General features: G+C 35.2%; 15 protein-coding genes across 15 annotated transcripts; 1 reads left to right on the forward strand and 14 right to left on the reverse strand.

Moving 5' to 3' along the window:
- The first annotated feature begins 5126 nt into the window (after positions 1–5126).
- On the forward strand, positions 5127–8277 carry LOC128206247 (short-chain collagen C4-like). Its single transcript, XM_052908592.1, has 2 exons — positions 5127–5700; positions 6657–8277. The coding sequence occupies exons 1-2, from the start codon at positions 5502–5504 to the stop codon at positions 7253–7255; spliced, it is 798 nt and encodes a 265-aa protein (XP_052764552.1). The 5' UTR covers positions 5127–5501; the 3' UTR covers positions 7256–8277.
- A 12160-nt stretch (positions 8278–20437) lies between these two features.
- Positions 20438–21598, reverse strand: LOC128204495 (uncharacterized). The gene is made up of 2 exons (XM_052905908.1): positions 21400–21598; positions 20438–21042 (listed from the first exon to the last, which is right to left on the reverse strand). The coding sequence occupies exons 1-2, from the start codon at positions 21596–21598 to the stop codon at positions 20438–20440; spliced, it is 804 nt and encodes a 267-aa protein (XP_052761868.1).
- A 6168-nt stretch (positions 21599–27766) lies between these two features.
- Positions 27767–29638, reverse strand: LOC128204496 (short-chain collagen C4-like). The gene is made up of 2 exons (XM_052905909.1): positions 29470–29638; positions 27767–28371 (listed from the first exon to the last, which is right to left on the reverse strand). Exons 1-2 carry the CDS (start codon positions 29636–29638, stop codon positions 27767–27769), a joined length of 774 nt encoding a protein of 257 aa, XP_052761869.1.
- A 4426-nt stretch (positions 29639–34064) lies between these two features.
- Positions 34065–35965, reverse strand: LOC128206448 (short-chain collagen C4-like). The gene is made up of 2 exons (XM_052908873.1): positions 35627–35965; positions 34065–35159 (listed from the first exon to the last, which is right to left on the reverse strand). Exons 1-2 carry the CDS (start codon positions 35823–35825, stop codon positions 34555–34557), a joined length of 804 nt encoding a protein of 267 aa, XP_052764833.1. The 5' UTR covers positions 35826–35965; the 3' UTR covers positions 34065–34554.
- Positions 35966–41056: 5091 nt separating this feature from the next.
- On the reverse strand, positions 41057–44348 carry LOC128204497 (uncharacterized). Its single transcript, XM_052905910.1, has 3 exons — positions 44265–44348; positions 43404–43614; positions 41057–42504 (listed from the first exon to the last, which is right to left on the reverse strand). Exons 1-3 carry the CDS (start codon positions 44346–44348, stop codon positions 41900–41902), a joined length of 900 nt encoding a protein of 299 aa, XP_052761870.1. The 3' UTR covers positions 41057–41899.
- Positions 44349–44368: 20 nt separating this feature from the next.
- Positions 44369–45291, reverse strand: LOC128204499 (uncharacterized). The gene is made up of 2 exons (XM_052905913.1): positions 45028–45291; positions 44369–44938 (listed from the first exon to the last, which is right to left on the reverse strand). Exons 1-2 carry the CDS (start codon positions 45289–45291, stop codon positions 44369–44371), a joined length of 834 nt encoding a protein of 277 aa, XP_052761873.1.
- Positions 45292–45351: 60 nt separating this feature from the next.
- Positions 45352–45831, reverse strand: LOC128204500 (uncharacterized). Its single transcript, XM_052905914.1, has one exon. It carries the CDS (start codon positions 45829–45831, stop codon positions 45352–45354), a length of 480 nt encoding a protein of 159 aa, XP_052761874.1.
- Positions 45832–50992: 5161 nt separating this feature from the next.
- Positions 50993–58682, reverse strand: LOC128206184 (uncharacterized). The gene is made up of 9 exons (XM_052908490.1): positions 57923–58682; positions 57515–57689; positions 57034–57093; positions 56479–56535; positions 56042–56107; positions 55783–55851; positions 55248–55281; positions 54583–54696; positions 50993–51176 (listed from the first exon to the last, which is right to left on the reverse strand). Exons 2-9 carry the CDS (start codon positions 57573–57575, stop codon positions 51080–51082), a joined length of 558 nt encoding a protein of 185 aa, XP_052764450.1. The 5' UTR covers positions 57576–57689; positions 57923–58682; the 3' UTR covers positions 50993–51079.
- A 2858-nt stretch (positions 58683–61540) lies between these two features.
- On the reverse strand, positions 61541–65133 carry LOC128206864 (uncharacterized). The gene is made up of 2 exons (XM_052909566.1): positions 64820–65133; positions 61541–63863 (listed from the first exon to the last, which is right to left on the reverse strand). The coding sequence occupies exons 1-2, from the start codon at positions 65016–65018 to the stop codon at positions 63259–63261; spliced, it is 804 nt and encodes a 267-aa protein (XP_052765526.1). The 5' UTR covers positions 65019–65133; the 3' UTR covers positions 61541–63258.
- A 2035-nt stretch (positions 65134–67168) lies between these two features.
- LOC128205460 (uncharacterized) lies at positions 67169–68104 on the reverse strand. Its single transcript, XM_052907111.1, has 2 exons — positions 67976–68104; positions 67169–67773 (listed from the first exon to the last, which is right to left on the reverse strand). Exons 1-2 carry the CDS (start codon positions 68043–68045, stop codon positions 67169–67171), a joined length of 675 nt encoding a protein of 224 aa, XP_052763071.1. The 5' UTR covers positions 68046–68104.
- Positions 68105–75191: 7087 nt separating this feature from the next.
- On the reverse strand, positions 75192–77494 carry LOC128204501 (uncharacterized). The gene is made up of 3 exons (XM_052905915.1): positions 77392–77494; positions 75985–76140; positions 75192–75787 (listed from the first exon to the last, which is right to left on the reverse strand). The coding sequence occupies exons 1-3, from the start codon at positions 77492–77494 to the stop codon at positions 75192–75194; spliced, it is 855 nt and encodes a 284-aa protein (XP_052761875.1).
- Positions 77495–84314: 6820 nt separating this feature from the next.
- LOC128204502 (uncharacterized) lies at positions 84315–85320 on the reverse strand. Its single transcript, XM_052905916.1, has 2 exons — positions 85122–85320; positions 84315–84919 (listed from the first exon to the last, which is right to left on the reverse strand). Exons 1-2 carry the CDS (start codon positions 85318–85320, stop codon positions 84315–84317), a joined length of 804 nt encoding a protein of 267 aa, XP_052761876.1.
- A 4812-nt stretch (positions 85321–90132) lies between these two features.
- On the reverse strand, positions 90133–91783 carry LOC128204503 (short-chain collagen C4-like). The gene is made up of 2 exons (XM_052905917.1): positions 91708–91783; positions 90133–90737 (listed from the first exon to the last, which is right to left on the reverse strand). The coding sequence occupies exons 1-2, from the start codon at positions 91781–91783 to the stop codon at positions 90133–90135; spliced, it is 681 nt and encodes a 226-aa protein (XP_052761877.1).
- An 11387-nt stretch (positions 91784–103170) lies between these two features.
- LOC128204504 (uncharacterized) lies at positions 103171–104094 on the reverse strand. Its single transcript, XM_052905918.1, has 3 exons — positions 103926–104094; positions 103601–103774; positions 103171–103517 (listed from the first exon to the last, which is right to left on the reverse strand). The coding sequence occupies exons 1-3, from the start codon at positions 104092–104094 to the stop codon at positions 103171–103173; spliced, it is 690 nt and encodes a 229-aa protein (XP_052761878.1).
- Positions 104095–111449: 7355 nt separating this feature from the next.
- LOC128204506 (uncharacterized) lies at positions 111450–113752 on the reverse strand. Its single transcript, XM_052905919.1, has 3 exons — positions 113650–113752; positions 112243–112398; positions 111450–112045 (listed from the first exon to the last, which is right to left on the reverse strand). The coding sequence occupies exons 1-3, from the start codon at positions 113750–113752 to the stop codon at positions 111450–111452; spliced, it is 855 nt and encodes a 284-aa protein (XP_052761879.1).
- Between the last annotated feature and the right edge of the window lie 8144 nt (positions 113753–121896).

A 121896-nucleotide genomic window follows, 5' to 3' on the forward strand; every position in this document is an offset into this window, starting at 1 on the left:
ATATCTCCGTAACAACATGTTAACATTATACAGTTGTTGCATGGACATTTGTGTAACAGTCAAAACTGTTGTCCCGAGATGGAGGAGTTGCAGACCTCTGAACTGTTGTCCCGAGGTGGAGGAGTTGCAGACTTCTGAACTGTTGTCCCGAGGCCGAAAGGTTTCACAATGAGGAAAAGCTCATAAAAGTTATCAGAACAAAAATTAAGATGGATGCGTTTGAGGAATCATTGAAGAAGACGACTGGCTTTGTGGAAGAAAATATTCAGACGATAGCAAGTTAACTTATTTTCAATCTTTGAATAATAAGCGTTGTTTGAAAAAATCAGACTCATGATGTAAAGAGTATTAATTATCGACAAGAACCGTGGTATTTTGCAAACGTATGGAAGTATACGTAACAATTTTATTGCCACTCTTACCATTAAGTACTTATATGTCTCTATTTAAGCCCTAACAAACAAAGTGAAACAGCTGCAGAGAGAAATAGAAACATCCAACTCAGTTGAAGTCATGGTCGTTTGCATGGACGGAAATCCTGAAAAGGCGGAAGGAAGTGATGCTGGTAGCCAAAATTGCCCTTTGTTTTACTTTGTTCAAGCTGTTTATGGTTCTTTAAAATGTCCTCCGTATAGCAAGAAGAAGGCGCTGACATGTGTGGTTTGTTCCAATTGCAAATAGGTAGTAGAAGATTTTATTATAAATTGGAACCAACAGACATGTATATAACCTGCAACATGCATTCATGAGTCTTGTTTACACAGAGTTCACCTGTTTTATATTTTAACATATTTTTGTTTACAAACTTATATATATCTAAAAAGAGTGCTTCTGATTGTTGGTAGCATTTCTTGATTCTCTTTCAATACGGGTTCAATGGGAACTAAAGGTGAGTTATCCAGTTATTTGTCCCCGGTCAGCTGTATTTGCCTTCGCCCTTTCGGGCTCAGGCATATACAGCTAACCTCGGACAAATAACTAGGCCAATATGAAATCACCTAATTAATAACATTATAATATTGCTTTAATCAATTAGATTTGAATTGAATTTTGAGGAAATGTTTGGTTGGCATATACGTTTACCACTAGCTATGGGATTTCTTTGCAATTAAAGACAACTATACCTCTGATATAGACTGAAATATCGTTCAACAAATTTCGAAGTCTGAACTACACACTCGAATAAGAATCTGACTCTTTGGGGCAATAATGAACTTTTTGCACAAACTACCAAAACAGTGTTAAATCGCTTACATGTAAATGCAAACAGAATACTGTGGTGTATTCGTGTATAAACAAATCTTCTTGTGGTTGAAAAACGTTAATACAAATTACTGCTTTGTTTGATTAATTCGTTTGTAAATCCTTATTAAAGTGTCTCGCTCATGTTTTTGGACCAAAAATTAGTCTTCCCGGGACTGCATCTAAAAACACTTATTTAATCATTATTTTATTCTATGATATCGAAATTGCAAAAAAAATCAGTTATACCATAAAAAGTATTTTGTTTTAGTGGGGTTCGAACCCACGCCGGTAAAGTCTAGAAAAATGTATTGAACAGACAGCTAAGCTAATCTTCAAGACCACCTGGACTTTACCACTTTTGTTGGATTTGATGCCCTATTAATGATACAATGATAACATCACGTGATAATGTCAATAAACCAACGTAACTCCATAGTCGTAATTAATGTTCAATCGCGATTAAAAATTGTGGTCTTCATAGACCGTATTTGAGCAAATATCAACATTTGCTGAAGGGTTCCAGCTTTTGGTTTTCTTGGTTTTAACACACCTTATGATTGGCCACATTTTATTTCATAATTAAAAAAGTGCATGATGCAAACCATGAGCAAGTTACTTTAATAATCCAATTACTTACAACAAAAAACAAATATTTCAAATTGGATTGAAATAGTAAATATACAAGTAGCGGTTGAAAGGACCCTATCTTAATCGTTAATAGGGCCATTCAGTCGTCATTTGAAGTATAAATCATTTTTGTTTTGTTCTTTGAGGTACATTTGATAAAGAAAAAGTTTAAAATCCAACGTTCAGGATCAAACGTTCTGCCGTGTATGTGTTTAACAAACCTGAAGTCACGTTATGTTTACCAATGTCATAATGCCGCATTATATAATGAATCTGGAAAAAAGTAAAACCAATTTTCAAATAAAATCAGTGAGTTTATTTACTAATTGATTGATAAGATCAATAATTCAATCACTTTCTGTGATAGTTCTTTGCATTTGAATTATATGATAGAGTTTTAATAGCTTAAAAAGTAAATTCTATATAAGTATATGTGTCCTTTAATGAATATTGTTTTACACTAAAATGAGTTCGTTGTAAATGTGTCCTGGCAACTTGGTCCACATGACACACAATAAATAGCTTCCCGTGTAATTAAAAGTTTGTGTTTTTTAAGTACAAACATGGCATAATATTAAAGAATTGTCGCCAAATAGAAAAACAATTGAAATTCCATCGGTTTGCAATCAACAATATACATTGACAACTTTAATGTTTAACAATATTAGTACTTAGCTTAGTTATTCAACTCAAACTGTATGCAATCAGAATGTAGACGTTTAGTGTTCAAAATGTATAAACTGAACCATTCAGCAGTTTGAATATAATCTAGCCCTCCTTTTAATATCTAAGATAAGTAAAAAGGCCCCAAAAAATGACCACTAGGAATTCAATAAAACATTAAGCGTGAATAGGAAGAGTGGGTGGGATGGGGGTGACCTTTCTAACTGAATGACAGGGGTCTTGCTGATCAGGTTCAGGACTCTGGCAGCATAAGTGCCAAGTTTTATTCGAATTCGAAGTCGCCGACATCAACTCCAAGGCTACAACATTTCCTCAATGTTTTCCCTTCCAAATGCAGACTAGCTTGAACATTGACATGGATAATTTTGCATAATTGATATATCATTATTAGCCCCATTTTCTGGAGATTTACATGAAACACCAACACTTATATTCCCCCATTTTCTGGAAATGTACATGACAAAAGAACTATTTAGAATACGCTATTTACAATGAAAGCAAACCGAATTAAAGACGATATTCTTTACAACAAGTTGAAGCCTACAGTAGAGAACTATATCAATTATTAATCAAGTCAATAGTTTCAAGATAATTATACATAGTTTTGTTTTAAATGTAGTTTTGCCAAGGACAGATATCCTTATCATATAGATAAATGTCCACCCTTCAGGCACCTAGGTACGTGTGCTACAATTTCTTTTGAAAACAAACTGGTCTGAATTCGAACAAGCTTACTTTCAATGCATTCAGTAAACACAATTAAAATTGAATGTAATTACATGTATGCACTGTACATTGTAAAGAAGCATGTATTTTCGTCTTAATTTCGTAAATCGTTTGCTATAACGTCAAATGTTTCACCTTTGGCGTCCATTTTGTCGGTGTACAAAATCATAATAGTCGTAAAATCCACCAGCGGGTTAAATATAACTGTAATATCAAACCATACAACATTACAACGTGGTGCAAGTATTTACTAGGTTCAAGTATTCCAAGTAGAGTTATACAAAGCACAAAATTTTCAAAACAGTTGGAAAACGGAAAACAGAATGGCTACCTTTAAAAATAATTTCCAGCATATTTTTCATATAAGGCGAGTTTCGACAGCCAATGAATATGGCCCATTTCTCAAATCCTATGTTAGGCGAGTTTTGTAGCCAATCAAAACGGAGGAAACTCATATTAGGCGAGCTGTGTGAAGTTAGCTAAACATACGACATTGGACATTCAAAATCGAATGTTGTGCTGGCACGACATTGGACATTGGACATTCAAAATCGAATGTTGTGCTGGCACGACATTGGACATTGGACATTCAAAATCGAATGTTGTGCTGGCACGACATTGGACATTGGACATTCAAAAGTGAAAGTCGTGCTAGCACGACATTGGACATTGGACATTCAAAATCGAATGTTGTGCTGGCACGACATTGGACATTGGACATTCAAAAGTGAAGGTCGTGCTAGCACGACATTGGACATTCAAAATCGAATGTTGTGCTGGCACAACATTCGATTTTGAATGTTTAGCTGACTTCACAGAGCTTATTAGGTGAGTTTTGTTGATATTGGCCGAGTTTGGTCGATATTGAGCGAGTTCTGGCATATATTGTCTTCAATTGTCTGTTATTGTTACAACAATTATCTCTGTATCTCGTCAAATACGTAATAGTTGATTAATGAAATATTTATCATGTTTCTCCAAAGAAATTTAACTCAGTTTGAAGTTAAGCACGGTTTATTTTTCATATAATTCATTTGTATTAAGTCAAATGTTAGCAAACTTCTAATTCAGCACAAAATATTGATATCACTGAGATATAAATGTTTTTCATTCTGATTGCAAATATTTAACTGAATACAAAGTATTACAACTAACAATAATTTGCTCTAATCAGATTTAAACAAAAAGCTGGATGTTGGGTAAATGTCTTTATTTCATATCACTTTAAACCTCCTCAAAACGATGAGACTTGAGCTGTAAGGTAAGTGCGTTTAAAATGACTCTTTAATTTAAAATCATCAAATACCCATGTATAACAAACGTACATTTGCGTGATAAACCTTTAAAGCTGCACTCTCACAGATTGAACGTTTTGACACCTTTTTTATTTTTTGTCTTGGAACGAGCAAAAATCCATGTAAACCAAAACAATAAGACTGCTGACAAAAAAATAGATCACAGAATTTTATATTTCAGTTCAAAAATTGATCTTTTATGCCTTTTTCTTAAACCATTAGTAACTGTTTAGGCCATAAAACATTAATTTTCGAACGGAAATATAAAAATCTACGATCTGATTTTTTTGTCGGCAATCTTATATTATTGGCTTGCAAATATTTACGCAAAAATTTGCTCTTTCCAAGACAAAAAAAAAGTTGTAAAAAATGGTAAATCTGTGAGAGTGCAGCTTTAACTACTGACTAAATAATACATTTATGGAAAATATTAATGACTGATAACAAGATTGTAACCGTGTAATAAATAGTTGAAAACGCAAATATATTATATGATTGGTGAATGCTAAAAGATTTACTGTGATCAACTTCAATCTCAAAAGGTAAATTGTGCACTGCGGTGAGTCAAACTTCCTTATTTATGACATATATACAGACATAATAATATCACATTACAATGCAATCTTGTATCATTTCAAAATAACTGAAACAAATCCCTCAATCCTTCAAGTTTAATTCATTGATTTCAAAACACAAGCTAATAAGATAATGATTGTACAAACCAGCCATACAAAGACATCAGCCATTCATACAAAATACGTGTTTAACAAAAACGCGGTTTACCATGTATAGATTTTTAGCAAATGCTGATTCACACAGTGTTAAATCTATACATTCGTTAATGATTGATAGACTTGTTTAGCGATATAGTGTCTGTCGTTCTTGAGGATAAAACTACGACAATAACATATAAGTAAGCGAAAAATGACAACACTAGGAAACAAACAGATAGTCATTTTATTGGCAGCAGTCTGCTTAACACAGGAGCCTGAGTGTTCGAGGTTTCACTATGAGGAAAAGTTGTTGGAGAAAGTGATCAGATCGGAAATCAAGATGGAAGCGTTTGGCGATTCATTGAAAGTGGAAACAAACTTAATGGATGTACAGATGCAGAAAATTACAGGTAAATGAATGAGTTAGGCTAAAATCACCATTTCGGTAAGCTTTGATAAAAAGGAGTTTTAATGATTGTTCGTGACTCGTAAGTGACGTTAATATTGGCAGAGCTCGTTGAACGGGCTTTTGATTTTTATTATAACTACTTGTTTCGCAGAACTATTGTAATCGTTAATTAGCAAAGAGGACTGGCTGTAAACCCATAACATCGTAGTCATTATTTTGTTTTTCTATTAATATGGAAACTAGACAGATGGTTGCAGGAAAAGGAGTGTTTGAACTCCAAACCCCTTAGTTAAAACGTTATATATTTTACAACGAATGTGTAGAAAGCTATAATAGCTTAAACTAAGTCGCTCTCGTTTGCACGATGCTGCGCGAAAGTGTGGTCTTGTGATGTGGGGGGAACCAGAGTACCCGGAGAAAACCCACTTGTCCGGCTTGGTGACCACTAACCAAACTCACATGCGACAGGCCGGGAATCGAAAACGGGTCGCCTTGGTTAGAAGCGAGTGCGCTAACCACTGCGCTAACCATACAACAAAACTCCGATCCCCTTGTGGACCGCACTGCTGAATGGTTTTTAAGGGAGTGATAGATGCTCAAAATCTACATGTATGTGAACTCAGAAACTGAAACATCGGCAGATTGCGTTATTTGTTTCTTTCTTTGTACTTATTAAACAGGATTCAGATAGCATTATATTGAGTATAAGTAAGCCAGGAAAAACGGCTGAACACCCTTATTTATTGTTTTAACTACATTATTTAAATGGACGTGATTATATAAAAACATTGTATAAACATTGACGAATTTGTTCTTCGTATAAATATTGACAACATAGCGGGAACAGATTTGGCTGTTTTCCCCAAGTGTTTTTACAAAGATAATATTTACCAACGTTAGAAGGGTATTAAACACAACACAAGTTTTACTCTAAATGATTCGTTGTGTCAATTTCAGAATTAACAAAAAAAGTGGAAAACCAACAGCAAGAAATTGAATCATTGAAGTACGTAAAGAGCAGTGGTTTATACACGAGATGGGGACGGCGGTCATGCCCTGGAAATACTGAGCTGGTGTACGAAGGGTTTGCTGGCGGCGGACATTACAAGCACACAGGGGCAAGCAGTAACTACATTTGTCTGCCAAAGGACCCTATCTTTGAAAGAGATGGACGGAGAGCGACTAACGTTAACAAGGTTTACGGTGCTGAGTATGAAACAAATTCTGCAACGTTTCACTCGAGTTTACATGACGAAGACGTTCCCTGTGCCGTCTGCCGTGTTGTAGGAAGAAGCGTTGTCATGATTCCAGCGAGGAATGCTTGTTATAGTGGATGGCAAACGGAGTACTCTGGCTACTTGATGTCGGAGTATCACAACCACGCTGGGAACAAGGAACTCGTTTGCATGGACGGTAATCCTGAAAAGGCGGAAGGAAGTGATGCTGGTGATCAAAATGGTGCCCTGTTTTACTTTGCTCTAGCTTTTTGTGGTTCTTTAAAATGTCCCCCATATAGCGAGAACAAGGCGTTAACATGTGTGGTGTGTTCGAAATAGATGGAAGACGGTTTTATTGACGTGGCATGGAAATGCGACGTCAGTTTGGAATAGGTTTCAATGTTGTATCATGGAGGATCACGTGATCAAAATGGACCAGCCAACATTGTTATTGTAAAATAAAATTATAAAATATGTTTGATAAAAAGCAACCTTTATAAATGAACAATTGTATAGCCTTATAAAAGAAAAAAGAAACACAAAGATTAAAGCTGCACTCTCACAGATTGAACATTTTGACAACTCTTTTATATTTTTTGTCTTGGAACGAGCCAATTTTTGCGAACATCCACGGAAACCAGTTATATAAGAATGCTGACAAAAAGTTAGATCGCAGATGTTTATATTAAAGTTCTAAAAATGATGTTTTATGCATTTTTCTTAAACCGTTTGTAAAGGTTTAAGCCATAAAACATTATTTTTCGAACAGACATATGAAAATCACGATCTGATTTTTGTCAGCAATCTTATATTATTGGTTTGCAGATATTTACGCAAAAATTTGCTCTTTCCAAGACAAAAAATAAAAAAAGTTGTAAAATTGGTATATCTGTGAGAGTGCATCTTTGAAATGAACGTATGACTTAAACCGTTACTTCAAACTTTTGGACACATTTAATGGGTATTTAATAACTTGTCCTGTTTATAGCTTGGTTTACGAATCTTAGGACCCGATTCATCAAAGCTCCGGAGTCTTTATATGTGTAAGGCTTACACAACTATTGAGCATGACTATCAATCTATTTTTGAAAGACCTACCCAATCCCGAACATTCACCTGGACCAGGTTAAGGAGTGTACATTGGATTGTAATGAAATAGTCTTGATTACTGTACATAGTAAACTTTCAAACCAGTTCTTTACCTGTGCCTTTAGAAACAGGACACCGTGCAGCTCGTGATCCGTTTGTCCTATTGTTCCATTTCATGTAACGTGACCGAATTCAATGTCATGGGGAAATGTGTATACAAAATGAAGCAAATCCGATATCTGAAACAGATAGATTAAATTCATGACATTGCATTTCCGTGCTTCAGTCTTTTTAGATTATGAATTCGTTTCAAACAATTTTAAAGCAAGCAGTATGATAACAATTGTTTCTCTTTGCCCCAGATTGTCTCTGATTTTCAGCTCGTAGAAATCTGAATAACTAAACTGAAAAGAAGTTTCGGAGGACGTTTTGCTTATTTAAAATATTCTGATATTTCATAAATGGGTAAACTTGAAAATTCAGTTACAATTCATTACACATAACAGTATGAAATATATAAAGTAGGAACTGTGCGTAGCCTAACTATGCAATACGCATGACCGTATACTTGTCTATTATCTTCCTTTACTTCAATTAATATAATTTAGCTTTCTATTTAAATATTTTATGAAATAACAGTGTAAGTATGATCATTTTGTTTAAAAATATTTTAAACGAAATACTTCGTAGTTTTAATATGAAAATTATTTGTGCATAAAGCAATATGGTATACTTAGCATTAGCGTTGGGAATCGGACAGAAAAATTACTATCGATAAAACCGATCAATGATCGATTATTAATCGATTAAATAATTGTTTAATAATTTTTGGTCATCACATTTAAGGCATGCAGATACAGTACATGCACCAGTTTTAAGCACCAATGTTCCCTTACAATATTGTTTGTACATTTCTTTGTATAAATTACATTATTTATTCAGAAGGCAACTACCTTTTAGTGTTTACAATTTAGTATTACTGTGAAACTGCGTTCCCTCAAACGGTCGTTCGAGAACCGGCGTTCCCTCGAGGTCGGAGCTAAGTCCCGAACCTTTTTCCTTCTATTTTCATATAAAATATACCCACGCTGCATCGAAACCTAATTATGCGAGCAGTCGAGCAATATCCTCGGTCCAAAGTACACAAATCGTGCACAAAACCTTATGGCTCCCTCGTGGACATAATTTCACACTTTTTTCCCGAACGCGTGTTCCAAAATTAACAAACAATTGCTAGGTGTTAAAATTTTCGCAAGTTGTAAAAATTGCAATGACAGTTGAAAGGCAATTTGATAATGTGTGAAAAACCGTTTTTCACTGTTAACGCATGACCGATATTAGTTGATATGAGCATTTGAGATGATAATTATGAGAAGTTAACGCTTTAGATGTGGTCAGAAACCGACAAGATGCGCCAATCAACAATCCTTGATTTGGCGAAACTTAAATCTGACTAATGCCACAATATGTACTGTCATTCAAATGTTGCTTGTTACGAAAATTGCTTTTTTGTTAAAATAAACATTTCTATTTATTCATTTATTGTTTTTTCTTTTGCGTTTTACATTTAGTTTACATCAACCTTTGAACATATTAGCGATTTTTACAATGCAACACATAATCGGTGTCTTAGTAAACAGTCTGTTTGACGACTTCAAACTTAAAATGCACTGAAAGATATTTTATATCAAACTGGAAAATTGAAAATCGGGTCGTTCGAAACATCGGTTCCTTCGAGGTTTTGGCTCGGTCCCTGGCGACCTCGAGCGATCGCAGTTTTACTGTAATTACAAAACATGATACCACAGGCTATATATTTTGTTTTACATTTAGTATGGCATACATGTGTAAAATAAACCAAAAAATAAGATATCACAATTGTAAAATAAACCAAATGAAAGATATCAATTTCTTTTTAATGATCAGTCAGTTACAAGTAATGCACCAGTCAATTGTAACCACGGCCCCCGCAGGTCCGGCGGTATACCGGGGATAGCCGGGGAAATGGGCCGTGGTTTTACCTTCCAGGTGGCCCCGCAGTGCCGGGTGAATGCGGTGGTTTTTATCTTCGCGACAAATATAGCGGGGAATGGGCCTTATCTAGGGTCCCTGTGGTGCGGGGGCATTTGGCAGGGGTTTATCCAGAAGTTCGTACCCGCAGGGTGGGCATATTGCCCGGGCTTGGTTGGACCGAAAGTCAAAGTCCCCGCTATTCCCCGGACCTGGGAGAGGGAGGGGGCGTGGTTACAATTGACTGGTGCTTAAAACAAGCAATTGAATATGCTTTATGTTTTAGATGAACATTTTCTTAAAGAAATCTGAGAAAACGAAATTCTTACATGGCAAGAAGTAAACGGTTTAAAGCAACCCTTTAAAAGAAACACTCTTACTCCCAAATAAGATTTACCACAAGTAATACATTTTTTATGAATAGTGATGAATATATATCGAACACAATGGTTCTTATGAAGGATACCGTTTCGAAAGAAAAGTGCAGAAAACACGATATTTCTACCTTAAGAGATGATAGTTGATCGCCATAAATCTTTTAGCATTCACCAATCATTTAATATTTTAGCGTATTCAGCTATTATATAAACGGTTACAATCTTGTTATCAGTCATTAATATTTTGCATAAATGCATTATTTAGTAAGTAGTTAAAAGTTTATCAGTCAAATTTGGTGTTTGTTATAAATGTGTATGTATTGTTTTTAAATACGAGTGTCACTTTAAACCACAAATATGAGAAGTTGAGAACAAATCCTTTAGCAGTCAAATCACAAAGAAAATTTGTAATAAGGTACTTTAGTGACATACTGACTTGATAGGAATATGACTAGATAACTTAACATACTAACACCTTAACATTAACTAACAAACAAATTTCACTATCGATTGTCACCGACGTAGGCCTTTCCGATCAATTGTCGATTATAATCGATCATCGGCACAACACTACTTAGCATTATGAATTCACGTGGTATTCAAATTTCGCAGTGGCTTTTTGCGTGCTAAATTAAGGCCATTATTTCGATTTTATGGCATGTTTGTCATAATGATAAATGCATTTTTTGATCAAACGTTTAAAAAAGGTTAAGAGAAGTCATTTGGATATACATACATTTCGATAAGTTTACATTACTAAAACATACTGGAGCTACGACTTTGAAAATATAGAATGAATGTGGTTAATTAAATTAAAAAAAATGTTTATTTTTTATTTTTTCCTATGCTGAAACAAAAAAACACATCTTGAAGTTCTAATATAAGTTTGGAAATATAACACTTTTTCTAATGAGTTAGAAATATTTAAAATTTACTTAAGCTGCTTCTGTAATATGGGCCTGTTGTTCTATCACTCCTCTATATACAGTACAGTCTGTTTATTCAGACAATTTATTTGCGAATTGTCTGGTATACAGTCATTTGAACTTTATTATCAATATCATTATTGCTCATTTTTGATAATAAATACCATTAAACTTGTTATAACTACTATTTTCTCATATATTCTCCTAGGCTGGTATTCATAAAACATCTAAAGTAATTTCCTAACTTAAGTCATTTTCTTAGGTAAAAGCTGCACCCTCACAGATTTACCTTTTTTACCACTTTTTTATTTTTTGTCTTAGAAAGAGCACATTTTTGCGTAAATATCTTTAACCAATGATATAAGACTGCTGACAAAAAATCAGATCGCAGAATTTCATATTTCCGTTCGAAATGTTTTAAACCTTATAACAGTTACTAACGGTTTAAGAAAAATGCATAAAACATCTATGTTTGAAAATAAATATGAAATTCTCGGATCTGATTTTTTGTCAGCAGTTTTATATCACTGGCTTTTACAAATTTTCGCAAAAAATGGCTCGTTCCGGGACAAAAAATAAAAAAAGTTGTCAAAACGTTCAATCTGTGAGAGTGCAGCTTTAAGTGTCTCACTGGTCATTTGATATAATAACTTTATATTATCTAAAATACTTCATGTTCATTAATTTTATAAAATACACACACATTTATGTTAAAAAAAACTTTTTTTCTTAATTTGACCATGCACATAGGAACTCGACTTAAGTTAAGAAATGACTTGTAGATGGTTTAAAAATACTAGCTCAGTTGTAATTATCAAACCCCTTGTAAACTGAAAGAGAACAGAATTTCTCTTTTTTATCCAAAGCCTGTGCCACACATAAGGCCTAAAAAAATATGTCTGTTTCGGGTAACCCGACTCTACCTATAAAAATGCACCGACCCTAACTATTATTTTTACGTTTCTGAGCAAATAATAATTCCTTAGCGAATAGAGAGTTACGAACGGCAGATAAATGCAGATTTTAATCAGAATTATTGTTTATATGATAAAACAAAGTCAGGCAATGACAGTAATGTAGGAACGACTGCCATATGCAAGAAAACACTCTGAACTTACGACCGATTTTGAAAAAAAAATCCCTACCTACCCTACCTAGAAATTTTGGGAAGGTTACCCTAAACAAACATTTTTTTTTTGGCCTAACTCATAACTAAAACGTTTAGTTTATTACTGTTAGTATTACAGCACCTGAGATTGTAATGTCTCATTTGATCGTTATCTGATCGTCTGTCCGTCAATCCGTCCGTGCCCTCGGTTTCCGATCGATATCTAAAGAACGCTTAGGCCAAGGGTTCTTGTACTTTGTAGGCAGGTTGATCATGACCAGCAGATAAAGGCTTTTGATTTTAGAGTCAGTTGGTCAAATATCGATGTCGTGGTAGCCTGGTTTCCGATCAATTTGTGAAGAACACCTAGGCTAAGTGATCTTCAACTTTCTTGGTAGGTAGGTAGGTTATGAACATAATATCAACTCTTCTGACTTTGAAGTCAGGGGGTCGAAGGTCAAGATCGTGGTGACCTTCAGTTGAAAATCGGTTTACATTCAATATCTGAAGAACGCTTTATCTCAGGGACCTCATATTATATCATATTGGTATTATGATTGGTCAAGACCAGCAGATGAACCATATTTATTTTGCGGTCAGTAGATCAAAGGAAAAGTTGGTGGTGACAGGTTAAGCTGAAAATCGGTTTCCGATCAATGTCTGAAAAACGCTATGACCCAAAGACCCCAAACTATGTAGGCGGTTGGTAATGACCAGCAGATGAAAACTATTGCTTTTGAGGTCAATTGGTCAAATGTCAAGGTTGTTGTGACCGTAAGCTGAAAATACGCAGTTTCCTATCAATAATTAAATTACGCTTAGGCATATAGACCTCGAACTCGGTAGATGTCCCTCAAACATGAAAAGCGCCCTAACAACTTTGACGTCAGCTGGTCAAGATCATGATGTCCTTCAGCTGAAAATTCGATTTCGTTCAATAACTGAAGAATGCTATCATAGAATGCTTGTATTTAGGTACCTCAAACTTAGTATGATGGTGAGCTGCATATGATTCCTTTTAGTCATGTTTCATAAACATTCGCAGCGTCTTTGATGTTTGGCATCAAAATAAGTCTTGTCAATTATTGGAATCTACCTACAGGTATATGCGCAGCATCCAGCATTTATGAGTCTTGTGGACACAAAATTCATTTTTTAACATGTTAACATTTTTGTTTTTACAAACCAGTAGAGATGAAAATGATTGCATTTCATGATTCACTTTCACAACCAATTTTTCAATAAAAGTAATTATATTCAATTTTGGTCTTGGTTATTTAATGCATTTAAAGAGTACTCTATGGAAAGCCGGAGTTCACCTTTCCGGAGACCATAATTTTGCCTATATATTTCAATAGAAAAAATATTTTCCCCGGAATTAATTCTCCGGAGATCATAATTACAATTATCTCCGGGATTCGCATACAAAAATTCCGGAGATCATAATTAGAATTATCCCCGGTAAAAAAAGTATGGTATTGAATTGATTTATCTTATGATCTCCGGGTTTCTGACTCTTTTTCCGGGGATAATTATAATTATGATCTCCGGGATTCTTGTGAGCTACGGAGATTGTATAAGAAGGATTTGCTGGTGGTTGGCACTACCGCACTCTGGGGGAAGCGGTTATCATACTTGTCAGCCGCATGACTTAATCTTTGACGACAAAGGACGGAAAGCGGGTTCCGTTAGCAAGGTTTACGGAGCTGAGTATGAAACTGGGTCTGCAACGTTTCATCAGTGTTTAACAAGGACGTTTTAAGTGCTGTTTGCCGTGCAGTCGGACGTCACGTTCTCATGATCCACGCGAGGAATGCATGTTTGTCTAAAACAGTTTTGGGTGAACCCTCACCATCACAACCGAATGTTGTAAATATTGATAGGCGATTAACGTCAACTGACCAATGAAATGAACTGGAGTTTGTTTAAAGCATTATATACATGCTTGTTATAGTGTACGAGGTGTAGGTATTCACCCCAGCATGCAATTAGAGTAGATCCAACTATACGTGCTTTATATGTATGACTCACTTTTGTTTACAAAAATGGTAAGAATATTTCAAAGGCATAAATACGTGAGTTCAAATAATTCCATTACACATAACATACTTTAACAACATAGACTCCTGTAATATTAATGAGGGTGGTAACATGTCAAGTGCATCAAGCCTAATCTAGGTAGTTTGAATATTTTCCCCATTGAACGTACCCGTTGGTTTCACCTGTTACCGCCATGTATCTCCCGATTCTCTACCGCTCGAACGCGTTAAAGCTGCACTCTCACAAATTTACCGTTTTGACAACTTTTTTTTTTTGTCTTGGAATGAGCATTTTTTTGCGTAAATATCAGCAATCCACTGATATAAGACTGCTGACAAAAGATCAAATTGCAGATTTTCATATTTCTGTTCGAAAATTAATGTTTTATGGCTTAAACCGTTACTAACGGTTTAAGAAAAATGCATAAAACATCAATTTTTAAACCTAAATATAAAAATCTGCGATCTAACTTTTTGTCAGCAGTCTTATATAACTCGTTTCCATGGATTTTCGCAAAAATTGGCTCGTTCCAAGACCAAAAATTAAAAAGTTGTCAAACCATTCAATCTGTGAGAGTGCAGCTTTAAGCCTTACATTTATTTCCATGCATGTCTCATCTGTCTATGTTGCTATGTGGCGTCGTTTCGGTGTGTGCCTCTAGGGTCTTTGTTAAATGTCCGGTTGCAAGGCTTGACCCTGTCTGTATCCATTGTATTATAACATCAGGCAGGTATATAACATAAAAACTAAGGCATCCATTAGAAGTAATCTTAATCGATGTTCCTGATTCGTCATGTTTAATATTTTCACTGAATGAGTTTGTTCGCTACAACGGTTCAAATTCTAATCTACATCTACAGGGATGGATGTGCAGCAAGGATTTGCGATCTATAGCAATGATTATACAGCGATAGTTAAACTTCAATATTGTTTGTACATTTCTTTGTATGAATTACATTATTTATTAAGAAGGCAACTACTTTTTAGTGTTTACAATTTAGTATTACATGTAATTACAAAACATGAGACCACAGGCTATATATTTTGTTTTACATTTAATATGGCATACATGTGTAAAATAAACCAAAAAATAAGATATCACTATTGTAAAATAAACCAAATGAAAGATATCAATTTCTTTTTAATGATCAGTCAGTTACAAGTAATGCACCAGTCAATTTTAACCACGGCCCCCGCAGCATCCTGATTTCCGATCTGATTTCTTTTTCTAATAGCTATTCCTCGAAATGAAACCTTGAACATTCAGGCTCCCGTGCAAAGCAAACGTCTGCAAATGACATTGCCAACATAATAATAAATGTTCTTCCAAATTTTACACTTGAAATCTTGAAATAGTTTGTATCGTGAATAGTCCAGCCTATTTAATTTGACATAAGAGTAACGAACTTAGCTGTGATAAAGGGAACTATGACAATTTTGAATTAAATGACAATATTTTTGAAAGATTGGTTTTTCAACCTCTAAGCATATGACTATCAGATTGAACAAAGGTGTTTAAAATTGAAACAACAAACTAAATTTTGTTACATGTTAAAGAGAGAAAACCAGAAACGCCAAAATCAGAATTTAAACAAACATTTTATTCCCAATTTCATCAACACAAGGCAGGTTTAAGTAATCACAATTAAAAGTATCAAGCATCGCAGATGGTCTATCAACTCTGTATTTAGTGCAAAAAAAACAGGAAGTAAATATCTGTTGCCTCATATCTTTATCTAACAGGTTTAAACAAGTCTAAACGCTTTTACACTGTATAAGGCTGAACTAACTGTTGACAAAAAAATAATGTCTAAAGTAAAAGCAAATTCACAAAAAAAGGTTAAATGGTTAAAATTCAAAGCCAACAATATGTACCGACCTTGCATAATGTTTTGGTATACTTTGGTTAGAGAAGATCTACTAGCTGACTGAAATCACAGTTTGTTCTTCACTCACTTTCCCGATTAATGTCTCTGAGCGTACTCAGTTGCAATACGTATCGATTAATTGTCGAAAAATAGAGGTTATGTTCCGACTTGGTTTTGTTCTCCACTTTATCATGATATGTGCATCATTGAGGTATTTGTACATCGTACATGATTTATGTGAGTATAACAGTTCACCATTTAAACAACATCGACTTTTGAGCTCAACTGCTGTACTTACTTAAGGAATGAATTGCGGGATTGATGTCATTATCGGGGTATGAACGCAGTTGGGGTAGTTAAAGTGTGTGGAGTCCACGCGTACTTTGACCAGCCAGATTTCGTTCATATCCCCGATAATTACATCAATCTTGCAATACATTACTTATATTTACACCAATAGTTCTTTAATTCATTCAATACTTGTTAAAAATGCTTCATTTCAGTTTAGAAAACTTTACAGTAATCTTTTCTCACTCATTCTGTAAATAGAACGACCCGACCGTAACCGGAAACAGTTCATCAAATAACGTCACAATAACGCGTGAAAAATTAACCACTTGAAATCTTTTTAAAATGTAAAATTGGAACAGTAATAGCAACATTACATTTAGCACTTTCTTAAATGTTTATTTATTTCTTTACCGGACCTGCTAACACAATGACAAGATAAACAATTTTCAAGTATATTGTTATGCAATGAATCGCGATCAAAACATATCCGAAGATGTTGCAATCATCGGATGATAACCGAAATTGCCGAAAGGCATTTCATTTAGGGAATGGAAGTTAAAGTATATATATATATATATATTCACCCGGGAGCACGTCCAGTGGTGTTTCCGTTACATCACTTCATAATGAATGACCTCTCTTGAAGGTTTACATATTATCATCATAAAGAACTTCAAGACGTAGAAGTTCAAATTAATTTATATTAAGCACTTGTGTAATTTAATGTTTTTTCAAAGAAATGCTGAAGAGGCTGTAGTCCGTGGAACAATTATTCTTTTGATCATAACCTTTGTAACGGAAGTGTAGCGAAACGTGTGCAATAGGTCATTGAACATTTAAAGCTGAGACAGAATATTTCGAAGCGGCATTGTTATTGATTTATTTTCCTCCAACTAGCCTCCTTTCTTCCTGTGCGATCTCATTCATAGATTTTACATTGTTTCCATGTCCAACTTTTTAACCTTGGACTTTTATTTGTATTGTACAGTCGGAAAGGACTTTATATATGTTCAAACGTATGGAACTTGATATTTCATTTCATATTTTATTCATATAATCAGTATAATCTAGCTGGTGTAAATGCACCGTTCATTTTCAATCAAAAACCTGCTAGTGTTAATTGTTCCATGAAAAAGGATAATATGTGAGTTCGTAATAATATTAGATAGTGTATATGTTCTGTCTGAGCCAGTCAGTGCTAATTTATCATAATAAAAGTTTCAGTATAAATGAATATAGTTTTTTGTATATAACGCAATTAGTTGTGAGTATTTTTGTTGTCTCTTGGATTTAATATAATGCTGATACTTCAAAAAGGATCAGAAATATACTATTACAGTCAAACGGTGTTTTCAAATTTTAAGTTTTTGGCACAAGAGAAATGAAAAAACCAACAACAACTGGTATTTGATTACGTTTGATAAAAGTACACTATTTCATACAACATGCAAAGAGCCTTGTGGTGTGGTGTACTATTTTATCCTAGTATTCCTCAATTGCATTGATAGTGATAAATTCTTTTATTTTTGATAACATATTATAATATAAGCAACGGTTTTTGAAATGATTAGATGGCTAAATTTGCCCAATCTCGCGAGCAGCTTTGTCCGAAACCTTTTAAACTTGCCCCAATAAACATTTTCATAAATAAGCGTCCTTCGTTTTCCCCGAAATGAACACCGACCATCTGCTTTACTTTATCAAGTTAAGTGATATCAGTTTTAATAAATAGAAATTGGAAGGGTTGTCAAGAAGAAGAAGAAGAAGAAGAAGAAGAAGAAGAAGATAACAAAAAATGTGTTGCTTATCCAAATGTTCATTTGCATAGATAATAATAAGTGGTTTGTCATAAAACGCCTCAAACTTTACTTTGACAAACAAGTTTTTCCAAGGTCTATCTCGGTTAATGTGCATAATTAAATTGCAATACAAAATAAAGAAATCATGTTCACAAATGACTTATAGATATCAAACTAAGATCGCAATATTGATTGAAAACTTTGTCTTTGACTTGTCAAAATTTCGCCTGGTCTTTCGTATAGAGAAACATTTATGTTCATATTGTGTAACCTGCAAGAAGTTATAACGTCATTGTTTAATTCAAGATTGAGCTCAGTCTGGATTTGGCTTTGTCAACAGTTCGCCTGTTACAAGGCGGTAATCCAAGCATTATTGATAAAGCTATTTACGTTGTCCAGTAAGCGCAGTGGTTTGAGCACTTGCTTTTCACCTATGCGAGACATGTTCGATTGGCAGCCGGGGCAGAGGTGGGTTTTGTCTGTTGTAATCAAACCGAAAAGTGGGTTTCCTCCGGGTATTCCGGTTTCGTAACAGCACAAGATCACAATATAACGTAACATCGTGCCAACGAGAGTGATTTATATTATGCTGTAATTACTTGTTTCACAATCGTTGTGAAAAAGTAAGTTTAAAACTAGCTATTTCGATGCGTGCGTTATATGTTCGTATAGAGAAACATTGACGTCCATATTGTATAACCCGCAAGCAGTTATAACGTCATTGGATATTTCAAGATTGCGCTATGATTTGATTTTATGTAATACAGGTAAAATTAATTAACTCAGTTCGTCGTCGTCATGATCAAAATATGTCTTTTTAACAGTTCCATTGCAATGATTTGGTCCTTTTGTTTATACTGTACCACTTTGCACACATAATGCGTCCGATAGAAATACAATAGATACGACCGTCTCATTCTTATCTCTTGAGAGTTGGACATTTTATTTCCATATATCTGTAGGAAGACACTCGATTGACATTCACAAGCAGAAGTTACAAGTACATTGGCACAACCTGTTTGCTAAAGTTCAGATATCCGATGTAAAAATGGTAATTATGATGTCCTGTGCCTAGTGACCCAATTTCATATTTTATCATTTAAAAAGGTATAGAACATACAAAATAACCAAAATTAGTATAGAACAAGTTATTGAAGTTTGGGTTCCTGTTATTTTAACTTATAATTGGAAGCGTTTGTAAGATTGCTTCCTTTAGAGTTTTTCATATCCCTTTATTACATATAAACACCTTAAAATGATACCAACATAGTACGTGGTCGCCATGCATTCAAAGTTCACTTAAGGAATGAATTGCGGGGTTGATGTCATTATCGGGGTATGACCAGCGCAATTGCGTTAATATTCCCGATAATTTCATTCAAGAATTGTTAAAAAACATTTAAGAAAACTTTTCAGTGGTTTTTTCGTACCCGTTCTGCTACTAGAACGACCCGACTGTAACCGGAAACATTTTTTAAATGACGTCACAATAACGTGGGAAAAGATCAACCACTTTAAATAACTTTTAAACGTAAAATTTAAACACTTATGGCAACAATACATTTAAAAGATAATAAATTAACACTTTCTAAAATGTTGATTTATATTTTACCGCACCTGCTGACACAATCCAGACAATAACAAGATCAATAGATTTTATGTTTATTGTTATGCGAAGAATTGCGATCCAAACAGATCAGAAAATGTTGCTTTTATCGATTAATAAAAGCAATTGTCGAAAGGCAGTTCATTTCAGGAATGAAAGTTGAGTTGTAAATATTGACTTTTATACCTTATGCTTACATATGCTTTTTATATCTTGTGTTATCGTTATAAGTCGGACACATACTCGTACATGTATATAGTAACAGTTTAATCAAGCTTTTAACAATTTCATTGATTGATATTAAAGGTCTATAATTCTGTATTTAAAAAATATCCTTATTGAGGTTAAACGTGTAATATTTAATTAATGGCGGTTTACTAGCTTAATAAAGAAAGCTTTACAATCTTCTATTTAGAACACACCACACAGGTTAAAGCCTGGTCCTCGCTGTATGGAGGACATTTTAACGAGCCACAAACAGCTTGTGCAAAGTAAAACAAAGCACCATTTTGGTCACTATCAGCACTTCCTTCAGTTTTTTCAGGGTTTCTGTCCATGCAAACGAGCTCCTTGTTCCCATGATGGCTGAAATGAGACGACATCAAATAACCAGCGTACTCTTTATGCCATCCGCTATAACAGGCATTCCTCGCTGGGATCATGACAACACTTCTTCCAACAACGCGGAAGACGGCACATGGAACATCCTCGTTATGCAAACCCGTGTGAAACGTGGCAGAATATGTTTCATACTCAGCACCATAAACCTTGCTAACGGACCTCGCTTTACGTCCACGGTCATCAAAGATTGGGTCCAGCGGTAGACAAATGTAATTACTGCTCGCCCCTTGGTGACTGTGATCTCCCCCGCCAGCAAACCCTCCATACACCATCTCCGTGGTTCCAGGGCACGACCGCCGACCCCATCTTGTATATAAACCGCTGCTCTTTACGTCAACGGACTTGAATGATCGGATTTCTTTCTGTAGCTTTTCCACTGCGTTTGTTACTTCTGAAATTATGACAAAGTATTATGAACATCATGTCAACATTAATATTCATATTATAAAGCTGTGTGCACTTTTAATCCTACGTAATAACAGTACCTTTGCAAACTTTGGAACAAATATATTTGTTTTTAAAGACAAAAATTAAATATGAATGACGGTGTACAGATCCCCTCACTTTCAACTGGCCTATCGGATGTTTTATACATTGTTGATGAATCATCCTTTCCAAACAGTAATAAGCACATTTAAAAGGCTGTGTAAAGAATATTACCATGTTTTTTTTTTTAATTATTCATATCATCCTTTACCTCTATGAATACCCATTCATATTTTAAATGGAGTGTTCAACAATAAATTACCTGAAATCGACTGAACCGTTTCTTCCACAGATACAGTTGTCTTTTTCAATGACTCTTCATAAGCTTCCATACTTATTTCCGATCTGATAACTTTCTCTAGCAGCTTTTCCTCATAATGAAACCTGGAACATTCAGGCTCCCGCGCAATGCAAACGGTTGCCATTAAAATGGTTATCCGAAGGTATCTAAGAGTTTCCATTTTTTCAAACTGATTTATGGTCGTAGCAGTTTCTCTAACAACCGCGCACGCTGGGAAACCAAATTACTCTTTCATGCAGTTACCCATAAACAATATAGCAACACATACATTAAATCAATTTGAATAACTTTGTTTCCTGGGTAACCTTTTCATTCGAAAATCGCTTTACAAATGACAAGCGGCATATTTTGTTTGTTCACCACTCATTTTAATACAGACTGCTGTCCATGTAAATTATATTTGAACAATCTTTAAAAACGGACGTCCTTTATCTTTTACGCTTTATTTGGTAAAATAAATTATCGAAATTGTTTTTAATATGATTTGATAGATTATAGCTGTCTTGTAACTGTTAAAGATAAAGCAGAATTTTCGCTGTTACTTTGGCTATATGTGAAATATGTTATCATAACTTTTTTATTATATGCTGAAATACGGAAAAAAAGAAGAAAAGAAATAAAACGTAAAAGGTAAATCTTATACCTCATACTTAAAGTGATTTTTTACACTCTTTGTTTTCAAAAAAAGGGACTTGAACATTTTATTTCCTGTAATATGTTTTACAAACAAGAAACTCTGTTTTAGTTGATTAGAGAAGGAATGTAGCATCATGTAGCATAAATATGCTCATGGTATTCTAACAGCTGACTCCATTGCATCCGAAGCTGGCCTTACACAAACAAATCCAACCCCTTTTCGGCTGCTACTGTTTGGTAGCCAGTTTGAGAAGTGCACTGTACAACTTTCATTATAAGGAGCATATTATGCTAGTGCTCTTCTAGTTGTCACTGGATATAGTAGTTTGTTACTAACTAGTTCTCAAAACCATTCTAGTGGGTTCAAAACAGTATGTCCTTTCCATGAATTTGTAGAAATACCCACAAACTGTAGTACTTAACACGTTGTACTTCATCATCAGTTTTGTCTCCAGCAAAGACATTAATTGGAAAGTATCGATCTGTTTTTCTTCATCATCATTACACTCATATGACACCACTAAAGATCGTATGTCCTTCAAATTTAAATGAATGAATTTCTTGCATGTACTGTGTTTAAAAATATACGTCCTTCCTCTCTTGCGTGGTGGTTGCTATTGCGGTCTCCATGTGTTGTGCACTTGTAAAATATGTTACACCACTTAACTATGCATAGCTTCATTTATGTCAGAGGACGTGGGTTGTGACAGAAATCAGACAGTACTTCAAATCTCATTCATACCCCGACCCCACTAACCTCCAACACGTTCAGACTCAGCATTAGCATCTTCTCAATTACTAAGTACTCATGATTTAAAATCATATAGAAGTTTATTATAGCTTAACGGTCTAAATAATATCATACTATATGCTATTTAATTGAGTCACATATTCGTCATATGTTTGCCTATTATTATGTTTTATTACACAATTTCTAGCAGGCTATTGTATTTCTTGTGATGCAAACTACTTTAACATCCTCTTTTATGTGTTTATATAATATTTGTGTTAATATTCACGTCTTTGGTTTTGATGCTAAACGACATGCCGTTCTTAAACATTTATGACGTTGACGTCACTTCCTTTCTGTGATTGTTTATTTATCAAATGAACATGTTTAGATATAACAAAAATAATAATAATAAACGTGTTTATGACTTATGTTATTTGTTTATTTCATTAAAGTATTGGCAAATTCCAGAAATTTCAACTTATGTTTATATTTTTAACATGTTTCCCTAAAAGTGAAATTTTACAGTCAGCAAATTTCCATATATTTGATATCTATGTATTAATTTATAGAATACAGTTATTCTGATATTTCAATGAAAAATTTAATTATGACATTAGGCAAAAATCCAGGCAACTCTAACTTTCATTGATTGTTTAAACACCTTCAACAAATTATCACGAGTTCTAATGGTTCGTTTTCCATATAAAAAGTGAAGACCACGCTAGGATGTAGACAAATTTTGAGGCGTGGGTTGGGTAAAAGTTATCAGTAAATATGGTTTTAAATTTTATGAAAGTTCGTAACACAAATACCAGCAGTTTAACACGATATTTGTTTGATAATTTAATATCGAATTTATGTTCGATTAGTTAATTTAGCGTGTAATTTGTTTTGTAAAAAAGCAAATGTTCGAACATTCTTCAGCTTCAAAGTTAAAAAAAACTTTTAACCATTTTTTCTTATAAACGGGCCGTTGTTTATTTCAAAATATATCTTTATTTAAACTTATTCAAACTTTTATCAATATCAAATTATTAGTTGTAGCAAACATTTTCTGATTCAATGGTGATGTGTTTAGTTTTGAAAAAGAGGAAGTAGCTATGATGGATTTAAAAGTAATGCTTAAGTTGATATTTTCACTCCTTAGTTTGCATTAAAATTTCAAACTGATATTTGCACTGTTGTTATTTCATGAAAGCATAAAAGAAATGGCCTGCATGCAAAATTGTGCACACTTATACCGTTTTGTCCCACTAACTGTTCATATTTAATCATTTTAATGTGTCAGGTTTATTATATGCACTTGAACTTAATAATTGGTTTATTTTATATTGCTTAACATTCTGATCGTATGATTTATCTACTTGGATGGATCTGCAACAAATGACGTGCGATCCCTAGCCTATGATTGGACAACGATGAACTAACCTTATAATTATCGAATTCGTAAGCAGAACTTGGGTATTGATATTATGAAGAAATAAACAGTATAATGTAATATGTGATATCGGGAGTAGCTACACATGTAATCAAAAATCAATGTTTACACCATCTGTATATATAGATACAATTTTATGCGCACATTCGTTCATTTGCAAAAATAAAACGATTGTCAACGCTGCAACAAACACAAATGCATGGCTTATTCGTGTCAGTAATAAACAAATGTTAATACATATGTTACTTTATATTGTAACACATTTGTACAGGGATTTCGCGATTATTTGCATGACTCAGCAATTATCAGTTTTGCGACCCGGGCCGATTTTCGATTATAAGTTTGCTGCCCGTAGAACTTTCGCACGTGAATTCAATTTTCGCTTTAAAATCAATTTTGGCGACTGCAAAATAATGTCTTGACTAAATAAATAAAATTTTATTGATCTGCTTGAACATATTTATTATTAAAATCATAAAGGCAAACGCGGACGCAGTTATGCGAGTGTTTGGTAACCAGTGTGGACCGTTAGGGCGGCATTTTTTATTCTGCGTTGACATTCAAAAAACAAAACAAAGAAACGGCAAAATTGAATTTACTTGAAAAAGAGCAAATGTTTATACATATTGACATCATTAATACGAGGTATTGGTTTATTTAAGTACAAACAGTCGTTCTACTTGATAAGTGCTCATGTTTATTGAATTAAATTCAGTTATTCAGGACATAACAGACAGACGTCAGTGATTCGTACAGAAGAAATCGGATAGACGTGTTGTGGAATTTTCAAAGTGATCAATTGAAATTGGAATGGGAACATAGAAGTAAAACCAAAATGCTGTTTGCCTTTTTGGCTCACTCTCAAAAACTTAATAATAAAACGTAAATTTAATTCGAGAGTGAGTTAACGAGCGAAATGAGAATGTACAACTGGAGTGCAGGTAAACTTTAAAAAGCAAACCTTAAATTTGCAAAATAAGTAAAACAAATATATGTATTAAAGAGGTTAATACACGGCGTAGCCGGGTCGTTGAGTGAAAGTTGGCCCTCGTGCTCATAATGTGCATCGACTACGTCTTGGGCCATTTTGAGTCACTCGGGCCAATTATCACTCAACTTGCAACGCCGTGTATTTACCTCTAATTAACATTAAAACATGTTATTAAACAATCCATACCATTCAACGATAGTCATTTTTTTTACCTTTAATCGTCTGCATTTTGTCTTCCACAGAGCCAGCTATCTTCACCAATGATTCCTCAAACGATTTTCGATCTGATCAGCTTTTCTTCTTAGTGAAACCTCGAACATTTAGGCAAAGCAAACAGGTGCAAGTGACATTGCCTACAAAATACCCAATGTTCTCCCCCATTCCTCTAAGGTATGTATATCATTACGTCGGTGCTAGGTTGAATACTAGCAAAAGCTAATTGTCATAATATTGAACATTGATAACGATATCAGTTTAATCCGTGTGCCTAAATTTAGACAATTGTTTTATTAAGATAAAACATTTGATAAACGATCTTGAATTATTTTTGTAAACGTTTATTTGGTATTAATCCAGGTTATTTAAGGTAAAAACCTGGGATAAAGGGAAAGTAGTCAATTTTAAATTAAAGAATAACAGTTTTAAAAGATTGGCAGAAATGCCAAAAAAACAGAGTGTATAGTGTAGATGTTCTGTTCGCATACGTTTTTGTCGTATAATCATAATAACCGTTCCAGTATAAATGGATATTGCATTTTGTAAGTAAAAACAAAAAAAGCTATTTTGACTGTTTTTTACACCTGGGCGCAGTCAGAAACCACACTGACAGCCATATTGGTAAGTAAAAATAACATTAAAAGGATTTTCACTACTCCTATTCAACTGAATATACGGATGAGGTTACTTAAGGATTGAATTGCGGGGTTGATGTCATTATCGGGGTATTAACGCAATTGGGCTGGTCAGCTTTATGACATCAACCCCGAAATTCATTACTTATATTTACACCAATAGTTCATTATTTCATTCAAAGGTTGTTAAAAAAACTACTGCTTTTCATTTAAGAAAGCCTTTCAGTAATCCTTTCTTACGCATTCTGTAAATAGACTCGACTATAACCGAAAACATTTTTTCAAATGACGTCACAATAACGCGGGAAGAGATCGACAACTTAAAATCAGTTTTAAACGTAAAATTTAAGCACTTATGGCAAGAATACATTTAAGCTATAATTAATTAACACTTTCTTAAAAGTTGATTTATATTATATGGGACCTGCTGACAATATACAAACAATATCAAGATCAGCAACTTTTATGTATATTGTTATGCGATGAATTGTGATCCGAACATATCCGAAGATGTTGCGTTCATCGATTGATAAACGCAATTGCCGAAAAGCAGTTCATTTAAGGAATGGAAGTTGAGGAGTAAATATACACGGTTTACTGCAATTTTGAACGGTTAACGGTCCAAAAACATGAGCGAGTCACATTAATCCCAGTCTTCTTCACCATTCGTTTCATAGCGGAGCTGAGTTTGTTGACACCGACAGGATTTTTTTTGAAATATCGTTTCTGATGTTTGTGTTTTTTTGACAGCGCGTAAGAATACATTTTTCTGTGATGCGGTTCTCTAATTTGCATAGATATTATAAAAGTTGTATATGAACAATATTGCAAGGGGTTATATCACTCCTGCGCCGTAAGTTATGTTATATGTTCATACATTCTAAATGATACCAAAATAATATGTGGTGACCAGGCATTCAAAGTTCACTTGCATTTATACCTTATGTATCTACAGATAATTTGTTTTACATGCTGAGTTATCTATATAAAGCTGTCATATACATGGATATAGTAACGGTATTAACAAGCTTTTAACCGAAACATTGATTGATTTTAAATGTCAATGAGTCTGTATTTTAAAAAAAAAAAACAATCCTCGCTGAAGTTTAAATGCGCAATATTCTATTAATGGCACTATGTTCTATTTAGAACAAACCACACAGGTTAAAGCCTTGTCCTCGCTATAAGGAGGGCATTTTAACGAGCCACAAAAGAGCAGAAAATTAAAATACACGAGCAAAACCTACCTACTGAACTTCAGATATCCTATGTAAAAATGATAATGAAAATGATGTATTGTGCCTGGTGACCCAATTATGTGTATTTTAACTTAAAATCGGAAGCGTTCGTAATATTATTTCTTTAATAGTTTTAAATATCCCTTTATGACAAATACCAACCATTCAAATCATACAAACATAAATGTGGTCGCCAGGCATACACAGTTCACGTACATTTATACTTTATGTATATACATATGTTTTTACATGAGTTATCTATATAAAGCAGCAACATACATGTACAAAGTAACGGTATAATCAAACATTTAACAATAACATTAATTGATGATGAAGGTCAATAAGTTTGTATTAAAACAATCGATCCTCGCTGAAGATTCAGACGTGCAATGTATTGTTAATGGCGCTTTATTAACGCAATAAAGGAAGTTTTGAAATGTTCTATCTAGAACAAACCACACAGGTTAACGCCTTGTTCTCGCTATATGGAGGACACTTTAACGAGCCACAAACAGCTTGAGCAAAGTAAAACAGGGCACCATTTTGATCACCACCATCACTTCCTTCCGCCTTTTCAGGATTTTCGTCCATGCAAACGAGTTCCTTGTTTCCTTCGTGGCCGTAATAAGACGACATCAAATATCCAAAATACTCAGTTTGCCATCCGCTGTAACAGGCGTTCCTCGCTGGGATCATGACAACGCTTTTTCCAACAACGCGGCAGACGGCACATGGAACGTCTTCGTTATATAAATTATTGTGAAACGTTGCAGAATCAGTTTGATACTCAGCACCGTAAACCTTGCTAAGGGCACCAGCTTTTCGTCCATCGCTGTTTAAAATTGGGTCCTGTGGCAGACAAATATAATTACTACTCGCTCCTTTCTGAGTGTAATGTCCGCCGCCAGCAAACCCTTCGTACACCAGCTCCGTGATTCCAGGGCACGACCGCCGTCCCCATCTCGTGTATACGCCGCTGCTCTTTACGTCAACGGACTTCAATATTTGGATTTCTTTCTGCAGCTCTTGCACTGTGTTTGTAAGTCCTGAAGTTAAAACAAATATCTACTTCATGTGTTTATACAGGCTTGAAGGTAGACTTAAGTCCGCCTACGGTTCGCATTCGTTTTCCTTTACGCATCCGAGACATTGTAAATATTGGCATTTTTTACTCATAGACTTTTCTTTAAGAATGCACATTATAGTTTAATAGATTGATTATTTGATGTTTGATATCATCAGTTAAAACGGCTTAGTATTGATTTACAACGTTTGTTTGGAATAATAAGCAGTTAAAAGTTAAACCTGACCATCAATAAATGAAGAAGTGGTGATGTGATTCCGACGGGAGCAGCCATTTTGTATATTCTAAACGAATATGACCCATACCACACAAAAACAAGACAGTACCTAGTATGTACTTTCTCTGTGAGTCACAATGCTGTACTTAATGAATGATCGAATGATTTAGTTAATGGAATTTTAAATAAAGGAACTTTAATTGGGCCAGTTGCAATCTTTACACAGACTGAGGTAACATGTCTTATGTTTGTATCTCGTTAAAACGTTTAATATGTTTAATCCAAATGCCTTACCGATCTCGTCAAAACAACTTACTATCTCGTGAGAACTGTACATAAAGGCTTTAATGATTGTACTTTGTGGTCAGTATTATGTGGTCGGATGAATTACGGAAAGCACCCCCTCCCGCGGTTAACTCTGCGAAATTCCGCGGACACTTGATACGCCTCTAAGCTTAAATTGCTATTGTTCGAAAAAAAATCAACCAATTTTGATCCCTGCAGAAAATTGCTGTTATTGTTCTTCAGATATACTTCCGAGAAAATATTTAATTACCACAAGAAATGCAGTCTCATTCGCAAATTCATATAAGAACTTGACCGATGCTCTTGTTGACAATGTTTGATTATATCGTGACTGAATAATGGTTTGTTTTTATATACAATCATTTATAAATGCATTACACCCGAAAAAGTTTTTGTTCCTTTAAAAGATTTTCGGAAAATCTTTATTGAAATTGTCTGGAGTCGAAAATGCGTTCAAAGTTCTCAGCGCAGGGTTTAAGAACTTCTTGTCTTCATTTCTGTGGGAAATTTCCAAAAACGTATATATAATTTATTTACCTATAAGTGTCTGCATATTTTCTTCCACAGAGCCAGTTGTCTTCTTTGATAATTCCTCAAACGCTTCCATCCTGATTTCCGATCTGATCACTTTTTCTAACAGCTTTTCTTCGTAATGGAACCTCGAACATCCAGGCTCCTGCGTAAAGCAAACAGCTGCAAGTGACATTGCCAACAAAATATAAAATATTCTCCCCATTTCTTCTATGGTATGATTATCTTTACTGCGATGTTAGGATAAATACAAGCAAAAACTATTGTCATAATATTCAACATTGCTAATGTAGTCAGTTAAATCCGTGTGCCTGAATTATTTTTATTTTGATTAAGCATTTGATAAATGATCTTGATGCATTGTGTTTATTTGGTGAATAGTCAAGCTTATTTAAGGTGACATTAGAGTAACAAATGTACCTGTGATAAATTTATTTCCGTTCAAAGTAAATGTAAACAGTTTTAAATTGAATAATAATAATTTCAATAGTTTGGTTTGTCAACCGCTAAGCATATGACTTTAAGATTGTGTTGAAACCTTAAACAATAAACTAATATATTGGGTTAAATGTCAAAGAGAGAAAACTAGAAACGCCCAACTAATACTGGCTGGTGTAAATTCACCAGTCCTTTTCAATCCAATAGCTGTTATTTAATCTTGTTCCACAAATGAACTCCAAATATTTCAGAGCGCAAAAATGACGTGTATATGTTATGTTTGCGAAATAGAAACCTTAAACATTCCATTAATATTTTAAATGTCAATGTATTTATTTCGTACAGCTGTTTAACAATCTGAAAGCAAGATTTGATTTAGGTCCCAAATTCTCGCAGCATCTGAAGCATAAAAGGTATAAGTATCAAATTTAACTTGGCCAAAGTTCATGCGTATAATTTTTATTTTAAAACCAATTCATTGTACATCAAACTCGTTTTTTGTTTTAAATATCTTTTTAAAACCTCAAAACTCTAAAAAGGAAAACAATAAGACAATGTGTAGCAAAACAAAAATGAAATCTTTGTGATCCATACTCAAATTGTTACAACATGTTTAAGAAATTTAAAAAGGTTTAAAAAGGTTTCCATGTTTACATATATAATTTAAGTAAGTTTTTCTCTTCACACTGGTGTAATGTTCTAACTATCTTCTTTATTTCCTCCATTACTGGATACTATTTGTTTTAAAAATCACTTTGAATTAATATTTTTTTCAAAGTGTAGTTTTGTTCATTTGTTACAATTTAGTATTTCTCTTACATATAACCTCATTCACACTTAACATACCTTTTAGATCAAACGAAGTAACAATAGCATTTTAGCTCAGTAAAAAACACAACAAAAAAGTTATAAAGCTATACTCTTATGTATTATAACCAAAAAATCGGATGATAATTCAGGTAAGTGCAGATTGCACCTGCAAAATGTAAATTACTATCATCATACATACAAACTCCCAGCATAACAAAATGATATATTGACTGTTTAACTACTTTAGATCCAACCTCACTAGAAATAGGGCCTTTTATAGAAAACAAATAACTGTTTGTTTAAAGTAAATCCGTCTTTGAATAAACAGAAATGCATCATGTTCTTTGACTTCAACGGAGTGATCTTGAGCCACCAGTACCGAAATGACAAACCGTGACAGCGCAGTATTACTCAAAGGTAAATATGTATTTCATGCAATTATTTCTAACACTTTATGGTAATTCCAAATTTAAAATGTTGTATATTAGATATTAATAATTAACTGATCTGGTAAGACTAAACAATTAAATTCATCACAGGTACTTGATAATTCGAATATGACCAGGGCGATCAGTAAGAAGCGATCTGCGGAACTGCCGACTATGCTTTTGCATCATGACAATGTACCCGCCCATCGTGCAGTTCCAACGCAAGAAATGATTGCCAAACAATCCTAAAATTTCCTAGAGCCCTTCCATACAGCTTGAATTAGCACCATGCGATTTATTCCTCTTCCTTAGGCTAAAGAGATTCCTGAGAGGACAGCAATTTGATGACATTTTTTGCTCGATAAAAATATGTTTAAACCAATTTGATGATATTGACAACTTGCCCTGTGCAGTCTTCCCTTCTACTTGACTCGTACATGAATAGTTACTTTGCATGAGTGAAAAAGTGTAAAAAATGCATCGTGTCCCGTGGGGAGTATTTTGAACAAGTCTGAGAGGTAACAAACTGTTTCGAAAATCTATGCTGTTGCTCACATGACGTCAATGACGTTGGGCCACGTACCCGAAAGTGTTATTTAAAAAAAAAATACAACAATTTCAAAATTTTCGTTTTCTCGAACTTTTGTTGTTAATTTTGAAATAATGAATACTTAAAGTAATGTAACAGCAGTTTTCATGAAAATGCGATTTACAATAAGGAAAAAAGAGCACTTTATATTTGAACATCCCTCTGATTAGCTTTTTTCAAATCTTATAGATCTGCTCATGATATTAAATAATAAAAATATTTAACGCAGTCATGGACATGACCGCCATTTTGTTCTTAAAGTTGCCGCTTTTATTTTGCCTGCCTTTTATGGTACAGCGGGAGGCAATCACGTGATGAAACTGTCAATTTCTTAGCCCCGGAGGAGGGATAGGAAACTGAAGATTGAAGGAAACTTGAGTGGACTTACGACAGCGGCTGATTCCTGAAAGGCGGGTTTCCGACAGACCTAGGAAGATTACCACCCGTAAACTTGAGTTAAACGGAGTTCACATCCCCAGTGTGTATACCACATGATAAATCAAGTCATAAATGTTTCGTCTGAAGGCAATATTTTGCATCGAATGAAGACTTTAAACAAAGATAACTTTACTATTTGTTCACCATTTTAAATGAAACATAGCGTAGTCTATGCCACTTACATAGGCCCGCATTCGGTATTTTATCAAAATGTGATTGAGAGTTTAGTTTCTTAAAACACTTCGACAAACCTATTCATTATTTTGGAAACAGGTTTGTCAAAGTGTTTGATGAAACTAATCACCTTATCAAACTGCGTTACTAATACGAAGGCGGGGCTCTTTTAAAGGCATAGACTGCCCTTTGTTTCATTTAAACCGTTATAGTAAAAGAAAAGTTATCTTAGTTTTAAGTCTTCATTTTAAGCAAAAGGTTGCCTTCCCATGTAGCATATATGACGTAATTTATTACGTGGTATACACACACACTGATCCCGAGAGTCGGGAAACTGACACCCAATGTCTTCTTTTTTTAAACAATAATACAATAAAAACTACAGGGACAAGCAAAATAATAAAAAGGTCAAATATAAACCCTGTTCAAATGCACAAATTAAAGGTTAAAATTAACTCTGAACGTTCGTTTAATGGCTAAAACCGGGTTTTCAAATAACAATTATGTTGGTGAACGTTTGAAAAAACAGCAGTGGTCAGAAGTGGTGCAAGTGCACAAGGGTACAATTTCATCATGATAACAGTTTAAGTATAAATAAACATTGCATTTTGAATATACCTCACTGGCATTGGCAGTGGTAAATTTCTATATTGGCAATGTTATATTATAATATGAGCAACAGTTTTCGAAATATTAAATTTGCTGAACTTTCGCAATCGGGCACGCAGTAGAAGAAGAAGAAGAAGAAGAAGAAGAAGAAGAAGAAGAAGAAGAAGATGAAGAAAAAGAGGAAAAAGAACAAGAAGAAGAAAAAGAAGACGAAAGAGAGAAGAAGAAGAAGAAGAAGAAGAAGAAGAAGAAGAAGAAGAAGAAGAAGAAGAAGAAGAAGAAGAAGAAGAAGAAAAAGAAGAAGAAGAAGAAGAAGAAGAAGAAGAAGAAAATGAAGAAAATGAAGAAGAAGAAGAAGAAGAAGAAGAAGAAGAAGAAGAACAACAACAACAACAACAACAACATGAAGAAGAAGAAGAAGAAGAAGAAGAAGAAGAAGAAGAAGAAGAAGAAGAAGAAGAAGAAGAAGAAGAAGAAGAAGAAGAAGAAGAAGAATGAGAAGAATGAGAAGAAGAAAAGGAAAAATAAATAGAAGAAGACAATAAAATGTGCTGTTTATCTAAATTTCCATATGAATAGGTAAAAGTAAGTAGTTTTTATAAAACGCTTTAATCTTTATTTTGACAAGCATGTTTCTAAGGTCCTTCTTGATTAATTTGCATACCTGTTTAATATTGCATTACAAAATGAAGAAATGATGTTTACAATTGACTTACAGAAATCAAGTTACCGAAATGTTGCTTGAAAAATTATGTGACGTAAATGACTACGTCATATATTTGCCTAGACATTGACGTGCATATTGTATAACCTGCAAGTTGTTATAACGTCATTGGGTATATCAAGATTGCGATCTGATTTAATTTTATGTAGTACAGGTAAAACAAATTTACTCAGCTCGTCGTCCCCGTGATAACAATACGTTTGTTTAACGGTTACATTACAATGATATAGTCATTTTGTATATACTCTACCACTTTGCACACATAGTGAGTCCTCAGCACAAGACAATCGTAACTCCGATAGAAATACAATAGATACGACTGTCTGGTGCTTATCTCTTGAGATTTGGACATTTTTATTTCGATAGATCTGTAGGAAGAATTCGAGTGACAAATGCATTATATTTATTTGTTCACGAGCAGAAAATTAAAATACACGAGCAAAACCTACCTACTGAACTTCAGATATCCTATGTAAAAATGATAATGAAAATGATGTATTGTGCCTGGTGACCCAATTATGTGTATTTTAACTTAAAATCGGAAGCGTTCGTAATATTATTTCTTTAATAGTTTTAAATATCCCTTTATGACAAATACCAACCATTCAAATCATACAAACATAAATGTGGTCGCCAGGCATACACAGTTCACGTACATTTATACTTTATGTATATACATATGTTTTTACATGAGTTATCTATATAAAGCAGCAACATACATGTACAAAGTAACGGTATAATCAAACATTTAACAATAACATTAATTGATGATGAAGGTCAATAAGTTTGTATTAAAACAATCGATCCTCGCTGAAGATTCAGACGTGCAATGTATTGTTAATGGCGCTTTATTAACGCAATAAAGGAAGTTTTGAAATGTTCTATCTAGAACAAACCACACAGGTTAACGCCTTGTTCTCGCTATATGGAGGACACTTTAACGAGCCACAAACAGCTTGAGCAAAGTAAAACAGTGCACCATTCTGGTCTCCACCATCACTCCCTTCTGCCTTTTCACTGTTTCCGTCCACGCAAACGATTTCCTTGTTACCTGCATGGCCGTGATAAGACGACATTAAATAGCCAGAGTATTCGGTATGCCATCCACTGTAACAGGCATTCCTCGCCGGAATCATGACAACGCTTCTTCCAACAACGTGGCAGACGGCACATGGAACTTCTTCGTCATGTAAACTCGTGTGAAACGTTGCAGACCCGATTTCATATTCAGCACCGTAAATCTTGCTAACGGAAGCCGCATTCCGTCCATCGTCGTCATAGATTGGATCCTGAGGCAGACAAATATAATTACTGCTTGCTCCTTTGTGGTTGTGATCTCCACCGGCAGCAAACCCTTCGTACACCATCTCCGTGGTTCCAGGGCATGACCGCCGACCCCACCTTGTGTATACACTGCTGCTCTTTAAGTCCCCGGTCTTCAGTGATTCAATTTCTTCATGTTGCTTTTGCACTGCATTTGTTAGTTCTGAAATTGAGTCAAAGAATTATTAAGAGAATAACTAAAGCTATATTTTATACCATACTATCGCTGCTAAACAGTACCTTTGTTAATTTGAGAAATACAGCCAAACGCCAAAGCCGATGTTTCTGTTCACGTACATCTACTGTTCTTGTGAGTATTTTTCTCTCCCTCAAAACCCGTTCAGCACTGCGTACCAAATTGTTAAACTTAAAACATTTTTTCCTGTAATCACCTATATAGTTGCCATCTTAATAGAATAATAAATACGATAAATAAGGGTTTACAGCCGCTCCATTTTGCCAACTGTCGGAAAACACAATTGTTCTAAGAAACAAGTAGTTGTAATAAAATGTTCAAGTATGTACGACGATCTTTGCCAATGTATCTCACGAGTAATGATCACTACTTTAAACTCATTGAATGGTTATGCGTACAGAAAATGGTCATTCAGCCCTCAAACAAGCATTTACCTGTAATCTTTTGAATTTGTACATCCATTGAACTAGTTGCCTCCTTCAACGAATCGCCAAACGCTTCCATTCTTATTTCCGATCTGATCGCTTTTTCTAACAACTTTTCCTCGTAATGAAACCGCGAACATTCAGGCTCCCGCGCAAAGCAAACGGCTGCCAATAAAATGACTATATAGTTGTTTCGTAATGTTTCCATTCTTTTTCGCTAATTGTTCAGTAGTATTTTTTCTTTTAAAACGATGGACATAAGAACACTAAGGCGTTCTTTCAATTATTTACGAAAGTATAAATTCAACACTGCGTGAATTCATATTCGCTGTACAATCTCTATATATCACGCGGGCAATTAATCGCGTTTAACGTGACATTTTGCATGAATGAATGATTTCTTTGTATGGTCGGTTTCCACACTCATTCAATCAGCTGCAATTGGACCCTGATGGGTTTCAAGTTATTCTTTGCTTTGTTAAGGAAATGTTTATTTGATAAACAGTGGCTGATATTCGATGCAGGCTGTTTATGTGAATTGTAGTTTCTAAAGTAATGTAAACCAAACCGAAGTTAAAATTTCCATTTGTCAAGTTTATTTATGGTTCATCATTCTTTTTTAATGGTTTAGTGTTCTTTTTTCATACGCTCTATAACATATGTGTGATGTTATGGATTAAATTATTGATTATAATAAGTTTGTTCCCAGGATCCATACAGACGAGCCATTTGTTCCCATAATCCATAAAGACGAGCCATTTGTTCACAGGATCGATACTGACGAGCCATTTGTTTACAGGATCCATACAGACGAGCCATTTGTTCCCAGGAGGCATACAGACGAGCCATTTCTTCCAAGGATCCATACAGACGAGCCATTTGGTCTCAGCATCCATACAAACGAGCCCCTTGTTTTCAGCATCTAAACAGACGACTTCTTGCCCCCTGGATCCATACAGCCGAACCATTTGTTCCCAGGATCCATACAGACGAGCTATTTGTTCCCAGGATCCATACAGACGAGCCATTTGTTCCCATGATCCATACAGACGATCCATTTGTTCCCATGATCCATACAGACGAGCCATTTGTTCGCAGGATCGATACAGACGAGCCATATGTTCCCAGGATCCATAAAGACGAGCCATTTGTTCCCAAGATCCATACAGACGAGCCATTTATTCCCATGATCCATACAGACGAGCCATTTGTTCCCATGATCCATACAGACGAGCCATTTATTCCCAGGAGGCATACAGACGAGCCATTTGTTCAAAGGATCCATACAGACGAGCCATTTATTCCCAAGATCCATACAGACGAGCCATTTATTCCCAGGAGGCATACAGACGAGGAATTTGTTCCAAGGATCCATACAGACGAGCAATTTGTTCCCAGGAGGCATACAGACGAGCCATTTGTTCCAAGGATCCATACAGACGAGCCATTTATTCCCAGGAGGCATACAGACGAGCCATTTGTTCCAAGGATCCATACAGACGAGCCATTTGTTCCCATAATCCATACAGACGAGCCATTTGTTCCCATAATCCATACAGACGAGCCATTTGTTCCAAGGATCCATACAGACGAGCCATTTATTCCCAGGAGGCATACAGACGAGCCATTTGTTCCAAGGATCCATACAGACGAGCCATTTGTTCCCATAATCCATACAGACGAGCCATTTGTTCCAAGGATCCATACAGACGAGCCATTTATTCCCAGGAGGCATACAGACGAGCCATTTATTCCCAGGAAGCATACAGACGAGCCATTTGTTCCAAGGATCCATACAGACGAGCCATTTGTTTCCATAATCCATACAGACGAGGAATTTGTTCCAAGGATCCATACAGACGAGCAATTTGTTCCCAGGAGGCATACAGACGAGCCATTTGTTCCAAGGATCCATACAGACGAGCCATTTGTTCCCAGGAGGCATACAGACGAGCCATTTGTTCCAAGGATCCATACAGATGAGCCATTTGGTCTCAGCATCCATGCAAATGAGCCCCTTGTTTTCACTATCTAAACAGACGAGCTCCTTTTTCTCAGCATTTATACGAATGTGCCCCTTTAGATTAATATTTTGTTTAAATCTGGGTAGTTCATGTTATTATGAGGTGTAACACTTAAAATTTAATCTTATACCTGCAAACAGGCATAACAGGAATATCACAGAGATAATATATTTTCTGCTGGGTTACAAATTTGCTTAATTCCGGGCTAATGCAAACGAAATGATTTATACCATTTGTCCGGTTGATTAAAATATGTCGTTTCCTTGATTTACAACTCTTGCCATTTTTATTGTTTTAATTGTACGCCCTTTTACGAGCACGAAGAAGAGAATAAAGAGTAGCGAGACATCCCTTTTTATAACTTAAATCAATTAGATTGAAACTAATCTTTAAGGAAAAGAATGTTTGTCATACACCTGAAAACCGAGAAATGGCATTTTTCCAGTGTGACGTTTATACTTTATATTCAAGTATAAGGAAACCAATTAGCAGTATGTAACCTTTTTTCTGTTATACCATATCACGAAATAGAAAGCATAGAATCATTGTGTCTGGTGTCATAGTCATAATGTACCTAGTTTCTTGTCTATACAAAATCCTATTGTCTTTGTATTATAGTGCTAAACAATGAAAACTTGAAGAAAATAAACTATGCCTTTAATTTTCTACTTATGCAGATTTAAAGAATTCTGAAGGTCATTATACGTCTGTTTAAGACTGATCTATCTTATGACACAATTTAGATTCTAACGTACAAACTAAATTGAGAATTTGTCCTTTTGGGCAATAAAGAACTTTTATTATGCAATCTGTAAGCAAAAAACGTTCGATTATAAAATATACAATACTTCATCATTGGAAGAGAACCTTTTATTGCATCAGCAAAGAGTAAAACATAATGAAACCCCGAACATTCAGGCTCTCGCAAAAAACAATCGGTGGCAAATGACTTGCCAATTAGATACCCAATGTTCTAACCATTTCTGCTAGGATCTGTATACCTTTCTGGCGATGCAAGATTGAGCACGCAAACTTATTTTCGCAATATTCCAAATAGCATAGTTGTACTAATGTTATCAGTTAGAAGATAAAGCATTAGATCAATTAGATTGTTCCATTGTTTTATCATTGGTGATCCTATGTACAAACCCTTTCTAGACTCAAAAAGATAATCTTCTCACTAACATTCGAAATTTCAAATTAATAATAGAAAGAATAAAATACCACTGGCTATAAGAGGGACTATAAAACAACGTGATGCTAACTTAATCATATTTAAAGCACTTTGATAGGTTCAAGCAACGAACTGTTGAATATATTAGGGCCGGAGCTGGAAGATGCGGGCAGTTTTTCGATTTTGGAATCATTAACTCTAATGATGAATTTTAGATATATCCGTTCAAATGAACCAGATGTCAAACACTCTTCTAGTTGATTATCGCGAACCAGTGAAAGGTTTTTTCACCGGGTTACTATGTGTTTATTTTACGGTATCAGTGAAACTGTATGACTTTTGAAACGGATTGTAGCGTTATAATTACTTCTTTGCACTGATAGCATAGATTTTCTTCTTAGAATTTAAATTTATTGTTCAGATTTATACCAAAGCAGTACAGGCGCTACAACACTTAAATTTGGATTTTTATCATGCAGTAGTCAGATACAAAATGTCATAGAACAGGCAAGCTACGGCAGGAATATTGATTGGTCCACGATCCATTCTAAGGTTAAGCGTTCATTACAGAATAACAACTCATAATTTTAATTAATTTTTCTGTCGAGAAACAAAGGAAATGAAGAATATTGAATAAAATCTTGTAACAAAACTCAAAAATGGCACTTCAATTGACACAATAATCACACACATACATATTGTTTCAAATGAAAATGTTAGTATCTTTGTTCTGAAAATTCTATTTAGAACACATCACACAGGTTAAGGCCTTGTTCTCGCTATAGGGTGGATACTTTAACGAGCCACAAACAGCTTGAACAAAGAAAAACAGCGCACCATTTTGGTTTCCACTATCACTTCCTTCCGCATTTTCAGGATTTCCGTTAATGCAAACGATTTCTTTGTTCCCTGGAAAACCGTAATACTTCAACATTAAATAGCCAGAATACTCGGTATGCCATCCGCTATAACAGACATTTATCGCTGGGATCATGACAACGCTTCTTCCAACAATGCGGCAGACGGCACAAGGAACGTCTTCGTCGTTTAAATTTGTGTGAAACGTTGCAGAACTTGTTTGATACTCAGCACCGTAAACCTTGCTAACGGAACCCGCATTCCGTCCATCGTCGTCATATATTGGATTCTGCGGCAGACAAATATAATTACTGCTCGCTACTTTCTCATTGAAAAATCCGCCGCCAGCAAACCCGTCGAACACCAGCTCCGTGCTTCCTGGGCACGACCGCCGACCCCATCTCGTGTATAAATCGCTGTATTTGATGTCAACGGATTTCAATTATTGGATTTCCTTTTGCAGCTCGTGCACTGTGTTTGTAAGCGCTGAAACTACATAGATATTACTTTCAATGCATATTCCTTTATTTGCAAAATACTAGCATTGCCAACGCTGGTAAAAACAAAAATACATTTAAGATGTGTGTCAGTAATTAATAATGTTAACACCAAGACACTATTGTCAAACAATTCTAGCCATTAAAATATCGACAATTTATAAACCTTTGTTCGTCGGCATCTTTTCTACCACATAGCCAGTTGTCTTCTTTAATATTCCTCAAACGATTTCATCCTGATTTCTGATCTGATCATCTTATCTAACAGCCTTTCCTCGTAATGAAACCTCGAACATTCAGGCTCCCGCGCAAAGCAAACAGCTGCTAGAGACATTGCCAACAAAATACCCAATGTTTCTTTCATTTTTCGTATGTGTTTCTTTATGTCGATGCTAGATTTAATACTAACAAGACCCAATTGTCATAATATTGAAGATTGATAACGTTATCAGTGTTATCCGTGAGCCTAAATTTAAATAATATTTTATTAAGATAAAACATTTGATAAATGATCTTGAACTAATTTGTAAAGTTTTGTTTGGTGAATGGGGTGGAGGTTGCTTAAGGTGACGTTAGAGTAACAACGTTAACTGTGATAAAGAGAAATATGACAATTTTATTTTTATTATATGATATTATATTTAAAGGTTGGTTTGTCAACCTCTAAACATATGAATATAAGGTTGAACAAACATTACATTCCCAATTTCATCAAAATAAGGCAAGTTTGAAAAAAATACCAATTATCAAGCATAACATCATCGCAGAAGGTAGTAGACAAATTGTTGCCTCATATTAATTTCTAAATCATGTTGTTTTAACAAGTCTAAAGACGCTTCTAACTATGTTATAGGCTGAACTATCAACAACAACTTAATGTCAAAAATGTAAAACAGAGTTATTTGGGCAAAAAGCTTTTTGTACAAGCTGACAAAAATTCATATGTCAACCATATGTGCCGACCATATATACTGTTTTGATTTAATTTCGTAAGATAATATCTATTAGAAGTTGAAAAACAATCACAGTTTGTTCTTAACAAATTTTCCCTTTCAATGTCATGTGAGCGTATCGTTAAACTTAGTTTTAGTATGTATCGATTACTCGTCGCAATAGTAAGGTTGCTTACGCTACTTGTACAGGTTCATGTTCCGGCTTGGTTTTGTTCTCCACTTCATCTGGGTATATGCATGACGTGAAAATGTTAAATCATGAAGTTGTGTGCCTGATGACCCCATTTCTTTTTTATATCAATTGAAAAGGCATCATTTACTGTTGATAAACAATATGTAAAAAACATAAATTATTATAGAACAAGTTAATGCAGTTCGTATTCCTGCTATTTAACTTTAAATTGGACGCGTGTTTTCCCTTAAATCGAAAGCGTTTGTAATATTGCTTCTTTAAGAGTTTTAAATATTCCTTTATTACACATAAATACCTTTCAAATGCTACCAACATAATTTGTGGTCGCCAGGAATACATCGTTCACGTACATTTATACTTTATGTATATACATATGTTTTTACATTCCGAGTTATCCATATAAAGCAGTCACATACATGTTAATAGTAACGGTACAAGCAAACCAAACTTTTAACAATAACACAAATTGCTGATAAAGGTTTATAAGTTTGTATTCAAATAATCGATCCTCGCTGAGGATTCAAACGTGCAATATTTTATTGATGGCGCTTTATTTGCGCAATAAAGGAAGTTTTGAAATGTTCTATTTAGAACAAACCACACAGGTTAACGCCTTGTTCGCGCTATATGGAGGACACTTTAACGAGCCACAGACAGCTTGAACAAAGTAAAACAGCGCACCATTTTGATCACCACCATCACTTCCTTCCGCCTTTTCAGGGTTTCCGTCCATGCAAATGAGTTCTTTGTTCCCAGCATGAGTTTGGTACTGCGACATCAAATAGCCAGAGTATTCCGTATGCCATTCGCTATAGCAGGCATTCCTCGCTGGGATCATGACAACGTTTCTTCCTATAACACGGCAGACGGCACATGGGACGTCTTCGTCATGTAAACTTGTGTGAAATGTTGCAGAAACAGTTTCATACTCAGCACCGTATACCTTGTTAACTTGACCTGCTTTTCGCCCATCGCTGTCGAATATGGGGTCCTGCGGCAGACAAATGTAATTACTGCTCGATCCTTCGTGCGTGTAATATCCACCGCCAGCAAACCCTTCGTACACCAGCTCTGTGGTTCCAGGGCACGACCGCCGACCCCATCTCGTATATAAACCACTTGTCATTCCGTGTACGGTCTTCAGTGATTTAATTTCTCCTTGATGCTTTTGAACTGTGTTTGTTAGTTCTAGAATGAAGACAAAGGAATATTAAAATTATAACCTATGCTGTTAATTTCCTTCTAAATTTCCTATCAATTAACTTTGTAAACAATGGGACCCAACCGCAAAATATATCTGCCTGCTATGTTGACAATGTATATACAAAGTGCGAAAAACAGATTTGTCAATGATTATTCAAATACTATTTCAAATAATGACCTCCATCTAAATAAGGCAATTTATACAATAAATAAAGGTGTAATTTCCTCCTGTCTAACTGAATTCTCAATAAAATGGAAATATTTAAGTACATAGAAGTAATTAGATACGAACGTATAATAATGTGAATAATACTTCCGACGTTTTTGTTTCTACATTCACGGTCATGTACTGCCCTTGAGAATACCTTAGTATCAGTACTTTAAACCCCGTTCACCACAGCGTACCAAAAAGAGGAGAGATGGTTATGAAAACAATAAATGTATTTACAGACGCGACTCGTTGCTCACTTACGGAATACACATGTGTTCTATTAATATAGTAGTGTTGACCAAATACGAAATTCAGAGTAGCGAGCACGTTTAGTGTTAGGTTTAAACTTATTTATTTTACAACGATTGTGAAACAAGTTATTACAACACTATATTTATCACTCTCGTTGGCACGATGATGCTAGAGATTGTGGTCTTGTGTTGTGGGGTGGGGGAACCGGAGAGCCAGGAGAAAACCCACTTGTCCGGCTTGGTGACCATTAGACAATGTAACATGTGCCCAGGCCGGGAATCGAACCCGGGTCGCCTTGGTGAGAAGCGAGTGCGCTAACCACTGCGCTAACCGGAAAACCAGTTTCTACGTCCATCATGAGTTAAATCCCTTTCATTATTGCGTACCGAAATGGTGATTCCAGCCTAAAACATTCATTTACCTGCAATCTTCTGCGATTGTACATCCATGGAGCTAGTTGCCTCCTTCAATGAATCGCCGAACGCTTCCATCTTGATTTCCGATCTGATCACTTTTTCTAACAACTTTTCCTCATAGTGAAACCTCGAACATTCAGGCTCCCGCGCAAAGCAAACGGCTGTCAATAAAATAAGATTTAATAAATCCGCTTGTGACTTAGTGTTACCATGTTTCTAGTTAATTATAATGATATTTTCGTAGAATTATTATCAACAACGACGTTCAATAAAAGCAAGAACACTCTAGTGACAATTTACGAATGTAGAAATTTAACACTGCGGATCATCTGCGGAACAATCTTTTCAAATCATGTGGGCAATAAACCGCAATTATTGTGCCATTTTGTTTGTTTTTAACTGGTATTTTGTATGAAAGACTGATATATTTGTATGGTCTGTTTGCATAATCATTCAAGGAACAGATATGCTGAATCCCATAAGCTTGCCTTTTTAAATTTATTACAATTTGAAGACTGGAGAAATTCATTTTCAGCTATTTTGGAAGTATACAAGATTGCACTCATGATAAGATAGTATTGTGACTGGATATATGCGATCGATACAGAAAGATAAATCACGGCGTTCAGCAATAAATTGTCAAGCTAAACTCACTTACCTTACATATCTAGTGTTATCGTTGGACCAACTTGAGGAGTGATATCGAAAAGGTTCTAAGTGACAAACAGATCGTATATATTTAAACAGGTCATCATTTCGGTCTCTACCGTTACTTCAGTTTGCCTTTTCAGCATTCATACAAACGAACCCTTTGTTTTTCAGCATCCATACAAACGAGCCCTTTGTTTTTCAGCATCCATACAAACGAGCTCCTTGTTCTCAGCATCCATACAAACGAGCTCCTTGTTCTCAGCATCCATACAAACGAGCTCTTTGTTCTCAGCAACCATACAGACGAGCACCTTTGTTCTCAGCAGCCATACAAACGACCACCTTTGTTCTCAGCATCCATACAAACGAGTCTTTTGTTTTCAGCATCCATACAAACGAGCCCTTTGTTCTCAGCATCTATACAAACGAGCCCTTTGTTTTCAGCATCCATACAAACGAGCCCTTTGTTCTCAGCATCCATACAAACGAGCGCCTTGTTCTTAGCATCCATACAAACGAGCGCCTTGTTCTCAGCATTCACACAAACAGGCCCTTTGTTCTCAGCATCCATACAAACGAGCCCTTTGTTCTCAGCATCCATACATATGAGCGCTTTGTTCTCAGCATCCATACAAACGAGCGCTTTGTTCTCAGCATCCATACAAACGAGCGCCTTGTTCTCAGCATCCATACAAACGAGATCCTTGTTTTCAGCATCCAAACAAACGAGCGCCTTGTTCTCAGCATCCATACAAACGAGCCCCTTGTTCTCAGCCACCATACAAACGAGCGCCTTGTTCTCAGCATCCATACAGACGAGCTCCTTGTTCTCATCATCCATACAAACGAGCGCCTTGTTCTCAGCATCCATACAAACGAGCTCATTGTTCTCAGCATCCATACAACATCCATACAAACGAGCTCCTTGTTCTCAGCATCCATACAAACTAACCCTTTGTTCTCAGCATCCATACAAACGAGCGCCTTGTTCTCAGCATCCATACAAACGAGCTCCTTGTTCTCAGCATCCATACAAACGAGCGCCTTGTTCTCAGCATCCATACAAACGAGCGCCTTGTTCTCAGCATACATACAAACGAGCTCCTTGTTCTCAGCATCCATACAAACGAGCTCCTTGTTCTCAGCATCCATACAAACGAGCTCCTTGTTCTCATCATCCATACAAACGAGCGCCTTGTTCTCAGCATCCATACAAACGAGCTCATTGTTCTCAGCATCCATACAAACGAGCTCTTTGTTCTAAGCATCCATACAAACTAACCATTTGTTCTCAGCATCCATTCAAACGAGCGCCTTGTTCTCAGCATCCATACAAACGAGCTCCTTGTTCTCAGCATCCATACAAACGAGCGCCTTGTTCTCAGCATCCATACAAACGAGCGCCTTGTTCTCAGCATCCATACATATGAGCGCCTTGTTCTCAGCATCCATACAAACGAGCGCCTTGTTTTCAGCATCCATACAAACGAGCACCTTGTTCTCAGCATACATACAAACGAGCAACTTGTTCTCAGCATCCATACAAACGAGCTCCTTGTTCTCCGCATCCATACAAACAAGCCCTTTGTTCTCAGCTTCCATACAAACTAACCCTTTGTTCTCAGCATCCATACAAACGAGCGCCTTGTTTTTAGCATCCATACAAATGAGCACCTTGTTCACAGCATCCATACAAACAAGCCCTTTGTTCTCAGCATCCATACAAACTAACCCTTTGTTCTCAGCATCCATACAAACGAGCCCTTTGTTCTCAGCAGCCATACAAAGAGAAAAAAACTACAAGAATATATCAGAGATAAATATATTTTCTGCTGGATTAGAAATTTACTTAATTCCGAGCTAATGCAAACGGTTTACATTAAAAGTTAGCGGTGCTTAAGAGAGGGAAATTCTTAAGAGGAACATGGCATACCTATCTCATTGCTTAAATCAGTTAGATTTAAAAAAATTGTAGGCAACGCTAGAAATTATATTTTTACTGGTGCCTAGCAACATTAAGTACAGGGACCTTAATAAGTAGTTTGTAACCTCATGGTACGTAATTGCTTTGTATTAAAATGTTCATTTTCTGCGTGAATTGTGTTGCATTTCACTATTTGTCCGGTTGATCAAAATAATTAGGTCATTTCTGGTATTTACAGCTCATGCCATTTTTTTAAATCGAACGCACTCCTACGAGCACACAAATGGTCAAAATTAGATTGTTCGTAAGAGAAGCATGACATACATTTGTATTGCTTTAATCAATTGGATTTGAACATAACATAAAAAGGATGTCTGCCATACATTTGTAACACTTGAAATGGTATTTTTCTAAGTCTGAAGTTTTTATTATCATAAGGCACTGATTCCCCAATTTCTCAAATAAGCAATCAAATCGTGATATTTTGTTAAATAACGAGTCATACTTACGTTTTATCATTATTTCCCCCCTTTGCCATATGCTTGGAAATGGTTTTAGCTCTTTTTCTAAACAGCTCCTAACAGAGTAGGAGTCACTGTTAATCGTGTAAAGACCGGATGAGGTTCCTTAAAAAAATGAAAGGATTTTACCAACTAAATTCATGTTTTAAAGAGAGTTTTATGGTACTATTGAACAGAAATATCGAAATCTAAAAATATGCCTGGATTTTTCAGAAGCAAGATTGGGCACCCATATCAGACATTTCTTCTTGGGATGCATTATTTCAAACTGTGACGTCGCATCCTGACATATGACGTGATTACTTATTTAATGCTCATGAAGTATCTTCCTGCATAAACAAAATAGAAAGATAAGAGAAACACGTATGACTTGCCGGAATTTTGCGAATAAGGCGTTTATTTTACCCAGTTGAATTGTTTGCAAATATGCGGATCGAAATATGTCCTGACTAATATAAGTAAAGCAATGTAACAATACACACATACAAAAATAAGTAATAGTTATATTGAATTGGAAACAATGTATAGCATGTGTACAGAGATTGATTTTAAAGGTCAAAGACTCTACTGTCCAAAAGGCGATCCAGAATAAGAATGGGCATGCATGTTTTCATTATGAAACAAATCGTGTCTTTAATCCGCACGAAGCAAACACCAACACTCATCTGTTGTTTTTCAATCAATGAAGGGGATTAACTCAATTATACTCGAAACCAGAGGTAGGGGTCTTGCTGATTAGATTAAGGTCTCTGGCAGCAAGTGTACCAAGTTTGATTCGAAAAAGAAGCCGCCGACATCACGACCAAGTTACATTACTTGGAATATTTTTTTTCCAATTGCTGATGAGCTCAAAAATTAATATGTATCAGTTTGCATTATTACTTTATATTTTTATTTTTCCCATTCTCTTTAAATTTATAGAAAGCATTAAGACGTATTCCCCATCCCCCATTCTATGGAAGTTCACTAATTAAAATACGCTTTTTACAATTTAAAAATACTTAAATAAAGAAAATGCACTATACACATTTAGTGAGTTGAAACTTATAGTAGAGAAACACTTCCGTTTTTAATTGCGTCCATAGTTTCATGATAAAAATATATATTAAGTATGCGTTTTTGTACTTGAAAATACCTTAAGACAAAACTACTAATTTTAGATTAAATGTGAACCCTTCAGGCACCTAGGTATGTGTGTCACAGATTTTTTTTCATACAAACAGGTTTGAACAAACTAAGTTTCAATGCATATAGAACACTAGATCAAAATTGAATACAACTTATTTAATGGACGAATTGGTGATGAAAGTGAATTATAAAATGCATTCAATAATCAGGAGCTTTTACTTAAAAGTCATTTGAGAAAAAAATATGTTAAATGCTAAAAGGTAAACTATGATTCACAACACTCATAAATGCAGGATGCTGCTCATATACGGGTAGGTTGGTTCCAAAAAAATAAAATAAAACTTCTTCCATCTATTTTGAACACACCACACATGTCAGCGCTTTCTGCTCGCTATATGGTGGCAATTTAAAGAACCACAAACAGTTTGTGGTTACTAGCATCACTTACTTCCGCCTTTTCAGAATATTCGTCCATGCAGACGAGTTCCTTGTTCCTTTTATTGCCGAAATAAGGCGACATCAGATAGCCAGAGTACTCAGTATGCCATCCGCTTTAACAGGCATTCCTCGCCGGGATCATGACAACGCTTTTTCCAACAACGCGGCAGACGGCACATGGTACGTCTTCGTCATGTAAACTCTTGTAAAAAGTTGCAGTATTTTCTTCATACTCAGCACCGTAAACCTTGCTTACTGCACCCGCATTCCGTCCATCGACGTCAAAGATTGGGTCCTGCGGAAGACATATGTAATTACTGCTCGCCCCTTTGTGACCGTACGATCCCCCGCCAGCAAACCCTTCGTATACCAGCTCTGTGGTTCCAGGGCAAGACCGCCGACCCCATCGCGTGTATATACTATTTCTCATGACCTCAACTGATTTGGTTGATTCTCTTTCACTCTGCAGCTCTTGCACTTTGTTTTTCAGGCCTTAAATAGTAAAAACGGATGTATTTATAATGGTATATGTAGTACTATTAGTGTACTTCCCTACATTTTCAATGATGCTTTTCGTGTCGCTGGAGCGAGTCTTGTCAATAATTAATTATGTTAACATTATGAGTCTGATTTCCCTAAACGCTTATAATTCATAGATTGAAAATTAGGTTACCTGAAATCATCTGCAGCCAATTGTATAAACGTGGATAAGTCCTAACCAGCGGTTATCTTTTTGTTATCTCCCTGGTTTGGTCAACTTATCCGAAAACCGATTGTATAAAATTAAGTTATCCTAACCAGCGCGTGATTCGGCTAACTTTTAGACAAAATTTAACCGGACTCGAAGAGTTTGGTTAGCTGATTTAACCAAAACAATGATGGCCGACCTTGACATAGTGAACGCTAGGCGACCTCGACAATTTTGCAGGATACTTAGACAAACGGACGAAGACAACGACGAGGAAGTACGTAAACGGTATAGATTCACTCCGCACAACATAGACAGATTGGAACGACTGATAGGCCACAGACTTGAGCGACCGACTCGTAGAAATCAACCCTTGACACCACGGCAACAGATTATGATTACTTTACGTTTTTACGCTACTGGGATTTTTTTTACAAGTAATAGGGGATACATTTGGGGTATATGTTGCCACGGTTTCAAGGGTTGTAACTGCAGTGACTGACTGTATTTTTGACATGAAGGACAGCGCGATTCAATTTCCGACGACAGACAGACATAGACACAGGACTAAGACTGGATTTCATGCCATAAGGGGATTCCCGTCTGTGATATCAGCGGTAGACGGAACGTAAGAATACAAACGCCCAGTGAGGACGAGGAGCAGTATGTCAATAGAAAACATTTTCACAGCATTAACGTGCAAGCCAGCTGCGACCATAGAGGTAACGAAAATTTTATTGTACTGTATAATGAATTTAGTTCTGAATAACAAGAGCAACTTTATTGTAGTAAGATTTATATGAAACATATATACATTTACCTTAACTCTTATAAATCCATGTATGAATATTATTCGGAAGATGATGTAGTGGCGATGCCTACAAAATATCCCAGGAATCGCCACTACAGTCTACAACAGTCAACATGCCTGGCTGATTTAATTTTTCAACTGATGTAAACCTCAAACGTGTAGAGGTTGTGACGTAATCTTTAATGAATTCCATGTAATATTTTCGACAGCTACATGTATCTATAGTATTTATCTATAAATGATAGGGGCACCATATGGGGTATTTGCATTGTACTATTGTTTAAGTACTTTGTACATTTTACAGTATGGTAATCTTGAAAGAAAGAAATTCTGTAAAGTATGATAATGTATTGTTCGTGTTTCACAGGTGTATTTACAAGCATAAATGCCATCTGGCCGGGCAGTACGCACGATGCCCATGTATTCAGGACCTCGGAATTGTTCCACTTCATGGAAACACATCATCATGGTAAATGTTATTGAATATAATTAAGGCATTTCATGAAGTACTCATTCCAACTTACTTATATAATGCATGAGCTTGTACTGAATATAATTATTATTTGATTGCTTAACTCTGATATAATATATGTTAGAGATGAACTGAAATTAAATCATGTTTGTTTCATGAAAATAAATTTAATTAATTGTACTTAAAAAAAAAGAAATTGTATTTACATGAATATATTTCATTTCCAGGCCTTGAAGATGGCATACTGCTAGGGGACAGGGCCTACCCTTGCAAGCCTTACATGCTTACCCCATACCTGCACCCAGGTAATGTTGCATGCACTTGTGCAAAACATTCCTATTAATGCTGATTTTTATCCTTCTTATTTCTTTTATTTCAATTTGGATTAATATTTGATTATGATACCCAAGAATTAAGACAGCTAAGTTACCATTGTTGATGCAAGCTGCTTATGTATGTTTGTTATAATGATGATGGTGTTGGTGGTGGTGATGATGATGATGATGTTGATGATGGAGTTTGTTCTTGTTGTTGTTGTTGTTTGGTAGTTGTCGCATTTTGAGGATTATCATGCTGCTTATGTCACGTTGATGATGATGAGGATTACAGTGGTGATGGCGATGGTGATTACGGTAGTGATAATAATTATGTTTACAGTTGTGATGGTGGTGGTGGTGGTGGTGATGATGACAATGATGATGCTGATAATGATGATGATGATGATGTATTTTCAGCAAATGAAGCACAGCAACATTTCAATGATGCGCATTGCTCCACAAGAAATGTTATAGAAAGAGCCTTTGGTGTATTGAAGAGGCGATTTCATATACTACATACAGATGTATACCAATGTTCTATGAACTCCAATGTTTTTTTTCAAATGCCTAGATGTACTAATAATAATTGTTAATTAAATGCACAACATATGTCAATCATGGTTGTTTTATACTTGTTGAATCATAAATACATTGTATGTTGTGTTTTTTCCTTAAATCAGATCCGGATGAAGCCTCTGTAAGTAAGCAAGATTGTGATATGTTGTGTTGTACTACACAACCTTGCAAAGCTGTGGGGAGAACCCGAGGAATTTCCGCCCGAGGATGACCAGCAGCCCCCTACTGTTCTGAACCATGACGAAGACATGTCTGGAAAGGCAGTTCGGGAGTACATTACAATGCAATACTTCAGGTTTGACTATTTTTATACTGGCTAGCTTCCTTTTACATTTGTAAAACACTAAGGCATTACATTTCCAAAAAAATACAAACAACTTATTTCTAACATGTATGACATTTGTTATTAGTTTAAAAAGACCTTTTGAACTTTGTTACAAATTTAAGATTTACAAGTTTTATACAGGCCTTGATAATTGAAATTATTAAATTAAACAACACATGCATCATCAAAAAGTCATACATTTTACAAACTACTTACAGGAAACTATATGCTTTATAAAATATGTAAACTATCTGCAACAGATATGAACTGCAACAACTACAACACAATTATAATATGGGTCTGACTGTAATTAAGATACACTGACATTTTTTCTGTGTTGCATGTAAATTTTTCATTAAATTTTAAGACCAGAAATGCAGACAATGCTAGAAGTATTTATAACTGTTAATGAACACTAGCATTGTTTTATTCTATTTACAGTTGACAAGGAACATTTGACAAGGATGGAGACCACATTCATTATCATTAATTTCCCACCAGGTGGTTTAAATTGATATAAATAAGTGTCTTTTATCAATGACCCTGTGTATGTGTATATTTTAACAACAGTGGTGACCACATTTGATGAAATTGAATGCTTGTGTCTAAATTGAGTTTCTCTAGTTCATAGCATTTCATAACACTTTTATTAAACGATACTGTGATGCTTATAAACATTATTGAATGATTGAAATTGTAGTTACAATGTATGTGATCTATTTTTGAATTTAGAGTTATATGATCATGATCATAAAACCAAAATTTTATTCCAAAAGGATCAAGTCTGACAAGATATCTAGCATTTACTGTTACTTTTTAAATACAATGTGATAGTTAAAAACATTGTTATTGTTTTTTTATTGTTAATGTGAGTCTGTGATAGTTAAAAACATTGTTACTATCTGTTTTCATTGTTACTGTGAGTCTGTGATAGTTAAAAACATTGTTACTGTCTGTTTTCATTGTTAATGTGAGTCTGTGATAGTTAAAAACATTGTTACTGTCTGTTTTCAATGTTACTGTGAGTCTGTGATAGTTAACAACATTGTTACTATATGTTTTCATTGTTAATGTGAGTCTGTGATAGTTAAAAACATTGTTACTGTCTGTTTTCATTGTTAATGTGAGTCTGTGATAGTTAAAAACATTGTTACTGTCTGTTTTCATTGTTAATGTGAGTCTGTGATAGTTAAAAACATTGTTACTGTCTGTTTTCATTGTTACTGTGAGTCTGTGATAGTTAAAAACATTGTTACTGTCTGTTTTCATTGTTAATGTGAGTCTGTGATAGTTAAAAACATTGTTACTGTCTGTTTTCATTGTTACTGTGAGTCTGTGATAGTTAAAAACATTTTTATGGTCCATTTTCATTGTAACTGTGAGTCTGTGGTAGTTAAAACATTTTATGGTCCATTTTCATTGTAACTGTGAGTCTGTGGTAGTTAAAACATTTTTATGGTCCATTTTCATTGTAACTGTGAGTCTGTGGTAGTTAAAACATTTTATGGTCCATTTTCATTGTTACTGTGAGTCTGTCATAGTTAAAAACATTGTTACTGTCTGTTTTCATTTTTACTGTGAGCCTGTGATAGTTAAAAACATTTGTTATGGTCCATTTTCATTGTTACTGTGAGTCTGTCATAGTTAAAAACATTGTTACTGTCTGTTTTCATTTTTACTGTGAGTCTGTGATAGTTAAAAACATTTGTTATGGTCCATTTTTTATTGTAACTGTGAGTCTGTGATAGTTAAAAACATTTTGATGGTCCATTTTCATTATTACTGTGAGTCTGTGGTAGTTAAAACATTTTATGGTCCATTTTCATTGTAACTGTGAGTATGTGGTAGTTAACAACATTGTTATGGTCCATTTTCATTGTTACTGTGAGTCTGTCATAGTTACAAACATTGTTACTGTCTGTTTACATTTTTACTGTGAGTCTGTGATAGTTAAAAACATTTGTTATGGTCCATTTTTTATTGTAACTGTGAGTCTGTGATAGTTAAAACATTTTATGGTCCATTTTCATTATTACTGTGAGTCTGTGATAGTTAAAAACATTGCTACTGTCTGTTTTCATTGTTACTGTGAGTCTGTGATAGTTAAAAACATTGTTATGGTCCATTTTCATTGTTAATGTGAGTCTGTGATAGTTAAAAACATTGTTACTGTCTGTTTTCATTGTTACTGTGAGTCTATGATAGTTAATACATTGTTACTGTCTGTTTTCATTGTTACCTATGTATTAACATGTTTCTATTTTGTGACTTGTACTGACAAAGAAAATCATGAATAATATCACAGAAACATCCACATTTTGTTCTTTCTCTACATTGCTGGTAGGAAAAACATTTTGCTGTATTACTGTGCATTGAGATGTAGATGAAGTTATATTGACAAATATGAAATTTTAAAAATATGCAAAAAACAGCAACAACCGGAGATGTTTGTCAAACATTATGCCCCCATGAGCAGCATGTTGTCGGGATTGTATTGATAATTAAATGAAATATGATTTAACCGAAATGACAGCTTATTTGTCACTGACATTGGATGCCGTTGAGACAGTTTTAAGACAATGACCAAGTATGAGTATAGTATGAGTATAGAGTGTGTTGTGACCATGGCCTTTGACTCTATGACCTCAAAATCCACATGAGTCATCAGCTGGTCACCAAATACCTGAATGTCAAGTTTGAGGGCCATGGCTGCAGGCATTGTCAAGTTATCACACAGACAAGCTTTTTTCATTCATGGTCACTGTGACCTTGAACTTTGATCTGATGAATCCTAAAATCAAGGGGGCATCCACTGGCCAGACCCAGCCTATATGTCAAGTTTGATGATCATAGGTCCAGGCATTGTTGAAATATCACTGGGAGAAGCTGTACTACTTTTTTGCATTAAAGGTCAACGTGACCTTTAACTCTGGCTCAACGATCCCAAACTCAAAAGGGGGTCACCGTCATCTACTAGTAAGGACCAACCTTCATGTAAAGTTTGATGATCATAGGTCAATGAATTGTTAAGTTTGCCTAAAAGGTCACTGTTGTTGACCTTTGACCTGATGACCCCTTAAATCAATATGGGTCATTTACTGTTCAGGCCCAACTTCCATATCATTATTTATGCAAAAAGCTACAGAAACAAGTTTGATGACCATAGGTCTAGGCACTGTCGAGTTAACACTCGGACAAGCTATGGTCTACCGACCGACGGACCGACATGTGTAAAGTAATATACCCCTTCTTCAAAGGGGGGCATAATAACTTGAGTAGCATTAAAAGTAAAAATGCCACTTCATATGAAAAATATGAAAAATATATCTTTACAGATATTTTTCGCTTAGTAAAGTCAGCAGAGTTGTTGCTGCATCAAAGAACTTCTTGGCAGCTGTGGCCTCAACATAATATGCTGTCTGCACTTCCTTTGAGGTTCTTGGTTTTCTGTTTAAAAGATTTGAAGAAATATCACACAGTTCATATTGGTGAATAATCCTGAAAAAAACCCTCATAGACAACATACAATTATATTGTTTTTAAGTTTTCAATTATTACTCATTAATACAACAGTTAAGAATGCACTCTTACTCCCAAATGAAATTTACCACCATTGATACAAATGTTTTGATATGTCAAAAAGGATGAATAAATGTCAAAATTAATGGTTCTTAAGAAGGGTGACAAGTTTTATTTTAAAGAAAGATGCATTAAATGTGGTATATACACCTTATGAGACTATAGAAGATCACAGTAAAACTTTTATCATTCACCAATCGTTTAATATTTTTTTCTGTTTCCGACTATTAAATGCACAGCTACAATATTATCAGTATTAAAATTGATATTTTCTATAAATGCATTATTTTATGATTAGTTAAAGGTTTATCACTCAAAATATATGACTGTTGAACATGTGTATAGATTGATATGGATTAATAGTGTAACTTTAAGTATTTGATGTATTTAAAATATAAGAAAATAATGGACAATCATACTTTGACTTTGACTTGAATTCAACATTTGGGTGAGCTGAAAATCAAAAATGATACACAAATATTACTAACTACAGCTTTTAACATTAATTTTGATTAGTGATTACTTTCATGTTTAGTAAAGTCATATGACACACTAACAAACAATACATGGTATGGTATTCTTTCCATGATACATGTTGTACTGTTCTGTGGTAATATAATAAGAACATTGAATAACAGACCATTGTGTATGTAAAGGGGTGGGTTATACCCGAAACAGCTAAAATTCATGCTATATGTGAATTCTGTACAACCGTTTAACAAAAACTAATTATAATTCTTGAAATACATGCACATAAAACGTCAATTGTATTCGCTGACTACTAGCTGGTAGGCTGAGCTTATTAGATCCTGCATAGCTGATCAGAGACTACTACACATGTATGTCAATGCCGAAAGGGAAGAAGGCATTCAACACATATACACAAGACGGAATAGAAGTGTTGATAAATATTTTCATATAACATTTCAATCCCATTCAAATTCTGCTTGTTACCTTTCCTTTTCCACGTGCTACTTGGTTCTTTTATACAGGAATTTGCAAACATATCACATAAAGGCATATCTGTAGATAGAAACAATTTTATAAGATATTCAGTTGTAAGAAAAGAACATACTGATTTTACAAATGTATGTTGCTTTTTCCTAGTATTAAATATTCAAAAGACTGTGTTTCACTGAACAAAGAGTAACAATTTTAAAGTAATGTAAAAAAAAATGTTTGTTGTTGTTGTTGTTTTTTTCAAATAAATTACCCTTAGTGTCTTCTCGGATGTCAACCTTTGTCTCACTACCCTCTATATCTTCCAAGTCTGCCTCACCTTAAAACATTAACAAAGGAATGGTAAAGGCCATGAATTTATACATTCAAAAATATCAAAAAATGTTAAAGCTTTAATTGGCCGATTGTAATTGATTTTATTTTAACAGTAATTATTTTGTGTGTGTGGGGGGGGGGGGGGGGTCGTAACTTATCATAACTTATCATAACTTATAACATTCTTTTCATTATCACTGACTTATACCATTTTAAATATACCACTAATTGCCATTCAAGGTAGTCTTTAAAAAATAATAATGTCATGAAGAAAAAAGTTCTAATACATTTGTAATTAATCAGTTATTATACTGTATTCATATAACAGATAGATGCATGTTGCCATTTTGAGTGAATGCCATCCATTATGCATACCCGAACTACATGCCACCTCAAACATGCTCCAAGTCCTGGATGGACTGCCAGTCAATGCTGAAATATATTTATAATAATGAATCGATAATTAATAATGATTCAATAATTCCCCACAGGAGCCCCGTTGTATACAGCCTATTCCATTTCATTACAGTTATAATTATGGATATATATATATTTTTTTAAGGATAAATATAAATACACGTTCTTATCATCATACTTTAAAGCCTCAAGCCTGGACAAATACGGACATTTATTAGAATGTTGGAAATTAGTGGTTCATACCAAGAAAACGTATGTTTGTTTACATAAGTGCATTCTCACAAATTAGACACCCCTACGACAGACTGGTCCAACTTCAAAACACACACGGGTTTCAATGTGTAAACTTGCGATCGAGTCGAGTCATTGTGACATTGAGAGCGGATCAATATAGGTGTACCAAAAAGAATTTATAACTGTTAATAAACGTATTGGATTAAATGGCATTGTTAAACTTATGTGATGAAGGAGTTCAGTTTCATATATTCACTTGTTTTTCTCGGAAATATTTACCATCGAAACCTAGCAGGCTGAACGGGTCTTTTTGAGGTTCGTCCTGCCTGTTCACGGCAACTGGAATTTGACATACATATTCAAAAATGGATTTTTTGTTGTTGTTTTTTTTTTCTTTTTTTTGGGGGGGGGGGAATGGATTGTACAAAATATTCGGTAAGTCAAATTGCAATTGAAAATTTGGTTTTCGCCAGAATGTTAGCTTCCTTTGAATAAACTTTATTCCAGTTGTTCATGTTTAATTATAAATAACTTCAATTATATCATAACTGTAATCAATATTTAGTCTTTAACTTTTTCAAGGTCGACTACCGAAACTTTTATTATTACTCGCAACTCATTCTGGGTATTATCATTAAGTCAGTCATCCATGTCACATTAACCTGGTTGTATTACAACGTTGTAAAAAAAAATATCACGACTATTTAAATTTCAAAAAATCTTATAATGCATATAAAAAGTGATGAATATAATCAAATACCTATTGCCAACTCCGATGCTGATGACTCGGGGATGCCGCTGAAGGCAGGCGTCCCCTTCATATCCTATATTATTGCCAAAGTGGTGTCATCCGGGACAGGCAGCGGTTTACCCCCACCCGTCTGCCTGGCGTTGGCATTTTCTTTGGCAACTACAGCCTTGGCACAGCTCACCATCTTTTTGAGTAAATTAATATTTTTTTTCCATATTGTTGTGTATGAAATAAGACTTAAAAGGCTAGTAAATAAAACATTGGATAAATAATCTTAAATAAAGCCATCAGAAATATCAAATAGGCAGTGGAGGAGCAAATTAAAAAGAAAAGAAAATTGCGTTTGTCATTCATTTATATATTAATTATGTTTTTGTATATGGGCTATATCATCAACAAAATAACAAGATTCAATACCTTTAACCTCATCGACCGTGCAAAATGCACGGCCGACAGCATTAACTGCTTGTGTAATCTTCATCCAAGCGTTGTCCTGCTGTACTTTAGTGTTTCCCCCGACTTTGTTTAAAATAATTTCCCTAAAAGATCGCCACAGCCGACGAAACCTTCCCTTATTGCGGCCTTTTCTACATCGGAAAAATTACTAGATCGTTTTTTTTCGATTAGCTGTGGCGTCAACTGTCAAGTCAGTTATGTTTTTGATGTTTCAGACGACACAATGTTTACAAATACGGCAAAACGCGCACTGACCGGAACCATGCTATCGATGCATTATGGGATCGTTTTGTTTAGGTTAACTATAACCTATTTGGATATCTCGATAATCGAAATGGTTAACTTAGCCGCTGCATATTTTGCGTTTATACAAACGGATAAACGGTTTGGATAAAATGGCCAACTTGGTTAAAGTTAACCGCTGGACAACTATAACCAGCGTTTAAATCTAACCAACTTTTATACAATTGGCTGCTAAATATTTTCTTCCACAAATCCAGTTGTCTTTTTCAATGATTCATCAATCGCGTCCATCTTAATTTCTGATCTGATCACTTTCTCTAACAGCTTTTCCTCGTAATGAAACCTCGAACATTCAGGCTCTCGCGCAAAGCATACGGCTTAAAATTGCATTGCCAACAAACTATAACATATTTTCCTCATTTCTGCTAGGATCCGTATATTTTTTATCGATGCTAGGCTGAGCACTGCTAACGGCTTATTGTTGTGATATTACACCTTACAAAGCCATACAAATGTTTGAAATATTTGATAAATGATATGGTTCCGTTACGTAAAGTGTTTTGGATAGCTTTGTTCGGTGAACACTCCAGCTTATCTTTTCTGTACACTTTGTTATTCTTCCATTTTGCTGCTTGTAAGTTGCCAAAATAAGAAATCTTGAATATAAAATATGTACTTAATACTTTTAAAAATATCTACAATGCAAAGTACAAAATTAAAGAGTTAACGCAAGAATTACGTATTGTGTGATTACCTTCTTTACACAAATTTAAAATTATGCTACCCCTTAGCAATGCAATAATGTCAGCGAAATTTCAACATCAGTTTGTCAGAAGAAAACTAAAGATGTAACCGTTGCATACTATTATAATGATGTATGGTGTGTAGTAACTCGTTTAAAATATGTTTGAAATGCCTTATGGAATAAAATTTATGTGTTGTTCAACTCTAAGAATAAGAACCGACTAATTCCTTGTGAACTTAGTAAATGGAAACACGAACACTTTTGTAAACTACAGCATATGCTTATTAAATGCCAAATGTTACATAAACAGCGTTAAAACATCGTCAAACAATGTCGCCATGTGAGACAGGCATCTGAAGGGAATGGTCAAAGTTACGAATGTTGTAAAATGGCTAAATCCCTACACTCCATATCACCGCCGTGCCAAAAGAAAGTGACTTTTTAATGGCTGCCATGAGTTGTTGAATGTCTCGATTTTTCGGTTAAAGTTTTTATTTCATAGAATCTAACCGCTTATCAAGGGAAATAACTCCAGTAGCAAAAATACTTTTGAGTTGTACATGTTGTAAACGTTTGTTTGAACTGGACAAAGAGCAAACAGCAAATACTTATTTAAATGCTCAATGATGTCTTAAAACGAATGCGGAACAGTTGGTCATGCTTTTCTAGGAGCTGTATAGAAAATATGAGTCAAAGTAAGTTCGTAGCTAGAGCCAAAAAGCGGATAATGTAATAATAATAATAAGTAAGAATGACTCGTTCTTCTATCAAATATAACGATCATAAGGGTTTATTTGAGATATCGGGGAAAGCAGTGGCATATTAATATTAATCTTCACACGTATATCGTTCCTTACTGTACACAATGTTATAAAGCAGTAGGATTGATTATCCTATGAATTACATTCATGTTTACAAACGAAAGTAGAAGGTGTGCATAAATTTTCTGCTGAATATCACTTAAGACGCATATATTTAATTGAACACCAGTTTTATCGAGTGCTTTTCTTTTGCTGGGAATGAATAAGACCAACTGTTCACCGGAATAAAAAAAAACGTTTATGCTCCTTTTCTGGGTGAAACTAGAGCCAAAATCCAAGAAATAGTTGGAGCCTAAGCAAATATGCTGCTAAATAAAGCAAAAATGATTACGTCATATTTAGAATGCTGTGTTTATATACTGTTCAAGATACAGGTGTATTCTTTAAAGTATCCAATCATATATCTGTGAGTATTTAATTGCAATTCGAATAATTGGCCGAGCAATCTAAGAAATGTCGATTGGGCCAAATAATTCTTTGACACAATAAATATAACAATATCGATACTGTTTCTTGGCCAGATTTTAACCCCAAACAAAATTTTAAGAAAAGTGTGTGATAAAGGAAATAGTAAATAGACGAAAAACTTGTCAACTAAATGCTTATTAAATCAATTGTGTAATTAACTGACAGCTAGTACATCGATCGGATTGATGACTGTTAGTGTTAATATTTGGTCATATATATTATTTTGTTGAGGTACACTATATACCTACATCTACTAGAATACAACATACATTCATTCTCAGCTAATTAAAACTTTCGTTGGAATTTAAAGCTCTGCCTACAGCCACTTATCCGATACACACTCCCTGCGTAAAATTTTGTGTTTACAATGTTACAGCCAATGAGGTTGTATTCTTATTCAGTTAGATGACCTGGAGTAATGTTTTAACGTTTTAAAAAGGCTCATTCGCTACGCACACTCCGCCCATTCTTACTTCATATCATTTAACTATTACTTAAACGCAAGCTTGGTCTGGTTTAAGTGGAAACGTTTGCGTGATTTTACCATAGTTCGTTGGTTCTTGGACCATCAAAGACCAAACTAGCAGCTTTACTCATTTGTCGGAGCCGGGGCTCTGATTTATTGGATGTTTAAACGAAGGCGTAATACGGCAAGCTAAACATAGATGGTAGATATTTAAATACTTCAAAAGATGAGATACTTTGTATATATTGTTTGGATCAAAATAACTGTATTTTACAAAATATTGAAGAACTTGTGAGGTTTGGCAACATATTCATAAGGCATTGCAATCCCCGATTTCTCAAATAGGCTCTCATAATCGTGATATTCGGTAAAATAACGAGTCTTGCTTCCGATTTATCAGTATTTCCGCTCTTTGTCTCTAACTTGGAAATGCCTTAGTCTCTTTTTCTATACAGGTCCTAATAGAGTAGGAGTCTCTGTTTGGAACTCTTGTGCAGAGCGGCTGAGGTTTCTTAAGTAATTTGACGGATTAAATCTATGATTACCATGTTTGTTAAGAGATTTCTTTAATAATGGCACTATGGAAAACAGATATCGAAGCTCACAATCATTATGCTCATGAAGAATCATCCTACCTAAAAGGAAGCGAAAATCTTAAAAAATAATAATCAATATAAAGGGGATATATCACGTTTTTTAAGGTTTTAGATAAATTTACTTTATTCAAATAAAGCATAAAATTCAGGTAATACAAACACGTATGACGTGCCGGAATATTACTAAAAAGGCGTTTATTTTTTCGAATTAAGTTGTTAACAAACATGCGGATCGAAATATGTCCTGACTAATATAAGTAAGGCATTGTTACAGTACACACGTACAAAAATAAGTGATAGTTATATAAAACTGGAAACAATATACAGCATGAGTATATTTAAAAGCCGTTTATAACTCGATTTTAACCCACACATAAATGTTTATTTAAGTGTTAAACAATAAAGCATTATGTCCCCTCTGCCACTGTGATATATAAATCACTTCATTACACTTCAACTAGAATGTCAAGTTTGTCAAGATTTATGGTGTTATCTCAACAAGGTATTGCAAAAACAACAGACACGAAAGGTTACGCACTTTGGTGTGAAATGACAGGAACACAAGGACGTTTATAAATATTTCAATGAATGTGTTTATTCTAAGCATGTAATATAGAGATACTTTATCTAGATAAAACACTTACTTAAAATTCCTGAAAATAAGAATGGAAATCGAACCACAATAAGTTCCACATAATTTAATACAAAAATAAATTGACAAAGCAAAATGTACAAACATTTTGTTTTCAACATAGAAGTATTAACATGTTATCATGCATGCACAACTTATTTAATGTTTCGTACATTTTATGTTACAAATGAGGGCTACAATATTCTTAATGTTCATAATGTTATGCATTTGTTCAGTAAATACAAACATAAATGACAAGTGGGGACTTGTTCAATCTCCAATATACATCTCGAAGCAGCATATTCCGGTAGACATTTGATTAATATACTTAAATGGCAATACAAATTGTCTTAAAAAACTTAGATGTTTGACATTAGCCTTGTGCCTTGGCTTCCGGGCTTGTCACGGTAATTACCGCGTATGATTACAAAGATCATACTGCGACATAAATCTTGATAAGACAACAATGTGTCATAAAAGACGCGGCTATAATTAAGAACAAACACAGTCTTAAAATCAAGAGCTTGTAACAGGATTCGTGCAGAGCAGGAAAAGACTTGCTGGCAAGTCCAATAAGCGATGATGTGGACATTCGATCTTAAATGTAAAGAAACCAGATTGACCAAGATTAAAACCTAGATGGTTCGGGACACAAAATTAGTTAGACTGCAGCGCACACTTACTACCAGTTTGTTGTGAGAATAATACGTTCGCGCGTTCTTTAAAAGTGTTTGCAATAATTTTAACAATCGCGTGTTTCCACTGAACAGACCGATAGAGACTCTGGAGAATTTTATGAAACAAAACACTTATATTTCCCAAAATGTCTTGAAATTGGCATGATTAAAATACACTATTTACAATGAAAGGATACTAAATTAAAAAATCACTATATTACAAGGTGAAACTTATAGTAGAAAAAAATAAACACCACTATTCAAGTTAATAGTTTCATCAACAATATATATTAAACGTGTATGTGTATTTTTCACTGTCAGTATTGAGTATTGACAAAGACAAGAATCCTTATCATGGAATAAATTGTGCAACATTCACTCACCTAGGTATGATTGGCACAAAATTATTCGAAAAAAAAAGACATCTGGTCTGAACAAATTAACTTTAAAGTCATTTAATAACCAAGACCAAAATGGAAATTAATTACTTTTATTGGAACATTGGTGGGTTTTTATTTGCATATCTACTTGTTCTTAAAACATGTTTTAATGTCAAAAGTTGAATTTTGTGTCCACAAGATTCTTAAATACAGGATCGTGCTTATATAAATGTAGGTTGTTTTCGATAAATAAATAAAATGTTCTTACATCTATTTCGAACACACCACACATATTAACGCCTTGTTCTCGCTATATGGGGGACATTTTAAAGAACCACAAATAGCCTGAACAAAGAAAAGCAAAGCACCATCTTGGTTACCAGCATTACTTCCTTCCGCCTTTTCAGGAATTCCGTCCATGCAAACGAGTTCCTTGTTCCCAAAATGACTATAATGCTCCGACATCAAATATCCAGAGTACTCGGTATGCCATCCGCTATAACAGGCATTCCTTGCTGGAATCATGACAACGTTTCTTCCAACAACGCGGCAGACGGCACACGGAACGTCTTCGTCGTGTAAACTCGTATGAAACGTTGCAGAACTTGTTTGATACTCAGCACCGTAAACCTTGCTAACGGAACCCGCATTCCGTCCATCGTCGTCATAGATTGGGTCGTGCGGCAGACAAATGTAATTACTGCTCGCTCCTTTTTCATTGTAATGACCGCCGCCAGCAAACCCTTCGTACACCAGCTCCGTGCTTCCAGGGCATGACCGCCGACCCCATCGCGTGAATAAACCGCTGCTCTTTACTTCCCCGGTCTTCAGTGATTCAATTTTCTCCTGTTGCTTTTGCATTGCATTTGTTAGTTCTGAAATTGAGACAAAGAATTATTTAGAGAAGAACTTGTGCTATGTTTAATTAACGCTGCTAATACTACCCTTGTGAACACTTGTGAAAACAGCCAAATGTTTTCCCGCTATGTTGTCAATGTTTGTACGAAAATCATAATTTATCAATGAAATACAAAGAAAATTTCTAATTATGACGTCTATCTAGATACTGTGATTAATATAATAAAAAAGTGTGTGCAGCCATTTCTCATCACCTACTAAATACTCAATGAATAGCGAATACTAGGTTAGTGCCGTGATTGGAGGAAGATTATCTGACTCGGCTGCGGAATTTATCGGGTGAGCCGATAAACTTTCTCTATCCGAGGCACTAGCCTAGTATTCTATTATCCCGTTACTTTGTTTTTTTAAACACTATAAATAACCTTAATATTATTTATTATCTTTAAAAGTAAAGGGGATTGTTGAGGTAGAATAAAATGTCCGTTTTCGCGGTCACATGACCAACTGACTGTAGATAAACATCACGTTATCTACTATCCTAATAAACTAAAATTTACTCGGCACCTTGTTATTGGACCGATTTGTATGCAGGATAAAATTCTATCCGAATCCTGTATGATGACCACGAAGTAATAAAGAACTTCGAATATCTGTGAGACGAACAGTGCCGATGTTGCAATTCACGTACATGTACTGTTATTGTGATTATCTATCAACCCCTCAAAATCCTTTCAGCAAGGGGTTAGTCTTTATACATTTCTTTTCCTGAAATCACCTATATAGTTGCCAGCCTAATATAATAGTAAATACGGTAGTATGGGTTTACAATCGCTCGTTCTTGCCAAATCACAATTGTTGTAAAAAACAAGTAGTTATATTAAAATGTTCAAGTATGTATAACGAGCTCTGCCAAATGTTCACTCCTTTAAAACCTTCAAAATGGTGATTACACTCTCAAACATTCATTTACCTGTAATCTGTTGCCTTTGTACATCCATGGAGCTAGTTGCCTCTTTCAATGAATCACCAAACGCTTCCATTCTGATTTCCGATCTGATCGCTTTTTCTAACAACTTTTCCTCGTAATGAAACCGCGAACATTCAGGCTCCCGCGCAAAGCAAACGGCTGCCAATGAAATGACTATATGTTTGTTTCCTAATGTTATCATTCTTTTTCGCTAATCGTTCCGTAAGTTGTCGTATAATTATCTTCGACAGATGTACAGTAGAACATTAAGCAGGTCTATAATGATTTACGAAAGTATAAATTTAACACTGTGTGAATCCGCATTCGCTGTACAATCTCTATATATCTCGTGGCAATAAATCGCGTTTATTATGTCATTTCGCACGAATGACTGATTTCTTTAAATGGTCGGTTTGCAAACTCATTCAAATACCTGCAATTGGACACTGGTGGGTTTAAAGCTGTTCTTTGCTAAGTTATGGAAATGTTTATATGGTCAACAGTGGCTGTTGTTCGATGCAGGCTGTTTTGTGTGAATTGTAGTATCTATATTAATGTAAACCAAAAAAAGTTAATCAATGGTTCATTGTTCTTATTTCCTACGCTCTATAACATTTGTGTGATTTTATGGATTTTTTTTGTCACTTTAATGATGTGGTCAGTTATCAAACCAGTCCCGTTTAAGGTCAAAGTTCTAGGTGTCATGCCTGGGGCCGAGTAATGACACCTATTCAGAGACATTATCATTCACTAACATGAAGACTACTGGAACGTTTGATGGAATCCCATTTGAGCGCGACCGAAAAACATCGATATCCTTTGCTTTACGGGGACCTTGGTGAGCGTCAAGTTGTTCCAGAAATACTTTGAACACTGAAACACTTTGACCAGTGACGTATTAAGTGTTGCAACCTTAGGCGAATTGGCAATATCTGAGCCTGTGTACTGTGATCGAATGTCTAAACTACTGTAATTTGACCAATTAAACGCGGTACGGAGATACCCGATCACCGGTTAAGTAATTAGAATAATTATCTTAAGTTCATTGGCATTAGCCGAGTCTGTACACCATGGCATGATATAATTTTAAGAAAGCCTGTGCCTGTAGAACTTCTGTTGATACTGCAGCATATGGCCTGATAGTGCTTTAAAATGTCTAATTACATATATGGGTATCTATTGACGGGGGCCTGAAAGAACAGGGAATAATGTGGTAGAATTCGATAACAAGGTTATTGATAAGGCTAAACTATACCATTACCCACCAACATCAGGGATCCTCTAAAATAATATTTCTGCCATGTAGCTCATGTTTTTATATTGTTTACGGTTTTAAACCTGGTTTTTACAACGGATGTGCCTCAACAAGCTTGCCTTTTGAAATCAATGAATTAAAACTAGAAAAAAAGTTTAGTTATTTTCAAATTAAACATGATTGCATTAATATTACGATATCATTTGGCTTGATATATACCATCGATAATCAAAATTATGTCATTAAACAATGAAGAGTCATGCCAAAACCCACGAACCTCACAGATCACGCCTCATCGTTGGAACAATTCGAGGAGTGAAATCGAAAAGATTCTAAGTGACAATAACAAAGTCATTTAACGCGCCACGAACATCTTTTACAGTATAAATTAGGACCTCTTTTTGATCTCTATTTTACTTCAGTTGGCCTTTTCAGGATAAGCGTACAGACTAACGAGCTCTAATTTCCCAGGATCCATAGAGAGGAACCATTTGTTCTCAGCATCCATACAAACGAGTTCCTTGTTCTCAGCATGCATACGAATGAGCCCCTTTAAGTTAATATTTTGTTTAAATCTTGGTAGTGCATATTATTATCAGTGTTACACTTAAAAATCCAATCCAGTTCCTGCAAACAGGTATAACAGGAATATCACAGAGATTATAATATTTTCTGCTGGGTAAGAAGTTTGCTTAATTCCGGGCTAATGCAAATAAAACGTATTACATGAAAGGTTAGCGGTGCTTATGCTCAAAGTGCGGGAATGTCCTTAGGCGAAACATGACATACATGTTTCATTGCTTAAATCAGTTGGATGTGAAATAAATTTTAAAGAAACGCTCGAAATGACCTTTCTTTCTAGTCTAAAAATGTCTATTTAGGTTGAAGTACAGGGATATTATTTAATATGTTGTATAATCCACAATTCATACTAAGAATGGGCGTGCACGACTTCAAAATAATATCTTATATCTTTATTCCAAAGTAGTTTGGTAAAACAAATGAAATATAAATGATGGCGCTTTCACTGGGGTAATAGTGTTAAACACAGGCATTTGTTTTAATTGAAGAGTGTAAGCTCCTTCGTTCGTATAGCTCTATTTAGAACACACCACACATGTTAACGCCTTGTTCTCGCTATATGGAGGACACTTTAACGAGCCACAAATAGCTTGAGCAAAGTAAAGCAGCGCACCATTCTGGTCTCCAGCATCACTTCCTTCCGCCTTTTCAGGGTTTCCGTCCATGCAAACGAGTTCCTTGTTTCCAGGATGACCGTCATGATCCGACATCAAATATCCAGAATACTCGGTATGCCATCCGCTATAACAAACATTCCTCGCGGGAATCATGACAACGCTTCTTCCTACAACGCGGCAGACGGCACATGGAACGTCTTCGTCGTGTAAACTGGTGTGAAATGTTGCAGTATTTGTTTCATACTCAGCACCGTAAACTGTGCTACCGGAACCCGCTTTTCGTCCATCGCTTTCAAAGATTGGGTCCTTTGGCAGACAAATGTAACCACTGCTCGCTCCTTTGTTTGTGTAATGTCCACCACCAGCAAATCCTTCGTACACCAGTTCCGCGCTTCCAGGGCATGACCGCCGACCCCATCGTATGTATATTCCACTGCTCATGACCTCAACTGATTTGGTTGATTCTATTTGACTCTGCAGCTTCTGTACTTTATTTGTTAGGCCTTAAATAGTGAGAAATGAATTATTAATGATGTATTGGTGATGTTATACGTAGATGCAATAAAGTTATGTGTACTTTTCTACATTATCAATGCTGACTTTCATATCGCTGGAGCGAGTCTCGTCAAAAAGTAATACGGTTAACATTATGCGTCTGATTTCGTCAAACAACGCCTATTATTCAAAGATTGAAAATAAGTTTACCTGTAATCGTCTGAATATATTCTTTCACATAACCAATTGTCTTCTTTAATGATTCATCAAACGCATCCATTTTAATTTCTGACCTGATTACTTTCTCTAGCAGTTTTTCCTCGTAATGAAACCTGGAACATTCAGGCTCCCGTGCAAAGCAAACAGCTATCGATGGCATCGCTAACCAAATAACATATATTTCCCTCATTTCTGCTAGGATCTGTGTATCGTGTTATCGATACTCGCCTGAGTACTATTAATGGCTTATTGATATTACATCTTACAAAGTCGTAATAATTTTATGTCTTTAAAGATAAAACATTTGATGAATAATCTTGTTTCTTTGTGTTAAGTGTGTGATAGTCTTGTTTGGTGAACGCTCCATTCACGTTGGTTTTCTCCGTTTTATCAGCAAACCTTTTAAGGGGATAAGATTGTTATCTCAAAATTCCAAATCGAATAAAAATGATAAAAGTGACACTCTTATTCAAAATCAATACATACACACGTAAAACAAAAATAAATATTGAGTGATGCACCCTCAGCTACTAACTAAATAATGCATTTATGGAGAATATTAATTACTATTAACAATATTATAACTGCATTTTAAATCTGAAAGCGCAAAAATATAAAATGATTGGTGAATGCTAAAAGATTTACTGCAATTTACTATGGTCCCATAAGGTAGCAATACATACATAGTCTGTGATAACTTTTTTTATACAAATCGGAAGTTATGCTACGTTTAGCAATGCCATTAAGTCTGCAAAATTTCCACATCAATTTGTCAAAATAAAACAAACAAAAAAACAAACAACCATTGCCTACTAGTTTAATATCGTGTATGATTTGTAGTATCTCGTTCAGTATATGCTTGAAATATTGTTCAACAGAATGAGAACCGACTGATATCTTGCGAACTTGTTGTAAATGGAAACAGAAACACTGTTGTGAATTTCAGCATTTGCTAATACAATGCCAAATATTACATGTACAAAAGCGCTAAAGGAATGTCGCCAGATTGGAGAGGTATCGGAAGGGTAGATGTAAAACTATCAATTGTTATAAAATGGTCAACTTCCCTACGCTATCATATCATATCGGCGCCGTGCAAAAAGATAGTAAACTTTTCCAATGGTTGCCATGAATTGTTGAACGTCGCTTTATTTTAAATTAAGTTTTTTCATAGAATCTTGCCCGAAATAAAGGGAAATGACTCTAGTAACCAGAATACTTTTCAAAATTATGTCAATTTCAATTGTCTCTTTGCGTTGGACTGCTGCGAAACAGTGGCCCCCGCTGTTTTAGGAGCTGTGTATAAAAAAAGAGCCAATGACACTTCCGAGCTAGAGCAAAAGAACGGATATCATCATAAAACGTAAGTATGACTGCGAAAGTGCGATTATGAAAACACCATAGTGCGATTATTAAAACACGACAGTTCGATGATGAAAGCGCAACAGTTCGATGACAAAAGCACGACAGAACGTTATGAAAACACGAGAGTACAGTTATGAATACACGTCAGTACAATATGACGATGATGTAAACGCGTTATCACGAAACTTAATTTACGATAGTTTTTCGCATTAACATCATCATACGATCGCGTTATCGTTATCGTACTATCGCGTTCTCATCATCGTACCATTGAGAATCGCGTTTCAGATCAACACATTCACAGGCGCTGGCCCTAACGGCATTTCTTAATGATTTGAGATATCGGGGAACGCAGTGGCATACAATAATGTTCAATCTTCACACGTATATCGCTTTTTTGTAAACATAACCTTTATGAACTAGTTAGAATGATTTTCCGACGAAATACATGTATGTTTACAATCAAATTAGCAGGTTTTTATTAACATTCTGCTGAGTATCCCTTATCATTATGACCCATACATTTAAGATAGAGCTTGTTTCATCGAGTGTCGGGAATGAATAAGAGCACCTGTTCATCGGACTAAAAAGGTTTATTTCTTTTTCTGGATTAAGCTGGAGCCAAATCCAAAAAGAGGCGGAGGCTGCGCCAATACGATGGTTAATAATGTAATAAAACTCGGCATATTAAGAATTTGCATTTTACTGACCGTTCCAAGGCGGTACATTGTACCTATAAATCCTTGATAAATGCCCCTAGTTTTTTATATAGTATATATTCACAGTGTTGTTTGTGGAGTTTTGTGCTGCTGTTCCATGTTCCTGGTTTGTGATTGTTTGTTTTTGTGTAAAATGTCATTGGCGTTGACCCTGTGGCATTAAACGGGGGTTTATGTTTAAACTTTTGACTAATATGCTAATTTCTGTAGCTTTTCATATACATAAACAGTTTAAGATATCGTTTTACTCTTTAAAGAATCCTTAAATTTGTGAGTATTTAATTGTAATCCATCTTATCCAGCTAGTTTATTGGCCAGATTGTAACCCCAAACAAAGTTTTAAGAAAAAAGTGTGATATAAGAACTAGTAAATAGACAACTGGTCAACTAAATGCTTAAATCCATCATCTCTGTAATCCTCTGACCGCCAGTACATCGATTGATGACTGTTAGTGTTACTATTTGGTACTATATATAACTTTTGTTGAGTTACACTATTTACTGACATTAAAATACAACCTATCGACAATATTCTCAGCCAATAAAATTACAGATAGACATTTATTAAGTAATACGCTTAATCATTAAGAATTTCAACTTACGCGGGTATTAAAAGGTCCATCTACTGCCAACTATTCGATTTACACTTCCTGAGTCAGATTTTGCGTTTACAATTTGTTAGCCAATGAGGTTGTATTCTAAGTCAGTTAATATTTTAATCGCAAAAAGGGCTCGTTCGGTACGCTAGCTCCACCCATTCCTTATCATTAAAATCTTACTTAATGTCACCTATTACTTAAACGCAAGCTTGGCCTAGTTTAAGTGGCAACTATTGTGTTTTCTTACCATAGTTCGTTGGTTCCTGGACCATCGATGAGCAAACGTAATACGGCAAACAAACATGAAACTTGATAGATATAAAGATACTCAACAAAGTAAGAGACTGTATATATTGTCCTAAATTCGGTATAATTCGTTAACAATATCTTTGGAATTTTCATCCATCTGGTAATCCTTTAAATGATTTCTACTCTTAAATGTTTACTGGAAATGATAATAAAATATTAAAGTTAATAATCAGTGTGAACCATCTGTTCAACATGATAAATATGCATATCTTATATTGCAATTCGAAGGTTGAATGCAAAAAGGTTTATTAGTGACATAAAATAAAGAAGAAGATATAATTTTTTCGGTTTCACTCCTCGAATTATAATACTATAGTGTTGTATGTTGTGGTTTTTGGGCCGCTAGCCTCTGTTTATTTGAATAAAATGAATTGAATTAAAATTAGCAATTTTATTGAGCCAATTTACACCAGTAAGTGTTGTTGCCAGAAATTGTATGTTGTTTTGGTGATGGTACCCGATAATATAGCCACAATGACAGACCTAAAATGGACTACTAACTGTTACATGTATTATGTGTCCATTTTTTATTTAAAAGAGTATGAGTCACCGTAAGGCACTCGTGTTCAGAGCGGTTGGGGTGTCTTAAGTTAATGGAAGGATTAAACCTACTATTTCGATGTTTATGGAGATATTTTCAAATTGTGGCACTATTTAAAACAAAAATTGTAGTCAAGAAAGTTTTAATTTGTCAGTCTATTCCAGTTGCAAGATTAGGCAACCATATCAGTCATTTGGTGTGGGAATGCGTTTGTAACTGAGGATTCGGCATTTTGGCATTGGTAAATGGACGAATGAACAATGTTGAAGATATGAACAGTGTATTGGCAACCTATAGCCGAACATTAATTACTTATATTATATTGACAATTTTTGAATCTTCCAAGAAGATAAGGAATCCTGCAGTAAGTCACGAAAGTCAAACCCAAAGAAAGTAAATTGACTTTATTAATGTGCAATTCGGGTGGAAAACAAAATCGGGCTCAGTTTTATTTATTGTATTTTTTTTTAATTTATGATTCTATTTCATATAATGTATAGCCTATGTCATGTTATATGTTTGTTTAATTATTATTCATTTGTAGTTGAGTAGATGATGTTTTTTTGTACAAGTCTTAATAAAATATCTGTTTTGTCCTGTTTATTTTATTCCGACTGCTTGTGACTCGTTAAAACAACCTTCGTATAGCGAGAACCAAGTAATGGCCTATTCGTTTAAAAAACAAGTCATTTGATATTCGTTTTAAAATGTAAGTAACAATACACAATACAAGATAAATTGCTTTGTTGTCTGGTCCTGTTCATTTGGCCTGCCTCTGTGTTTAAACATTCGCAAGAACCCGAAGACATAGCGACAGTTATTCAGACTATTAATTTGCTAAACGTACTAAGCGGCACTTGGCAAACGAGCACAGGTTTTCAGAGTTAACCGTCTCTGGTTTTTCCTGGCCGGTCGGTGGCACATTGTAGGACTTTTGTAGCCAATGCTTATTTTTGTGCTAAAATGTACTTGTTTTACATATCTTACATGTGTTTTCTTTGTCGGCTGCATGTCATCACTCAATTAACTGCTCGTCTGGTATTGTATATATAAGTTGCTGGTTTTAGTAAAAACGAAGTAAACCAAAGACTCAACATCTTAACCACTTTACCACCTGGACTTTCTTAATGGTATGAGATATTTCGCCCTGCATTAATAACATCACGTGGTAATATCAATCAAATTATTATGCTACAACAAAGCTTTTCCTTTATTCGAAAATTGTAGTCTTCAAAAACGAGCAAGTCTCACAATTTGCTGATAGGTTCCAGCTTTTGGTACCTTAGTTTAAACACTCCTAATGATTTGCTACACTTTATTCCGTCAAACACAAAACAGTACATTTTACAAAAACATGAGGTTTTACCAATCTGCGATTTTTAAACAAACAACATTCATTGATAATTTTTCATTCGAAAATACTTCCACCACATTTATTTTAGAAACAGGGCCTTAATTTCTTTATTTGAATTTCATTTGAAATTGTTCAGTATTATCTCTAGTCATTTTTCAAGTCTTTTCTGGCAACAACTCAGGTACTGTTTGCAAAGCGCTATGCTCCACCTACTTATCTGCCTCATAAGCATATAGTGAGTCAGTGATCCAGTTTGGAATTTCGTTGGTATTTCCCAAACATTTCTTTTTACTCAAGCATCGTGTGGACTTCGGGAATTTATCAGACATGACACTATATGAGACCCTATCATAGTTATATATATCACTTTTATTAAATTCTCTAATAATCCAATGCTAAGTGTCACTGAGGCTTTAACTGATGCCAACTATTCGCAACCGTTTTAATGAGGCATAATATTATAACTCTTAACATGTAATCAGCCGAAGCTGGCCTAAATAAAATAGTATTTTATAATGAATTATTTTTTATAGTGACAAAAAAATCAAAACGACACAAGGTTTGCTACTCACACTCTCTTTCAGGCTACTGAATAATTTTCCCTTATTTTTTTCGTTTGTATTCAATATCGCAATGTTGTTAGATAGCGCTTTATTTTGAAGCATTACTCACATCTGAAAAAGCAAATGATTCGCAAATATTTATTCCGTCCGAAAATGTACGAAACACCAATCAATATTCCGTTTGTGTACGACGTTAAAACCACGTGCTATGAACACCGTTTTATTTCAAATAATGTATTTGATGCAAAGCAGTTGCCTTTCATTATATAACTTCAATAGTTACAGCGACAACTCCCAGGCCTCTATCTGATCGAGCCTTCTCTAACGTTTTTTATCTCCGTAAACCACTATATATATTTTTTACTCCTATTAGCCCTCAATACAACATTCGAAGCGTTCTGAAAGCCAATTCTAAACGCGTCGACTGTATCACAAATCCCCTCATCTTTGGAAGAACTGAACATAATCACCAAGTATTCAGTGACAGATTTGCAACGCCAACACACAGCATAGACCAAAAGGAAACACATTCAGGTGAGATTTAAAAATTATTACTTAAAAGGTGAGTGTCAGTTTTAACCCAGTTATGTGAATTGTCAGACGTTTCCTTCAAGACTCTGCCTTCCAACGCCTTAACAGAAAATATACCAGAAAGCAAGAAGACGGGAACTAACAATTATCAAATAATAATTTAGTGACCTACATCCCAGCGATGTGATTTGTCTGATATTACCTTCTAGGCTATCACTAAACAACTAATGAGTTCGCTCAGTGACAATAGCAAGACTTACTAATTTGTTTGTTTATTTGAGTTTATCAAGGTATATGTCCTCGCCCATTGGCTGCATGATGACTTGACCCCGCCATCATTAATTAGATTATGTTAAAAGCCATAAATTACACGTATCCAGATATAAGATACTCGGGGAAATACTCAGTGCGATACTGATACCATATTTGAACGCTTTTCGGTTTTAACACGGCCGATGTTAGAATCAGCCACCTTTCGCAACCAAAGCAAAAGCTATACCACTGAGTTATCTGGGCGGTGACTAACTGAGTCTGGATGTGTGTAAGCTTATTCATACTCGCACATGGGCAAAGTCCAATCGGCGAGTTCTCCTCCGACAAGATTGCTAGTCATATAAGGTTTTTGGAGCATAGTGCATAGATATAATTTAATCCTGGTTAGAGCTATTCTGGTTGTTTAACGTGCACCAGTGTATAGTTCCATCACACGATCCCCCATTTAACGTCTCTCCAGAAGACAATAAGTAATTTCAGTGGTGCGGTTGGGGATTGAACCTTTGACCCCTATTGACCCCGTGATTGAATGTTAGGTGTGTTGCCAATATACCAAGGATCCGCCCTCTGACTTATTATGACCTGCGCTGGATATATATATAACAGTGCAGGGCATCATTGGTAATTGAATCATTGGATAGAAAATGTGTTGAATAACCATTGACGGTTAGGTACATTATATAATGTGATCTCAATCTTTAATGTTTAATACTCAGGTCGTCATTCTAATGCCATAGTTTGAAAGTATTTGCAAAGTTTGGTCTACATCTGTCCGTTTTCACTACAAAAGTTAACATTTCAGTGCAATCTAAAGAAACAAATATTTATTATACTGATTATATCATTGTATTAAAATGTCAAAAGGTTAAATTAAGTACGCATAGCCAATACATACAGTATGCTGAACAATTACATGCACATTGTTTCAAATAAACAATATAAGCTTTTTCCTTCTATTTAGAACACACCACACATGTTAACGTCTTGTTCGGGCTATAGGGAGGACATTTTAACGAGCCACAGACAGCTTGAACAAAGTAAAACAAAGCACCATTCTGGTCTCCAGCATCACTTCCATCCGCCATTTCAAGGTTTCCGTCCATGCAAACGAGTTCCTTGTTCGCTTCATGGCCTTGATGAGAAGACATCAAATGACCAGAGTACTCCGTATGCCATCCGCTATAACAGGCATTCCTCGCTGGGATCATGACAACGCTTCTTCCAACAACGCGGCAGACGGCACATGGAACGTCTTCGTCATGTAAACTCGTGTGAAACGTTGCACCATTTGTTTCATACTCAGCACCATAAACCGTGCTTGCCGAACCCCCTTTTCGTCTATCGCTATCAAAGATGGGGTCCTTTGGCAGGCAAATGTAGTTACTGCTCGCTCCTTTTTCATTGAAATGTCCGCCACCAGCGAACCCTTCGTACACTAGCTCCGTACTTTCAGGGCATGATCGCCGACCCCATCTCGTGTATAAACCACTGCTCTTTACGCCAACGGACTGTATTTCTTTCTGCAGCTCTTTCACTGTGTTTGATAGTGCTAAAAAGGAAACAAATGAACATATATATCATGTGTTTAAAACTACATCTATACTTCATTTTGTGTAAATTTCTTCATTTGCAAAATACTTAAATTGCCAACGCTGGAAAAAGAACAAAAATACATTTCTGATGCATCCGGATATATAATGTCAACATCAACAATTCTTACCATTAAAAGATCGACATGATATCTACCTTTAATCGTGTGCATGTTTACTTCCACATAGTCAGTTGTCTTCTTTAATAATTCCGTAAACGATTCCATTCTGATTTCTGATCTGATCACCTTTTCTAACAGCTTTTCCTCGTAGTGAAACCTCGAACACTCAGGCTCCCGCGCAAAGCAAACAGCTGCAAGTGACATAGCCAACAAAATACCCAATGTTCTCCCCATTTCTGTAAGGATTTTTATATTTTAATGTCGATGATCAGTGTTTTGTTATGAGTTAAACACAAATAAAGGCCAATTATCATAAAATTGAAAACCTTGATGTTATCAGTTTGATACATTATCATGTTTTATTGTACAAAGTCCTTTTTGATAATTTTGTTTGATGAACATACTAGTTTATTACATCTTCACATTCCCTTTTTTGTTTGATTTTTATCCTTGCAAACGTTTTTAATGGACGATATTTCTAGGATAAAGAGCTTAAGGGTTTTTATTAAGAAATGTGAAAAAGCAATTTATTTGAGAAACGGAAAGATGGTTACTTTTAATTTTATATTGATAATATGTTCGGTAGGACGCAAAAGTTCATGTTTTAAATGAACGTTATTGGAAATGCATGGAAATAAAATTTACAATAGTTTTCCATTTTGACACCATTTTGTCATGTCAGTGGTAATAATAAACACCAAATAATACAAACAGTGAACCTGTTATAGATGTAATTCCTACTCGTGCATTGACTGAGTCAAATTCTTGAAGTGCAACAGATTTCGTCACACCCAAGTTTTAAACATCACTAAAACCTCATTAAATAAGATTTGATTACGTTATGTAAAGAATTACAAGGCACTTTATTATGAACAGTGGAGTATGTGATTTAACAAAACAAAACACTCATTAAAATGTGTCAATATTTATACGAATAAAATTTCAAGTAATGACGTCCTTCTAGATACTGTGATAATATGACAAATAATGGGGTACAGCCATTCCATCTCCCTTACTGAATACTCAATGAAATGTTATCCGAATACTGTTTTATAAATATATAGCAATAAATAAACACTTCCTTTGTTTCCGTTACCGTTTATGAACAGTCATTGTGAGTATCTGTCACTCCCTCAAAACTCCTTTATCACTTCGTACTACATTGCGGTTGGGTGTTTAACTTCAAACCTTTTTTTCTGTAATCAGCTAAATAATTTCAACCTTAATAGAATAACGAATACGATAATTTAGGTTTTACAGCCTCTCCGTCTTGCCAACTGATGGATTGCATACTTGTTCTATGAAGCAAGAGGTTAAAATAAAATGCGGAAGTATTTAAAACCGTCTCTGCCAATGTCTCTCACTTATAATGATCACTCCTTTAAATACTTTTCAATTAGGTATACCAATAATGGTGATTGTATCCTCAAACATTCATTTACCTGTAATCGTCTGTATTAGTATAACCATGGAGCTAGTTGCCTCCTTAAATGAATCGACAAACGCTTCCATTCTGATTTCCGATCTGATCACTTTTTCTAACATCTTTTCCTCGTACTGAAACCGCGAACATTCAGGCTCCCGAGCAAAGCCAACTGCTGCTAATAAAATGACTATATGTTTGTTTCGTAATGTAACCATTCGTTTTCGCTAATTGTTCAGTAAATTGTCGTAGTATAATTTCAACAACGGCGGACATTAGAACATTGTCATAAATGTATCTATATTAGTTAAAGTGAAACTCTTATTCAAAATCAAAACAAACACATGTAAAACAAACATCAATTTTGAATGATTAATATTCACTACTTACTAAATAATGCATTGATGGAAAATATTAATTACTTATAACAATATTGTAACCGTGTATCTAATAGCAGAAAGCGCATTAATATTAAATGACTGGTGAATTCTAAAAGATTAACTGTGGTCTACTATAATCTCGTAAGGTAGAAATACCATGTTGTATGCTCATTTATTTAGAATTAAACTCGGTATCCGTCATAAGAACCATTGTTGTCGACATTTATTCATCCTTTTCGGAAAAGTAAAACAACATTATTAATTGTGGTAAATTCTATCTAGGAGTAAAAGTGCATCTTTTAAATTTCCATTTTTCAAGTTCATCTATGGTTCATGGTCCTCATTTCCTACGCTCTATAACATGTGTGTGATTTTATGGATTAGGTAATTTATTAAATGTTTTGGTATGTTCTGTTTGTTTATTCAATGCTGTGGTCAGTTATTAAACGAGTCTCGTTTTGAGGTTAAAGTTTCAGTTGTCATGGCTGGGACCGAGTAATGTAAGCTATTCGAGACATTGTTGATCGCTAGCATGAAGACTACTGGGATGTGCATCTTCTGATGAAAGCCAATTTGAGCGGTTTCCAGACATTTCATATCCATTGCTTTTTGGGGACCTTGGTAAGTGTCGAGTATTTTTGACACTGCTACACTGTGACCAGTGGCGTATTACGTGCTACCACCTTAGGCAGATTGGCATTATCTGAGCCTGTGTACAGTGATCGAATGTCTAAACTGTTCTAATTTTACCAAAAAAACGCAGTACGGAGATACTCGTTGACCGGTTACCTATTTGGAATAATTACCGTAAGTGCATTGGCATTAACCGAGCCTGTACACTATGTATACATAGTACATGGACTGATATTTTTTTAGAATGCCTGTGCCTATTGCAGCATAAAGGCATATATGTATTGTCCTGGCAGTGTTTCCAAATGTCTGATTACATACATTTGTATCTATTGACCGCGGGCTGAAAGAACAGGGGATAGTGTGGTAGAAAAAGGGTATTAAATAAAGCTACTCTTTACCATTACCCATCAACCGCAGGGATCTTCTGAAACAATATCTCTGCCATGATTCTCATTCTTTTTATATTGTGAACACCATATGGGGGCTTATAGGAGGCCGCATTGAACACTGAATATTCTCCATGAAAGCTTTGTAAGCTGAAACGGTGAGAAACCCGGGATTTTACAACGGATGTGCTTTAACAAGCTTGTCTTTGAAATAAATGAATTAAAACTAGAAAAAAGTTAAGCTATTTTCAAATTAAACATGATTGCATTAATAATATGATATCATTTGGCTTGATATATACTATCGATAATCAAAATTATGGCATTAAACAATGAAGAGCAATACCAAAACGCACGAACTTCACAGATCACGTCCCATCGTTGGAAAAATTCGAGGAGAGAAATCGAAAAGATTTTAAGTGACAATAACAAACGGCCCCTTTTTGTTCTCTACTTTATCTCAGTTTGCATTTTTCAGGATAAGTGTACATGCAAACGAGCTCTTTGTTCCCAGGATCCATACAGACGAGCCATTTGTTTCAGCAGAAATGCAAACGAGCTTCTTGTTTTCAGATCTAAACAGCAGAGCTTCTTGATTTCAGCATTCATACGGATGAGCCCCTTTGGATAATATAAGAACTAGTAACTAAATGCTAAATTACATCATCTCTGTAATCATCTGACCGCCAGTACATCGATTGATGACTGTTAGTGTTACTATTTGGTACTATATATAACTTTTGTTGAGTTACACTATTTACTGACATTAAAATACAACCTATCGACTATATTCTCAGCCAATGAAATTACAGATAACAGTTATTAAGTAATACGCTTAATCATTAAGAATTTCAACTTACGCGGGTATTAAAAGGTCCGTCTACTGCCAACTATTCGATTCACTCTTCCTGAGTCAAATTTTGCGTTTACAATTTGTTAGTCAATGAGGTTGTATTCTAAGTCAATTGATATTTTAATCGCAAAAAGGGCTCGTTCGCTACGCTAGCTCCGCCCATTCCTTATCATTAAAATCTTACTTAATGTCACCTATTACTTAAACGCAAGCTTGGCCTAGTTTAAGTGGAAACTACTGTGTTTTCTTGCCATAGTTCGTTGGTTCCTGGGCCATCAAGGAGCAAACGTAATACGGCAAACAAACATGAAACTTGATAGATATATAAATACTCCACAAGATGCAATACTTTGTATATATTGTCCTTAATTCGATATTATTCGTAGACAATATCTTTGGAATTTGCATCCATCTGGTAATCTTTTAAATGAGTTCTACTCTTTAATGTTTACTGGAAATGATAATACAATATTAAAGTTAACAATCAGTGTGTACCATCTGTTAAACATAGTAAATATGTATATCTTATATTGCAATTCGAAGGTTGAATGCGAAAAGGTTCATAAGTGTCATAAAATAAAGAAGAAGATATAACTTTTTCGGTTTCACACCTCGAATTATAATACTTTGTTGCTGTATGTTGTGTTTATTTGGGTCGCTAGCCTCTGTTTATTTGAATAAAATGAATTGAATTAAAATTAGCAATTTTATTGAGCCAATTTACACCAGTATGTGTGGTTGCCAGAAATTGTATGTTGTTTTGGTGATGGAACCCGATAATATAGCCACAATGACAGACCTAAAATGGATAACTAACTGTTACATGTATTATGTGTCCATTTGTTTATTTAAAAGAGTAGGAGTAACCGTTTGGCACTCGTGTTCAGAGCGGTTGGGGTGTCTTAAGTTAATGGAAGGATTAAACCTACCATTTCGATGTTTATGGAGATATTTTTAAATTGTGGCAGTATTTAAAACAAAAATTGTAGTCGAGAACGTTTAAATTTGTCAGTGTATTCCAGTAGCAAGATTAGGCAACCATATCAGTCATTTGGTGTGGGAATGCGTTTGTAACTGAGGATTCGGCATTTTGACATTGGTAAATGGACAAATGAACAATGTTGAAGATATGAACAGTGTATTGGCAACTTATAGCCGAACATTATTTACTTATATTGACATTTTTTTAATCTTCCAAGAAGATAAGGAATCCTGCAGTAAGTCACGAAAGTCAAACCCCAAGAAAGTAAATTGACTTTATTAATATGCAAATCGGGTGGAAAACAAAATCGGGCTCAGTTTTATTTATTGTATGTTTTTAATTTATGATTCTATTTCATATAATGTATAGCCTATGTCATGTTATATGTTTGTGTAATCATTAGTCATTTGTAATTGAGAAGATGATGTTCTTTGTACAAGTCTTAATAAAATATATGTTCTGTTCTGTTTATTTTGTTCCAGCTGCTTGTGACTCGTTAAAACAACCTTCGTATAGCGAGAACCAAGTAATGGCCTATTCGTTTAAACATTCGCATGAAGCCGAAGACATAGCGACAGTTATTCAGACTATTAATTTGCTAAACGTGCTAAACGGCACATGGCAAACGAGCACAGGTTTCAAGAGTTAACCGTCTCTGGTTTTTCCTGGCCGGTCGGTGGCACATTGTAGGACTTTTGTAGCCAATGCTTATTTTAGTGCTAAAATGTACTTGTTTTACATATCTTACATGTGTTTTCTTTGTCGGCTGCATGTCATCACTCAATAAACTGGCCGTCTGGTATTGCATATATAAGGTGCTGGTTTTAGTAAAAACGAAGTAAACCAAAGACTCAACATCTTAACCACTTAACCACCTGGACTTTCTTAATGGTATGAGATATTTCGCCATGCATTGATAACATCACGTGGTAATATCAATCAAATTATTATGCTACAACAAAGCTTTTTCCTTTATTCGAAAATTGTAGTCTTCAAAAACGATCAAGTATGACCATTTGCTGATAGGTTCCAGCTTTTGGTGTCTTAGTTTTAACACTCCTAATGATTTGCTTCACTTTTATTTCGCCAAATACAAAACAGTGCATTTTACAAAAGCATGGTGTATTACCAATCTGCAAGCAACATTCTTTGATAAGTTTTCATTCGAAAATACTTGCACCACATTTATTTTAGAAATAGGGTCTTAATTTCTTTATTTGATTTTATTGAAATTGTTCAGTATTTCTTTAGTCATTGCTCAAGTCTATTCCGGTAACAACTCAGGTACTGTTTGTAAAGCGCTATGCTCCGCCCACTTATCTACCTCATTAGCATATAGCGAGTCAGTGGTCCAGTTCGGAATTTCGTTGGTATTTCCTAAACCTTTCTTTTTAGTCAAGCATCGTGTGGACTTCGGGATTTTATCAGACATGACACTATATGAGACTCTATCATAGTTATATACTCACTATTATTATTTTTCTCTAATAATCCAATGCTAAGTGTCACTGAGGCTTTAAATGATGCCAACTATGCACAACGGTTTTAATGAGGCATAATATTATAACTCTTAACATGTAATCAGCCAAAGCAGGCCTAAATAAAATAGCATTTTATAATGAAATATTTTTCTTCCAGTTGTAATTAATTCAATGGGAATATAGTGTTCTTGCAATGTATCACAATTTGCCTTTTTTAAGCATTGTTAAACAAGTTTATTGGGCCTTCTCAAAATGTATATGTGAGTGCCATTATTTATATTTGTTTTTGTAAATATTGTGTTTTGTCTTCATGGGCCACATGGCTTATTGCAACTGATGTTAATTTATATTCATGTGCACAAGAAGCTTCTTAAATCGTGAGTGTGACAAAACAAATCAAAACGACACTATGTTTGCTACTTACACTCTCTTTAAGGCTACTGAATAATTTTCCCTTATTTTTTTCGTTTGTATTCAATATCGCAATGTGGTTAGATAGCGCTTTATTTTGAAGCATTACTCACATCTGAAAAAGCAAATGATTCGCAAATACTTATTCCGTCCGAAAATGTACGAAACAGCAATCAATATTCCGTTTGTGTATGACGTTAAAACCACGTGCTATGAACACCGTTTTATTTAAAATAATGTATTTAATGCAAAGCAGTTGCCTTTCATTATATATCGTCAAAAGTTGCAACGTCAACTCCCAGGCCTCTATACTGGTAGGGCCTTCTCTAACGTGCTTTATCTCCGGGAACCAATATGTATATATTTTACTACTATTAGCCCTCAATACAACCTTCGAAGCGTTCTGAAAGCCAATTCTAAACGCGTCGACTGTATCACAAAACCTCTCATCTTTGGAAGAACTGAACATTATCACCAAGTAATCAGTGACAGATTTGCAACGCCAACACACAGCATAGACCAAAAGGAAACACACTCAGGTGAGAATTAAGAATTATTACTTAAAAGGTGAGTGTCAGTTTTATCCCAGCTATGTGAATTGTCAGACGTTTCCTTCAAGACTCTGCCTTCCAACGCTTTAACAGAATATATACCATAAAGCAAGAAAATGGGAACTAACAATTATCACATAATCAGTTAGTGTCTTACGTCACAGCGATGTGATTTGTCTGATATTCCATCCTAGGCTATCACTAAACAACTAATGAGTCCGCTCAGTGACAATAGCAAGACTTACTAATTTGTTTGTTTATTTGAGTTAATCAAGGTATATGTCATCGCCCATTGGCTGCATGATGACTTGACCCCGCCATCATTACTTAACTTTAGTTAAAATGCCATAAATTACATGAGATGTAAGTGACTGTAATTCGCAGTCGTATCCAGATTTAAGTAAACTTAAGAAACTTAGATATAAGATACTCGGGGAAATACTCAGTGCAATACTGATACCATATTTGAACGTTTTTCGGTTTTAACACTGCCAATGTTAGAATCAGCCACCTTTCGCAACCGAAGCAAAAGCTATACCACTGAGTAATCTGGGCGGTGACTAACTGAGTCTGGTTGTGTGTAAGCTTATTTATACTCGCACATGAGAAAAGTCCAATCGGCGAGTGCTCCTCCGACAAGATTGTTAGTCATATAAGGTTTTTGGAGCATAGTGCATAGACAGAATTTAATCCTGGTTAGAGCTATTCTGGTTGTTTAACGTGCACCAGTGTATAGTTCGATCACACGATCCCCCATTTAACGTCTCTCCAGATGACAATAAGTAATTTCAGTGGTGTGGTGGGGGATTGAACCTATGACCCCTATTGATCCCTTGATTGACTGTTAGGTGTGTTTCCAATAAACCAAGGATACGCCCTCTGAATTATTATGACCTGCGCTGGATATATATATAACAGTGCAGGGCATCATTGGTAATTGAATCATTGGATAGAAAATGTGTAGAATAACCATTGACGGTTAGGTACATTATATAATGTGATCTCAATCTTTAATGTTTAATACTCAGGTCGTCATTCTAATGCCATAGTTTGAAAGTATTTGCAAAGTTTGGTCTACATCTGTCCGTTTTCACTACAAAAGTTAACATTTCAGTGCAATCTGAATAAACAAATATTTATTATACTGATTATATCATTGTATTAAAATGTAAAAAGGTTAAATTAAGTACGCATAGGCAATACATGCAGTATGCTGATCAATTACATGCACATTGTTTCAAATAAACAATATAAGCTTTTTCCTTCTATTTAGAACACACCACACATGTTAACGCCTTGTTCGGGCTATAGGGAGGACATTTTAACGAGCCACAGACAGCTTGAACAAAGTAAAACAAAGCACCATTCTGGTCGCCAGCATCACTTCCATCCGCCATTTCAAGGTTTCCGTCCATGCAAACGAGTTCCTTGTTCGCTTCATGGCCGTGATTAGAAGACATCAAATGACCAGAGTACTCCGTATGCCATCCGCTATAACAGGCATTCCTCGCTGGAATCATGACAAGGCTTCTTCCAACAACGCGGCAGACGGCACATGGAACGTCATCGTCATGTAAACTCTTGTGAAACGTTGCACCATTTGTTTCATACTCAGCACCATAAACCGTGCTTGCCGAACCCCCTTTTCGTCCATCGCCATCAAAGATTGGATCCTTTGGCAGACAAATGTAATTACTGCTCGCTCCTTTATCATTGTAATGTCCGCCACCAGCAAAGCCTTCGTACACCAGTATCGTGGTTCCAGGGCATGACCGCCGACCCCACCGTGTGTATATTCCACTGCTCATGACCTCAACTGATTTAAGTGATTCTATTTGACTCTGCAGCTCTTGCATTTTGTTTGTTAGACCTAAAATAGCGAGAAATGAGTTATTAATGATTTATTTGTGATGATATAAGTAATAATCATAAAGTTATGTGTACTTTCATACATTCACAATGCTGCATTTCGTATAGCTAGAGCGAGTCTTGTCAATATTTAATTCTGATAACATTATGAGTCTGATTTCGTAAAACAACGCTTATTATTCAAAAATTGAAAATTAGTTTACCTGAAATCGTCTGAATATTTTCTTGCACATAGTCCGTTGTCTTCTTCAATGATTCATCAAACGCGTCCATCTTAATTTCTGATCTGATCACTTTTTCTAACAGCTTTTCCTCGTAATGAAACCTCGAACACTCGGGCTCCCGCGCAAAGCAAACGCCTGCCAATGGCAATGCCAACGAAATAAGAAATAATTTCCTCATTTCTGCTTGGATCTGTATATCTTTATATCGATGCTAGGCCGAGCACTACTAACGGCGCATTGGCATAATAATTTATCTTAAAAGCCGTAATAATGTTTTGCCTTTAAAGATAAAATATTTGATAAATGTTCTTGTTTTTATTGCGTTAAGTGGTTTTAATAGTTTTGTTTGTGAACACTCCAGCTTGTTTTCTATATACACCATTTTCTCCATTTTATTTGCAACATTTTAATGAGATTAGAAAGATTTCATATCTAATAGAAATTATTACTATACCATTGGTTGTAAAATGCACGCTCTCAATTTGTATACGGTCATTTACGGGAAAACTTGATTTCATATGAAATGTAAATTGACAATTTGTTTGTAGGTTGCCAAAAGGGGTTTAAACAAGAGCTCTTGAATATGGTCAGTACTCTTAAAGTGCAAATATTTATAATGCAACCTAAATATTTGAAGACTAATCGTAATTAACGTAGGCTGAGATTTCTTTTTTACATAAATCTAAAATTATGCTACCTTAAGCAATGCCATTAGGTCAGCGAAATTTCAACATCAGTTTGTCAAAAAAATCGAAAGATACAACCGTTGCATTATAGAAAATTTCGTGTATGATTTATAGTAGCTTGTTTAGTATATGTTTGAAATGCCTGATGTTATTACATTTATGTGTGGTTCAACACTTCGACTAAGAACCGACTGATACCTTGTGAACTTGTTGAAAACGGAACACACACACGTTTGTGATTTACAGCACATGCTAATTCAATGCCAAATAGTACATTTACAAAAGCGCCAAAAGGAATGTCGCCAGATTGAACAGTTATTGGAAGGGAAGATGTAAAAGTATCGATTGATATAAAATGGTTAACTTCCCTACGCTACATTTCAGAGTTCTGCAAATGTATAGTGAATGGCTGCCATTAGTTGTTGAACGTAGCGATATTTCAGTTTAAGTTTTAGTATCATAGAATCTAACCGCGTATAGAGTGCATTCACTCCAATAACCAAAATACGTTTCAGAATTAGGTCATTTGAGGTTGTCTGTTTACTTTAAATTGTACATGTGGTATGTATGGGACAGAGGGCAAATATCAGATAATTATTGCGATCAATGATGGCTATAGCACAAAAGCGAAAATGTGGCTCCTGCTCTTAAAGGAGCTGTATAAAAAAAGTCAATGGCATTTCGTACCTAGAGCCAAAGTGCTGATAATACGTACTTCTAATATGTTTTAAACAATTGGGTTATGAAGTAGTAAGAATGATTTTCCCATGACGCACCTGCATGTCTACAAACGAAAGTGGAAGGTTTGCACTATTTTTCTGCTTAAAATCACTTAAGTTAAGAAGCATAAATTTAAGATAAAACCAGTTTTATTGAGTGCATTTCTTTTGTGGAGAATTAGTAAGACCGTCTGTTTTTTTGGAAAACAAATGTGTATACTCCTTTTCTGGGTTGGACTCCAACCGACATCCAGGGTTCTTAAGCCAAAGGGACGAAGGTCAGCAAATTCGCTGTATAGAAAGGAATCAGACTCAACATATAAAGAATGCTTGAAGTTCTGTGCTTAGAAATAGATTAAGATATAGTTGTATTCTTATATATCAATATATTTGTTGGTTTTAATGGCAAATCGGTTGATAATGGGTGCAACAATCTCAGAATTGTCGTAGGGCGTTTACCCAGTGTCATTAAACCGGGTAAGTGTTTAAAATGTTTGCTACCGAGCTTGTTTCTGTAGTTTTTCACACAAGTATTCATAATAAATAAAATGCAGTGGGTTGAGGAAAATTGTGTGCTATAAGAAAAATTAGATAGACGAAAATTGGTAACTAAATGCTAAATTCCATCAACACTGTAATCAACTGACCGCCAGTACATCGATCGGATTGATTATAGTAAGTGTTTTTGTACAATTGACTAATATTTGGTACTGTATATACGTATTGTTGAGGTACACTATATACCAAAACTAAACTCAAGCTTGACCTAACTTAAGTGGAAACTATTGTGTTTTCTTACCAACGTTCGTTGTTTCCTTGACCATCAATGATCAAACTAGCAGTTTAACTTATCTGTCGGGGCCAGGCAAAATAAACGTGGATTTTGGTAGATATATAAATACTCAACAAGATGAGAGACTTTGAATATATATTGTCTGGCTCAATATTTCGCAATTTAAGGGATGCATGCGAAAAGTTTCTAAGTGACATAAAATAAACAAGAATATAGATCTTTTTCGGTTTCACTCCTCGAATTATAATACTGGGTTTGTTGCTTTTGGGCCATTTGCCTTTCTTTATTAGTATAAACTGAATTGAATTGAATTGAAGTTAGCAAATTTATTGAGCCAATTAACACCTGTTTGGCATGTTGCTAAAAATTGTATGTGGTTTTGGTGATGGTACCCGATAATATAACAACTAAGGTAGATTTAAAATGAATCACTAACTGTTACAAGTATATGTGTACATCTTTTATTTTGAGTGAAATTCAGCTAAAAAAGGTTGGCAAATGTCATTATCATTATTTCCGCTATTTGACTTTAGCTTGGAAATGCATTAGTCCCTTTTTCTCCTTTTAGAGTAGGAGTCACTGTTTGGCACTCGTGTATAGAGCGGCTGAGGTTTCTTAAGTTATTGGAAGAATTAAACCTACGATTTCCATGTTTTAAGAAATTTGTTAAATAATGACACTATGGAAAACAAATATCGAAGCTCATGATCATTATCCTCATGAAGTATCTTCCTGCTTAAAAGGAAGCGAAAGTCTTAAAAAAAAATCCCAAAATAAAGGGAATATATCATGTTTTTTTCTGAGGTTTGAGATAAAATTACTTTATTTAAATAAAGCATAACAAATCAAGTAAAACAACCACGTATGACGTGCCGGAATATTGCCAAAGAGGCATTTATTGTATCCAGTTAAGTTATTTACAAACATGCGGATCGAAATATGTCCTGACCAATATAAGTAAGGCATTGTTACAGTACACACGTACAAAAATAAAATCGATAGTTATATTAAATTGGAAACAATATATAGCATGTGTATATGTAATAGCCGTTTATAACTCGATTTTTACCGACACATAAATGTTTATATTAGTGTAAAACAATAAATGCATTATGTCCCCTCTGCCACTGTGATATATAAATCACTACATTACACTTGAACTAGAATGTCAAGTTTGTCAAGATTTATGGTGTTATCTCAACAAGGTATTGCAAAAACAACAGCAACGAAAGGTTATGCACTTTGTAGTGAAATAATAGGAACACAAGGACGTTTATAAATATTTCGATGAATGTGTTTATTCTAAGCATGTATTATAGGGATGCTTCAACGCTTACTTAAAATGCCTGAAAATACGAATGGAAATCGAACCACAATAAGTTCCACAAACGTAATGTTATATAAAAACAAATTGACAAGGCAGAACGTACACTCGTGTGTTTCAGTTCAATTAATCCGACCTGATACATGTTTCAACGGGTAATTGTTTTTTCGGATATGTGTCTTTGTTGTTTAAACCGGAGGCTTGCAAGTATGTTTGCGCATTTTTTTTTCAACATGAAAATATTAACTGTTCTCAAGCTTACACATTTTATTTAATGTTTCGTTCATTTAATGTTACAAATGATGGCTACAATATTCTCAATGTTCATAATGTTATGTATTTTTTCAGTGAATACAAACTTAAATGACAGATTGAGACTTGTTCAATTTCCAATATACATCTTGACGCAAGATATTTTATTAATATACCTAAATGGCAATACAATATGTCTTAAAAAACCTAATGTTTGACATTAGCCATGTACCTTGGCTTCCGGGCTTGTCACGGTAATTACATCGTATGATTTCAAATATCATACTGCGACATAAATTTTGATAAGACAACAATGTGTCATAAAAGACGCGGCTATAATTAAGAACTAACACAGTCTTAATATCACGAGCTTGTAACAGGATTCATAAAGAGCAGGAAAGGACTTGCTCGCAAGTCCAGTAAGCAGTAGTTATCTGAATATTCGATCTTTAACATAATGAAACCAGATTGGCCAAGATTCAAACCTAGATGGTTCGGGGCACAAAATTAGTTACACTGCAGCGCACATTAACTACCAGTTTATTGTAAGAATAATACGTTCGCGCGTTCGTTTAAAGTTTTTGCAATAATTTCAACAATCGCGTGTTTTCACTGAACACACCGATAGAGACTCTGGAGAATTACATGAAAAAATGACTTATATTTCCCCAAATGTCTTGAAATTGACATGATTAAAATTGACTATTTGCAATGAAAGGATACTAAATTAAAAAAAAAACTTTATTACAAGGTGAAACTTATAGTAGAGAAAAATAAACATTATTATTCAAGTCAATAGTTTCATTAACATTATATATTAAACGTGTATGTTGTTTTTTTTCACTGTCAGTATTGAGTTTTTACAAAGACAAGAACCCTTAGCATGTAATAAGTTGTGCAAACTTCAGGCACCTAGGTATGAGTGGCACAAAAATATTCGAAAAAAAAAGATATCTGGTCTGAACAAATTAACTTTAAAGTCATTTAATAACCAAGACCAAAATGGAAATTAATTACTTTTATTGGAAAATTGGTGGTGAAAGTGAACCATTAAATGCAATTATTGATCACAGGGTTTTTATTTGCATATCTACTTGTTTTAAAAACATGTTTTAATGACACAAGTTTAATTTTGTGTCCAAAAGATTCTTTAATACAGGATCGTGCTTATATAAATGAAGGTTGTTTTCGATAAATAAATAAAATGTTCTAATATCTATTTAGAACACACCACACATGTTAACGCCTTGTTCTCGCTATATGGGGGACATTTTAAAGAACCACAAATAGCCTGAACAAAGAAAAGCAAAGCACCATCTTGGTTACCAGCATTACTTCCTTCCGCCTTTTCAGGAATTCCGTCCATGCAAACGAGTTCCTTGTTCCCAAAATGACTATAATGCTCCGACATCAAATATCCAGAGTACTCGGTATGCCATCCGCTATAACAGGCATTCCTTGCTGGAATCATGACAACGTTTCTTCCAACAACGCGGCAGACGGCACACGGAACGTCTTCGTCGTGTAAACTCGTATGAAACGTTGCAGAACTTGTTTGATACTCAGCACCGTAAACCTTGCTAACGGAACCCGCATTCCGTCCATCGTCGTCATAGATTGGGTCGTGCGGCAGACAAATGTAATTACTGCTCGCTCCTTTTTCATTGTAATGACCGCCGCCAGCAAACCCTTCGTACACCAGCTCCGTGCTTCCAGGGCATGACCGCCGACCCCATCGCGTGAATAAACCGCTGCTCTTTACTTCCCCGGTCTTCAGTGATTCAATTTTCTCCTGTTGCTTTTGCATTGCATTTGTTAGTTCTGAAATTGAGACAAAGAATTATTTAGAGAAGAACTTGTGCTATGTTTAATTAACGCTGCTAATACTACCCTTGTGAACACTTGTGAAAACAGCCAAATGTTTTCCCGCTATGTTGTCAATGTTTGTACGAAAATCATAATTTATCAATGAAATACAAAGAAAATTTCTAATTATGACGTCTATCTAGATACTGTGATTAATATAATAAAAAAGTGTGTGCAGCCATTTCTCATCACCTACTAAATACTCAATGAATAGCGAATACTAGGTTAGTGCCGTGATTGGAGGAAGATTATCTGACTCGGCTGCGGAATTTATCGGGTGAGCCGATAAACTTTCTCTATCCGAGGCACTAGCCTAGTATTCTATTATCCCGTTACTTTGTTTTTTTAAACACTATAAATAACCTTAATATTATTTATTATCTTTAAAAGTAAAGGGGATTGTTGAGGTAGAATAGAATGTCCGTTTTCGCGGTCACATGACCAACTGACTGTAGATAAACATCACGTTATCTACTATCCTAATAAACTAAAATTTACTCGGCACCTTGTTATTGGACCGATTTGTATGCAGGATAAAATTCTATCCGAATCCTGTATGATGACCACGAAGTAATAAAGAACTTCGAATATCTGTGAGACGAACAGTGCCGATGTTGCAATTCACGTACATGTACTGTTATTGTGATTATCTATCAACCCCTCAAAATCCTTTCAGCAAGGGGTTAGTCTTTATACATTTCTTTTCCTGAAATCACCTATATAGTTGCCAGCCTAATATAATAGTAAATACGGTAGTATGGGTTTACAATCGCTCGTTCTTGCCAAATCACAATTGTTGTAAAAAACAAGTAGTTATATTAAAATGTTCAAGTATGTATAACGAGCTCTGCCAAATGTTCACTCCTTTAAAACCTTCAAAATGGTGATTACACTCTCAAACATTCATTTACCTGTAATCTGTTGCCTTTGTACATCCATGTGGGCTCCAATATTCTCATGGAGCTAGTTGCCTCCTTCAATGAATCACCAAACGCTTCCATTCTGATTTCCGATCTGATCGCTTTTTCTAACAACTTTTCCTCGTAATGAAACCGCGAACATTCAGGCTCCCGCGCACAGCAAACGGCTGCCAATGAAATGACTATATGTTTGTTTCCTAATGTTATCATTCTTTTTCGCTAATCGTTCCGTAAGTTGTCGTATAATTATCTTCGACAGATGTACAGTAGAACCTTAAGCAGGTCTATAATGATTTACGAAAGTATAAATTTAACACTGTGTGAATCCGCATTCGCTGTACAATCTCTATATATCTCGTGGCAATAAATCGCGTTTATTATGTCATTTCGCACGAATGACTGATTTCTTTAAATGGTCGGTTTGCAAACTCATTCAAATACCTGCAATTGGACACTGGTGGGTTTAAAGCTGTTCTTTGCTTAGTTATGGAAATGTTTATATGGTCAACAGTGGCTGTTGTTCGATGCAGGCTGTTTTGTGTGAATTGTAGTATCTATATTAATGTAAACCAAAAAAAAGTTAATCAATGGTTCATTGTTCTTATTTCCTACGCTCTATAACATTTGTGTGATTTTATGGATTTTTTTTGTCACTTTAATGATGTGGTCAGTTATCAAACCAGTCCCGTTTAAGGTCAAAGTTCTAGGTGTCATGCCTGGGGCCGAGTAATGACACCTATTCAGAGACATTATCATTCACTAACATGAAGACTACTGGAACGTTTGATGGAATCCCATTTGAGCGCGACCGAAAAACATCGATATCCTTTGCTTTACGGGGACCTTGGTGAGCGTCAAGTTGTTCCAGAAATACTTTGAACACTGAAACACTTTGACCAGTGACGTATTAAGTGTTGCAACCTTAGGCGAATTGGCAATATCTGAGCCTGTGTACTGTGATCGAATGTCTAAACTACTGTAATTTGACCAATTAAACGCGGTACGGAGATACCCGATCACCGGTTAAGTAATTAGAATAATTATCTTAAGTGCATTGGCATTAGCCGAGTCTGTACACCATGGCATGATATAATTTTAAGAAAGCCTGTGCCTGTAGAACTTCTGTTGATACTGCAGCATATGGCCTGATAGTGCTTTAAAATGTCTAATTACATATATGGGTATCTATTGACGGGAGCCTGAAAGAACAGGGAATAATGTGGTAGAATTCGATAACAAGGTTATTGATAAGGCTAAACTATACCATTACCCACCAACATCAGGGATCCTCTAAAATAATATTTCTGCCATGTAGCTCATGTTTTTATATTGTTTACGGTTTTAAACCTGGTTTTTACAACGGATGTGCCTCAACAAGCTTGCCTTTTGAAATCAATGAATTAAAACTAGAAAAAAAGTTTAGTTATTTTCAAATTAAACATGATTGCATTAATATTACGATATCATTTGGCTTGATATATACCATCGATAATCAAAATTATGTCATTAAACAATGAAGAGTCATGCCAAAACCCACGAACCTCACAGATCACGCCTCATCGTTGGAACAATTCGAGGAGTGAAATCGAAAAGATTCTAAGTGACAATAACAAAGTCATTTAACGCGCCACGAACATCTTTTACAGTATAAATTAGGACCTCTTTTTGATCTCTATTTTACTTCAGTTGGCCTTTTCAGGATAAGCGTACAGACTAACGAGCTCTAATTTCCCAGGATCCATAGAGAGGAACCATTTGTTCTCAGCATCCATACAAACGAGTTCCTTGTTCTCAGCATGCACACGAATGAGCCCCTTTAAGTTAATATTTTGTTTAAATCTTGGTAGTGCATATTATTATCAGTGTTACACTTAAAAATCCAATCCAGTTCCTGCAAACAGGTATAACAGGAATATCACAGAGATTATAATATTTTCTGCTGGGTAAGAAGTTTGCTTAATTCCGGGCTAATGCAAATAAAACGTATTACATGAAAGGTTAGCGGTGCTTATGCTCAAAGTGCGGGAATGTCCTTAGGCGAAACATGACATACATGTTTCATTGCTTAAATCAGTTGGATGTGAAATAAATTTTAAAGAAACGCTCGAAATGACCTTTCTTTCTAGTCTAAAAATGTCTATTTAGGTTAAAGTACAGGGATATTATTTAATATGTTGTATAATCCACAATTCATACTAAGAATGGGCGTGCACGACTTCAAAATAATATCTTATATCTTTATTCCAAAGTAGTTTGGTAAAACAAATGAAATATAAATGATGGCGCTTTCACTGGGGTAATAGTGTTAAACACAGGCATTTGTTTTAATTGAAGAGTGTAAGCTCCTTCGTTCGTATAGCTCTATTTAGAACACACCACACATCTTAACGCCTTGTTCTCGCTATATGGAGGACACTTTAACGAGCCACAAATAGCTTGAGCAAAGTAAAGCAGCGCACCATTCTGGTCTCCAGCATCACTTCCTTCCGCCTTTTCAGGGTTTCCGTCCATGCAAACGAGTTCCTTGTTTCCAGGATGACCGTCATGATCCGACATCAAATATCCAGAATACTCGGTATGCCATCCGCTATAACAAACATTCCTCGCGGGAATCATGACAACGCTTCTTCCTACAACGCGGCAGACGGCACATGGAACGTCTTCGTCGTGTAAACTGGTGTGAAATGTTGCAGTATTTGTTTCATACTCAGCACCGTTAACTGTGCTACCGGAACCCGCTTTTCGTCCATCGCTTTCAAAGATTGGGTCCTTTGGCAGACAAATGTAACCACTGCTCGCTCCTTTGTTTGTGTAATGTCCACCACCAGCAAATCCTTCGTACACCAGTTCCGCGCTTCCAGGGCATGACCGCCGACCCCATCGTATGTATATTCCACTGCTCATGACCTCAACTGATTTGGTTGATTCTATTTGACTCTGCAGCTTCTGTACTTTATTTGTTAGGCCTTAAATAGTGAGAAATGAATTATTAATGATGTATTGGTGATGTTATACGTAGATGCAATAAAGTTATGTGTACTTTTCTACATTATCAATGCTGACTTTCATATCGCTGGAGCGAGTCTCGTCAAAAAGTAATACGGTTAACATTATGCGTCTGATTTCGTCAAACAACGCCTATTATTCAAAGATTGAAAATAAGTTTACCTGTAATCGTCTGAATATATTCTTTCACATAACCAATTGTCTTCTTTAATGATTCATCAAACGCATCCATTTTAATTTCTGACCTGATTACTTTCTCTAGCAGTTTTTCCTCGTAATGAAACCTGGAACATTCAGGCTCCCGTGCAAAGCAAACAGCTATCGATGGCATCGCTAACCAAATAACATATATTTCCCTCATTTCTGCTAGGATCTGTGTATCGTGTTATCGATACTCGCCTGAGTACTACTAATGGCTTATTGATATTACATCTTACAAAGTCGTAATAATTTTATGTCTTTAAAGATAAAACATTTGATGAATAATCTTGTTTCTTTGTGTTAAGTGTGTGATAGTCTTGTTTGGTGAACGCTCCATTCACGTTGGTTTTCTCCGTTTTATCAGCAAACCTTTTAAGGGGATAAGATTGTTATCTCAAAATTCCAAATCGAATAAAAATGATAAAAGTGACACTCTTATTCAAAATCAATACATACACACGTAAAACAAAAATAAATATTGAGTGATGCACCCTCAGCTACTAACTAAATAATGCATTTATGGAGAATATTAATTACTATTAACAATATTATAACTGCATTTTAAATCTGAAAGCGCAAAAATATAAAATGATTGGTGAATGCTAAAAGATTTACTGCAATTTACTATGGTCCCATAAGGTAGCAATATATACATAGTCTGTGATAACTTTTTTTATACAAATCGGAAGTTATGCTACGTTTAGCAATGCCATTAAGTCTGCAAAATTTCCACATCAATTTGTCAAAATAAAACAAACAAAAAAACAAGCAACCATTGCCTACTAGTTTAATATCGTGTATGATTTGTAGTATCTCGTTCAGTATATGCTTGAAATATTGTTCAACAGAATGAGAACCGACTGATATCTTGCGAACTTGTTGTAAATGGAAACAGAAACACTGTTGTGAATTTCAGCATTTGCTAATACAATGCCAAATATTACATGTACAAAAGCGCTAAAGGAATGTCGCCAGATTGGAGAGGTATCGGAAGGGTAGATGTAAAACTATCAATTGTTATAAAATGGTCAACTTCCCTACGCTATCATATCATATCGGCGCCGTGCAAAAAGATAGTAAACTTTTCCAATGGTTGCCATGAATTGTTGAACGTCGCTTTATTTTAAATTAAGTTTTTTCATAGAATCTTGCCCGAAATAAAGGGAAATGACTCTAGTAACCAGAATACTTTTCAAAATTATGTCAATTTCAATTGTCTCTTTGCGTTGGACTGCTGCGAAACAGTGGCCCCCGCTGTTTTAGGAGCTGTGTATAAAAAAAGAGCCAATGACACTTCCGAGCTAGAGCAAAAGAACGGATATCATCATAAAACGTAAGTATGACTGCGAAAGTGCGATTATGAAAACACCATAGTGCGATTATTAAAACACGACAGTTCGATGATGAAAGCGCAACAGTTCGATGACAAAAGCACGACAGAACGTTATGAAAACACGAGAGTACAGTTATGAATACACGTCAGTACAATATGACGATGATGTAAACGCGTTATCACGAAACTTAATTTACGATAGTTTATCGCATTAACATCATCGTACGATCGCGTTATCGTTATCGTACTATCGCGTTCTCATCATCGTACCATTGAGAATCGCGTTTCAGATCAACACATTCACAGGCGCTGGCCCTAACGGCATTTCTTAATGATTTGAGATATCGGGGAACGCAGTGGCATACAATAATGTTCAATCTTCACACGTATATCGCTTTTTTGTAAACATAACCTTTATGAACTAGTTAGAATGATTTTCCGACGAAATACATGTATGTTTACAATCAAATTAGCAGGTTTTTATTAACATTCTGCTGAGTATCCCTTATCATTATGACCCATACATTTAAGATAGAGCTTGTTTCATCGAGTGTCGGGATGAATAAGAGCACCTGTTCATCGGACTAAAAAGGTTTATTTCTTTTTCTGGATTAAGCTGGAGCCAAATCCAAAAAGAGGCGGAGGCTGCGCCAATACGATGGTTAATAATGTAATAAAACTCGGCATATTAAGAATTTGCATTTTACTGACCGTTCCAAGGCGGTACATTGTACCTATAAATCCTTGATAAATGCCCCTAGCTTTTTATATAGTATATATTCACAGTGTTGTTTGTGGAGTTTTGTGCTGCTGTTCCATGTTCCTGGTTTGTGATTGTTTGTTTTTGTGTAAAATGTCATTGGCGTTGACCCTGTGGCATTAAACGGGTGTTTATGTTTAAACTTTTGACTAATATGCTAATTTCTGTAGCTTTTCATATACATAAACAGTTTAAGATATCGTTTTACTCTTTAAAGAATCCTTAAATTTGTGAGTATTTAATTGTAATCCATCTTATCCAGCTAGTTTATTGGCCAGATTGTAACCCCAAACAAAGTTTTAAGAAAATAGTGTGATATAAGAACTAGTAAATAGACAACTGGTCAACTAAATGCTTAATTCCATCATCTCTGTAATCCTCTGACCGCCAGTACATCGATTGATGACTGTAAGTGTTACTATTTGGTACTATATATAACTTTTGTTGAGTTACACTATTTACTGACATTAAAATACAACCTATCGACAATATTCTCAGCCAATAAAATTACAGATAGACATTTATTAAGTAATACGCTTAATCATTAAGAATTTCAACTTACGCGGGTATTAAAAGGTCCGTCTACTGCCAACTATTCGATTTACACTTCCTGAGTCAGATTTTGCGTTTACAATTTGTTAGCCAATGAGGTTGTATTCTAAGTCAGTTAATATTTTAATCGCAAAAAGGGCTCGTTCGCTACGCTAGCTCCACCCATTCCTTATCATTAAAATCTTACTTAATGTCACCTATTACTTAAACGCAAGCTTGGCCTAGTTTAAGTGGCAACTATTGTGTTTTCTTACCATAGTTCGTTGGTTCCTGGACCATCGATGAGCAAACGTAATACGGCAAACAAACATGAATCTTGATAGATATAAAGATACTCAACAAAGTAAGAGACTGTATATATTGTCCTAAATTCGGTATAATTCGTTAACAATATCTTTGGAATTTTCATCCATCTGGTAATCCTTTAAATGATTTCTACTCTTAAATGTTTACTGGAAATGATAATAAAATATTAAAGTTAATAATCAGTGTGAACCATCTGTTCAACATGATAAATATGCATATCTTATATTGCAATTCGAAGGTTGAATGCAAAAAGGTTTATTAGTGACATAAAATAAAGAAGAAGATATAAATTTTTCGGTTTCACTCCTCGAATTATAATACTATAGTGTTGTATGTTGTGGTTTTTGGGCCGCTAGCCTCTGTTTATTTGAATAAAATGAATTGAATTAAAATTAGCAATTTTATTGAGCCAATTTACACCAGTATGTGTTGTTGCCAGAAATTGTATGTTGTTTTGGTGATGGTACCCGATAATATAGCCACAATGACAGACCTAAAATGGACTACTAACTGTTACATGTATTATGTGTCCATTTTTTATTTAAAAGAGTATGAGTCACCGTAAGGCACTCGTGTTCAGAGCGGTTGGGGTGTCTTAAGTTAATGGAAGGATTAAACCTACTATTTCGATGTTTATGGAGGGGGTTGCGCGGGAAGTCCAAGTGTATCAATTCACAGCTTTACAACATTGACGGGCGCCTTGATTAAAGTTGACTACATTTAACGTATAACACTTCAAGAATGCTATTGTTTATGGGAGGGTCTACGTTCGACCCGGCAACATCTGCAACAGTGCAGGTATGGTCATCGTTCTTTGCTTTTAATAACTGTGGAGGTTATTAGACCTGATATCCGAATGACGCATTTGACCATGCCAACTAGTGTTCTAGTTAGTGTGTATCAAATTCAAATTGTGGCACTATTTAAAACAAAAATTGTAGTCAAGAAAGTTTTAATTTGTCAGTCTATTCCAGTTGCAAGATTAGGCAACCATATCAGTCATTTGGTGTGGGAATGCGTTTGTAACTGAGGATTCGGCATTTTGGCATTGGTAAATGGACGAATGAACAATGTTGAAGATATGAACAGTGTATTGGCAACCTATAGCCGAACATTAATTACTTATATTATATTGACAATTTTTGAATCTTCCAAGAAGATAAGGAATCCTGCAGTAAGTCACGAAAGTCAAACCCAAAGAAAGTAAATTGACTTTATTAATGTGCAATTCGGGTGGAAAACAAAATCGGGCTCAGTTTTATTTCTTCTATTTTTTTTAATTTATGATTCTATTTCATATAATGTATAGCCTATGTCATGTTATATGTTTGTTTAATTATTATTCATTTGTAGTTGAGTAGATGATGTTTTTTTGTACAAGTCTTAATAAAATATCTGTTTTGTTCTGTTTATTTTATTCCGACTGCTTGTGACTCGTTAAAACAACCTTCGTATAGCGAGAACCAAGTAATGGCCTATTCGTTTAAAAAACAAGTCATTTGATATTCGTTTTAAAATGTAAGTAACAATACACAATACAAGATAAATTGCTTTGTTGTCTGGTCCTGTTCATTTGGCCTGCCTCTGTGTTTAAACATTCGCAAGAACCCGAAGACATAGCGACAGTTATTCAGACTATTAATTTGCTAAACGTGCTAAGCGGCACTTGGCAAACGAGCACAGGTTTTCAGAGTTAACCGTCTCTGGTTTTTCCTGGCCGGTCGGTGGCACATTGTAGGACTTTTGTAGCCAATGCTTATTTTTGTGCTAAAATGTACTTGTTTTACATATCTTACATGTGTTTTCTTTGTCGGCTGCATGTCATCACTCAATTAACTGCTCGTCTGGTATTGCATATATAAGTTGCTGGTTTTAGTAAAAACGAAGTAAACCAAAGACTCAACATCTTAACCACTTTACCACCTGGACTTTCTTAATGGTATGAGATATTTCGCCCTGCATTGATAACATCACGTGGTAATATCAATCAAATTATTATGCTACAACAAAGCTTTTCCTTTATTCGAAAATTGTAGTCTTCAAAAACGAGCAAGTATCACAATTTGCTGATAGGTTCCAGCTTTTGGTACCTTAGTTTAAACACTCCTAATGATTTGCTACACTTTATTCCGTCAAACACAAAACAGTACATTTTACAAAAACATGAGGTTTTACCAATCTGCGATTTTTAAACAAACAACATTCATTGATAATTTTTCATTCGAAAATACTTGCACCACATTTATTTTAGAAACAGGGCCTTAATTTCTTTATTTGAATTTCATTTGAAATTGTTCAGTATTATCTCTAGTCATTTTTCAAGTCTTTTCTGGCAACAACTCAGGTACTGTTTGCAAAGCGCTATGCTCCACCTACTTATCTGCCTCATAAGCATATAGTGAGTCAGTGATCCAGTTTGGAATTTCGTTGGTATTTCCCAAACATTTCTTTTTACTCAAGCATCGTGTGGACTTCGGGAATTTATCAGACATGACACTATATGAGACCCTATCATAGTTATATATATCACTTTTATTAAATTCTCTAATAATCCAATGCTAAGTGTCACTGAGGCTTTAACTGATGCCAACTATTCGCAACCGTTTTAATGAGGCATAATATTATAACTCTTAACATGTAATCAGCCGAAGCTGGCCTAAATAAAATAGTATTTTATAATGAATTATTTTTTATAGTGACAAAAAAATCAAAACGACACAATGTTTGCTACTCACACTCTCTTTCAGGCTACTGAATAATTTTCCCTTATTTTTTCGTTTGTATTCAATATCGCAATGTTGTTAGATAGCGCTTTATTTTGAAGCATTACTCACATCTGAAAAAGCAAATGATTCGCAAATATTTATTCCGTCCGAAAATGTACGAAACACCAATCAATATTCCGTTTGTGTATGACGTTAAAACCACGTGCTATGAACACCGTTTTATTTCAAATAATGTATTTGATGCAAAGCAGTTGCCTTTCATTATATAACTTCAATAGTTACAGCGACAACTCCCAGGCCTCTATCTGATCGAGCCTTCTCTAACGTTTTTTATCTCCGTAAACCACTATATATATTTTTTACTCCTATTAGCCTTCAATACAACATTCGAAGCGTTCTGAAAGCCAATTCTAAACGCGTCGACTGTATCACAAATCCCCTCATCTTTGGAAGAACTGAACATAATCACCAAGTATTCAGTGACAGATTTGCAACGCCAACACACAGCATAGACCAAAAGGAAACACATTCAGGTGAGATTTAAAAATTATTACTTAAAAGGTGAGTGTCAGTTTTAACCCAGTTATGTGAATTGTCAGACGTTTCCTTCAAGACTCTGCCTTCCAACGCCTTAACAGAAGATATACCAGAAAGCAAGAAGACGGGAACTAACAATTATCACATAATAATTTAGTGACCTACATCCCAGCGATGTGATTTGTCTGATATTACCTTCTAGGCTATCACTAAACAACTAATGAGTCCGCTCAGTGACAATAGCAAGACTTACTAATTTGTTTGTTTATTTGAGTTTATCAAGGTATATGTCCTCGCCCATTGGCTGCATGATGACTTGACCCCGCCATCATGACTTAAATTATGTTAAAATGCCAAAAATTACATGAGATGTAAGTGACTGTACTTCGCAGTCGTATCCAGATTTAAGTAGACTTAAGAAACTTAGATATAAGATAATCGGGGCAATATTCAGTGCGATACTGATACCATATTTGAACGCTTTTCGGTTTTAACACGGCCGATGTTAGAATCAGCACCTTTCGCAACCGAAGCAAAAGCTATACCACTGAGTTATCGGGGCGGTGACTAACTGAGTCTGGTTGTGTGTAAGCTAATTCATACACATGGGCAAAGTCCAATCGGCGAGTTCTCCTCAGACAAGATTGCTAGTCATAATTATAAGATATTTGGAGCATAGTGCATAGACAGAATTTAATCTTGGTTAGAGCTATTCTGATTGTTTAACGACCAGTTTGGTCTACCTCTCTCCGTTTTCACTACAAAAGTTTATATTTCAGTGCAATCTAAATAAACAAATATTTATCATACTGATTATATCATTGTATTAAAATGTCAAAAGGTTAAATTAAGTACGCATAGCCAATACATGCAGTATGCTGAACAATTACATGCACATTGTTTCAAAAAACACTATAAGCTTTTTCCTTCTATTTCGAACACACAACACATGTTAACGCCTTGTTCGTGCTATAGGGAGGACATTTTAACGAGCCACACACAGCTTGAGCAAAGTAAAACAAAGCACCATTCTGGCTACCATCATCACTTCCATCCGCCATTTCAGGGTTTCCGTCCATGCAAACGAGTTCCTTGTTCCCTTCATGGCCGTGATAAGAAGACATCAAATGACCAGTGTACTCCGGCTGCAGCAAAATACCAAGAATTCGCAAAAAGTCCTATGTATGACTTTAAGACAAAAACAGTGCCCATCAGTAAGAGTTCAAATTGCAAATTTGGAAAGACGGAATAAATATACCACTGGTTGTTAAAGGGACTCTTTCAGGTTTTATAAAGTCTCTGATAATGAAATGTGAACGAGTCACTTTAAAACTTACAATATATTTAAATTATACAAACCGTGATGCTGATTTGAGCATTTGTTTGATACTTAGTGCTCATTGAAATATAAAAGCAACGTCCTGTTAAATACACTAGGGCCGAAGCCGGGCGAAGGGGTTATTATGCGGTTGCAAAATCAGTACAAATAATGAATATAAAGTGAGTACGTTCAATTGAACCTGGTGTATTGCATTCCACACGTGTAATATCCCGAACCAATGATAGGTCAATCTTCCACTATGTGTTTATTATCAGTGAATAGTGGCATGATTTGTCATTTTTACCTTTAAACCCAGTGTAGCGTTTTAATTACTTCTCACAAATAACATCGTGTTCCTTGTTTAAATGTATGCATAAGCCGTGATAAGAAGTACAACACTTAAAGTTAAATTTGACATACTATTCATATAGCAGTCAAAAACAAATAAGTGGGCATACAGACAAGCTACAGCAGGAATATGACTTGATTATAAAGAACACGAACTATGTTGTTTAATCCACGATCCATACTTAGAATGAGCGTGCACGACTACAAAATAATAACTCATATCTTTATTCCAAAATAGTTTGGTGAAACAAATGAAATATAGAACTACGCATAACACCCTATAGCGAAACAAATTGATGGAGCTTTCCCTAAGATAATATTGTTAAACACAAGCATTTGTTTCAATTGAAGAGTCTAAGCTCCTTCGTTTGTATATCTCTATTTAGAACACACCACACATGTTAACGCCTTGTTCTCGCTATATGGAGGACACTTCAACGAGCCACATATAGCTTGAGCAAAGTAAAACAGGGCACCATTAAGGTTACTACTATCACTTCCTTCAGCCTTTTCAGGGTTACCGTCCATGCAAACGAGTTCCTTGTTCCCTTCATGGCCGTAATAAGACGACATCAAGTAGCCAGAGTACTCGGTGTGCCATCCGCTATAACAGACATTCCTTGCTGGGATCATGACAACGCTTCTTCCTACAACGCGGCATACAGCACATGGAACGTCTTCTTCGTATAAATTCGTGTGAAACGTTGCATACACGGTTTCATACTCTGCACCATAAACCGTGCTTACGGAACTCGATTTTCGTCCATCGCCATCAAAGTTTGGTTCCTTGGCAGACAAATGTAGTTACTACTCGCTCCTTTATCATTGAATTTTCCGCCACCAGCAAACCCTTCGTACACCAGTTCCGTGGTTCCAGGGCATGACCGCCGACCCCATCTCGTGTATATTCCACTGCTCATGACTTCTACTGATTTGAGTGGTTCTATTTCACTCTGCAGCTCTTGCACTTTGTTTGTCAGGCCTTAAATAGAGAAAAATGAGTTATTAATGATGTATAGGTGATGGTATAGGTAGTTGTAATAAAGTTATGTATACAAAAATTTATACTGTTAACATTATGAGTCTGATTTCGTCAAACAACGCCTTTTTTCAAAAATTAAAAACTAGTTTACCTGAAATCGTCTGAATATTTTCTTCCACATTGTCCGTTGTCTTCTTCAATGATTCATCAATCGCGTCCATCTTAATTTCCGATCTGATCACTTTCTCTAGCAGCTTTTCCTCGTAGTGAAACCTCGAACACTCAGGCTCCCGCGCAAAGCAAACGGCTGCAAATTGCATTGCCAACAAAATAACAAATAATTTCTTCATTCCTGCTAGGATCTGTAAATCTTTATTTCGATGCTAGCGTGGGTACAACTAACGGCTTATTGTCATGATATGCCACCTTTCAAAGCCAAAATAATGTTATGTCTTTAAATATTTAATATTTGACATCTCGTTTCGTTGCATTAAGTGTTTTTGATTTTTTGTTTGGTGACCACTCTAGCTTGTATACTCTTTACAACTTGTTTAAATCCGTTTTATTTGCAAACCTTTTAATGAGATGATTAAAAAAATATAATTATACCATTGGCTGTGAAAGTACGCTTTCAATGTTTAAAGAGTAATTCATGTGAAACTTTGATTTCATATGAAATGTGAATTGACAATTTGCTTGTAGGTTGCAAAAATAAGTTTAATTAAGTGCTCTTGAATATGCTCAATACAAAAATGCAAATATTTACAATGCAACCTAAAGTTTTAAATATTTAATAGAAATCATGCTACCTTAAGCAATTTCATTATGTCAGCGAAAAAGTTTTCAAAAGTAGTGTCTTCAAATTAGCAGTTGAAATTTATGACTATACCCTTGGGAATCGTAATATTACTTATGCAATTAAACACTTATTTGCAATCAATTTAAAGTTAGTAATACATTACTAAATATTTTCTATTATTCTAAATTTAACGAACTACTTCTACTGATGTACCGGCATACATGGTTTTGTGCAATTTAGATTTAATAGTAAATGTTTTGTTCAGACCTACGAACATGTACTATTTAGTTATTTTGTATTTGTTCCATGTTATTTGTTTATATGTATTATTTTACAACTCTTATATTCATAGTTAAGCCATGAATTCAAATATATCTTGAAACCTTGAAACCAATATCGGTTGTTTGTTTACATTTGAGTTTTACACATTGTAAACGTTTGTATGCTCATATGTACGGGACAGAGGGCAAACAGCAGATAATTATTTGAATGATCAATGATGGCTATAGCAGGAATGCGAAGCAGTGGCCCCTGCTCTTTTAGGAGCTGTAAATAAAAAGAGCCAAAGTCATTTTCAAGAAAGAGACAAAGAGCGGAAATAATTATACAAAGTAAGTATGACTTGTCTTTTATCTAATATAACAATCATTATGGGCGAAATGCAGTGGCATATACATATGTCTTCACACGTATTTCGGTTATTTTGTGAACAACCTGTTTAAGAAGTAGTAAGAATGTTATCCCATGAAATACATGCATGTTTACAAACGAATTAGAATGTTTTCATCAATCATCTGCTGATTGCATTTAAGAACCATACAATTAAGGTAAAACTAGTAATCTCGAGTGCCTTTCTTTTGTCGGGAATGAACAAGACCGACTGTTCATCAGATTAAAAATGTATATACTCCTTTTCTGGGTTGAGCTGAAGCAAAATCCAAAAAGGTTGGAGGCTGAGCAAATACGCTGCTTAATAACTGCGAACAATTCGGCATATTTGGATTGTTGTGTTTACATACAGTCCAAGATATAGTTGCATTCTTTAAAGTATCGATATATTTGTGAGTGTTTAATTGCAGTTCAGCTGATAATTGGGGCAACAATCTCAGAAATGTCGATGGGGTTGAATATTCCTATCCCAACATCTATATAGAGAATATTAGGTAAGTGCCGTGGATGAAAGAAGCTTATCTGGCAAGACGGAGGAATTCATCAGGTGAGCTGAAGGCGAACCCAATAAACTCCGTAGGTGAGCCATATAAGGTTTCTTCATCCACGGCACTTACCTAGTATTCTATTTATTTTGTTCCTTTGTTTGTTAAAACACGATAACTTAACACAAATTGTACAAGTACTTTTTTTTAAAAAGGGGGGCAACTGTTTTTCCCCTGTTGACATCGGCACACTAGGTACCCATGTTAAAATGTGCCCAAAAATAGTTCTCATTTTTTTTCCCCAATACGCTTATAGTCAAATTCATTGTATTGTAATACGTCAATATCAGTCCAAACTATAAAATATTTTAAAAGTGCATAAGTATGAATCAGTCACCAAACATTTTCTAATGATGTAACAATTATTCCGCAGATCACAGACTACACAGGTCATGGATCAAGGTCACGAGTGTTTACAAACAATCGCCACACTTTGAATACATCTTATTCATAATGATATTAAATAATTAAGCTTGGATTTTCAGATTTCCACCTGCAACAGAGAATTCATTTCCGTTGAAAGTGAGATTTTGTCATTCACCACAGAAATGGAATTATCAATCGTTGGATGCTGCACAATCAGATTTCAGCATTTCCGGGTTGGGTAAGTGCAAATGTAGATTTTCTTGCCGATTTTCTTGTCAGTATCATTAGTATGCAAAGTGAAAAGTGAAGTGCAAAATTTCCTGGGCGAGTGACTGCTTAGGTTGATTGTTGGGGGACTATGGTTAAGATACTTAAGCATTTTTGTGCGTTTTCTCAGACATTTTAAAACAGAAAATAAGTCAGTTTTCGCGGTCACATAACCAACTGACTGTATATACACATCACGTGGTCTACTATCCTAATGAACTGAAATTTACACTGCACCTTGTTATTGGACTGATATGTATTCAAGTGACAGGATAAATAACCATATGGATTCTTTTTCTAGGCCAGTTTTGAACTCCAAACAAAAATACAAAAAAATATTAAATGCGTTGGGTGATATAAGAAGTAGTAAATAGACGAAAATTTGTCGACTAAATGCTAAATTCTATCAATTCTGAAACTGACCGCTAGTACATCGATCGGATTGATGCTTTTTAGTGTTAATTTTTTGAACACTTGATTAATATTTGGTACTTTATACAAGTTGTGTAGATGTACACTATTTACCGACATTTAACGCAAGCTTGGCCTAGTTTCAGCAGAAACATTTGTGTGTTCTTATCAAAGTCCGTTGGTGCCTAGACCATACAAGGAGAAAACTAGCAGTTTGACTTATCTACCGGCGCCTGTACTCTGACTAAATGGATACTTAAATGCAGGCGTAATACGGCATCAGTTAGCAAAAGTATTAAGCCACTTAACATGCTAGAAATTGTATATGGGTTTGATTATGGTACCTGATAATATAGCCACAAAGCCAAAGTTAAAACGAATCACTTACTGTTGCATGTATTGTGTGTACTTTTAATTTTAGTAAAAGTTAGCTGAAAAATGTTGGAAATGTTCTTCTTCCGTTCGTAAAAATGCAGGCGTTTCATGGTTGAATCAATTTGACTTTTCCATAAACAGTATTTTACAAAATAATTGAAGTACGTGTGAATATTAAACATATTCATATGGCACTGCATTCCCCGATTTCTCAAATATGCCGTCATAATTGTGATATTCGGTAAAACAAAGAGTTAAACTTACGTGTTATCATTATTTCTTCTCTTTTCCTCTAGCTTGGAAATACCGTCGGCCCTTTTTTCTACACAGCTTTTTAAAGAGTAGAATTCACTGTTTGGCACTCGTGTTCAGAGCGGCTGAGGTATTTTAAGTTATTGAAGGATTAAACCTGCGATATCCATGTTTATGGAGATATTTTTTTTTTAATTATGGCACTATTTAAAACAAACATCGTAGTCGAGAACGCTTAATTTTGTCAGTCTTTTCCAGTAGTATGATCAGGCACACATATCAGACATTTAGCATTGAGGGCATTTGTTACTGAGAATTTGGCATTTTGGCATTGGTAAAAGGACGTATAAACAATGTTGAAGATATAAACAGTATATTGGCAACCTATAGCCAAACATTAATTACTAATATTATATTGACAATTTTTGTATCTTCCAAAAAGATAAGGTCGACCCCTGCAGTAAGTCACGAAAGTCAAACACCAAGAAAGTAAATTGACTTCATTAATGTGCAATTCGGTTGGAGAGCAAAATCGGGCTAAGTTTCATTTATTGTATTTTTTTATTAATGATTCTATTTCATATAATGTATAACCAATGTTATGTCAGGTGTTTGTTTATTTATTATTTGTTTGTAGTTAAGAAGATGATGTTTTTTGTACAAGTCTTAATAAAACATCTGTTCTGTTCTGTTTATTTTGTTCCAGCTGCTTGGGTCTCGTTAAAACAATCTCCGTATAGCGAGAATCAAGTAATGGCCTATTCTTTTAAAAAACAAGTCATTTGATATGTGATTTAAATGGTAAGTAACAATACATAATAAAGTATAAATTGCAATGCTTTGTTGTCTGATCCGGTTCATTTGGCCTGCCTCTGTGTTAAAACATTCACAAGACCAAGCGACTGTTATTCAGGCTATAATTTCGCAAAACGTGCTGAACGACACTTGGCAAATAGGCACAGGTTTCCATAGTTAACCGTCTCTGGTTTTTCCTGGCCGGTCGGTGGTACATTGTAGGACTTTTGTGACCAATGCTTATTTTAGTGCTAAAATGTACTTGTTTTACATATATTACATGTGTTATTCTTTGTCGGCTGCACGTCATCACTCAATAAACTGCTCGTCTGGTATTGCATATATAAGTTGCTGGTTTTAGTAAAAACGAAGTAAACCAAAGACTCAACACCTTAACCACGTTACCACCTGGACTTTCTTAATGGTATGAGATATTTCGCCATGCATTGATAACATCACGTGGAAATATCAATCAAATTATTATGCTACAACAAAGCTTTTTCCTTTATTCGAAAATTGTAGTCTTCAAAAACGAGCAAATATCACCATTTACTGATAGGTTCCAGCTTTTGGTATCTTTTAACACTCCTTATGATTTGCTACACTTTATTCTGTCATACACAAAACAGTACATTTAACAAAAACATGAGGTTTTACCAATCAGTGATGTTTAAATAAACTACATTCATTGATAATTTTTCATTCGAAAATACTTGCACCACATTTATTTTAGAAACAGGGCCTTAATTTCTTTATTTGAATTTCATTTGAAATTGTTCAGTATTTCTCTAGTCATTGCTCAATTTTATTCTGGCAACAACTCAGGTACTGTTTGCAAAGCGCTATGCTCCACCTACTTATCTGCCTCATTAGCATATAGTGAGTCAGTGATCCAGTTTGGAATTTCGTTGGTATTTCCCAAACATTTCTTTTTACTCAAGCATCGTGTGGACTTCGGGAATTTATCAGACATGACACTATATGAGACTCTATCATAGTTATATACTCACTATTATTATTTTTCTCTAATAATCCAATGCTAAGTGTCACTGAGGCTTTAACTGATGCCAACTATGACCATCGGTTTTAATGAGGCATGATATTATAACTCTTAATATGAAATTAGCCGAAGCTGGCATAAATAAAATAGTGTTTTATAATGAAATATTTTTCTTCCAGTTGTAATAAATTATATGGGAATATAGTGTGTTTGCAATGTATCACAACTTGCATTTGTTTCAAGCTTTGTTAAACAAGTTTATTGTGCCTTCTCAAAATGTATATGTGAGTGCCATTGTATATATTTGTATCTGTAAATATTGTGTTTTGTATTCATGGGCCACATGGCTTATTGCAACTGATGTTAAAATATATTCATGTGCACAAGAAGCTTCTTAAATCGTGAGTGTGACAAAACAAATCAAAACGACACTATGTTTGCTACTTACACTCTCTTTCAGGCTACTGAATAATTTTCCCTTATTTTTTTCGTTTGTATTCAATATCACAATGTGGTTAGATAGCGCTTTATTTTGAAGCATTACTCACATCTGAAAAAGCAAATGATTCGCAAATACTTATTCCGTCCGAAAATGTACGAAACACCAATCAATATTCCGTTGGTGTATGACGTTAAAACCACGTGCTGTGAACACCGATTTATTTAAAATAATGTATTTGATGCAAAGCAGTTGCCTTTCATTTTATATCGTCAAAAGTTGCAACGTCAACTCCCAGGCCTCTATACTGGTAGAGCCTTCTCTAACGTGTTTTATCTCGTGGAACCAATATGTATATTTTGTACTCCTACTAGCCCTCAATACAACCTTCGAAGCGTTCTGAAAGCCAATTCTTAACTCGTCGACTGTATCACAAAACCCCTCATCTTTGAAAGAACTGAATATTATCACCAAGTATTCAGTGACAGATTTGCAACGCCAACACACAGCATAGACCAAAAGGAAACACACTCAGGTGAGAATTAAGAATTATTACTTAAAAGGTGAGTGTCAGTTTTATCCCAGCTATGTGAATTGTCAGACGTTTCCTTCAAGACTCTGCCTTCCAACGCTTTAACAGAATATATACCATAAAGCAAGAAAATGGGAACTAACAATTATCACATAATAAGTTAGAGTCCTACGTCACAGCGATGTGATTTGTCTGATATTCCATCCTAGGCTATCACTAAACAACTAATGAGTACGCTCAGTGACAATAGCAAGACTTACTAATTTGTTTGTTTATTTGAGTTAATCAAGGTATATGTCCTCGCCCATTGGCTGCATGATGACTTGACCCCGCCATCATTAATTAAATTATGTTAAAAGCCATAAATTACACGTATCCAGATATAAGATACTCGGGGAAATACTCAGTGCGATACTGATACCATATTTGAACGCTTTTCGGTTTTAACACGGCCGATGTTAGAATCAGCCACCTTTCGCAACCAAAGCAAAAGCTATACCACTGAGTTATCTGGGCGGTGACTAACTGAGTCTGGATGTGTGTAAGCTTATTCATACTCGCACATGGGCAAAGTCCAATCGGCGAGTTCTCCTCCGACAAGATTGCTAGTCATATAAGGTTTTTGGAGCATAGTGCATAGATATAATTTAATCCTGGTTAGAGCTATTCTGGTTGTTTAACGTGCACCAGTGTATAGTTCCATCACACGATCCCCCATTTAACGTCTCTCCAGAAGACAATAAGTAATTTCAGTGGTGCGGTGGGGATTGAACCTTTGACCCCTATTGACCCCTTGATTGACTGTTAGGTGTGTTTCCAATATACCAAGGATCTGCCCTCTGACTTATTATGACCTGCGCTGAATATATATATAACAGTGCAGGGCATCATTGGTAATTGAATCATTGGATAGAAAATGTGTAGAATAACTATTGACGGTTAGGTACATTATATAATGTGATCTCAATCTTTAATGTTTAATACTCAGGTCGTCATTCTAATGCCATAGTTTGAAAGTATTTGCAAAGTTTGGTCTACATCTGTCCGTTTTCACTACAAAAGTTAACATTTCAGTGCAATCTAAAGAAACAAATATTTATTATACTGATTATATCATTGTATTAAAATGTCAAAAGGTTAAATTAAGTACGCATAGCCAATACATACAGTATGCTGATCAATTACATGCAGATTGTTTCAAATAAACAATATAAGCTTTTTCCTTCTATTTAGAACACACCACACATGTTAACGTCTTGTTCGGGCTATAGGGAGGACATTTTAACGAGCCACAGACAGCTTGAACAAAGTAAAACAAAGCACCATTCTGGTCTCCAGCATCACTTCCATCCGCCATTTCAAGGTTTCCGTCCATGCAAACGAGTTCCTTGTTCGCTTCATGGCCTTGATGAGAAGACATCAAATGACCAGAGTACTCCGTATGCCATCCGCTATAACAGGCATTCCTCGCTGGGATCATGACAACGCTTCTTCCAACAACGCGGCAGACGGCACATGGAACGTCTTCGTCATGTAAACTCGTGTGAAACGTTGCACCATTTGTTTCATACTCAGCACCATAAACCGTGCTTGCCGAACCCCCTTTTCGTCTATCGCTATCAAAGATGGGGTCCTTTGGCAGGCAAATGTAGTTACTGCTCGCTCCTTTTTCATTGAAATGTCCGCCACCAGCGAACCCTTCGTACACTAGCTCCGTGCTTTCAGGGCATGATCGCCGATCCCATCTCGTGTATAAACCACTGCTCTTTACGCCAACGGACTGTATTTCTTTCTGCAGCTCTTTCACTGTGTTTGATAGTGCTAAAAAGGAAACAAATGAACATATATATCATGTGTTTAAAACTACATCTATACTTCATTTTGTGTAAATTTCTTCATTTGCAAAATACTTAAATTGCCAACGCTGGAAAAAGAACAAAAATACATTTCTGATGCATCCGGATATATAATGTCAACATCAACAATTCTTACCATTAAAAGATCGACATGATATCTACCTTTAATCGTGTGCATGTTTACTTCCACATAGTCAGTTGTCTTCTTTAATAATTTCGTAAACGATTCCATTCTGATTTCTGATCTGATCACCTTTTCTAACAGCTTTTCCTCGTAGTGAAACCTCGAACACTCAGGCTCCCGCGCAAAGCAAACAGCTGCAAGTGACATAGCCAACAAAATACCCAATGTTCTCCCCATTTCTGTAAGGATTTTTATATTTTAATGTCGATGATCAGTGTTTTGTTATGAGTTAAACACAAATAAAGGCCAATTATCATAAAATTGAAAACCTTGATGTTATCAGTTTGATACATTATCATGTTTTATTGTACAAAGTCCTTTTTGATAATTTTGTTTGATGAACATACTAGTTTATTACATCTTCACATTCCCTTTTTTGTTTGATTTTTATCCTTGCAAACGTTTTTAATGGACGATATTTCTAGGATAAAGAGCTTAAGGGTTTTTATTAAGAAATGTGAAAAAGCAATTTATTTGAGAAACGGAAAGATGGTTACTTTTAATTTTATATTGATAATATGTTCGGTAGGACGCAAAAGTTCATGTTTTAAATGAACGTTATTGGAAATGCATGGAAATAAAATTTACAATAGTTTTCCATTTTGACACCATTTTGTCATGTCAGTGGTAATAATAAACACCAAATAATACAAACAGTGAACCTGTTATAGATGTAATTCCTACTCGTGCATTGACTGAGTCAAATTCTTGAAGTGCAACAGATTTCGTCACACCCAAGTTTTAAACATCACTAAAACCTCATTAAATAAGATTTGATTACGTTATGTAAAGAATTACAAGGCACTTTATTATGAACAGTGGAGTATGTGATTTAACAAAACAAAACACTCATTAAAATGTGTCAATATTTATACGAATAAAATTTCAAGTAATGACGTCCTTCTAGATACTGTGATAATATGACAAATAATGGGGTACAGCCATTCCATCTCCCTTACTGAATACTCAATGAAATGTTATCCGAATACTGTTTTATAAATATATAGCAATAAATAAACACTTCCTTTGTTTCCGTTACCGTTTATGAACAGTCATTGTGAGTATCTGTCACTCCCTCAAAACTCCTTTATCACTTCGTACTACATTGCGGTTGGGTGTTTAACTTCAAACCTTTTTTTCTGTAATCAGCTAAATAATTTCAACCTTAATAGAATAACGAATACGATAATTTAGGTTTTACAGCCTCTCCGTCTTGCCAACTGATGGATTGCATACTTGTTCTATGAAGCAAGAGGTTAAAATAAAATGCGGAAGTATTTAAAACCGTCTCTGCCAATGTCTCTCACTTATAATGATCACTCCTTTAAATACTTTTCAATTAGGTATACCAATAATGGTGATTGTAGCCTCAAACATTCATTTACCTGTAATCGTCTGTATTAGTATAACCATGGAGCTAGTTGCCTCCTTAAATGAATCGCCAAACGCTTCCATTCTGATTTCCGATCTGATCACTTTTTCTAACATCTTTTCCTCGTACTGAAACCGCGAACATTCAGGCTCCCGAGCAAAGCCAACTGCTGCTAATAAAATGACTATATGTTTGTTTCGTAATGTAACCATTCGTTTTCGCTAATTGTTCAGTAAATTGTCGTAGCATAATTTCAACAACGGCGGACATTAGAACATTGTCATAAATGTATCTATATTAGTTAAAGTGAAACTCTTATTCAAAATCAAAACAAACACATGTAAAACAAACATCAATTTTGACTGATTAATATTCACTACTTACTAAATAATGCATTGATGGAAAATATTAATTACTTATAACAATATTGTAACCGTGTATCTAATAGCAGAAAGCGCATTAATATTAAATGACTGGTGAATGCTAAAAGATTAACTGTGGTCTACTATAATCTCATAAGGAAGAAATACCATGTTGTATGCTCATTTATTTAGAATTAAACTCGGTATCCGTCATAAGAACCATTGTTGTCGACATTTATTCATCCTTTTCGGAAAAGTAAAACAACATTATTAATTGTGGTAAATTCTATCTAGGAGTAAAAGTGCATCTTTTAAATTTCCATTTTTCAAGTTCATCTATGGTTCATTGTCCTCATTTCCTACGCTCTATAACATGTGTGTGATTTTATGGATTAGGTAATTTATTAAATGTTTTGGTATGTTCTGTTTGTTTATTCAATGCTGTGGTCAGTTATTAAACGAGTCTCGTTTTGAGGTTAAAGTTTCAGTTGTCATGGCTGGGACCGAGTAATGTAAGCTATTCGAGACATTGTTGATCGCTAGCATGAAGACTACTGGGATGTGCATCTTCTGATGAAAGCCAATTTGAGCGGTTTCCAGACATTTCATATCCATTGCTTTTTGGGGACCTTGGTAAGTGTCGAGTATTTTTGACACTGCTACACTGTGACCAGTGGCGTATTACGTGCTACCACCTTAGGCAGATTGGCATTATCTGAGCCTGTGTACAGTGATCGAATGTCTAAACTGTTCTAATTTAACAAAAAAACGCAGTACGGAGATACCCGATGACCGGTTACCTATTTGGAATAATTACCGTAAGTGCATTGGCATTAACCGAGCCTGTACACTATGTATACATAGTACATGGACTGATATTTTTTTAGAATGCCTGTGCCTATTGCAGCATAAAGGCATATATGTATTGTCCTGGCAGTGTTTCCAAATGTCTGATTACATACATTTGTATCTATTGACCGCGGGCTGAAAGAACAGGGGATAGTGTGGTAGAAAAAGGGTATTAAATAAAGCTACTCTTTACCATTACCCATCAACCGCAGGGATCTTCTGAAACAATATCTCTGCCATGATTCTCATGCTTTTTATATTGTGAACACCATATGGGGGCTTATAGGAGGCCGCATTGAACACTGAATATTCTCCATGAAAGCTTTGTAAGCTGAAACGGTGAGAAACCCGGGATTTTACAACGGATGTGCTTTAACAAGCTTGTCTTTGAAATAAATGAATTAAAACTAGAAAAAAAGTTAAGCTATTTTCAAATTAAACATGATTGCATTAATAATATGATATCATTTGGCTTGATATATACTATCGATAATCAAAATTATGGCATTAAACAATGAAGAGCAATACCAAAACCCACGAACTTCACAGATCACGTCCCATCGTTGGAAAAATTCGAGGAGAGAAATCGAAAAGATTTTAAGTGACAATAACAAACGGCCCCTTTTTGTTCTCTACTTTATCTCAGTTTGCATTTTTCAGGATAAGTGTACATGCAAACGAGCTCTTTGTTCCCAGGATCCATACAGACGAGCCATTTGTTTCAGCAGAAATGCAAACGAGCTTCTTGTTTTCAGATCTAAACAGCAGAGCTTCTTGATTTCAGCATTCATACGGATGAGCCCCTTTGGATAATATAAGAACTAGTAACTAAATGCTAAATTACATCATCTCTGTAATTATCTGACCGCCAGTACATCGATTGATGACTGTTAGTGTTACTATTTGGTACTATATATAACTTTTGTTGAGTTACACTATTTACTGACATTAAAATACAACCTATCGACTATATTCTCAGCCAATGAAATTACAGATAGCAGTTATTAAGTAATACGCTTAATCATTAAGAATTTCAACTTACGCGGGTATTAAAAGGTCCGTCTACTGCCAACTATTCGATTCACTCTTCCTGAGTCAAATTTTGCGTTTACAATTTGTTAGTCAATGAGGTTGTATTCTAAGTCAATTGATATTTTAATCGCAAAAAGGGCTCGTTCGCTACGCTAGCTCCGCCCATTCCTTATCATTAAAATCTTACTTAATGTCACCTATTACTTAAACGCAAGCTTGGCCTAGTTTAAGTGGAAACTATTGTGTTTTCTTGTCATAGTTCGTTGGTTCCTGGGCCATCAAGGAGCAAACGTAATACGGCAATCAAACATGAAACTTGATAGATATACAAATACTCCACAAGATGCAATACTTTGTATATATTGTCCTTAATTCGATATTATTCGTAGACAATATCTTTGGAATTTGCATCCATCTGGTAATCTTTTAAATGAGTTCTACTCTTTAATGTTTACTGGAAATGATAATACAATATTAAAGTTAACAATCAGTGTGTACCATCTGTTAAACATGGTAAACATGTATATCTTATATTGCAATTCGAAGGTTGAATGCGAAAAGGTTCATAAGTGACATAAAATAAAGAAGAAGATATAACTTTTTCGGTTTCACACCTCGAATTATAATACTTTGTTGCTGTATGTTGTGTTTTTTGGGTCGCTGGCCTCTGTTTATTTGAATAAAATGAATTGAATTAAAATTAGCAATTTTATTGAGCCAATTTACACCAGTATGTGTGGTTGCCAGAAATTGTATGTTGTTTTGGTGATGGAACCCGATAATATAGCCACAATGACAGACCTAAAATGGATTACTAACTGTTACATGTATTATGTGTCCATTTTTTTTATTTAAAAGAGTAGGAGTCACCGTTTGGCACTCGTGTTCAGAGCGGTTGGGGTGTCTTAAGTTAATGGAAGGATTAAACCTACCATTTCGATGTTTATGGAGATATTTTCAAATTGTGGCAGTATTTAAAACAAAAATTGTAGTCGAGAACGTTTAAATTTGTCAGTGTATTCCAGTAGCAAGATTAGGCAACCATATCAGTCATTTGGTGTGGGAATGCGTTTGTAACCGAGGATTCGGCATTTTGGCATTGGTAAATGGACAAATGAACAATGTTGAAGATATGAACAGTGTATTGGCAACTTATAGCCGAACATTATTTACTTATATTGACATTTTTTTAATCTTCCAAGAAGATAAGAAATCCTGCAGTAAGTCACGAAAGTCAAACCCCAAGAAAGTAAATTGACTTTATTAATATGCAAATCGGGTGGAAAACAAAATCGGGCTCAGTTTTATTTATTGTATTTTTTTAAATTTATGATTCTATTTCATATAATGTTTAGCCTATGTCATGTTATATGTTTGTTTAATCATTATTCATTTGTAATTGAGAAGATGATGTTCTTTGTACAAGTCTTAATAAAATATATGTTCTGTTCTGTTTATTTTGTTCCAGCTGCTTGTGACTCGTTAAAACAACCTTCGTATAGCGAGAACCAAGTAATGGCCTATTCGTTTAAACATTCGCAAGAAGCCGAAGACATAGCGACAGTTATTCAGATTATTAATTTGCTAAACGTGCTAAACGGCACATGGCAAACGAGCACAGGTTTCAAGAGTTAACCGTCTCTGGTTTTTCCTGGCCGGTCGGTGGCACATTGTTGGACTTTTGTAGCCAATGCTTATTTTAGTGCTAAAATGTACTTGTTTTACATATCTTACATGTGTTTTCTTTGTCGGCTGCATGTCATCACTCAATAAACTGGCCGTCTGGTATTGCATATATAAGGTGCTGGTTTTAGTAAAAACGAAGTAAACCAAAGACTCAACATTTAACCATTTTCTTAATGGTATGAGATATTTCGCCATGCATTGATAACATCACGTGGTAATATCAATCAAATTATTATGCTACAACAAAGCTTTTTCCTTTATTCGAAAATTGTAGTCTTCAAAAACGATCAAGTATCACCATTTGCTGATAGGTTCCAGCTTTTGGTGTCTTAGTTTTAACACTCCTAATGATTTGCTACACTTTTATTTCGCCAAATACAAAACAGTGCATTTTACAAAAGCATGGTGTATTACCAATCTGCAAGCAACATTCATTGATAAGTTTTCATTCGAAAATACTTGCACCACATTTATTTTAGAAATAGGGTCTTAATTTCTTTATTTGATTTTATTGAAATTGTTCAGTATTTCTTTAGTCATTGCTCAAGTCTATTCCGGTAACAACTCATGTACTGTTTGTAAAGCGCTATGCTCCGCCCACTTATCTACCTCATTAGCATATAGCGAGTCAGTGGTCCAGTTCGGAATTTCGTTGGTATTTCCTAAACCTTTCTTTTTAGTCAAGCATCGTGTGGACTTCGGGAATTTATCAGACATGACACTATATGAGACTCTTTCATAGTTATATACTCACTATTATTATTTTTCTCTATTAATCCAATGCTAAGTGTCACTGGGGCTTTAACTGATGCCAACTATGCGCAACGGTTTTAATGAGGTATAATATTATAACTCTTAACATGTAATCAGCCGAAGCTGGCCTAAAAAGAATAATATTTCATAAGGAAATATGTTTCTTCAAGTTGTAATAAATTCAATGAAAATATAGTGTACTTGCAATGTATCACATCTTACAATTTATTTTTCGAGAATTGTTAAACAAGTTTAGTGTGCCTTCTCAAAATGTATATGTGTGTTCCATTAATTATATTTGTTTTTGTAAATATTGTGTTTTGTCTTCATGGGCCACATGGCTTATTGCAATTGATTTATATTCATGTGCACGAGAAGTTTCTTATATCGTAAGTGTGACAGAAAAATTCAAAACGACACAATGTTTACTGCTCACACTCCCTCAGGCTACTGAATAGTTTCTCGTGAGTTTTTTCGTTTGTATACAATATCGCAATGTGGTTAGATAGCGCTTTATTTTGAAGCATTTCTCGATTCTGAACAAGCAAATGATTCGCAAATACTTATTCCGTCCGAAAATGTACGAAACACCAATCAATATTCCGTTTGTGTATGACGTTAAAACCACGTGCTATGAACACCGTTTTATTTAAAATAATATATTTGATGCAGAGCAATTGCCTTTCATTATATAACGTCAACAATTACAGCGACAACTCCCAGGCCTCTAATGTGTTTCATTTCCGGCAACCAATATTTTTACTCCTATTAGCCCTCAATACAACCTTCGAAGCGTTCAAAACCCAATTCTTAACGCGTCGACTTTAGCAGAAAACCATTCATCTTTGGAAGAGATGAACATTATCACCAAGTATTCAGGGACAAATACATCGCCAACACACTTGCTGGGTCAAAAGGAATCACAAACAGGTGAGATGTAAGAATTATCACTTAAAAGGTGGGTGTCAGTTTTATCCAAGCGATGTGAATTGTCAGACGTTTGTTTCCAGATTCTGTCTTCCAACGGCTAAACAGAAGAGATACGAGAAAGCCAGAAGATGGGAACTAACAATTATCACATAATAAGTTAGTGTCCTACGTCCCAGCGATGTGATTTGTCTGATATTCCCTTCTAGACTAGTCACTACCACTTAACAACTAATGAGTCCGCCCAGTGAACATAGCAAGGCTGACTAATGTGTTTGTTTATTTGAGTTTATCAAGGTATATGTCCTCGCCGATTGGCTGCATGATGACTTGACCCCGCCATCACGCCATCATGACTTAAATTTTGTTAAAATGCCATAAATTAAATGAGATTTAAGTGACTGTAATTCGCAGTCGTATCCATATTTAACTAGACTTAAGAAACCTAGATATAAGATACCCGGGGCAATACTCAGTGCGATACTGATATTATATTTGAACGCTTTTCGGTTTTAACACGGCAGGTGTTTCAATCAGCCACATTTTGCAACCGAAGCAAAAGCTATTCCACTGAGCTATCGGAGCGCTGACTGACTGAGTTTGGTTGTGTGTAAGCTTATTCATTCTCGCACATGGGCAAAGTCCAATCGGCGAGTGCTCCTCCGACAAGATTGTTAGTCATATTAGGTTTTTGGAGCAAAGTGCAAAGACAGAATTTAATCCTGGTTAGAGCTATCCTGGTTCTTTAACGCGCACCAGTGTATAGTACCATCACACGGAACCCCCATATAACGTCTCTCCAGAAGACCATAAGTAATTTTAGTATTGCGGCGGGGAACTGAGCCTTTGACCCCTATTGACCCCTTGATTGACTGTGTTTACAATATACGAAGGATCCGCCCCCTGACCTATCATGACCTGCACTGAGTATTTGTAAAAGTGCAAGGCATTATTGGGAATTGAATCTTTGGATAGAAAATGTGAATTTGTGACTCCCACATAGCTCTGTATAATAACTATTGACGGTTAGGCTTCACCAAATTAATAACTTGTTAATCGGATTTCCTGTACCTATTTCTTCAGAAAATCAAAACAAAATCACTTGCCCGCATCACCTAAAAAAATGAGTTATTATTTTTACGAGCGCTTATTTGTTCAGTGGAATGTAGCCTTTTTCCTTGCACATAACCGAGTTTTTCGATCGTCACAATTATCAAAACACCGGCTAGTCTCAATCATTCGACCCCTCTGATCAGATTTAATGACGTCAACACGGCTCACAATGAACGATAAAGACCCGGATGCAAGCGTCTAGACGATCAAGACTTATCACCGGCTAAAACAGTTATTTAACTTCCTGATTCTTGAAAAATACGTAAACAAATGACAATTCTATGACCTGTCACCACTAAATATTTGATCAAGTTTTGGACAAATGTGTTTGTTTAAATTTGGCTTCCGCTGAAAGTAAACTGGGCAAGAAGTGCTGAATTTCACCGTGAATGTCAGTTGGTGATTATCCAAAGTTTGAATTTGATTTGGACATGTCTAACGTGAATTCGAATGACCGTTACAGTGAAAGACAGTTTCCAATCGGTCATCTATACCTACTACACCGGTCCAGGTAGAAATTTCAGGTATGTATAAATCTGGCGCTGGCTGGAATTTTTTGTGACATATTTGGTGCCAAATTGGTCAACAGTACAGTGTAGGTTTTTGTAAATTCTCTACCCGAACTTAGATGGCTACCAAGGCCAATCGTGTAGTCATTGTAAAAGTGATAGCTGTACTTGATATTAGATTGCAAATGCCTATATTCATTTTGTGAGTTATTTCTAAGTCACCTTGTCTGGTCATTTCCATGGCATAAGATATGACAATTTACCTTAATAGATAATTTTTTAAACCTAGTTTTCCAAAGAAAAAGTGGAAAACCTAGGTTAATAGAATAATTATTTTGGGTATGTCATTGGGCAGGCATGTCCAGGCTTTAACTTAGCCATGCATAGTGTATTTTGATAAAAAAAAATACAAAAATGTTAAAAAACTGGAAAACTGTGGTTTTGAGTTCTCTCATTTATTAAATAGTTTAAAGAAATACTTTGCTTGATCTCAAATAGCATTTGTTTGATCTCAAAACTAATATTTGTATATAATTATCTTGTAGTGCTATCATTCTTTCACTAGATGTTATCCTTGTACTGTTAACATTATCATTATTTCGTTAGTAAGTGAATAAAATGTGATCAAACGTGAGTTAAATGACTATATATATTTGTTCGCTCTTCGCTCGCTCCTCTTTTTTGCTAAATGCAAAACAAATATTTTTATTATTATTTCGCTCGCTCGCCCCATTTTTTTTGGAAAAAAATCCGATGAACAAGTTATTAATTTGGTGAGGCCTTAGGTACATTATATAATGTGAACTCAATCTTTAATGTTAAAAACTCAGGTCGTCATTCTAATGCCATATTTTGAAAGTATTTGCAAAGTTTGGTCTACATCTGTCCGTATTCAAAAGTTAACATTTTAGTGCAATCTAATTATACAAATATTTATTTTACTGACTATATCATTATAGGGTTAATACACCTTTTTGAGGTCGTTACCATCTGCAAAGGCCCGCAAAATGGTTTACAGTCCGAGTGCGT

Source organism: Mya arenaria, chromosome 10, assembly GCF_026914265.1.
Source record: "Mya arenaria isolate MELC-2E11 chromosome 10, ASM2691426v1".
Lineage (NCBI taxonomy): Eukaryota > Metazoa > Mollusca > Bivalvia > Myida > Myidae > Mya > Mya arenaria.

Excerpts from the sequence above, each read along its gene's own strand:
- LOC128204495 (XM_052905908.1), bottom strand. The coding sequence starts at position 21,598 with ATGGAAACTCTTAGATACCTTCGGATAACCATTTTAATGGCAACCGTT. Across the intron at positions 21,043-21,399 it reads AACGGTTCAGTCGATTTCAG|AAGTAACAAACGCAGTGGAA; the intron begins GTAATTTATTGT and ends TCATAATTTCAG.
- LOC128204506 (XM_052905919.1), bottom strand. The coding sequence starts at position 113,752 with ATGTTAGAAAAAGTGATCAGATCGGAAATCAGAATGGAAGCGTTTGGC. Across the intron at positions 112,399-113,649 it reads ACTAATACAGACGATTACAG|CTGTTTGCTTTGCGCGGGAG; the intron begins GTAAATGAATGT and ends TGTCACTTGCAG. Across the intron at positions 112,046-112,242 it reads AAACATGCACACGATTAAAG|CACTATCAAACACAGTGAAA; the intron begins GTAGATATCATG and ends TTTCCTTTTTAG.
- LOC128204499 (XM_052905913.1), bottom strand. The coding sequence starts at position 45,291 with ATGGATGCTGAGAACAATGAGCTCGTTTGTATGGATGCTGAGAACAAG. Across the intron at positions 44,939-45,027 it reads ATGCTGAGAACAAGGCGCTC|AACAATGAGCTCGTTTGTAT; the intron begins GTTTGTATGGAT and ends ATGGATGCTGAG.
- LOC128204497 (XM_052905910.1), bottom strand. The coding sequence starts at position 44,348 with ATGGTTGCTGAGAACAAAGAGCTCGTTTGTATGGATGCTGAGAACAAG. Across the intron at positions 43,615-44,264 it reads ATGCTGAGAACAAGGAGCTC|AAACATGGTAACACTAAGTC; the intron begins GTTTGTATGGAT and ends ATAATTAACTAG. Across the intron at positions 42,505-43,403 it reads ACAATCGCAGAAGATTGCAG|AACTAACAAACACAGTTCAA; the intron begins GTAAATGAATGT and ends TCTTCATTCTAG.
- LOC128204496 (XM_052905909.1), bottom strand. The coding sequence starts at position 29,638 with ATGTCACTTGCAGCTGTTTGCTTTACGCAGGAGCCTGGATGTTCGAGG. Across the intron at positions 28,372-29,469 it reads AAATATGCAGACACTTATAG|GACTTACAAACACAGTGCAA; the intron begins GTAAATAAATTA and ends TTTTAACTTCAG.
- LOC128204501 (XM_052905915.1), bottom strand. The coding sequence starts at position 77,494 with ATGTTAGAAAAAGTGATCAGATCGGAAATCAGAATGGAAGCGTTTGTC. Across the intron at positions 76,141-77,391 it reads ACTAATACAGACGATTACAG|CTGTTTGCTTTGCGCGGGAG; the intron begins GTAAATGAATGT and ends TGTCACTTGCAG. Across the intron at positions 75,788-75,984 it reads AAACATGCACACGATTAAAG|CACTATCAAACACAGTGAAA; the intron begins GTAGATATCATG and ends TTTCCTTTTTAG.
- LOC128204502 (XM_052905916.1), bottom strand. The coding sequence starts at position 85,320 with ATGAGGAAATTATTTCTTATTTCGTTGGCATTGCCATTGGCAGGCGTT. Across the intron at positions 84,920-85,121 it reads AAATATTCAGACGATTTCAG|GTCTAACAAACAAAATGCAA; the intron begins GTAAACTAATTT and ends TCGCTATTTTAG.
- LOC128206864 (XM_052909566.1), bottom strand. The coding sequence starts at position 65,018 with ATGATAACATTAGGAAACAAACATATAGTCATTTCATTGGCAGCCGTT. Across the intron at positions 63,864-64,819 it reads ACAAAGGCAACAGATTACAG|AACTAACAAATGCAATGCAA; the intron begins GTAAATGAATGT and ends TCTCAATTTCAG.
- LOC128206184 (XM_052908490.1), bottom strand. The coding sequence starts at position 57,575 with ATGAAGGGGACGCCTGCCTTCAGCGGCATCCCCGAGTCATCAGCATCG. Across the intron at positions 55,282-55,782 it reads TAGCACGTGGAAAAGGAAAG|CTCACCCAAATGTTGAATTC; the intron begins GTAACAAGCAGA and ends TTTGATTTTCAG. Across the intron at positions 51,177-54,582 it reads TTACTAAGCGAAAAATATCT|ACATGTCTTCGTCATGGTTC; the intron begins GTAAAGATATAT and ends CTGCCTTTCCAG.
- LOC128204500 (XM_052905914.1), bottom strand. The coding sequence starts at position 45,831 with ATGGCTGCTGAGAACAAAGGGCTCGTTTGTATGGATGCTGAGAACAAA.
- LOC128206448 (XM_052908873.1), bottom strand. The coding sequence starts at position 35,825 with ATGGAAACATTACGAAACAACTATATAGTCATTTTATTGGCAGCCGTT. Across the intron at positions 35,160-35,626 it reads ACAAATTCAAAAGATTACAG|AACTAACAAATGCAGTGCAA; the intron begins GTAAATGCTTGT and ends ACTCAATTTCAG.
- LOC128205460 (XM_052907111.1), bottom strand. The coding sequence starts at position 68,045 with ATGGATGCGTTTGATGAATCATTAAAGAAGACAATTGGTTATGTGAAA. Across the intron at positions 67,774-67,975 it reads ATATATTCAGACGATTACAG|GCCTAACAAATAAAGTACAG; the intron begins GTAAACTTATTT and ends TCACTATTTAAG.
- LOC128206247 (XM_052908592.1), top strand. The coding sequence starts at position 5,502 with ATGACAACACTAGGAAACAAACAGATAGTCATTTTATTGGCAGCAGTC. Across the intron at positions 5,701-6,656 it reads ACAGATGCAGAAAATTACAG|AATTAACAAAAAAAGTGGAA; the intron begins GTAAATGAATGA and ends TGTCAATTTCAG.
- LOC128204503 (XM_052905917.1), bottom strand. The coding sequence starts at position 91,783 with ATGGAAGCGTTTGGTGATTCATTGAAGGAGGCAACTAGCTCCATGAGA. Across the intron at positions 90,738-91,707 it reads GCCCACATGGATGTACAAAG|AACTAACAAATGCAATGCAA; the intron begins GCAACAGATTAC and ends TCTCAATTTCAG.
- LOC128204504 (XM_052905918.1), bottom strand. The coding sequence starts at position 104,094 with ATGCAATTTGCAGCCGTTTGCTTTGCGCGGGAGCCTGAGTGTTCGAGG. Across the intron at positions 103,775-103,925 it reads AAATATTCAGACGATTTCAG|GCCTGACAAACAAAGTGCAA; the intron begins GTAAACTAGTTT and ends TCTCTATTTAAG. Across the intron at positions 103,518-103,600 it reads CAATGATAAAGGAGCGAGTA|AGTATGAAACCGTGTATGCA; the intron begins GTAACTACATTT and ends TTTATGGTGCAG.